At 31.6% G+C, this 144,179-nt stretch overlaps 12 protein-coding genes and 1 long non-coding RNA gene across 14 annotated transcripts in view; 4 read left to right on the top strand and 9 right to left on the bottom strand.

The window, feature by feature from the left end:
- Nucleotides 1-632, top strand: part of LOC132729904 (complement C1q tumor necrosis factor-related protein 3-like) — a 2,818-nt gene extending 2,186 nt beyond the window's left edge. The window contains exon 2 of the mRNA XM_060715743.1: nt 1-632. This exon is cut by the window's left edge and continues 142 nt beyond it. Coding sequence (XP_060571726.1) covers nt 1-295 — 295 coding nt within the window. The 3' untranslated portion in view covers nt 296-632.
- Nucleotides 633-13,225: 12,593 nt separating this feature from the next.
- Nucleotides 13,226-15,384, bottom strand: LOC132729911 (ovomucoid-like). Its single transcript, XM_060715750.1, has 3 exons — nt 15,240-15,384; nt 14,550-14,673; nt 13,226-13,382 (listed from the first exon to the last, which is right to left on the bottom strand). The coding sequence occupies exons 1-3, from the start codon at nt 15,367-15,369 to the stop codon at nt 13,292-13,294; spliced, it is 345 nt and encodes a 114-aa protein (XP_060571733.1). The 5' UTR covers nt 15,370-15,384; the 3' UTR covers nt 13,226-13,291.
- A 1,376-nt stretch (nt 15,385-16,760) lies between these two features.
- On the top strand, nt 16,761-22,995 carry LOC132729907 (uncharacterized). The gene is made up of 3 exons (XM_060715745.1): nt 16,761-17,300; nt 17,871-18,029; nt 21,217-22,995. Exons 1-3 carry the CDS (start codon nt 17,048-17,050, stop codon nt 21,411-21,413), a joined length of 609 nt encoding a protein of 202 aa, XP_060571728.1. The 5' UTR covers nt 16,761-17,047; the 3' UTR covers nt 21,414-22,995.
- A 1,468-nt stretch (nt 22,996-24,463) lies between these two features.
- LOC132729909 (uncharacterized) lies at nt 24,464-26,389 on the bottom strand. The gene is made up of 3 exons (XM_060715748.1): nt 26,230-26,389; nt 25,448-25,580; nt 24,464-24,614 (listed from the first exon to the last, which is right to left on the bottom strand). Exons 1-3 carry the CDS (start codon nt 26,372-26,374, stop codon nt 24,524-24,526), a joined length of 369 nt encoding a protein of 122 aa, XP_060571731.1. The 5' UTR covers nt 26,375-26,389; the 3' UTR covers nt 24,464-24,523.
- A 7,654-nt stretch (nt 26,390-34,043) lies between these two features.
- LOC132729908 (agrin-like) lies at nt 34,044-42,524 on the bottom strand. The gene is made up of 5 exons (XM_060715746.1): nt 42,392-42,524; nt 40,483-40,609; nt 35,957-36,071; nt 34,897-35,000; nt 34,044-34,178 (listed from the first exon to the last, which is right to left on the bottom strand). Exons 1-5 carry the CDS (start codon nt 42,435-42,437, stop codon nt 34,106-34,108), a joined length of 465 nt encoding a protein of 154 aa, XP_060571729.1. The 5' UTR covers nt 42,438-42,524; the 3' UTR covers nt 34,044-34,105.
- A 2,403-nt stretch (nt 42,525-44,927) lies between these two features.
- LOC132729902 (heat shock 70 kDa protein 12A-like) lies at nt 44,928-56,912 on the bottom strand. Of its 2 annotated transcripts, none has more exons than XM_060715742.1 (5): nt 56,831-56,912; nt 51,947-52,246; nt 50,016-50,237; nt 49,734-49,890; nt 44,928-47,832 (listed from the first exon to the last, which is right to left on the bottom strand). In XM_060715742.1, the coding sequence occupies exons 1-5, from the start codon at nt 56,831-56,833 to the stop codon at nt 46,775-46,777; spliced, it is 1,740 nt and encodes a 579-aa protein (XP_060571725.1). In that variant the 5' UTR covers nt 56,834-56,912; the 3' UTR covers nt 44,928-46,774. The 2 variants fall into 2 exon arrangements, with proteins under 2 accessions (XP_060571725.1, XP_060571724.1); XM_060715741.1 differs by lacking the exon at nt 56,831-56,912 and adding an exon at nt 54,884-55,013 and having other exon boundaries at nt 44,931-47,832.
- A 2,392-nt stretch (nt 56,913-59,304) lies between these two features.
- Nucleotides 59,305-64,926, bottom strand: LOC132729901 (heat shock 70 kDa protein 12B-like). Its single transcript, XM_060715740.1, has 4 exons — nt 64,577-64,926; nt 63,746-63,967; nt 63,482-63,638; nt 59,305-61,688 (listed from the first exon to the last, which is right to left on the bottom strand). Exons 1-4 carry the CDS (start codon nt 64,817-64,819, stop codon nt 61,480-61,482), a joined length of 831 nt encoding a protein of 276 aa, XP_060571723.1. The 5' UTR covers nt 64,820-64,926; the 3' UTR covers nt 59,305-61,479.
- On the bottom strand, nt 60,632-61,438 carry LOC132729910 (heat shock 70 kDa protein 12A-like). Its single transcript, XM_060715749.1, has one exon. The coding sequence runs from the start codon at nt 61,436-61,438 to the stop codon at nt 60,632-60,634; it is 807 nt and encodes a 268-aa protein (XP_060571732.1).
- Nucleotides 64,927-79,525: 14,599 nt separating the features above from the next.
- Nucleotides 79,526-86,937, bottom strand: LOC132729900 (heat shock 70 kDa protein 12A-like). The gene is made up of 5 exons (XM_060715739.1): nt 86,827-86,937; nt 83,316-83,618; nt 82,491-82,712; nt 82,213-82,369; nt 79,526-81,915 (listed from the first exon to the last, which is right to left on the bottom strand). The coding sequence occupies exons 1-5, from the start codon at nt 86,827-86,829 to the stop codon at nt 80,858-80,860; spliced, it is 1,743 nt and encodes a 580-aa protein (XP_060571722.1). The 5' UTR covers nt 86,830-86,937; the 3' UTR covers nt 79,526-80,857.
- A 3,214-nt stretch (nt 86,938-90,151) lies between these two features.
- On the bottom strand, nt 90,152-95,534 carry LOC132729899 (agrin-like). Its single transcript, XM_060715738.1, has 5 exons — nt 95,404-95,534; nt 94,251-94,380; nt 91,821-91,944; nt 90,668-90,768; nt 90,152-90,281 (listed from the first exon to the last, which is right to left on the bottom strand). Exons 1-5 carry the CDS (start codon nt 95,438-95,440, stop codon nt 90,209-90,211), a joined length of 465 nt encoding a protein of 154 aa, XP_060571721.1. The 5' UTR covers nt 95,441-95,534; the 3' UTR covers nt 90,152-90,208.
- A 2,703-nt stretch (nt 95,535-98,237) lies between these two features.
- On the bottom strand, nt 98,238-101,097 carry LOC132729897 (serine protease inhibitor dipetalogastin-like). The gene is made up of 5 exons (XM_060715737.1): nt 100,967-101,097; nt 100,427-100,538; nt 99,753-99,864; nt 98,747-98,847; nt 98,238-98,401 (listed from the first exon to the last, which is right to left on the bottom strand). Exons 1-5 carry the CDS (start codon nt 101,001-101,003, stop codon nt 98,329-98,331), a joined length of 435 nt encoding a protein of 144 aa, XP_060571720.1. The 5' UTR covers nt 101,004-101,097; the 3' UTR covers nt 98,238-98,328.
- Nucleotides 101,098-103,763: 2,666 nt separating this feature from the next.
- LOC132729906 (synergin gamma-like) lies at nt 103,764-131,119 on the top strand. The gene is made up of 20 exons (XM_060715744.1): nt 103,764-103,828; nt 106,814-106,999; nt 107,801-107,961; nt 108,425-108,624; nt 108,919-109,122; nt 111,357-111,436; nt 112,214-112,316; nt 114,651-114,795; nt 115,500-115,662; nt 116,123-116,138; nt 116,272-116,601; nt 117,018-117,116; nt 117,407-117,473; nt 117,907-118,022; nt 123,853-125,625; nt 126,214-126,305; nt 126,888-127,038; nt 127,792-127,848; nt 128,238-128,329; nt 129,106-131,119. Exons 2-20 carry the CDS (start codon nt 106,823-106,825, stop codon nt 129,346-129,348), a joined length of 4,269 nt encoding a protein of 1,422 aa, XP_060571727.1. The 5' UTR covers nt 103,764-103,828; nt 106,814-106,822; the 3' UTR covers nt 129,349-131,119.
- A 12,859-nt stretch (nt 131,120-143,978) lies between these two features.
- The window catches only part of LOC132729903 (uncharacterized), a 2,603-nt gene continuing 2,402 nt past the window's right edge, over nt 143,979-144,179 (top strand). The window contains exon 1 of the long non-coding RNA XR_009625689.1: nt 143,979-144,179. This exon is cut by the window's right edge and continues 196 nt beyond it. This is a non-coding gene — a long non-coding RNA (uncharacterized LOC132729903).

Below are 144,179 nucleotides of genomic sequence, written 5' to 3'. Positions count from 1 at the left end.
TAATGTCAACACCCACATATTCACCTGTCCAGTTTCAGGAACGTATAACTTTCAAACCAGTTTATTAAGTACCGAAGGCTCTGCTGTTGTTACCGAGATTGTTAAAGAGGGTAATAGGCTTGTCCAAGCACATGCTCAACCGTTCCGTAATACCCATGCTCAGGGGTTTAATTCTGTATTCACGAAATGCGACAAAGGCGAAAATGTTTGGGTCCGACTCGATCGTTATGGTGATAAGGTATACAGTGAAAGATACACGACGTTTTCTGGATTTCTGCTGTGGGAGTACAAATGAATATCTACCATGGGAAAACTAAAGAAAATATAAACGCTACTGTATTAAAACTCATTCGCGAACGGAACATCTCCTTCACTAGATAAATAATTAACATTATATTGCATTTTAGAAAATCTGTATGATGGACTTATAGCTTCATTAAATAACATTTAAATACCCATTTTTATCTACCCACAGACAAAAATTGAACTGTTTTGTCAGTTTTTAATCAAAATTGATATGAATAATTATATATATTTCTGTGTACTAAAATAATGATTGACATTAACTAATATTTTTCATTTTAATATATTGTCTTAATACATTTGTGTATAAATATACATATTTAAATTTATTTATTGTAGAGTTATATCCCTTTATTATTTTAGTATGAATAATTTGTCTAGCACACTTTCTTCCCAGAGCCATATACAGCAAATTTAAGGTACCTTCTTTTGTATAAGATCCACTATTTGTACTAAGTTAACACAATTTAGTATCTGAATGACAAAAATCGCTCAAAAATTATATATTATATTCCGGGAACATTTCTGTGCTTATATTATACAAAATTGTACCTTTTTTGCTTAAATATTATCATTTCTATATGTGCTACTGTAATGGTTTAGATTTATGGATCTTAATGAGTCACGATAGGCTTGATAAAGATCCCATAAAGTTTTTTGTAAGATCTTAAGTATGTTTATAATTGCATGCATCACATTAACAATTACTGAACAATTTAGATATAATACATTTGATTAATAATAATATAATAATAATAATATCTTTATTTAAAGAAGGTTACACATTAAGAACATACAATAACAATCATATATATCTTATTTCCAATGTGGCCTTCTGAAATAGAAAACAACAACAACAACAACAACAGGATATGCATAGGTAGAAAAATGAATGTATAATATGTAATTTTTAGAATAATACAACTCATATACTTTCGACAGACACTCAACAATTTGTTTAAACATATACGTATATTGCATCATTCGTTCGTTCGTTCATATATTTATTTATAATTTTATCCATTTCTGATCTATTTGTATCAAATGCACGTTATTGGTTATGACCTTTAAATGTTTATTTCTATTTCGCAAAAGCTTTTTTGTGTGTCGTAATTTAGTTTCTAAATACTCGTTGGCCAATTGTATGAAAGTCTATTTTCTCTGACATTTCCTATGACAAATAATTTCACATTCAGCAATAGTTTCGTCAACACAGAATTGTTTTTCAAACAGAAAATAAAAGCTGAAGGCCGCTATAAGTGAATTTTATCATTTAAGTCTAAATTTGCTTGCGTCACGTAAATCATAAATCTGTAATTCATAGTAAAGTATTTTAATGAATAAACAAATAACATTAAATAACGTCATAATATTTCAAAGTCATTATATCTGAAAAAAGATGTCCTTTACTAAACATGTATACATGTATTTTGCTTTTTGTGGGCTTTGTGTTGATATAAGTAAAAAACATAAAAAAACCCAAAACAACAAAGTCATTTTCTGTCATATTGTAATGTACGTTTAAACAATCACGTACCCTGTTTCATACAGAAGGGGATTCAGTTCTGCGATTTTGGACAGGTACAAAGCTGTCAAAACTACAATTGACAAGGCGCTAGCCGATGTTAACATAGGTTTTGCAAATATATTATTTCAAATTTCCTTTATTTCTCTTTATGATTTAACATTTAGGCATAATTTTGTTAATTTGAGTATAATATGGATTTAATAAAGATATTTTAAAACAGAAAATGAAAACGAGGCTTGTCTCGTTATATGGATTTATAAGAATGTTATGAACTGTAAAGGAAGCTAAATTGATAATTTTGTATCGAATATTGGTTTATATTAGAATATCATATGGGGTAAACGCTGGAAGTTTATTGGTCACATTTTCAAATGTGAGATAAACGATTTTTTCTATGATGAATAGAATGAGTTTTATTTTAGGAATAGAAATTTAGCTATTTCATGTCTAAAACGATAGGTAATTACATTTTTTGTACCCTTTGTTTACATTGAATTACATAAATGAAAGCTTGCCATTTTTCATACATTATATTGTGGTTGTTTTTGGTATTTGAGCTATGCCTCCAAGCGTAAAAATCGTCATTGAGTGGGATACTGTTGCTTAATATACTGTCTCGAAAACATTTACTTGGGGTCTATAAGAAGACGGTTTATCACTGGCAAAACGTAGATACGATGTCATTTTCAGCAAGAAAATACCATACTGACGGCTTTGATGCATGCTGAAAGATCCTTTGAAGAGATTTGCCAATCGCATTTTTAAAAAGCATTTCAGCCATCGCACACAAAAGCAACATGTTTGTTCAGTTTATAATAAGAAAATAAACTTTTTATTTCACGAATGTAGCTTATTAAAACAATACAACAAAGCACCAGAAATAATACATATAATGCAAAACCTTATTTTCAACAAGGCCTTCAATAAACATAAATATACTTATTACAAGCAATTATAAAGATTATAACATTCAGTACATCTTAACTAAGAATGAAGACGGACATAATATTATATATAGTATAGGAATATTGCCAGGTTAAAGCTGAACTTCGTCATACATTTATTAGGCAACACTGGGATACTGATACTTTATTTGCCTCTTTATGTATGAGCATTACAAACTCTACGGAGTCACACGATGTTTCACGATTCATAATTATATCACAGAAAAGCATTAGAACCGATCTGGTCAGCGATAAAGGAAGAAACAAAATTCAGATACAGGCGAAATGTAGAGAGTGTTTTCCCACGAGAGTCACCATGAAACGACTTTATTGGTCTGCAATGAACAAATGGAAAATACGATTATTTCCAGCTAAAAACAGCTGGAAGCAGATGTTTATGATCAAAAACGTTTCGTTTATTTAGTCAAGGTTTGATTTTTTCCTTTTTAAAATTTTCAAATTTTTACATTTAGATGTATTAAACCGAAAAATACTTTTTTCAGGAGAATGCAAGGGAGGCGTAGTTGGGCGTAAAAATTTAAAAAAAAGAAAATCTATAAGTAGAAAAGCTTGTCGCAACTGGTTTTAGGAAAAATTTCGAATCTTATCAAATAAAGGGGGATTTTATTGATGGTATATTGGATTGTAGAAACGAACAAATATGCGATCTTTTTAAAAAAAATTGGAATATCAAAAAAACTTTCGTAGCACATTATGTGCATTTTACGCTGTCTCTGACTTTTTTGGGGGGAGTTTTGAAGGGAAGGTGTAGTCCGTTTTCTTCTAACTATTTAAATTTTCAACCGGTTTTGGGGTACGAACATCGTAATTTCATGTTTTCGCCAAAAGGGATGTTCCACGGGGTTTAGAAACACGACAAAAGTATGGAGAGAAATAGACTTCAGTAAGTAAGACTTTGTTATACATTCTAAAATCATTACTCTAAAAAAATAATATGAAATACAGTAAATTTTGTATATATGTACATCTACAGGAAAATAAGACTTTTTTCATCGTTCTGTATGAAGTTGGTTGACATAGCTTCACACATTAGAGTTTTCGTGAATAATTATTTTTTTCCAAAGACCGACTACTTAAATTGTCACGGAGAAAATAACGCCTTGCCCCAGGATCGAACCAATCCGATAGTCAGATGCGCTCTTCATATATTATTAACGCAGGTACATTATAATGATTAATATAGTTTAAGTCCAAAGATTCCATTTACATTTGTTGTTGACAATACAATTTATGTAAAAGAACTTTCAATTTAGCAAATATTAATAATGCTGTTTTTATTTTTAGGTACAGAAACAGGGATGATGCTTTTTGCCACGCGACTTCTGCTATTTATATCATTATTTTCATTAGTTGCTGCCTGTGTATGTAGTACCCTTACTTACACCAAATATCAAAATATGAAAGGCCTTTTGAATACGGCCTGGGCACTCTCTATTGAGGCAGGTTGGTTGAATTTTTATATTGACGTTATGAAACATTTTAAACGGAAATCTATGGTTTCCTAACACTTCAAATTCGAATATGCCGCAGACTCGATTTGATTGAGCTTTTATGCAACATATCGTTCACACAACGCTAAGCCCCATTCCCATAATGCATTTTTAAATATTTAAATGGGGGAAATATCAAATTTAGACCGGCACTAGAAGTACAAGAACAATGTATGTACGCATTTATAAACGTTGAAAATTTAAGCAAACTACATGATCTGTATCTTAATCAAGATAAATAGTCTGATCACGCTCTAAGTATCTTACATATAAAAATGATCGAAATATACAACAATATCAATGCGTTTTGGTGGGAAATTCATGCTCTGTAATTATATTGTCATAATTATAAAAGGCAATATATTAAACTACTTTTTAAAACCTTGTGGAACCGAAGGCGATTAGCCTTTGTCAGCTTTGTGCAGTTTGACCAAGCTCTTTACCTTTGGTAGATCAGTATTTGTAATTTGTTTTTGAAATCTGCCTAGTGTTAAATGATCTGTTACAAATACAAATTAGGGCATGTTCAGGGCTACAAAGTCAACAAATCCAGGTTGACCAAACACACACCAACACACAAACGAGCAGAATTTATCTCATCGTTAACTATATGTACAAGATGTCAATGCAAACTTTTAAATCAAATACACTGTATTCTAGACTTTCATTTACACACGATGTTCTTCAAAAATGTCATTGCTTCTTTTAGTAATATCCCTATGGTCAAATGATATTAATTACATGGATGTCATAAATTTAGCATAATTGAAGTAATTAATTATGTTCAAATGAAACAGCATATTTACTTTGCTAATCTATATACATTTGCTACAAATTTATAAAGTCAGTTCGTTTTATCGTGATGTACCTACTTCGAAGTTTATTATAACACTACGTCCTGTAGCCGACCTATAATAACTGACATACGATGGTTAGTTTTATTGTTAACTGCTTTTACAGAAACAGGCTAACTTGGCAATGAGCGGGCTAATAAAACGGTGCCGCTACCAGGAAAAATCGATAAAGTTGATATCGCTTAACACTGTCAAATTATCTGTTCACTATAATAGAACAATTACATTTGGCTTTCTTTGGGGAAATGAAGTATCTTTTATACGGGGAACCGTTGTCTTTTTTAAAGATGCTGCCTTCTTTACTGCGATCGTCGTAAAGTCATGAATATTTGATGGTAAGGGTTTATAAAACGATCCGCTACATCGTCATATTTTTGTTACCTACGTTCTGTCTCAGACGTAAATTTCCGTACGAGAATGAAAATAATATTCAAGAAATATCACGTGTAAGATAAGAAGAAACCATATATTTCATTGACATAAGCATTTTGACATATTGCGCAAGAGAGCTATAAATTTTCTTGACCTATTAACTGGATGGTATTTTTAGTAGTAAGTGAAAACTATGTGAAGAACGGTTTATATTGAAACGATTACAGTCTAAGTTCAGAACTGTATTTTAGAATTATCAGAGCACAAAAATAAAAAAAAATGTAGAAAAACAGCAAGGGGTCAACTTTTTAGAATTTGTTCGAACAAGTTTTATAGACCACCGCCCCCCCCCAATAAAAACAAAAAACAAAACAAAACAAAAACACTTTAATAATGGTTCAATAGTTGAAAAAGAAATAAGTAACATATTATATCGATCTAAAACAGCTACAATTACTGTTTATTCAATTCACAAAACCCTGAAGGATACTTATCACGCAAATGTTGAATGGAAATCACAACGCACAGAAACAAGCATTTATTAATGACGTTTTAGTATTGATGTGATGTAGTTATACCTCCATAATTTCTATAATTGTACTATGGATATTGTCAAGGAATATGAGGAACAAATGAATGAAATAATCAAGCTAAGATTTATAGAAACAATCACAAAAAGGGGAAAAAACGAAAGTTAACATAATTAAAAGTAATGGATAACATAAAATTGAACTCTCTGGTATCATTTCTATCGGGTACTTCTGATAAATCGATCATTGTTTATGGTTAGTTTAATGATATTGTTAGTTAATTATTACATGCATGATTCATGTTTTACAAATCGATTGTCACAAGAGTGTTGTTTGTGGAATGAATTATGAATTGCTTATTGATATGTTCAATAGATATTGATAATAACTGAAGAACTTTTATTGAAACGATGATGGTGATGAAGGACAAGATGATAATGATCAACTACATTTACTACTACTACTAATTATAATAATAATTATAATAATCATCATCGTCATCATCATCGTCATCATCATCATCATCATCACCATCAACAACAGTTGCTTCTGACATATGTGAGTTCGAATTCTGCATCAGCATTTAGATTATTTTTCAAGCTATCCAACCTGGTTATTTGTTCTACTCATGCCTGAAATTATCCAAGAAAGGTAATTGCCTCATCGGGTTTTCAGTAAATCTTGAAAATCGTCATATCACCTTTACATTATCGATGTAACATTTCATGAGACTAAAATTTATTATGTATCTAATAGCGTATACATGGAAGAAATTATGTACTGATACTGTGTTTCTACTTTTTATATTTCGGTATACCTTCAGCTTTCATAAAGCAATAATTCAAATTGTGTTTTCCTTCAACTTCTTTCAGGTATTCTTTTGCTGATTTGTTTTGTGGTTTATCTGACGGGCATCAAGGAAAATTCTACGGAGCTTCACGCTGCTTTTTACCTGGACATCGTCGCCTGGCTCCTGGCTTGGTTATCTGCCATTTTCCTTTTCCTATCGTCCAGAACATTTTTGGCGCTAATGACCGAAGACAGGGATCAACCATCAGAATTGATTTAGTACATTTAATGTTGGAACATAGACATACACATATCAAATGTTTTCTCTGTTGTAAACCATCCGATTCAAAGGGAAGTCAGATGCCCATGGATGATAAAAAGAAATAAGCAAACCATTGTATGTTCTGAAAACAGCGAAACATTAAAATTGGAATAACAACGTCTGGACTATCAAAACTTTATTGAGCAGCTGTTAACAGTCTTAAGAAATTGAAGTCATGTAAGACAACTGAATTTCATTTTCCCACTATCATATGCATATAACGGAAGTAGTTTTTAGCCATACTTTTCATGACATTACTGCATGTGTACCATATGTGTAATGGATTTTTTAAAATTATCATGTTCATGCTTTTCATGTATTATATCTTTTTATACCTATTTAATGTAATCTATATGTTATATTTGAGAATTTTGATGTTATATTAAGTTAACGGTATACCGCAAGTTGAATCACACATACTCGGAAAATCGATATAGCTCATATAAACACTCGATATTGACGCTATATTCAAATGAGCCGCGTCACGACAAAACCAACATAATGGATTTGCGACCAGCATGGATCCAGACCAGCCTGCCCATCCGCTTAGTCTGATCAAGATCCATGCTGTTCGCTTACAAACCCTATAACAAGTAGAGAAAATGAAAGCGAACAGCATGGATCCTGATCAGACTGCGCGGATGCGCAGGTTGGTCTGAATTCTTCATGCTGGTCGCAAACGCACTATGTTGGTTTTGTCGTGACGCGGCTCATTTAAATATATTATTCTTTTGAAATCTTTGATATTTACACTCCATTCAAATATCATTTCGCTCGACAACTTTCAAATTGGCGCTATTTTCTTTTATCTTTTCTGCCTATTTCGTTATTATAAATTATCTTTTTAAATATCATTTATATCGATATCATTTATATTGTTTTTTTTATTCAAATATCGTCAGAGGCTCGCATAATATGATTTTACTCAACTCGTTCAATAAATTTAGTATTAAAACTACACTAATTCAATATCCTCTATTTATATATTTTATATTAATAATCTATCCAAATATCGTTTCTTTAAAAAAATTTCATTCTGGCGATATGTTCAAATATCTTTTCTTTAGATATCTTTTATACAATTGTTCAATTCAAATCAATTCAAATATCATTTCTTTCAATATTTTTTGTATTGATACAATTTTCAACTATCTTTCCTTTCGATGTATTATCAATCTATTAAAATATCATTTCTTTCAATTTTCTTTCATAGTTTCGATATGATATGTTCAAATATCTTTCATTTTGATATCTTTTATACAATTATTGAATTTAGATACAATATCTCTCCTGACCATATCATTTATATTGGCGCAATTTTCATATATCTTCTCTTTCGATATATTAACAATCTATTCAAATATCATTTCTTTCATTTTTTATACAGGCGATGTATTCAAAAAATCTTTTCTCTTGATATCTTTTATACTTTGATGCAGTCATTCAATTCAAATATCATTTTTTCGGTATTTTTCATATTGACGATATTTTAAATAGCTTTTCTTTTGATATCTTTTATACAATCATTCAATTCAAATATTTTTCTCTCTATATATTTTTTCATAATAGGCACAATTTTCAAATATCTTTTCCTTAGATGTTTTTATATTCACAATCTAATCGAATATCATTTCTCCATACCACTGGATTTTTTCTTTACTTTTCATGTTAAAACCCGATCTATTTTATTCAAATAGCTCATTTCCCATTCAGACGGAAACGTCAACATCAAAATGATATTTAATATAGCGTACATACATTAATAATTTGGAACAAAATAATCCTGTAGGTTTTAGAATACTCTAACAAATTACAGAGTATATATATGAATTTTAAAAATTATTAAATGTATAAAGTTAATGTGGGTATTCATTTTATGAATTATAAGAGACATGTATGCAAGACAATTCTCATAGATATACATTCTTAAAGATCCTATTTGTCATTTGTTTATGGTTTGTATACATATGATACTCAAATGAAGATTTTTCAATATTGTAAGTTCCACAAAGCGTTATTTGTGAAGATGTCACCGAATTGACATTTCATGCAAAACAAGGGACGTAACCACTAAAAAATGCGACGCGCTGAAAATAAGAACGGAAACAAATCAAGCGAAATTTAGCTTAATATCAGGTACGGTGTTGTCGTGTTAGAATCGAAATAATTAAAATCCAAATCGGTGATTTTATCGCTTGATAAAAGCATTATTTGTCGTTCGGATGTGCATCATTATATAATTCCTCGCATGCGAACTACAATCAATGATTTTATTGAGGTATTTACCGCATAGGGGGTTTATGTTCTTAATTTATTTTACCAGAGATTTTCTAGTATCTTTCGGTATTGGTCATTCCCGTATGTCCCATTGTCGAAAGATAGCTGACTGTGTGCCCATTTGTGTAAAATTATGTATTTTAATTCAAAATATTACATATTGATAAAATCGACATTTCGCAATTCTACTGTTTTCATTTGGATTATATTTTTCTAAGGCCGAACACTAACTTCATAAAATTGTTCTGTAACGGTTTATCCTTATGTTATATAGTCACATTATGAATTGTGAAATTTATGAAATTTTCATAATTTTTTTTTCTTTATAATATTAAAGAAAGTGTAGAAATATGATTTGTTTAATCATTTTTCATAGGAATTATGAGTGAAAAGGCATACCTGATCAAATATGTATATATTTACATTGAATGATAAAGAAAACGTTTGCTATAAACGAGAAAACAATGGGCGGGACTAAATAAAATGAAATTTTGAAAGGTGGTCAGCCTGCATCAGTGCTTGGAAATGACCTATGACATTGGCATACCTACACAAACAATAACATCTATGGTCTTCTACTGCTTACAAGCAAATATAATACTTTACGAGGGGCAAATATCACCTCAAAACATAGGGCACTCTGTTTAAAGTTGTAAAAATATAACTATTTTGTAAAAATATAACTATTGTTCTGACCTTTGAGACATTAAAACCCAAAACAGAAGAATCCATAAATCAACAAACACCTTGTCATTTTTTTTAAATTTAGGATGAAATGTTACTGGTGCTGAAACATTTTAAATGTTATTGTGTACTTGATCTTAGATCTGCTCGTATATCCTGAATATAATAATATTAAAGTGATATAGCTGGCCTTTTTTCGCATTCAATATATCTGTAGTTTTGGCATTTGTTCAAAATGACATTCCACGAACTCTAAAACTACCTCAAAAAGAGTTTTCTCTAAATCAGGATACCCAATTAATTAAACGTAAACCTAATTGTTTTACCAACTGATGTATCGCCATTATTTGTACAACAATAGCCTCGCACTTCTTCGGGGAAGGACATGCTAAATAGGCGTTAAGATGGGGCTATACTTGTGTTTGTTTGTTTGTTTTTAATATGCAGTGTACTTTTGTGCTCTATTTATAAAGAGTTTGATGAACTCGGATTTTAGTTTGGTCCTAAGAAAATTATACATTTTTTTTTTATTTTACTGATTGCGAAAGAAATCGGCTCCATATGCACATTATGTCATGCAGGAATCTGCATCAAGTCTTTATAAACCCTTATATCCAGATTAATGTTTTACAAATCGATTGTCACAAGAGAGTTGTTTGAATTTGAGTTCGAATTCTGCATTAGCATTTCGATTATTTTTCAAGCTATCCAACCTGGTAATTTGTTCTACTCATGCCTGAAATTATACAAGAAGGGACGCCTCATCGGTTTCTCAGTGAATCTTGAAAGTCGTCATATCAGCTGTACATTGTTGATGTTACATTTTATGTGACTAAAATTTATTATGTAGCTGATCATATCTATTGGGTGAAATAATTACTGATAATGTGTTGCTACTTTTCATATGTCGGTATACTTTCAGCTTTCTTTCCATGCTTTAATTAAAGCAATAACTTAAATTGAGTTTTCCTCCAAACTCTTTCAGGTATTCTTTTGCTGATTTGTTTTGTGGTTTATTTGACGGGCATCAAAGAAAATTCTACGGAGCTTCACGCTGCTTTTTACCTGGACATCGTCGCCTGGCTCCTGGCATGGTTATCTGCCATTTTTCTTTTCCTATCCTCCAGAACATTTTTGGCTCTAATGACCACATTTATTATGTAGCTGATCATATCTATTGCGTGAAATAATTACTGATAATGTGTTGCTACTTTTCATATGTCGGTATACTTTCAGCTTTCTTTCCATGCTTTAATTAAAGCAATAACTTAAATTGAGTTTTCCTCCAAACTCTTTCAGGTATTCTTTTGCTGATTTGTTTTGTGGTTTATTTGACGGGCATCAAAGAAAATTCTACGGAGCTTCACGCTGCTTTTTACCTGGACATCGTCGCCTGGCTCCTGGCATGGTTATCTGCCATTTTTCTTTTCCTATCCTCCAGAACATTTTTGGCTCTAATGACCGAAGACAGGGACCAACCGTCAGAATTAATTTAGTACATTTACTGGTTGGAACAGTGACATATACATATCCAATCTTTACGCTGTTGTCAAACATCCGCTTAAATAGGGAATTCAGATGCTCGTGGATGATAAAAAGAGTTAAGCAAACCATTATATTTTTTGAAAACAGTGAAACATTAAAATTGAAACAACAACGTCTGGACTATCAAAACTTTATTGAGCAGCTGTTAACAGTCTTAAGAAATTCAAGTCATGTAAGACAACTGAATTTTATTTCCCCATTATCATATGCAGAATTATAACGGAAGTAATTTTTTGTCCATACTATTCATTACAATACTATGTATCATATCTGTAATGGATTTTTATGAATTATATTCTGTATCATGTATTATATCCTTTTTATACGTTTTTTAATGTAATTTATATGTTAAATTTGAGGATTTCGATTTTATATTTGAGAAGTGAACGGTACATCGCAAGCAGATACTTTATTTGAATCGCACATTTTTTTGCATATCAGACAGTTTTATCTTTTATATAAACAATGTATTTACCTTTCATTTTTCTCGATATTTTTCATTTTGACACTTAATTCAAATATCTTTTTATTTTTGATATCTATTATCACAGATCTATTAAAATCTCTGCTATTATTATGTTCAATCTATTCAAACATCACTTCTTTCATTTTTTTCCATATTGGCGCTATGTTCAAATATCTTTTCTTCTGATATCTTTTATACAATCATTCAATACAAATATCATTTATTTTGATATTTTCATATCGGCGCTATTTTTAAACATATTTTCTTTCTATATGTTTCATATTGGCGCTATTTTCAAATATCATTTCTTTCGATATCTTTTATATTAACAATCTATTCAAATATCATTTCTCCATATATTTTTCATATTACCACTGGATTTTCTATGCATTTCATGATAACACACAATTGATTTTATTCAAATAGCACATTCCCCATTAAGGCGAAAACGGCAACGTCACATTTAGCGTACATCACTTTAAAATATGGATCACAATAACACTGTAGATATTAGAATACTTAATTTTTTATGTAACAATGTATATAAGTTTAATAACTATTAAATGTAATAAAAATAATTCGGTTATTCATCAAATGAATTAAAAGAGACATGTATGCAAGTCAATTCTCTTAGTTATACATTTCTTAAAAGTACATATTTTCATTCAAAATATTACATACTATTTTAGCATACTAATAAAGAAACTGTGAAAAGTCTTTGTTTATAAAATGCCGTGCATATTTGTGTTAAATATTTGTAAAGGGTTTGATGAATATTGACATTAGTTTGGTCCGAAGATAAATGTACGAGCGTACATTATTTTGTGATTTTACAGATTGCGAAAGAACTCGGCTGCATACGAACGTTATGTCATACTGAAATCTGTATAAAGCTAAATAAATACATATCTTCAATTTCATTATATTTTGAAATATGTGGGTTAAAAAATATAGTATAATCAGTATAGTATAGTCATGATTTGAGTCGGACGAATTAATCAATATATATTAAAAACACACACAAAGAAAACGTGATGTGAGCAAGACAAAATATTTCTTCGTACAAGTCGTGATTTTGGCCGGATAGATGAAACAACAGATTTATATCTTTATCTTTGACTTTTTTATTGAAATTTAGCTTTTAATTTAAGGCTAAATGGACCTTTTTATGGCGTGTCTGTTCCAGTGCATGGACCATGGTGTACAGCGTGCAAGGTATGGCCATGGTGTGAACAGATTCCGTGCGCAAATTCGCAGCTGAAAATAAGCAATGCACCTACATAATGTGATACAAGAAGTCAAATTTGAAGAGGTAAGGTGCACCTTATTTACTTTGCATATAAGATAACCAACAATTTGAAAGCTGAAAATAATTTTATGAATACAGTTTTCTGGTTAAAGTTGCTTTCAGTGTCTGATCATTTTAAATGTGTTAAAAAGCACTGTTTATCCCGTATGTGTGTATATAATTATTATAATCATCACTCAATCAACTGTCATAAATGATATGTATACAAGTGAATGAAACTGCAAAAAAGACGACTACGCCATGCGAAATACAACCGACCAAAATTGGATAAACCTTTGAACCAAATACTGTGTTCTTAGAAATTATTTCGCTTTTTTTATGTTAGTGCATTTCAATAAATTCAAATCATATAATACATGTAATTAACAGTTTGCATACTTTTAATTAAGCTAATTTTACTAAAAAGTGAAGGTGTCATTGTTTGTAAGAAGTACAATAGCAAAAAAATCTAACATGGATAAGCATTTTCTGTTTCTTTTTTAACGGTTAAAATTTATTTAATTCAAACAAAGAATTTGTTTTCTGATAGTAAAGTAAATCACACGATTATTTAACTCGACTTTATAATTGTAAATGCAATAACATTATTTGCGGAGAAATAAGTCATCTGAATGTATTTTTTTTCTTTCATCACAGAAGTTTTATTAGAATTGCATCTTATGTAACTATAAAGTTTGTTTAAAGATACATTAACCCCCAGCGACCTAATAGTCCGCAAATTGTGTGGTCACTTTGTTTGCACAAAGTTTGTCTCCACGAAAACGCCATCCTTTAAAAACGAGAAAAATTAATATTGTTATCGCGAAAGTTTCTAGGAAAAAACTATGGTAGTTCACGTCCGCAGAATTTCAAAGGTTTACTGAATTTGGAGGATAATGAAATATTATCAATATTCCTATATCAGAAGTGATTCTTTTTAACTGAAAACAATTCTTATTTTTGACTCGTGATAAAGAATTTATTATATTCGTGTCACTTTTATAAGTTAGTATTGATCTCTTTGAATAAATTCAGTATTGAACCTACACTCAATCACTATCCTCTATTGAAAATGAAAGAAATAGATCTCAGGGAACTGGATATATACTTTTAGCATACATGTTATGTTTGAATACCTATTTTGGTAGGTGCGACCGTCAGCACCACACATTGGTGCAGGAGGATAACCACTACAGTCTGTAGCTAAAACATTCCGGCAATGTTCTGATCCATATTCCGACTTTTCTGACAAGACTATTCCTGAAATAAAAAGGAATCTTACTCTTACACTGTAATATATAAAATTTTGTTTATACTAATGACTAACATTAGCACAATTGTTGTATTTATTTCAAACTAACATATGCAAACATCTGTCACATATGCAAATATCTGTTGATTTACAATGACTTTAAGAAATCTATTAAAGTGTTAAAAGCGAGATAGATTCTGGTACAATTTAATGCATGTCAAGTATATGTATATCTGGAAGAATGATAATGACATTCTGCATCAATACCCATTCACAATATGACATAATTTATGACATTTTTGTACAAACATGAAACTTAAGACATATATTCAACACGTCATTCATTTTATCTATTAAACAACTGTTTATGAATGTGAATTTTATTTCAAAATGATGGGCTGCTAAAAACACTATCCAAAATTAAAAAATACTAAATACCTAACAGGATCAAGAAAGCAATTCAAACATAGATTTTTGATGCCTACACAAATGTTTTAGTAAAATATCATCAAGCAAGAAAGTTCTTTAAATTTATAATCAGTCATAAAATAGAATAGAATTTTTCAAAACTTACCCACGCACACAAATAAGCACACAATTTTAAACATTGTACGGCTGAAATGCGTATGCTTTATCTTGAAGAAAATAAATTTTGACCCAATCTGTTTAACGTTATGAAAAATGACACTATGAGATAGTGTCATGTGGGCAAGGCGAAGAAAAACCACGACTACTTGAAATCTTAATATACATTGTTTACAATGTGGTTATATTGAAATTGTACACAGAAAATTGACTTAAACATAATTTCCAATATCCATACAGAAGTGAATTAATTTAATTGATCTTGCTTTTTTACAGGGTACCGAAATGAAATACAGGAAATAAAATATGAGTATGATCGTATATTTTGATACGTTATCCTGATGCGATACATGTCGTAAAATGTGTGCTTGCTCATTGATTCTTCATGCTTAATCCTAATACAGTACAAATGTAGTCTGCTCAAAGATCTTTTATGCATTATTTCAATGCAATGCGGGTTCTGGCCCTTTATATTTATTCCAAAGAATAGAAAGCATTTCCATCACTGTGCATGTATATCATTTGTTATATTTTTGACGGGTTATAGGTCCTTTTAAAAATTATTTTTGTCTTTTTACAAGAGAGACAGAGAGAGGAGGATGGAGAGAGAGAGACCTATGTGTTTTTTTTCATAGATCGACACCAGCCGTGCACATTCTAAAATATAATACCGTTGCCATTATCCAATGAAAAGCGACGATACCAGCGTACAGTATTATAAAAGCTATTTTACTTCACATTGTTCATTTCCTTGCATTGTGCAATTAAAAGAAAGGATAAAAAATCATTTTCTGGCTTTATTTTTTTTATTTTCAATTTTGTATAAATAAATAAACATTTTACAAATTTAGAAATATATCTCAGATTGTTTTTGATTGTAAGTATAAATAATACTGGTTTCACCAGAAAAAAAAACCTTTAAAACGAATATGTAAAGTTCAACTGATTTAACATTATACTAAGAAATATTGTTAAAGGTAATCTACAACATTATATTTTTAAAGTATTTATAAATATGTTTTCCTTTATCAAAAAAGAAACGTTTCTACGTAGAATGTGGTAATAAAATGAATTGAACCCACATCAGTAACTTGTGTAGCATGATGTAAATATATTCAATTTTCTGTTATAGGCAACAACCTTCTTTTCATTTCAGTATGTCATTCTACACTAAGTTAATATTTAACGTAATTTAAAAATTAAATTAAATCGAAGTTTGGTATAGTTTTCTGGTATTTAATTTCAAAGTTAAAATATTTACCTAAAAGTAAGATATAGTTAATTCAGTTTTGTTTCATAACATTTTGTATATTCACATTATACAGACTGACAGTTTCGTAAGATTCCAAAGTTAATTTGTAGAATATTTTGTTCGTAGACAGCTTCTGATGGTTGAATTTTAGAGCATTTTCACAATAAATGTACATTAGATTCTTATGTTGTGTTGCAATACTCGCATAACCTTGACTTCACCATATTATATTTACAGCATTTGTCATTGTTGAGCAGATTGTTTTATGATCAAAAACGTTCGTTTATTTAATCAAGGTTTGATATTTCCATTATTCAGATTGCTAGATTTTATCATTTAGATGCATCAATCCGTGCAAAATACTTGTTTCTAGGAGAATGCGAAGGAGGCATAGTGTGGTAGCGTATAAGGATTAAAATAAAGAAAATCTATAAATAGCAATGCTATTGCAGACTGGATTTTAAGGAAAAGAAAGTTGTGGAATCTTATCAAATAAAGAAGGATATTATTGCATGGTATATTGGATTGTAAAAACATAACAAATTATGACCGACTGCTGTTTTGTAATTGGAATATCGATAACTTTCGTAGCTACATTATGTAGCATTTTAGCGCTGTCTCTTGACTACTGGGAGGTGGGAGCTATTGAATCGGAAGGTGTAGGTCCGATTCTTCTGAACTATGTTCATATTCAAGCCGGCTTGTGGTACGAACATCGTACATTTCATGATTTCGCCAAAACGGATGTTCCATCTGGATTAGGAAACACGACAAAAGTATGGAGAGAAATAGATTTCAGTAAGTAAGACTTTGTTATACATTCTACAACAATAACTCTTAAACTGATTATATGAAATACATTAAATTTTGTATACATGTACATCTACAGGAAAATAAGACTTTCTAAATCGTTCTTTATGAAGTTGGTTGATCAAGCTTAATTTAAGTTTTCCTGGATAATTATTTTTTTCCGCTTGAGACCGACTATTTAATTTGTCACGGAGAAATACGCCTTGCCCGAGGATCGAACCAATCCGATAATCAGATGCTCCCCCACCCCCTATATTAATTATTCAGGTACATTATATTGATTTTAATTGATATGAAATAGTCAAGAAAATACATTTCAGTGAAACTATGCATTTTGATCACTTCACCTTACCTGCAGTCATATCCACATGTTATATTTGACTGAGGAATCCCCTTAAAAAGCGCAGAACTTATATATTGTCTATCAATTTTGATTGAAAACTATGCTTATATATCTTTTTAATCCGAAATTTGCACTTACATTTATTGTTGACAATACAATTTATTTAAAAGAACGTCCAATTTAACAAATATTTATAAATTTGTTTCTACTTTTAGGTACAGAAACAGGGATGATGCTATTTGCCACGCGCCTTCTGCTATTTATAGCATTATTTTCATTGGTTGCTGCTTGTGTATGTAGTACCCTTACATACACCAAATATCAAAATATGAAAGGCCTTTTGAATACGGCCTGGGCACTCTCCATTGAGGCAGGTTGGTTGAATTTTTATATTGACGTTATGAAACATTTAAAATGAAAAATCTATGGTTTCCTAACACTTCAAAAATTGAATATGCCGCAGACTCGATTTGATTTTGAGCTTTTATGCAAAATATCGTTCACATAACGCTTACCCCCTTTCCCCAGCACTGGCTTAAACATAATATATTTTTTAAATATTAATATTGGGGAAATATCAAATTTAGACCGGCATTAGAAGTACAAGGATAATTTATGTACGCATTTATTAACGTTGTACATTCAAGCAAAAATATATGATCTGTATCTTAATCATGATAAATAGTCTGACCACGCACTAAGTATCTTAAATATACCGTCAAAAATGATCGAAATGTACAACAATACCAATGCGTTTTGGTGGGAAATTCAAGCTCTGTAATTATATTGTCATAATTATAAAAGGCAATATATTAAACTACTTTTTAAAACCTTCTGGAACCGAAGGCGATTAGCCTTTGTCAGCTTTGTGCAGTTTGACCAAGCTCTATACTTTTGGTAGCTCAGTATTTGTAATTTGTTTTTGAAATCTCCTATTTTTAAATGGTCTGTTCCAAATACAAAGCTGGGCATGTTCAGGGCTACAAAGTCAACAAATTCAGGTTGACCAAACACAAACCCACACACAAACGAGCAAAATTTATCTCATCGTTAACTACATGTACAAGATGTCAATGCAAACGTTTTAAATCAAATACACTGTATTCTAGACTTTCATTTACACACGATGTTCTTCAAAAATGTCATTGCTTCTTTTAGTAATATCCCTATGGTCAAATGATATTTATTACTTGGATGTCATAAATTTAACATAATTGAAGTAAATAATTACGTTCAAATTAAACAGCATATTTACTTTGCTAGTCTATATAGATTTGCTACAAATTTATACAGTCAGTTGGTTTAATCGTGATGTACCTACTTTGAAATTCATCATACCACTACGTCCTATAGGAAAAATCGATAAAGTTGATATCTCTCAACACTGTCAAATTATCCGTTCACTATAACGGAACAATTACATTTGGCTTTCTTTGTGGAAATGAAGTATCTTTTATACGGGGAACTGTTGTCTTTTTAAAGATGTTGCTTTTCTTACTGCGACTGTCGTAAAGTCATGAATATTTGATGGTATGGGTTTATAAAACGATTTACTACATCGTTATATATTTGTTACCTACGTTCTGTCTCAGACGTAAATTTCCGTACGAGAGTGAAAATAGCACTCAAGAAGAAGAACAAAAAATATATCATTGACATGAGCATGGTTTTGACATATTGCGCAAGAGAGCTATAAATTTTCTTGACCTATTTACTGGATGGTATTTTTACAGTAGTAAGTGAAAACCACGTGAAGAACGGTATATATTGAAACGATTACAGTCTAAGTTCAGAACTGTATTATTACATTATAAGAGCACGAAAATAAAAAAAATAAAAATGTAGGACAACAGCAAGGGGTCAATATTTTATACGAGTCTAAATGCGCAAACTATCTATATAGAATTTGAGGAATAAAACGTTTTCATGTAAGTGAAGCCCCAACATTTATACAAACTTTTTAGAATAAATTCGATTAAGTTTTATAGACCACCGCTCCCCCCCTCCAATAAAAACGAAAAAAAAACAAAAAAACACTTTAATAATGGTTCAATAATTGAAAAAGAAATAAGTAACAGATATATCAGAAAAGTCACACAGATTATATCGATCTAAAACAGCTACAATTACTGTTTATACAATTCACAAAACCCTGAAGGACACTTATCACGCAAATGTTGAATGAAAATCACAAAACACAGAAACTAGCATCATCATAACCGTTATTGGCATTTCCAGGCCTATTTTTCTGTGTATTTTTTAGAGAAAGCGGTGCCCCGATCTCCGAAATTTCAGTATAACAAATTATAAGTACTTAAGATGGAACTGTCTTAGATCAATAAAGAGAATGAATGATTGCACTCTAAAGCGGTCTTGAGATATTAATATGTCAGTTTCTTAGTGTGTTATTAATGCAAAAATCGACGTTTTAGTATTGATGTGATGTAGTTATGCCTCCATAATTTGTATGATTGTACTATGGATATTATCAAGAAATATGACGAATAAATGAATGAAATAATCAAGCTAAGATTTATAGAGACAATCACAAAAAGAGAGAAAACAAAAGTCAACATTACAATAAAAATAAGTCAATCAAAGAATCCATCTTTATACTGAACCCCTAGAAAAAAAATTAGAAAACAAATTTAAGTATTTTTACAAAATGTGGAATAGTAAGATAGATTTTAGCTATTCCTCCCCAAAATCATAAACCCAACCGAAGCCACTCCTCCCTTCCCCCTAAAAAAACACAAAAAAATGATTAATAGAGACAGAGAGACAAATATGTCAGAAAAAAATCAACAGAAATAAGACGGTGTTCCAAACAAACAAACAAACCAATGGGTGATTAAAAGTAATGGTTTAACATAAAATTAAACTCTCTGGTATCATTTCTATCACATATTTCTGATATATTGAACATTGGTTTATCTTAGTTTAATGATATTGTTAGTTAATTATTACATGCATGATTAATGTTTTACAAATCGATTGTCACAAGAGTGTTGTTTGTGAAATGAATTATGAATTCCTAGTTTATATGTTCAATAGTTATTGACAATAACTGAAGAACTTTTATTGAAACGATGATGGTGATGAAAGACAAGATGATAATGATAAACTACATGGAATAATAAAAATAATAATAATAATTATAATAATAATAATAAAAATAATAATAATAATAATTATCATAATCATCATCATCATCATCATTATCACTTGCTCCTGACATATGTGTGTTCGAATTCTGCATTAGGATTTCGATTATTTGTCAAGCTTCCCAACCTGGTCATTGGTTGTACTAATGCCTGAAATTCTACACGAATGGTCGCTTCATCGGTTTCTCAGTGAATCTTCAAAGTCGTCATATTAGCATTACATTATTGATGTTACATTTTATGAGACTAAAATTTATTATGTAGCCGATCGTGTACTATTGGAAGATATAATTTACTGATAATGTGTTGCTACTTTTCATGTGTCGGCATACTTTCAGCTTTTTTTACCATGCTTTTAAGCAGTAACTTCAACTTTTTTTCCTCCAATTTCTTTCAGGTATTCTTTTGCTGATTTGTTTTGTGGTCTATTTGACGGGCATCAAAGAAAATTCTACGGAGCTTCACGCTGCTTTTTACCTGGACATCGTCGCCTGGCTCCTGGCTTGGTTGTCTGCAATTTTCCTTTTCCTATCGTCCAGAACATTTTTGGCTCTAATGACCGAAGACAGGGATCAACCGTCAGAACTGATTTAGTACATTTACTTACTGGTTGGAACAGTGACATATACATATCCAATCTTTACCCTGTTGTCAAACGTCTGCTTAAATGGGGAAGTCAGATGCTCGTGGATGATAAAAAGAATTTAGCAAACCATTGAATGATCTGAAAACAGCGAAACATTAGATTGGAATAACAACGTCCGGACTATTAATACTTTATTGAGCAGCTGTTATATATAACAGTGTAATGAAATAGAATTAATGTAAGACAACTGAATTTCATTTTCCTACTATCATATGCATATAACGGAAGTAGTTTTTAGCCATACTTTTCATGACATTACTGCATGTGTATCATATGTGTAATGGATTTTTTAAAATTATCATGTTCATGCTTTTCATGTATTATATCTTTTTTATACCTTTTTTAAATGTAATCTATATGTTATATTTGAGAATTTTGTTATATTAAGTTAACGGTACATCGCAAGTTGAATCACACATACTCGGAAAATCGTTATAGCTCATATAAACACTCGATATTGACGCTATATTCAAATGAGCCGCGTCACGACCAAACCAACATAATGGGTTTGCGACCAGCATTGATCCAGACCAGCCTGCCCATCCGCTCAGTCTGATCAGGATCCATGCTGTTCGCTTACAAACCCTATAACAAGTAGAGAAACTGATACCGAACAGCATGGATCCTGGTCAGACTGTGCGGATGCGCAGGCTGGTCTGAATTCATGCTGGTCGCAAACAAACTATGTTGATTTTGCCGTGACGCGGCTCATTTTAATATATTTTTTCTTTTGAAATCTTTGATATTTACACTCAATTAAAATATTATTTCGCTCGACAATTTTCAAATTGGGGCTATTTTCAAATATCTTTTCTGTCTATATCTTTTTTATAAACGATCGTTTTAAATATCATTTCTATCGATATTATTTATATTGCTTTTTTATTCAAATATCGCCAGAGGCTCGCAAAATATGATTTTATTAAACTCGTTAAAACTACACTCATTCAATTTTCTTTCATACTGTCGATATGATATGTTCATTTTTTTTTCTTTTGATACCTTTATACAATCATTGAATTTAGATATAATTTCTCTCCATATTATTCATATTGGCGCAACTTTCAAATATCTTCTCATTCGATATATTAACAATCAATTTAAATATCATTTCTTTATTTTTTTTATACTGGCGATGTATTTAAAAATATTTTCTTTTGATATCTTTTATACAATCATTCAATTCAAATACCATTCGGGCGGAAACGTCAACATGACATTTAATATAGCGTTACATATATTAATTATTTGGAACAAAATAATCCTGTAAGTTTAAGAACACTCTTACAAATTACAGAGTTATATATGAATATCAAAAATTATTAAATGTATAAAGTTAATATGGGCATTCATTTTATGAATTATAAGATGCATGTATGCAAGACAAATCTCATAGATATACATTCTTAAAGATCCTGCTAGTCATTTGTTTATGGTTCATATCATACATATGACACTTAAATGAAGATTTTTCAATATTGTAAGTTCCAAAAAGCGTTATTTGTAAAGATGTCACCGAATTGACATTTCACGTAACCACTAAAAATGCGACGCGCTGAAAATAAGAACGGAAACAAATCAAGCGAAATTTAGCTTAATATCAGGTACGTTGTCTTGTTAGAATCGAAATAATTAAAATCCTAATCGGTGATTTTATCGCTTGATAAAAATATTATTTTTCGTTCCGATGTGCATCATTATATCACTCGGGCTACGCCCTCGTGATATAATTCCTCGCATGCGAACTACAATCAATGGTTTTATTGAGCGATAATTTATTAAGTATTTACCGCATATGGGGTTTATGTTCTTAATTTATTTTACCAGAGATTTTCCAGTGTTTTTCGGTATTTGTCATTCCCGTATATAGAGCTTTTCTAGTCCCATTAAAAATAACTGACTGTGTGCCCATTTGTGTAAAATTATGTATTTTTATTCAAAATATTACATATTGATAAAATCGACATTTCTCAATTCTAATGTTTTCCTTTGGAAGGCCGAACACTAACTTCATACAATTGGTCTGTAACGGCTTTTCCTTATGTTCTATAGTCACATTATGAATTGTGAAATTTATGAAATTTTCATAATTATTTTTTTCTCTATGATATTAAAGAAAATGTAGAAATATGATTTGTTTAATCATTTTTTCATATGAGTTATGAGTGAAAAGGCATAGCTGATCAAATATTTATATATTTACATTTAATGATAAAGAACGCGTTTGCCATAAATACCTACACAAGCAATAACACCTATGGTATTCTACTGCTTACATGCAAATATAATACTTTACATCCGAGGGGCCAATATCACCTAAAAACATAGGGCACACTGTTTTAAGTTGTAATAATATAACTATTGTTCTGACCTTTGAGACATTAAAATCCAAAACAAAAGAATCCATTAATCAACAACACCTTAGCATTTTTTGAAATTCAGGATGAAATGATACTGGTACGGAAACATTTTCAATGTTACTGTGTATTTGATTTTAGATCTGCTGCCGATATAAGAAATTGAAACGCATGGACTGGCTAGTATACTCTGAATACAATAATATTAAAGTTATATCACGGAACCTTTTTTTTTGGCATTCAATATATAGTTTTGTCATTAGACCAAAATGACTTTCCTTCAACGCACTCTAAAACTACCTCAAACCCGGGTTTTCTTTAAATCAGGATACCCAATTAATTTAACGTAAACCTAATTTTACCAACTGATTTATTGCCATTATTTGTGCAACAACAGACTCACACTCATTCGAGAAAGGACATGCTAAAGAGGCGTTAAGATGGGGCTATAGTTGTGTTTGTTTGTTTGTTTTTAATATGCCGTTTACTTTTTTGCTCTATTTATAAAGAGTTTGATTAACACGGATTTTAGTTTTTTCCTAAGAAAATTGTACATTATTTTTCGATTTTACTGATTGCGAAAGGACTCGGCTCGACTATAAGTCATGGTCTGGGTCGGATAAATAAAAAGAAACAACAGATTTATCTTTGACTTTTTTTCATTTTTATTCAGCTGTTAATTCAATGTTAAATAGACCTTTCTATAGTGTTTCTGTTCCAGTGCATGGACCCTGGTGTAAAGCATGCAGGCTATGGCCATGGTGTGAGCAGATTCCGTGCGCAAATTCGCAACTGAAAATATTTGCAGTGTATCATTAAATGCAAAAATAAATAACTCTTAGTTGTAAGAGTATAGATGGTTTTTATTACCACTGAGAATTGAAAATCAATTCATAAATAAAGGTTCTTTCAGCATCATTAGCCTCTGATAATTTCAAATGGTTTTTATTCATCACGCAATCATAACCCTCCATCAAATTACATATATTGACAATTTTATGCAAGTCATTGGAAGTGCAAGCAGACAACAACGATAACAGATACAGATACAACCGGCCAAAATTCCTTCAGAATCGTATAAGAGGATAGTGCAAAATTAAAAGCATTCCTATTCCAGATGAAAGCATAAAATCATCAGCATGCAAGGTGTAGCGAACATTTTACATTATGACAGTGGTTTTAACTGTTACCCTATAGGACGCAATAGATCGAAGACGCCAAATAACAATTCATAACTTAAATTGGAAGTATTATTATAACATTATGTATATGAATGCGTATCACAATAAATCGTATATCCGCAGCTCTTTTCGATTCGTTAAAAGGTATTGTACAGCCGTGCATATATTTGACGTGACGTCATTTGCGTCATACAGATATAGCTTAATGAGAACTTACTCTTAGCGTTACACTATCAGACCGTCAATTAATTGATTATTTTTAACTTTAAAGAGTTCTTATTTCATGTATTTTGGACATGTGATAAAAAGTCATAATTATATTGAAATCGATGAGAAATCAAAATTGAACCTAAAATCTTAAATATTATCTGTTGAAAAATGAAAGAAATTATAGATGTCAAGAGCTGGACATATAAGATAAGCATAAATATAAATTTTTTATACCTATTTTGGTATGTCACATGATTGTGGCCGTCAAAGGCACACACAGGTTCAGGAGAATAGCCGCTACAGTCTGTAGCTAAAACATTTTTGCAATGTTCTGTTCCATATTCTGGCCTTTCAGACAACACTATTCCTGAAACAAACAAAAAAAATCTATTTATCTTACTTTTAGATACACTTTAATATACGAAAGTTTGGTTAACATTAACGTATTTATTTACAAACTAACATATGCATCCATTTGTTGATTTACAGTAACTTTTAGAAAATCCAGTAAAGTGTTAAAAGTGATACCGATTTATATCAATTCTGATACAATTTAAGACAAGTATTTTGGAAATGAAAACAATGTCATTCTGTATCAATACCCATTAATATGTGTTAATTTTGTTAAAAATTTATCTTTTGCAGGTTTAATTAAGTTAACATTTTTGTACAAATATGGAACTTAGGACATTATATATCCTAAACGTCATTCATGTTAACCAAATTTTACTATCATGCAACTGCAAGACAGAGATTTTCATGTAAGAGTTTGATATTTGACAGTCAACATACAGTGTTTTGTAGGTGTTAAGGTAGTGAGTTAAAATGTTTTACACACACAATAAAAATTGTTGTTGCAAAAAGAACTTTTCCATAATTTGAAAAAATGTCCTTTATTACGGGAACCAAACATATATTAGATAAAGTAATAACAAAATCAAGCAATCATTGAAAAGAATTTTCAAAATAAAACTGATTATTTAACCATTAAATCAATAAATTTGTTCAATACTCACCCACGCACACCAATAAGCACACAATTTTAAACATTTTTTCAACTGAAATACAGTTTTGAACGAATCTTGTTAAATCTGTATGAAAATAAACCGTTGACACTGTCTGATTTACGTAATAAAAATCGACACGATGAGAAAGTGCCATGTGGACTAGGTAAAAAAAATCACGACTTGTAGATATCTTATTTCACCTTGTTAAAAATGTGGTAATATTAAGTATATGTACATGAATAAAATTGTCTTAAACTAAATGATTCGTGTAATTACAGAATAACTTAAAATATCCACACAATAGTGAATTACTTAATCTAGCTTTTTGAGAGGATACCAAATATTATACAGGTCCTGAAATATTAGTGTGCTCTCTAATTTTATATGCTTATAGTTTATCGAAAGATCATGCATTTATAGATCCTGTTACCCCATTTTTTATAGTTTTATATCATAAATACAATGCTCAAATGATGAGTTTTTAATATTGTAAGATCCAAAAAGCATTATTTGTAAAGATATTATCGAATTTATATTTCATGTTAATAGAGGGAGGTAATTAGAAATTTAGCTTCTTTAAAGTCTAAGTAAAATTTTTCAATAAGAAATGAATGCATATGTTTTAATGATTACATTCAATGTGGACACATTTTTGCAGTACATATTTTACATATTCTTCGATGTTTGAAAATTGTTTTAGAATCTGCTTAAGCATAATTATATACAGATATAAAGTTTCACTTGAGTGTGGTAACAACCTTAATTACTCATACAGGATCTTTGATTAAAATTAATTTGATTTATAAATCTGTCTAATAGAAGAGCGATGTTTATTGACGGAGCGAAATATAAAAATATTCACGAATATCTATCACATTGTATAATAATTGACTTTCATTCACAGTGTCACAATATGGTATGGCTTTTATTCGATCTAAACCCAAATAAACATTAACGACTTAAGGTAGTAGACCCCTAATGCACTGTATCCACTTTGAAGAGTATTCAAATAGGCTTAAATCACTGTAAAGTGTATTGAAACTGAGGGGGGGTGGGTTCAAGCCCCAGAATGTGCAATTTTTTTTTTCTTTCTTTTTTTTTCATTTTAACATTTTTTATTAATCTCTCAGACCCCCTATGGAAGAAAAAAGTGTTTTATTTTAATTATATAATTATTGTAGGTATTTATTTACTAAATAATGCCAAATTTAATAGCAAATATGATACCAGATATTTTCAAAGTTTAATAAAATAAAAACTACACGGTAAAAGTATTTTATATTTTGCAAGACCAACCAATATACATTAAAGAAAATTTAGGCAAACTTTGAAAATAGCCCCTCATTTTGGAAAATTTTAGGGATATTTTAAATAAGGCTTTTTACATAGGGAAATGGTCAAATTAGTGTTAAAAGTGGGTGGGGTAGGGTTACATTTTTATACATATTAAAAGCATTTCGTTTAAAAACAATCATTTTGCTTGTTTAATTTGTTACCTATATGTCATTGTTTATTTCTTAACAATGAGCAAAAGGAAAACATTTTTCATAATGATGATATTATAGATTTTTTAGAGTTTCCTCAATCCTGAAAAAATCCCTTCTAATGGCAAAGTTTTAGTTCATAAAAATGTCCATAACTCATCAACCACACGGTAAATTTTGTTTAAATTTTGCAAACAGGTGACATTTAAGGCATATAACTGTCCCATGTTGTCAAATTTACAATTCCTTATAGTGCCCATTAGGGGTGTACTACCTTAAATAGTATAACATTTTGCCGCATTGCAATAGGAACAAGTTAATAGTAAGCAGATTGCAGGCAGTTTTTCGAAACATTAATGGCAACTTTTATTTCACGAAACTATATTTTGCATTGAAGGGTTCAATTATTTTGTTCATACTTATATAAATGAAAGCAAATAACACTTAATTTCATATAAAACATCTATGGTGGTTATCCGCCTTTTGCTTCCCAATGATGTCTTAGTCAACATGTCTGTAACATTCAACCATAAATATCAATCTCCATCTTTAACTTGCAAATATTAAAATAGATACATATAAAAACACCGATATACAGCCTTAAAGGGACTCTCCTTAGGTTCTATTTACATAACGGGAATCAAAATATTTTTCCCGATAGTTAAAAGGGTTGTGTGTCATTTTTGTGTAATTTTAGACCAATAACTTTTGTGCAAAATGTTCAAATCATTTACTGACCCCATTTTTCCAGAATAATATTTTTTAATGTGTAAAACGACCTAAAATGAAAGGCTTTTCACTGAAATCAGGCTAAGACACGCACAAAAATTGATATTCGGTTTACTTTTGAGTATGTTTCATCATCAACCTTTTCAGACATTTACATCCACATATTTAGCTATGACACACATTCACACGTTGGCATCGATAAGAGGGGACATAAGAAATCTTGAATGGACGCGATAGCTTGTACGTTGTCACGCGACAATATCAGTTATCACCTGGCAACGTAATACTCTCGTGTGCACACGTACTTGCTATCGCTTGGGCTTGCTATGTCTATTGCGGGTCATGCAAATTAAATACCAATTGCGAGACCACGTAATAGCTATCGCATGCACACGTAGTAAATAAAAGATTTCTTATGTCCTCTTTATGTCACCGTACATAAAAAATACAATAATATGTGTGAGAAGGTGTAGTCAGTCTGAATGCAATGGGATTTCATGCCATTGTCGTTGCTAAATAATAGCTTAAGAATATTTTGTGCTAAATTTTAGGCATATTCTTATATTGCAGTCTAGGAAATTCTAATTGAATGGAATGAGTCTAATTTGAATGTGAAAATGCACAAATAAACGCACGTTTGAGAAGATGCATTCTCAATTATTGATCAACATAATTTGGTCCAATTTTGAAACTGTCAGTTTTATGACACTATGTATTCATAATCTGATTACCTATTATGTTTAGCGTTCAAAATAGAGAAAATAAGAATCCGCAAAGAAAGTCCGTAAAGAAAGATATTGTCATGTGTAAATTACTGTCCACGCCCTTTAGCACCGGTTTAAGCAGAATTCAATATTTCAACATGAGAATGGTGAATTTTTGAATTTAGAAACATCCGATGTGTAAAACCTTAACATATCTTCTCTGTGTGAGATCGTAACAATAGCAATGAAGTGACATCAAATTCAACAGAGCATGTCCGGATGTTCAAAAACTGAAACAAAAACTAATCTTAGGAAACTATTAAAATATTTGGAAAAGAGTGGACAGAATAAAGAACTCAATAACAACGCATTTACATGTACATATGTATGTTTATGTACCAGTTAAGTGGCATATCAATAACACATGGGTTCTGGGCTGCTCCTAAGATTCGTGATTGAGTCCCTTTTCAGTTAAGAAATATTAAATAATACTAGTAATGAGTCGTAAGTAGCGGTAAGATTCCCAAAGAGGCGAAGTAATACCGGGTAATACTCAGAAAGATTAGAATGTCATCGTGACATTGCCATGTAAATCAAACGTATAAATTGAAATGATTTGACTTAGCCAGAGAAAGAGTGAATTGTATTCAACATAGCCAATTAAAACAAAAATGAAGTTTTTCATCGCCGTTTGCTTTGCTCTAGCAGGTACGTTTTTGTGTTTTATTTCACTCTTGAATTTTACAGCAAATTATTAAATTTTCCACTACTTTTTAAAGAGATTTTGATTTTTCCCCTTACTTTTTTTGTACCAGGTGTGGGCCAGTTTTGATTTTTCACTTTGCTATTTTGCTTGTATCTATGATTGAGTTGGATGCCATTTTTACAATCTTTGGTGTTAGAACTTAAAGGAATTCAATTGTTTCATTTGTTTCTATTTTCACAAGTGCATTCCCGTCGATCTTATAGTATTTTATTAGATCTTTAGAATAGTAATGATTTTTTTTCATCAGCATCATGGATTTTTCTACTTATTGTTGTTTTCACATTCAAGATTTCAACAATTCATTACAATGTAATTGCTGACTTCTTGGATTATAGTTGTAATAATTTGAATAACTCTTTCACAAAAAAAATGTTGTTGTTATTTTTTTCCCTTTTTTTTTACTTAATTCTAGTGTTTTGCGATCGTTTCTTATTCAATTCTTACAATGCCCTTTTATATCTTTTTACATTTATCATTTTGTTCATTTCATTTAAATTCCGATGATGATTTTTTTCTAGGCTTTTAACAGCCAGTTTTTCCTATACAGTTAATAGAATTTCGACTTTTAAATTATTTAAATATCGAATTATTTTTTTTTATTTATATACCTGACGATTACGTTTTTTTCCGACATATTAGCCCTTTATCTGCGGCGTACCATGACGTTTTTACTGCATGAGCATATAGTGAAATATAGCTGTTAAAAAGCCTCCAGTTACAAGTTCAAACCGCTATGAAACTATAAAAAAATGCTTCAATACTGATCAAACTTTGAACATATGTTAACTGGACCATAGCCTTTGTAACAGCACGCTCAACCTTAAATTTCCTGTTATCATGTCAAAGGGGGACATCCCAAAATTACCAAAAATCACTTTTTTGTGTATCGGCTGTCCCCCTTCAAAGCCATAAGCAGAAGGTGGCTCAAAGCATCAAACCACCCCCCCACCCCCCCTGGCACCCCCTTGACACTTTTTATAGGGGCGGCGCTTAAAAAGTGATTCTTTTTAACAACTTTTCTCAAAACGGAAACAAGTGTTTTGGACCAAAATAGGATATTTTTTTCACTATTTGAGGCCTCAAAATGGGGAGGGGGTAAAAAGTCGTCAAAACGCGCCTGTATGAGGTTAAAGGTTAAACGAAAATTTCCAGAGTCCATTATTTGAACTGTACATAATCAAGTTTGGTATATCAAGTTGAAAAGTTTTTTTAGCCAGCCGTTTACAGCTTTATCAGACGACAATGCCGTGCAGGCTTAGCTTTATACTGCAGGGAAAGGCTAGCTTATCAATTTTGGTTCCATCACGTTAAACCATGACGGCAATCATAAGCATAATAAAATAAAAGTTGACACTTGAAACATTCAGTTGATGCAAATAAACCTGATATCTATATATGCCATAATGTATACAATAAACTTTGAAGTGTACTTAATATTACATACACGAATATTTTGTTGGTTACTTTGTTTCTTTTTTCAGCATACGTATACGCCGAGAACTGTATGTCCGCCGACGAATGCACACTGACCATGTGCGACTCGAACGCTACCTTGATATGTGAACGACAAGAATGCACGTGCTTGCAACAGGCCACAACTGGAACGACGGGAGACAGAGGTATTTATGTGCCATTGTAATACTTGTCACGTGCGCACTTTCTGTCTTATCTTAGATATAAAGTTCTATATCCAAATGGAACTTATTCTACCTTAACCTCAGATATAAAGTTCTATATCCAAACACTAAATGGAACTTATTCTACCATATTTTTAGATGCAAAGTGCTATATCCAAATACTGAATGGAACTTATTCAATTCAATTAACACCTCACACTTATTATAAATTAACATTAATTAGATATCGAATATCTTACCACAGTTATTTGACATAGTATTAACTTCATATTACTACATGTTGTTAGTTTGGATCATCTTCAATTACGATCTTTTGTCATTTTTTTGTTTTGTTTTTGAAGTATTTTGATACCGGTTGGTCTATTTCTTATTTCCGAAAGCTATTTTAATGACCCTTATAATTATGATGAGAAAATGACCCACTTCAATCTTATACTGTAAATTCGATACTTTTTGTGAGCATGAACGTTCGTGGTTTTGTCACACAGGATATTTTCATCAGCTGCTAAATTGACGGATTGTTTTTATTTTGCAGAAAGTAAAATGAAAATAATGTGATGCTTAATTATTCTACAGCAGACGAAATCGAACTTTGTTTGATCTTAAATTTGTAATTTGTGGATTCACCTATCCAGCAAAAATAAAGCATTTGAAAATTAGTTCCCCACGAATAAAAAATGATTTTGCAGTATTATATGATAAAAAAGATAAATTCCCCCGTTCAATGTTTATTCTTTTGCTTAAAAAATCTAGTATTATAGGTGTAAAGTTTATTTTCAAGTTTGCACATCAAAATCTGATTGTGATGGTCTTCCACATTGTCATGGCGATGCTACACATGGTCATGGTGGGTCACATGGTCACGAATGGCATTGTCTTGACGGAGTTTGCAGATGTGCTGGATTCCATCCATAAGGTAAAGGTTATTATAAAAATCACTGATATTGACTGATAACAGCAATCTGGAGTGTCCGTTTGCTAACCTTACTATTTGCTTTACTTTACGCATCTACTGTTACGGTGTTAATCAAAGTGTTGATAAAAGACATGCGCTTTAGTATGAACGTTTTTCTCCTGATTAAATTCAACTTTAAAGAGTGGCATCATAAGTTATAAAAGATGTGTTATAGTCAACAAGTTTTTTTTTTCAAATTAACCATCTTCTATATCAAGCTATGTAGTACGAATTTACCTCTGCTACCAATCAATCAAAGTCTGCATTATGTTCTTTTCTCTCCTGTTAGGAGATGTTTAATTGCTAACATTAGCATTTAGCAAAGATATCATAAAGTTTCACGATAGTTTTTTCAATTAGAAATGTAGGGATTCGAATAGTTAAATAGAATACAGTCTAGTATTTTGGCTTTAAATGTATAAAAAGTGTACTTTTATTTTGTTTTCAGAAATGTCATAGCAGAGAGTGACAGCTAATAAAAAGTTTTTTTCGCAAGAAAACGCATTAAGTTATTCAATTGACTCATTTTTCATCGTTGCTCAGTAACATCATGTTTGTAAAAAAATGATTGCAAATAAAAATTTAAAAAAAAGTGTTGATCATTTATTTTTGAAAACAAAAAACAACAAAATAACACAATTGAAAACAACAACAACAACAATAAAACAATAACTCTATTTTGTTGGTAATTTGTGAGTGTGTGGCTATCAAACTCCGACGATTCGTGTTCAACAATTAGAAACTAGTTTGACGTTTTTCTTACAAGGTTTCAAAATATTATTATTCTCAATGTCCTATTGTAAATTGTATTGCTTCTGTAAGCGTTAAATTGATACCGACTTATTCATTCACTGTCGAATAGGCGCTCATAGATTTATTATATTGATAATATTTGATCCATATATACTGGACCAATTGACACTGTTGTGGTCTTTTGGCTTAGCATAAGTGAGAGCATTATTTGTTTATATTGGCAGAGATGTAGATAACAGAGATAAGCAGCTTCTATATACTCCATTGAACTATCACTAAATGCCTATCAAAAAGTGAAAAGTTAGGCATTTTGTAGCAAGTTAAACTTAACGTATGTACATTTGATCCTTTTATAGTATACCGTATTTGAAAGTTAAAGTCTCTTATCTATTGCTGCATGTTAAAATATTGTTAACTTTCCATGCCTTTCATTTATAAGATCATATCCATTGAGCCAGTTTTTTCGTCATATGAATAGTTTTGTAACAAAAAATTAAAGAATTTCTTACTGATGTATCATTTATTTGAATTTATTTAAATCGGAAGTCTAAATGTTTTTACCTTCAGCCATAGACAAAATTAATGTATAAGCTTTTTGACAATGAATTGTTTTACTTTGATATTTATTTAATATGTTTTACTTGCTACAAGTTTTAAGTTTAGTAAGCACACTTGATATCTTAACTGGCTAGAAAGTTGCCTATCTCTGTTATATCGGTATTATTTTGTACATAGCTAATTTATTCTTACATTGATAAATTGATATTTTTAGCATAACAAATGTTATCTTTAACATTTATGTAATTTTTATTATGTAACATACACCAGTATACAACAATAAATCAAATAAGAAACATCTAAACTGTGCATGCGCCAAGACTTCTGATATGAAGATCCCTGTGTGTACATTTTCCTTTGGAGAACTCGCAACTGAAACAAAAGTAAACAAATATAAGTGATTACACAAAGTATAGCTTTCATATGCAATATTTTCAATCATGATGTAATCATTCATCAGCAAGTTTTGTCAAGATAGCTTGCAGTTCAAACAAGTTGCATCGGTTGCTTCCTTTGTCTTTGCACAATTTTCGATTAATTTACTATTTTTAAAGAAAGAAAAAAAACCCCATTAAAATCACACAAAAAACATCGGAAAAAAACAAAAATAAACAACAGCATAACATTTTTTTACTGTCACTTTAAAGAATAAATCTGCATGCATAAATGTAATATTTAACAATAGTAAAGATTTATCAACATCTTAATGAGGAGTTTCATAACGACAAGAATTTTCATTTAGGTATATTATGAGGTCATACTTTGTTATATGCACTTATTTTTTTAAAGATCACATGAAAGCCGATAACAAATACATGTATAACTATCATGTGAATTGCTGCTACAAAGATTAGATGGAATCTTTCAAAATGGAGTACTTAAATAAGTTATCATTTTACAATTTTAATTTCCATGTCAATTTCAGCGGACCAATTGTTGTTGAAATGTCAACAGTAAGTATTTAACATGATATTTTCTTTTCAATACATGTAATAGTTTTTTCATGAAATGCTAAAAGTTATTAACGCTTTAAATTGGGTTTCGATTTCTTGTTATACAAAGCAATACAATGCATAAAAAATAACCCTACAAATTATCATAAGTGTATCCGTCAGAACCACAGCATACTTCGTTTGGATCTTGTGGACCACAGTTTATATGCATTAAGCGTACACATTCGATCTCGTACGCCAGCTGAAAGAAATGATCAAAAAGAAGAATGGAACAAACATATTTGAAATCAAACATGTAACATGCAAAATAGGCTAAAATACAGTTTTTATCAATAACTAAGTGTACAATAACTAAATGCGTCCAACAAAGTTAAATTCCATGCAAGTTTGAGTTTGTGCTTAGGAAAGTATTGCATTTTTTATCCAAACTTAGGTCAAAAATAAATTTGCTTTGTTTTTTTTTTCATTTCATGTTTCTGTTGTTCACATAGAAAATTTCAAAAGTAAATCCTTAAATAAAGGTACGAACAATTGAAAGGTTCCACGGTACAGATTATATGACATTAACCAGTTAACAACCAAACGTAAACATTAGTTTTTTTTCATGCTACATTCTTGCCGCTGGACTGTCACAGACTTTTCACCAAAGCCATACACTTCGTACGTATTCGTATAAAATATTGTTATTGTAAAGAATAACAGATAGGATGAATGCTTGAATTTCATTAATGATCTAGATGACTTCAAAAATTTCGAATCCATATTTAAACCTTAAAGAAACCGCTGATGATAGAATTATTTTTTTAGCAACTGAAATTGTAAATATGATATCCCGCTATAATTATTTTATATATAGAGGATATTGAATGAACGCAGTGAATAAAATTGTATAATGCCAGCCTCTGGCGAGTTTAATAAATTCATTAATGAGCCTATACGACTGTAATATTCTACTTATCACACAACCAAAATAAAGAATGTTTAAATTGAAAAAAAGAATCATTTTCATTTAAGCGCCTTTAGTGTAACGCTAACATTTAACCCGTCTTTACACTAGTCTTAATACTTTATTTGTATAACGTCACATTAAACCATATATGCACGTCCGTGCACTACCATTTTTATGCAGTCGCAAAAAGCGGCACGGGTATGTAATAAAAAAAATATGTTATATTACAGGTATGACTTTTAACTTACCTCACTGCCATGTTTAACTTCGTCAGGACTTCTTGTTACATTTGGGTCACTTGTACATTTTCCCATATGTGCCTGGTGGATATCTTTGATACAATACGCCTTAGCAAGTTCGCATCTGGAACAGTATTAAGATTTGTAAAACAATTTATCGTTAACAAAATAAAATCAAAGCACTGGAAGTACTGAAGTATACATTGCTTGATAATAAAGCAATAAAGAAATCATTTTTTGAAACACCCGTTAAATGGACTGCAGTATAGAATATTGAAACAGTCATATTGAGTTTCCAGTGATGCTATCTAATAAAATACATGATCTGGCTTGAACTCTATACAAAATCAATAAATTGAATCATCCTACAAATTATAGTACATCTATGTACTGTACTTTGATGCATTAATACATATATTCTGGTGTATTGTATTCATCTCTACACATTAATTTTCAAATGCATTACTTTATCGTTTATTAATAAAAATGAAATCTATTATCAAAACAATTCAAATGTACTGTAATATTTTCATTATTCAATAATTGTTACATAAAGTCTTCATATACAACCTTTCCAAGAAATTCATTTATATTGGACAGCAAGTTAAGAAGGGTTTTTTCCATAATCAGGCTGTGTTACCAACTTCTTAACTTTAGATGAACCATTGAGCTAAACATTTTTTCTATTTTTTGGCTACTGTGACTTACTTCTGATTTTCAACCAAGGTGATCCATGTTCAAACTCGAGCAAAACATGTCACACACATTCTTACGCTGTTGTGTGACAATTGGGGCAAAAATGTGACCAGTAAAGTGTTAACAAACTAAATGACCAGCAGATTGTTAACAACTGTAATGTCATCGTCGGATACACATGGTTGATTAACATTTAACATGACATATCTGATAAATGTAAATTGTTCGGCCGTGGGTATCCGACGATGCTAAATGTGGACAGACCACAGTTGACATAAGATGGATGGCGGACATTCAACAATCTAAAACCTCACCCTGAGCAAACCTGTTTCACCACTGAAATAAATAATAAGATACTGCGTAATAATTAAGTAAATTATTGCTTTTCTATATATGTTCTTTACTCTATTGTAACTACGCAAGTTCATATAGCATATAAATATAAAACGACTGCTCGATTAGTTTTTACTATAAACAAATAAAAAGTAAAAGTTAATTATTTAAACGATTGAAAAGTCTAATTTTATGGGTGTTTTTATTCATATACCTTTCTTATCGCGAGTCCAATGTAGTTTTCGGCTTTCCCATGTTTTTAACGCTGACTGTTACATAGCCGAAAATTTTTTTCATACTGTACTTATTACAAAAAATAACTTACATTTTACAAAGGTAATATATTTTATCGCAAGTAAAATGTGTTGTTTGTTTGTTTTGTTTTTCTTTTTTGCTTTCCTATGTTTTTGACGCTAGGCAGTAACATAGCCGAAAAATACTTTCATACAATGTTTATTACAAAAATATTACTGATATTGCTTACAAATATAATGTTATAATCATTCATTCAAACGGTTGAAAAATTTATTTAATAGTTCCAATTTTAAAAATGTCCATTTCATCGCCAGTAAAATGTGTGTGTTTTTTTTTTGGCTTTTCCATGTTTTTGACGCTAGACCGTTACGTAAACGAAAAACACTTTCATACTGTATTTATAAAAAATAATATCACTGATATTTTCCATTGGTAACAAAAGAAAGTAATAATTATTCATTTAAAAGGTTGAAAAAAAAAGCGGCTCTTGTTTTAACTACGACTATTTTAACGCCCGTAAAAAATGTTTTTTGTTGTTTTGTTGTTGTTTTTTTTTGGCTTTTCCATGTTTTTTGAAGCTAGACTGTTACTTTGCCGAAAACACTTTCATATCGCATTAAATACAGAATAGAATCATTCTCTAATTTACACTGGTTGCAAAAAGAAAGTAAATTTTAATCATTTAAAGGATAGAAAAAAGTAGATAAAACTAATTTTGTTGGAATTATACCAATTGTATCGCCGTGAAAAGTGTTTTTCGGCTTATCCATATTTTCTAAGATTATCCGCTGATAAATTTATTGATCGGAATTGTGAAAAACAATTTCTCTGGTGATTAAAATGGAAATTAGCATTTTTTTTTTGCCTGTGACATGTGTTTTTCGGCTTTTCTATGTTCGACGCAGGCTCAGCGAATACATTCATCAGCGTATTTTATGATATATCATCGATTTAAAACTGATGTTATTGAACCCATTTCATCAAATAACCATCAAAAATTGTTTATATTGCTGAATTTAATCACAGCCTAAATATTTTTTTTTTGTATTTTAAGTGTTTTTCGGTATTTTTTGGTGTTTTTCGGTGTTTTTCGGCAATTCCATGCACCCATTAATATAAGAAGATTAAAATAATTCTATTTTCTGAACATAAATTTAATGTATTTATTTCTTAGTGCTTACACTGATTTACAGTTACATGTAGTTTCAAATGATTATTTCTTATCGTCGAATCTGGACACATATGCCTATATTTAGCTCCATGCTCTGGCTTAATCGTCAATATCCCAAGTTCGACGAATTGTTATGGGTCGAACGGTCGAGCGGCCGAATCTTTTTTTTTACCCGTACTGAATCAGGCAATCTTCGCTGAATTTCGAAACATATTTCTTTTCAAAAATCTAAGGCATACAAAAGTGAAAGGAAAATCATGTGTAAAAAAGGTATTCAAAAGAATAGCTTACGGAATTTCTATTTTTCGAAGCCACGATAATTGCCAGGTTAAAAAAAACACAACATTTTCCGGTATATGCTGGTAAATTTTGTTACGATGTTACGAAGCTCCATACTCATTTTGTAAAACATTTTAGGGCAATTTTATCGCATAAATGTAAATCGGGAATTTTATTTGATTAAATATCTATCTGAGATGTTTCGTCCCATTTATATAATTCTGACGACCTTACTATCCGAAGACTGACGGAAAGGGCCGAGTAGTTGCGATTGCCTTACTATATTCACGATCTATTCATTCATGCTAGCAAGCGCATGCGTATATGCGAAGTTTAACGCGTAGGTATAAACTACGATTTTATCAATGAACTGTTATTTTTGGTTTTCTTTAAAGGAATGTAGAGTCTATTATTTCATGAAAATGAACGATTTGGAAATTTCAAAGCATTTAAACAACTTTGCAAACGCTATTTTAATGATGTGTAGTCGGAATGTAACGCTACTGCAGAATGAAGAACTAGTTTCTATAGCGGTTTTTATCCGGGAGTGGATGTTGTTCGGTAATGCATTAAACCTGTATCTTTTCTGAGATATAGCTTATAACTCTGTATACATTGCAAGCAATGTATACAAAAAGGATATGCCTCCGCAGCTCTGATGATAAGAATTAAAAGTGCATGTTTTATTATGTAAAGTAATAATAAGTTACTAATAATTCACTGTTTTTATGACAAAAACATCATTCAATCTACAACACTAAATACAACAAAGGAATAACTGTTTCCGAAGGCCAAGGTAGTCATTAAGCTCAGGGTCCTTGTTCATGTGCTTTTATGATACTGAAAGTAGTTGCTTAAAGTGGGTTTTATTAAAGCATGATATAATTAAAAGCAGTGTTACATGAAGAAACACCATTGTATGTTAGGTACTTTTAATATTTTTCTGACACCTTTATTAACTACAATTTGATATTTCAATTCTTTAATAATCAGATTCGAGTCTGTGAAAATATATTTTTAAACATTTGTAAATAAAACTTAATACATCTTTTATCATTTCTGATTTAAATATGCAGCAATGACATCAAAATAGTACATTGTTAAATGCAGAATAATTAGACAGTTTCAGCGGGTTTTTTGTAAAGGTCCAGTGGATATATTATTTTTCAATGCTGGTTGCATTGTATGGAAACTCTTTTTAAAAACTGAAGAAAAACCTCTAACGAATGTCTATGATACGACCTAAAGTGTCAAAATGTCCAATCATATAGTATGTGTACAGACCACATAAAAGAGACATGTTTTGTTGATTACAAAAATGGGCCACATAAGTTTGTAACGAGACTTATGCTGTTATCTATTACATCGAAACTACAGAGAGGTAGTTGACTTCAAAATTCCTGGCCCTTACCGTTGTCGGTTTGAATCCCGCCAGTGATTAAGGATTTTTTAAAGTGAGGTTGATATCTATCTAGCTAATAGAACGCCGGTGGTTCTACTAAGTGGCCCGTTCGCGGCTGAAATACTGCACTATTGGCCACCGGAGGTTTACCTCTGTCAGGAAAGCAGGAGGGTCGCCATATATGACTTTCAATATGTTATTGCGACGTTTCGTTCAAAGATGTGTTGAAAAAAGTATGTACTTATATGGCATATCATGCATTTAACATATGTATGATTACGCCTTAGTTAAAACAATATAAATATATCCATTCGTTTTTTTTCACATCAAATGAAAACAACATACGTATACCCATTTTTTTACATTAACATCCAAATGACAAATGAAAACAATATATACCCATTCCTGTAGGTAATATTATCGGTGCCACATCTTTCAGAAACGTTATGATTGTTACAATCGTCGTTTTTTAAATTATTGCAGAAATATTCCGTATATATTGATTGAGTGGTTTGAGAGGAAACACCTGAAAAGTTAAAAGTGAATTAAGTTGTCATAATGGATGAAAGTATGATTCTTCAGTCAAAGTTTACAAAATCTTTTAATTATATAACTTTAATTAAGTCCATACAGGACCAAACCTGCAGTTGATATAATTTATCTAATATAGCGGTTGATGTGGTTTTGTGATCTGGCACATATGACATTTTGTTTTTCCTGGTTTTCACGTGTTTTGATCGTATCTCTGCGGCAAATCCTCCAAAATTCCCTGAATAACAAACCAGGAAGTACCTATATTCTGTAACTGGCCGGCTACTAATCCAACATAATTTCTGAAACACAGGCACGAGAATCGGACCAAGGAAGAAAATCTGACCACATTAATAAAAAAAAACACCTGTGTTCATCTTAAATGTGTCAAAAAACAAAAAAGCGAAATATGAGCCACCTCAAAAATATACTATACCGTATAAGTGGTTTTTTCTGCGGGCTCCAAATTCTGCAGTTTTTCCAAATTTTGGCATGTTTTTATTTCTGCGGACTTTTTTTCTGCGGCACATTCTTTGGACAAAAAGTGATTTAAATTCTGCGACTCATCTTATCAAAGTCTTAGTCACATTACTCTACCTATTTAATTTGCATGTACACAATCGCATTAAAATTTTGTTAATCATCGTCACTGCAAAACTATATAGAAATTACAAACAATTATATTGATTGCTTGCAAACAAATATAATGCGCAACAATAGACAGTATGCATCTTTTGTTCAGCATGAAATGATGTGTGAAAAATATACCCTGGAAGTATCTTTGATTTAATAAAATTGATAAAAGTTTTTCGTAAATCAAACAACAATTAATGCATACGACGATTATTTAGCAGTGTAAGGATTAAAATGGTTTTAATGATATAGTGGTAAACAAACCTTTTTTGCGTACAGACAAACACTACATAATTAAGATGTTTAAATATCTTTATTCATAAATTGGCATAATTTACAATAGGTACATCCTTACAAGCACATTATACATACTTAGCCGAAAGCAATTTTATATAACTCGATGACCCGCTAACCGTTATAATCCGTTAGTCGTTATTACTTTAGAGGAAACAGGTCATAATGTAGGACACATACCATTAAAAAAACACAGAGAAATATTCTGCGGTTTTTATCTCTGCGGTACTGAAACTGACCGCAGAAAACGCAGAAATAAAGTCACCGCAGAAAAAACCACTTATACGGTAAGTTAAGAGAAGGCCGGAAACTTCAGATTTGAGTCTGCGATTCCCCGGGACGTTGTATAAACAATTGTCCAGATAATAAAAAAAAACGTTTTCACTATTTTACGTTTGTATTCCAAATGAGACCGACCTCAAGTCTCTAGCCCTTCCCGTTCATGAAATATCAATCAGCAAAAAAACGCATCCGTGCTAAAACTCCCAGGTAGACAAAAAAGTGGCACAACAAGTGGTGTTCTCTTTTTAAGGGATACATTTAAGACGTGGTCAGATTTTCTTCCCAGGTCCGATACTCGTGCCTGTGTTCTGAATCAGCGGTGAGAGGCAGACGCCAGCAATTTTCACGCCCAAATAACGGCTCGCCGGAGGATTGGACTAGCTACCCCTGGAGTACTTATCCGATGTTCTCAATGTTAAGATAAGCAGGCTGACATATTTATTCAGTAATAGGTATAAAAATGTATCAATCCCAGAACCATTGACATGCTCAAGCGTCAATCAAGGCATCTTGAATAATCCAACTTGCTAAAAAAATTGCTTTGTATACAAAAGAAATCGTTTCTTACCTTCTATAAAGAATGGTAAACAACAAAGAAATATACGGAGTAACATGATTTGGCTATCGAAATGAAATGGAAGTATGTCACAAATGTGTACACTTAAAAGTAATGTGGATTTTGAAATGTCAAGTTAGGCTCCTTATCTTAAGTATCTGCCTTATTTGGAGCACCGGGTTCATTTTTGAGGAACATGGTTCATGTTTAATGGGCTTTATTTCTATAAAGAGTATATTATTGGTTAGATAACAAATTATCTGTACTTGATCTATACTTTGGTCCCATTATATAATGTTCTTTATTTTAAACTTAATCATGTCGCAGGCTACCATGCACATCATTTCTATTACAGTTATATTGTCTTTCATAACAAGTGCACAAATGTGTCAGGGAATTCATCCGTTTTTAGTACCCTGTGATGGTACAGGACAATATCGCGACCTGTGCTCCGACGGAATTAGGGATCGTATCAAACATAAAGGGAAACAAATAACTGCTTTGGTTTTGATATTTATAGTAATAAACTATAATTTATTAATTTTATCATATATATATAAATATATATATACGACCCCGGGCATACCTGATACCGGGATTTTTTCTGACCAATGTTGTGACACGTGACCGTGGTAAATGAATTCATATTTATATTGGCTACTACGTTAGTTACGAAGTAGATTGTGCAAAGGAAAAACATGCGATATTGACTACATTTTCCACATTTTTACTTGAATTATTAAGGTGTCAGTAAATGAATTTAAACATTAAAACTAACTACATCAGTATTTACCGGTTACGTTAAAGTTTAATTCATTTTTCGCATTTTATTATCTTGGAGGCCAGTGGCTTTAATTAAAAAATTTTTTATACATTTATATGTATTTTTTTTTCTTAAAAAGGATGACACAGTTATTGATAGTGGCATTATTAATATCAGGTCAATAAATAACTGTACTAATACATGTATTATATCTAATAAAAAACAACAACCTTTTTCATGTTGTATTTTTTAATCAGGGGGGGGGGGGCACCGACCGAAAACATGAAAATACTATACAGGAACCACTTTGTGGTCTTTTCATATTTTCGTCTGGCGCCCGGTTACTTTTTCGTACTTGTCGGGTTTCGTGTGGCACAAATCAGCCAACATAAAATTAAGTGCACAAATCTATTCAAGTGCACGCAAATATCTACACTATGAAAAGTCTGTAGTCGTGTTGACTCTGCTTGTGACCTGCAGATTGAGATAAGTGTCTCGCCATTGCCAAAAAGACAGGGGCTGTCCTTTTAAAACTATGCACATGTTAGAAAAAATAAAAATAAAAATTCGGAATATAATATTTTGGACACTCTAAAAATTATATTGATTGATTCAAGTTTAAGGACATTTTCTTTCCAGGACCAGTACTGACCTAATGTAATAGCAGAGAAAGAGAGTGTGGGATGTATATCTCTATTGCCATGCAACAGTCCGGTTGATTTCCACCACGGACCCTGTCATCACTGGTAATGGACACTTATTTAACCTCACCTGTATAGGTCATACCAGCGTTATCTCACAAGTTCAGAAAAATAAAATACTTTGAAAAATACAGTAACTAAAGCTCTTCTAAAGTAAGGCACATAATTTTCCTTTAACTCTATTGTAAATAGAATTATAAGCCACCTAACCCTGGGAATAAACCTATAACATGTAGACTTATCAATACATGTATTATCATTTATAAATTTGAATGTAAGTCTCATACCTTTAATAATAATTCTATAACTGTTTCTCTTTTAATACAGAAATATTATACAGTCTCATCATATCTAAAGATATAAATGTGTGTAACATTAATACTTCCCAGTATCTATTTAATAGATATGAAATCCTATTACATTGGTACTTGGATGGAATTCAAAATCTAGTAGAAAGAAAATTATAATGTATAGTATATAAAATGAAAATAAAGGAAATCTCAACTGGTCTATATAACATATAAAAATTTGATTGTGTCTATGCATTAAACGCATACGTCTCTTGTAATTTTGTTGTGATTAATGCTTCCGAGGGATCACTTTGTTTCCAGATTTTTGTATCTGTTAGAGTAACAAATGCTGCTCTTAGACTTTATTATAACAACTAACAATGTATACATGAAGTGTTTAAATTGACAACCTACGGATGTTATCCATTCTCAGTTTCAATAGTACATGGACATAAGCGTCTGTATGTATAGCTTTAATTTGTCTACCTTTCATTTTAACCATAGGTTATTTTTACTTAACAATTTTAATACAAACAAATAGAAAATAATAGTTAATTTCACATTGTTATTAGATTTTTAAAAATCAAAATAAAACTAATTAACACAACATGACATTAACTGCTAATAATGACAGCTCCTACCATGGGCCAAAAAAAACAAACCATTCCATGAAAGACGACGACGCTCACTCGCCAATAATTTTCTCTCTTCTCGTGTTACGTTTAATGTAAGGTTATGTAAAGTAATTTAACCACTACAACGATGCCTGAAGTTCTTTAGATAATACTAAGATTTTAAAGGGATACACAGGCAAATTAATGACAAAATTATTATAATGATCTTATGTGCTCAAATCATGCTTAAATGACATTTTCTAATGCCCCGGCAGGAGTTTATGTATTAATTCTATATTTTTGGGGTTTGAAACGTAAATATATCTATATATGTTGAACGAAATTTAGCCGCCGACAGAATCACTGAGTAGTTTTAAAAAAAGTCATGTTACTTTAAAAAAAACACTGGAAGTTACAATAAAAGATATTATAGATATTGTATGATTGAAACAAGTCTAAGCCATTCATTTGACATGTTCTTTAAGGTTTCCAGAGTTCACTGTGATACTAAATATTAAATATCCCATTTATGAAATAAAATTTAACATTATATTTACTGTTTTAAAAGATGACACATTGTAGTTTCTTTCACCATCAGTTAAAGTTTCGTTTTTTGTAAAGTAAAAGGCTATGTGTACAGTCAATATTTATTAATGTTGTAAATTTATATGAGTATTTCAATTAATAAAACTCCTGTAATCCGAGAACCTTTTTTTATTGGATCATCGTCACAAATAATGTTAAACGCAAGAATTCATGTCAGCATATGGTATAAGTCACTTTTTGAAGATGGTATTAATGATCTGATAAATAGTGTCCCTTACAGGTCGTTTTTAAGAACATAAGGAATACATTTAAAAAAAAATTTACAATTGATAATTAAAGAAAAACAGTTATTTACCATAATACAAAAAATATGAAAGTTAAGTTTAAGTCACAGTTGTCCACAATTCAAATTTAACACATGCCCTATTTAAAAGTTTAACTCACATTTCGGAATTCAATTGTCCACAACTCAAATTTGATCAATGTCCACAGTAGAATTAATACAATAAGTATCACTTCCCATACAGAATAACAAACTCCAAACTTATATATTACTATGTCAGCAGTGCAATAGCACTCAATCTACACAAAAGCACAATCGAAGTACAAACATTCATCATATATATACAATTATTGAACAATCTAGAATACTAAACTACTTAGAGAAAGAATATTCCAGAATGAACATGAAAAGAACTTTCTTGAAAGAAGATGAATGAACATGAAAAATTATATAAACATCAAATAAACAAAATTATTAAAAATGATAGTGGCATAAGTAGGTATCGAACCCACGACATCGCAATAATCAGTCCTGTGCTCTACCTACTGAGCTATTCAGGAAATAGATACTAAACACATTTAAAATAAAGCCTATATACATAACACATTGAAGCAGAGGTGCGTCATGGCAATTTTAGAGGGGCTACACTATGTTTTACAAATCGAATAGAAAAGCATATCTCACTCATTTTCTCAAAACGTTACGTAAATTATTTAAGACATTGTGTTGCGAGTATATCACTCCAAAGCCATTACAAGAGTTATAAAACATACTCATTAAACACACAATATCATAAAATTTGTTTTTTCTTATTAAGCCAATAAACATTTTAATTGTTTAACACTTAACAAGTGCATGTGTAGCATTGAAAGTTATAATACAACTGGTGAATAAGATGAGGATAAATTTGCAATAACTAATCTTGATTATTATTATTAACCATAGATACTTATTAATTAAGCAGTATCAAAAAATAAATTGTTCAGAAATGCTTGTGTGCATAATTATAGCATTTATTACACCATTTATGTGTCTTAAAGCAATCACACTATATAAAATAACCGTAGTTTTGACATCTCAAAATAGTTCAATAATATATTAAATTCTTACAGAGTTTCATTAATTTCATTAATTAATTTTAATTGTGCGTGTCTTATTTAGCTCGTCTTTGACCTTAAATTGTTTTTTTATTCACTGATTACCCGAGGAAATCAATGGATGCTTTTTCTAATTTCCCAGATTTTACATCATGTGTTGTCACCTCAATTTCTGTACCACTAAATGTAAGGCTAACTTCAACTTCACGCGACAAGTCTCCATCATGGTATGGCAGCTCTATCCTCATATCCCCGATGAATTTGCATCCCACATCGGTATATTTGGGATCTTTCATCTCTGACGCATATACGGGAAATGTTAAGGCTTTTTGATCCCTGTTCCTTGGTGTGTAAATTTGTGTTATCTGTGGCTCTCCTACTTTTACTTTTTTATTTCTCTCAACATGCTTGTCAAATGTGCCCGTGCAATGAGGTCCCGAATCAGTCATTACACGCTTGCTTTCTGGATCTACGCCTTCTATAAATGGCCTTGATACACGCACCCCATATGTATACCTCAGAACTCTTTCTGAGATCGAAGTTGGACTGTGTCCAAAAATAAGCGCTCCTCTCAATATCGACGAGGACGCTTCTGCAGGTATAATGACATCAATGCCAGGAAAACACGATTTAACCCTCTCTTGAAGCAAAGGAGACTCAGAAAAACCTCCAACCATTAAAATGGCTTTAATGTGTCGGACGGCTGGATCTCTGATAAGGTTTTCCATATGTTGTATTGTTTTGGCCAAAGAAACATCAAAAAGCTTTTTAAATACGATTGCGTCAAACTTCATCTTGTCAGCAACAAATGTAATATTTTCAGCATATGAAGATGATTCAACGGCCTCTTTAAAGGTTTGTCGGAATTTACGTTTATACTGCTCACGAAGAGTTTCGGGTATCTTCATGACAACTTTTGTCTCCTTATCAGGTTTGATTGTTCTTTTCTTAAGTTCAAAATCGCGCCAAAGATCTAGCCAGTCATCCGGGCTTTCCTGTTTGAAATCTTGATAAACACTTTTTCCTACTAAATCAATGATCAGCTTTTCAAAAGCTTGGTCTACTAGAGTACCACCCCAACCGCCTCCACTTGCAGCTTGTATTTCTTTAACAGCGCCATTAGGTTGGACTTCATGGACTGTTATATCTATTGTTCCACCTGTTAAATATCAAAATCGGTATCTTTTTCAATTATATTTTGAATCACTTGAACATATTTTTACACTTAATACACTCAAAATTTTGAGATTCTGCAATAAAATATTGTAATAATATAAAATCGTTATGGTTAAGAAACCGTCCGTAATTAAGACTAAGTGTCAGAAATAAAAACGTAATTCCTTATTCAATTGCGTTTTGGCCATAACTTGTCACTGTATAACATTTAAAAAGACTTGGTTTAAAGTTAAAAGTCAATTGATACATGACTCGATAATCAGTAACTTCACTAAACTGGATAATGTTCTAACATGGGAGAACTGGTATATTATGTCCTTATTGTACTTATTGTATTGTTCATTTATGAAATTATTAACGTATTTTTTGTTTTTTATTGTACAAAACAGTGCTATTGCATATATAAATGCGGTACCAGTCAACCCGGCCCAAAGTCGACCCGGCCTCAAATCAATCCGGCGCCAATTAAGTCAATCCGTCCCCAAGTCAATCTGATTTCTGGTTAACCCGGCCCGATTTTTATTATTATTTATTTAGCTCTACTTTTCCTCATTAACTTTTTCTACTCAAGAAATATGTGAATAATTATCATTGCATAAAAGAGCCACCGCAGGGCAGGGACAACGCTCGACTTTTTTCACGTTTTCTAAAACCAAACACATAAACGGTTTAGACAAATCTTTAAAAGGAAATTAAATAAAAACAGTTAAGCTTTTTATTCTATTTTATTGTAAAATAGGTCTGTCCTAGTCACACTTCTTGTTTTGTCCAGTTATGAATAATTTCCATAAATATATGACAAAGTTAAGGAAATATAAGCAGAATTCAATCATTTGACGGTCAATGTCATTTATTGGTCAGGGTCATAACTAAATTAGTAAACATGTTGTTGTGTGCACGTGTAAATCAAATCCATACATCAAAACTCATAAACCATACGGTAAATTATGTTTAAATTTTGCGTAAAGGAGTCATTTAAGGCATGCATCTGTCCTATGTTGTCAATTTGACCGTTCTCTAATAATGCTTATTAGATGTTCACTACCTTAATGTAATAAATAACATAATTTCATTGAAGTTATTTATGAAATCTTTGTCTAAAACATTCACTAAAAAAATTTTGTTCCCCATAATTTTATGACGGTTTTTCATGAACCCGTGATATTTTATGACGGATTTCCCTTACTTGTATGGGAATCCTTTAGATTTATTTGTATGGGAATCCTTTACATTTATTTGACAGCATTTTTTGTGCTGGACTGCCAGATTTTTTGGCAAGTATACGAGGGTCCCCATTCAGATTTTCGGGTAATTCGATTTTATTTGGCTCCGGGTAAATAGTGAAGTTTTTTGTACTGATTTTATTTTTGGACATATAATTTAAGATAAGTAAATATCATTCAAGGAAATAATTGAGAGATTTTAACGATAGATTTTTGTATTTGATGACAAAAATTGCATTTTATTATTTTATATATTAACTCAAAAGTGGGAAGCTTTGACGACTCCGTAATATTTAAATGACTGTTGAATGTGTAAGTTCTGTCAGACTCTTGACTCTTTTGCAATTCGTTGTGCCATTATTTTATTGCATCATCTGATTTTTTAAAGTTGCAATCCTGACATTATTTACTGTTAAGGGAATTTATTAAAATAAATTATTTTGTTTAAAAATAACTGATAATATCCTTAAGTGATTATTTCCGAAATGTCCAGACTTAGTTCTATAATATTGTAATCAGTCATATGTCCGTCTGTACGTCCGATCGATTCATCATTATTACGTGATATTTCGTGGCGCTCACGGGAGCACTACAATATGCTTTTATGAATTGAGAATATTCCCCATTATTAACCTTATCTGAGAGATTTATAAATATATACCTCCAGCATCTAGCACCATGTATCTCGTTTCAGCTGGGAAGGAAGCAATGCAGACATTAGTAGTGTCGATCCTTTTTTCAACTGACAAATGGCGACAGAAAATGGAGGCCGCTTCTGGTTCAAGTGCGATACTTAATTTGCGATCATCAATTCCAGCCTGAAGAGACATTGTTAGATTTTATTGAAATGGTCCACAGCAGTACTTTTGATAATTTTTATCAAAATTAAAACTAAACAATAAACTTTTAAATGAAAAATATCTAAAATATAATGATAACGAACCTGTTCACCAGCTTTTCTCATGAACTGTTTTGCTGAATCTGTCCAAATAGCCGGAACAGTGATAACCCAATGAACCTCAGACTTCTCAATACCTCCGGACATTCTGTCTTTGATAACCTTATGCATATCATCAACAAGGTATTCTATTGCCATAGCAAAAACATCAATTGCAGGTAGTTTGCGTCCCATTTCATCCGCCAACGTCATATTCAAGTCGATTTTCTGAATGCCAAAATATGAAAAATGATTGAAAAGAAAAATTCCATTATATGTAATATTTATGATCAAACTACAACAGTTAATATCAATATGGGAAAACAACATCAACGGAACGCAATCCTGACAATTTCCTGTTGCAAAAGGTAATAGCAGCTAATTGAATATCTTGCCGTTATTTCAAACGTTCGGAAGAGACTATTGTGAAACATTGGACCGATACCAAGGAGGGTTAAAAAAACAATCGTAGTTGAAAGGTGATAAAGGAGAAGAATCGAATTGATTAATTATTACTACTTTTAACAAGAGCCTTCAGAGGAAAAAAGTGTGATAAAAATACATGGAAAGACTTTTTATTGAAGTGAACGAATATATAGTGTATATTTGTTTGTTTGTGCATAAATTGAAATTTTATTTCATCGAGTGAGCTTTAAAAACAGTTTTCCCACGAGATGAAAGAAAATTACATCTTATACCACAAGCAAACAAATTTTCTTTTTTATTTTATGCTTCAAACAAGTTTAAATGAAATTTCCTCAATATTAACTAATTATAATCTGTATTTTCCACTGGAAGCCTCAATTTCGGACGAATTTCTCATAAATAGCTCAAGAAGTCTTGAGCTAAAAAATAAGATCGAAAATCAACATTAATCATTAAATAGCGATGATATTGTTTTAAACAAAAAAGTATGATAGATCCTTTTTTTAAACAATAAAACAAACATTTAAAAAAGATGGGAAAGTTACATCATGTCGAACTTAATTTTCTTTTATACACTTATAATGCAGAAAGATGTAATAGTCCTTATCATTCGACGGCCATTTTTAAAAGTTGTTTATTTCAAACGAGGAAAGAATAAAATGTGCTTGATTCTAAGGGATTTCATTTGGCTTTGATAATGTTACATCTATCATAAGAAAGAATACTTATTCGTAGATTGTAACTGTTGCCATATGCGTACACATTCAAGAAGCGACTAGGAATTTGGAAACATGGGATCTTTTGAAAAGCTGTCTTACGAACGCTTGGTAATTATTCGGGCAGATGACCGCCATTGTTTTTAAACAGATTTTACAGTTATTGCTTGTAGGATTGTTAAATATGCCCAAATGTCATCAAGAACAGTTTTGCATTATGAAAGAAGTGTAATTATCAGACTGTTAAGAAGGAAATCAAAAAGTAGAGACGAATTTGTTAATCGGTAAATGGAATTTATTGAAGTAAGTTTTATCGTTTTGATTACTTTTGAAATATAAATTATTTATAAATTTTAGCTTTGCTTTGCTTCTAAACAGCTCTAGATAGGATGGCATTGTAACCATAAATTTAAATAAAAGTGATGTACCGAAAAAGATAAATCTTTTAAAAGTAGTCTCTTCTTTCAAAAGTGTGAAATTATAAAATGATAATTTTCACTGTAAAATTATCAAATATAATTTTCAATGATAAATCAGTTATCCACACAAAAGCATGAAATAAAAGGTGGATTTAGAAACGGCAGAAATACATTCAAACGAAACATCATATCAACCGTTAACGATGCTGTTAGCAATCATTACAAATTAATTACTAATCGGGAGTTTAGATCAATGCAAGAAAAAATAATAAAGAAATGAAATAAGTTAAAGCAGGATAATCAAACTAAGCAATGTGTAACAATCAAGTAATTGCACAGTCACGTGGAACTCATTCAAAATTAAGATATTCCTTACATCGCCCAATTGTTTATGAAGTTTCATTTTAAATCTCTGAAAGTAGTAGTATCCCTCGTGTTCTCCCTGTTCTATTAGCTCTTTATAACGGTTCTCAGCATCGTAACCAAAGTTCTCTAGTTTATTGCCGCCTGGTTGTATAAGTACCACTGTAGGTGTTTTTTCTGTGATTATCGAGCCCGAATGCCATTGCTTAACAAATCCTTTCGTCGGCTCTGATTCAAATTCATGGGAAAACATAACTGCCCATCCTGAATACGTTGTTCCAAAGTCTATAGAACCAACCAAAATATTACCAGCCTATAAATAGATGAAAACATGCAATCTGATTGAGCTGATATCCAAATCATTTGATTAAAGCTTATTATTTATGTACCTAAGAGAATTATTAATATACAAAGCCCTGAAAAAAACTAGCAGTGTCAAGAAAAATGACATTCTTTTAAAAATATTGACATTACGGCATAATTTTATTTACCATTTTTATTGCAAATTTATAATTTATATGAAGTACATTAAACTGTAATCTTAACATTCAAGTGTTATGAAAGAAATAAAAAGCATGACCAAATTCAATGAATCCAATTAGAACAGGAATAATAATTATTTAGTCTCTGATTTATTTTATGCCGAATGATAGAGATAAATCATCATGTATCAATTACTATATATGACTTTGAAATCGCTATAAAGATTTTTAATTTTGCATAGATTAAAGTTATATATAGTTCCTTAGATTAAAGTTATGTAATGTCAAAATCACAACAAAATTACATGAAAATTGCAGACTCGGTTTGATTGAATCTGTACCCTTCGCACAGGCTTTAGCGGTACTCAATTTTCAAAACTTAAACTTACATAAAGTTCCATAGACTAATACACCGTATTATAATTAAGATAAACTCTAGACATTATTGAATTTGAAACAATATGTAATAGAAAGAGCATCGAAACACGAGGCTATCTGATTTGTACGAGGGGGGTGTAGCCCCGAGTATTAATCAGATTGCCGAGTGTTTTGATGTTCTTTCTCTTTTGTATCATGGTCAAACATAAAAACACGTTCCCTGCTGTCACAATATGAAACCCCAGTAAAATGTTACCAATGAATGAGCATCTGAATATGATATTTCTATTGCTTTCCCATTCTCTGCCGTCACAATAAGTAAACCCCAGCAAAAATGAGCCAACCAATAACTAATACCTGCACTCCAGTTAACGCACTGTGCATGTATATGTATACAATTTAACTCTGACACATTTTCAACAGAAACTTCCCAAACTATGATACAAGTATCTTTAATAAAAATACCTGCCCAAATACAAATTGCAATTGTTATTTCTTAGTTTTTGAAACATATAGAACTGTTAGCAATGCTTGTACAACAATGACAAAGTAATTTATTGTAGCTAAGAAAAAATGTAAACAAAGAAATTAAATTGTAAGTATATTGATATTGATGTCTCTTCAAAATAGGACAACTTTAATTTTCTAGTATTGATTTAGGTATTTCAAGTTTGACTTTCATCATGTGCAAAAGAATGACAGTATTATTAAAAGAATCACATATGAAATAATTTAAATGGAAATTAAAGTATAAAGAATAGTGTTAAATCAACAATCTACTTATAGCTTTAATTCAATACAAACAGATATGATGAAAAAGAAAAATATAAAAAAACTGTTAAAAAGGTAAAACGGCCTTGGCTTCGCAAACAAATACATTTAGGATTACTATAGATAGACCTTAAAGGGTTCATTACTCCACCCACCACATTAATTGTGTGAAAACATACAAATAGAACAATTTATTTTGTACTCGATATTTCGTTAAACTAATTTTTACACTCAATGTAAATTATACTGAGTTCTGATGTAAAATAAACAGTACACTAGTAAATGTAATGAGATCGAAACGAAGTGTAAAATGTTTTGTGTAAACAGAACTTATCTCAGCGATAAAACACACTTGGAATACCTTTAAACAAATTGAACCCATGATATTTAATTGTTCACATAAGAACCCGATAAGAATACAATACGAGAGTGTTTCAAAAATTAACTTTTCATAAACATTTTATTTAGTAAACAGACCCTTTATAATATCACACAAAATACAATAAAATGTTCTATTTAAAGTATGTTATAACGCATATTATATTCAATATTTCATGGACCATATGTTAATGATCGAAATAAGTAGTTTTATTATTTTTACTAAAATTGTGATGCTGACTGATTTTCATGTTATAAACTGATCACATATCCATGTGAAAACTAATATAGAAACAGACAAACAGGCACATAATGCCTCAGACTGAAACAAATGAATTATTAATCTTCTGAAATGCTCTTATGAGTTTTAACGTTTATGTAACGGTTTTAGAAACTTTAAAAATCTTATTTCCTGTATTTGAGGTATAGTAAAAAAAATGTGTCTTTAATGTTACACTTCAATGTTGTAATATCGTGGAAGGTAGCGTAATATTACAGTTCATCCTTTCCTGTATCTGAAGGAATGTTAACAAGTCGAAACTCGCAATAACAAAATTGTGATAAGATGGTATGTCGCGCGATATAAACGTTCATATCTATCAAGGTCAAAAACAATCTGGAAAGTTCAATAATCTAATATAAAAATCTCCTGTCCCCTACCTTCCCCATATAATGTGTTGTTGTTTTTTTATAAATACTAGTACGGAATACATCTCAACTTTAAACTATTGTAAGATATCATAGTTTTTGAACTTATAGAAGCATGTTTTCGTTTGAAGTAATTTGCAACTTTTTTCTATTAACCGATTTTTGACAAAATGTTCATTAAAAAACATGGTTTCTGTTTGGAAAAATCACCTGATCGTATGATTTTTTCTGAAGCATCTCTAAGAATGACCTAGCGCTGAGAAAAAGGAAGAAGTAAAACAATAATTACTCACCATTTCGCTGCTGTTTTCAAAATGGCTACAAGGAAGTTAAATGCATTGCGCGATTTTAGGAAACGGAACTAAATTATAATATAACACATTCAACTATTTTGCTGTAATAATACGTGACAATCTCTGTATTTCAGTTATTATCATTATTATTATTATTATTATTATTATTATTATTATTATTATTATTATTATTATGTTCTTTCATTATCAAATGAAAAGACAACATAGTAAGAACCGAAAATATCAATAAAATGCGTTATTATTGTTACCTTATAAAGCTTAATCTATATTATCGGAGGGAGAGCATGTTTAAAAAAAAGAACACCGGCATATGCATGAAGTCCCTTATCAGTGTTAATTGGCTGTTTAACACCGTTTTATTTCCTTCTATGTTTCAAGCAGAGATTAAAGCCGCTGCCGATTTTTGTACTTGGCTGTTATATTTCGCACCCTACTGTCTCTCAGGCATTAAGATTTTTTTTAGAAACAAATAACTTAAGGAGAAATGTTTCATCTTTTTTTCAAACATTATCTAATCAATTTTAATACAATTTAAACCTACGTGTCAGACTGTTTTACATCGGTGATCGATAAATCAGTTTACATTCCCAACCCATGTTAGTTTAAAATAGCGTCAACCTTGACATCTTTATCAGTTTAGAATTGCTTATGAATTGCAATAAATTTTACTTATATCAATCATATCAAATGATACAGATAAAACCCGTTGCGTTAGTGTATGTGGGATTTTATTTATTATCACTTGAAATAGTTCATATGTTGTAGCGTGATTTGCCAGTTAATCAAAAATGTCGTATTTAAACATAGTTTTTATTTTCAAAATACCTTATATCATTTAATCCATATATCTTTTTGCGGCGGGTCAAATCTACTCAAAGTTATACATCGCTGATGATAATATTTGTATTTACCTATTGATTAAACACATTATGAATATTTTTATACAAATTGAACGTTTGCGTAATTTGATCGTTATGTTATTATGTGTCGCTGTTTTATTGTTTGTCGTTTAAAAGCACGATAAGATTGTTATACGAGCGTTAAAATTTTAACGATTGAAATAGATACTGGCTGTTGTTTATGTTATAAAATGCAAATGTATGAGGATATTAATATATTCATGTGTAAACTAATGAAAAGACAAACAGATTAGTATATTTTGTTTCAAAAAGAAATAAATATTTCTTCTTCAGAAATAGCAATCATGTGTTTTTATAACGTTTAAATAATGGTTCTATAGAATTTAAATGCTTATTTCCTGAAGAAAATAGCACTGAATGTGAAATTCATGTTCATAAAAGTAGCAAAATGCGAACAAAGTAGTACTTTGACTTCCATACTAAATGCTAAATCATTTTAACGGTACTAAATGCCAAATAGAAGCAAATGATGTTTCGGGTAGATAACTTGTCAATATCTATTTGGAAACTGTAGCCGGCCACCATGAATATGAAGCTTGATCGATATAGGAGAAGTTTTGAGATATAGTAAAAAGCATTTCTGGAGAATAATGGGTCTTTAATGTTACACCTGTAAATGTTGTAATTTCGTGGAAGGTAGCATAATACTACAGTCCTCTAAGGAAAGCGAACAAGTCGAAACTCGCACTTACAAATATTGTATCTCACGCGACATGGACATTTACATCGAACGATCAAGAACGATTCGGAAAGTTATATCAAAGTATTTCGTCCACTGTCTTCCTCTTTCAATGGTTTCTTCCGAAAATAAAGACTATATCTCGACATTAAATCAATTTTTACAGCCTTTGTGTCATGTTTTCTTTTGAAATAAGTGGCATTTTTTCTCTTTTCCGATTTTTCACGAGATATTAATTGAAATAAAAATTGTTGATTGTATCGCATGTATAGAATTATCTCTTAGAATGACCTTTCGCTGAGAAGTAAAATAATAATAACAACTCACCATTTCGCTGCTGTTTTCAAAATGGCCTACAAGGAAGTTAAATCCATCGCGCGATTTTAGGAAACGGAACTAAATTATGATATTAGATATTGTATTATTTTGTTGTATTAATTATAAATACACGTGAGAACCTCTGTAATTTGGTAATTTCTTCTTTTTTTTCATTAAGACATAAATAGAATATAATCTTATTTTGTTACTTCGATTTTATTATTATCATTATTATTTTGGAATTAGAATAACCTTTTTATATATCTTTTTTTAGCCTGTGTTTAAACTTGCTTCTGTTCGTAATATTAAAGTTGTATTTTTTCAAAACTACCCTGACCTATTTCGTGCAATATAAGAACAGAAAGTAGTTGGTTAAAGAATTAATATCAGTCACAGTGGAAAATATAATAACATATTTCTGTTCGTGATAAGTTGTAATTATTTAAAACTATCAATGGTTTCTTTCGTACAACAGAAAGTGGTAGGTTTAAGAAATAATATCGGTCTCGTTGGTGTTTATCGGCTATTTAACACCGGTTAAGAGTTTTGATGCCAAATAATTGACCGCGAAGACCGTATACCTAAATGGTTGATTTAGTGTCATCAAACCGACATGCTAATATGACTAAATAAGAGAATTCACTAACGCTATTTTTTCAAGTAATGAGTTTTTCAGCTACCGAGTTTCGTATTGGGCTGTAATGTTTCGCATTCTACTGTCGCTAAGGAATAATAATCAATAAATATTCATCCCCGCCCACGTCAGTTTCTAATGACGTTGTTATTTCGCCTTTATAAATTAGTTGCATACTCAGAATTGCGTAGGAATTGCCATAGATTTTACTTATATAAATCATATCAAATAATATGAATAAAGTTGAAAATTCTTACCACAATAATAAACTATTATAATAGTATTTTCCTTTATACAAAAAGTTTAAGTTGAGTACAAGTTACTTTTGAACAAGTCAATTAAGAATATATATGAAATGCTCTGCAAATATTGCATCAGAAATTACTTTATTATCATAACACATGCATGTTTAATTTTTGTACCTAATTTCAAAGATGTAGAAAATGAATGGCCTAGAATATGCTACCTTGTACATAAAACTTCTAGACACGGTTTGAGACAGTCTGTTCATAGTGCAAGCATCCAGCGGCTTAAGCGGTATTCAATTTTCAACATTTTATGTCCCAAGAAAAATAGAATAACATTGAATACAGGGCAATTTTTACACCTGCCATACAGTTTGACACCTGCTATTGTGAAGTAAAATAATCTGGAAAAGAGGTAACAGACATGCAGTTTACCTGTACGAAGTGAAGAAGATATAAATGTACCGTTGTATATCATGAAACGAATAGCCGAGCATCTGTTAAAGGTTTATCCACGGAACATTTGGCAATTTTTTTGTAGGAGCAGGTAATTAAACAAGTGATCAGAACGATTTTATCTTTGAACTCCCCTATAAAAATAGATGTTCAGTATAGAACTTCATAAGAAAAAGTTTAATAAGATTTTGTTTATGGAGTACAAAAATATATCAAATATAAACATATAAGTTCTTCTAGAACTGCAACATTTTCATTAACATCTAGTAGACCGCCGATTTTATGCATTTACCGCAGGCATACAAACTTTTAGACAATCTGGAAACATTACTCAAATTATGTAATAATACAAAGGTATTTGTATTGTAACATGTAAGAAGATAAAAAGTAAGGTGTTTAATGAAAAGGGTTTAATACAAAAATAAGATGAAAGGCACATGAATGACCGAAGTGAGGAATACGAAGATAAATAGTATATTTAAATTAAATGCATGGTATACCAACCACAACAGCCAAATATTTAATCAGTTAAATTACTAGAAAAGCCAAAAAGTGTGTTATGCATTGAAACGAAAACAAACCGAGGCTGCAATTTAATTATGTGTCTAAATTTCCACTATGTACTTATAGCGAATTGTGTTAAGTATAGAGCGATATAATAAAAAGTTGTACTTCATTTCTGTAATCAGTGTTTTTATGTTTATACATTTTTTCAAGATATACTGCACGAGCTAATCACAATACCCATAGCTTTCTGAGAAGCGCTGGGTCCTCGCAGCGGCTATGGATCATTCATCTTAGAAACTTTGGATAAATATTGCTTCTTTGTCTGTCATCGATAAGTTTTATTTATTTTAATTTATATCACACACTGAGGCATGAGCGCACATATGTACTCAAATGCATAATGCAACATTCTTTGCCATTAAGAAAACACTGCTTATAGCAAACTCACTGGGACATTCAAAATATGTTTCGTATACCCAGGATTTGTGTTAAGCGTTTATTTAATTAGTTCCCTACATGAGAAGTTTAAAGAGAACCTAGTAAATATATATATGGTTCTTTTTGGTTTGCTGAAATAACAATTTTTGAACGTTGAAACATTAAATTAGTTGGATTATCATGTTAAAAACAACAATAAGAAGGATGGCGTTTTGTATTTATTCAAAGTACATATTTATGATATAGCTTTACACACTACTGATAAAGAAATATCCAATGCAACATTTATAATTTACATCTTATCATATAACAGGCTATATACAGAGAATGTTTCAGATACTATTTATTTTTACTAAAACTTGCATAGGACCAATTGAATTCCTGTCCATCAAACTGCATTTAAAAACTTAGGCTGTAAAATTAAGTTGAACGACAACGTACCTTTGCAGAGAAAAAAATCAAACCTTTACAATCATTCGCTAGGTCAATTACAAACAGTATCACAAATAAAACTATGTCTTTAAATGTAAACAAGGTCAAATTTCTTTAACCATCAGTTACATTTTCGGTTTATGGAAAGTTAAAGGCTAAGTCAATATATCTTTTACATGAATATTTCCATTATGAAAACTCTTTTAATCCGACAACATTAAGTAACTCGAGAATTCATGTCAATATATTGACACTATTTTTCAAAGATGGTATTTATGATCTGATAAAGTGTGTCAATTACAGACTGCTTATTAAGTTCATAAGTATTTAGCTGACTCGAAGTCATTTTTTATTTTCTGTCGAAAAAACTAAAACGCAAGAGAAACTGTACATGGGAGTTTTTGTGTAATATAATATAATATAATATATAATTTGTGTAATATACCAAATTGCAAGTAAATGATGTTTGGTATCGTTTCTAGGGTGCTTCTTTACCTTCATATTGGTAGAACCTAATTTCATATGGATGTTTGCATAGACGTAGAGAAACGCCATCGCACTTTCAGAAGCAGTATAATTTACAATTCGAATAAAAAACCATCAATCCCTCATGCCATGCAACGTTACATCGTAATGTAAGGCGATTTTGATGTGTATATCACTCAAAAATCATTTAAAGTGTCATTAATATACGGTTTATTTAACTTATTATACAAACATCATCAAGAATTTTGCATTTCTGGTTTAAATGCTGAAGCCCCATGAACATTTTATATTTGTTTAACTCTTATAGTTATAATGTGATATTTGTATATAATATGAGGATGAATATGGTTCTTGTTAAGCAGTTACACAAATAAAATTTTCCAAAATGTATGTGTGCAAAATAGTTATATTACTTCCACCATTTACGTGTTTTAAAGCAATCACACTATAAAACATAACCGTAGTTTTGTTATCTCAAAATAGTTCAACACAATATTAAATTCTTATTGAGACACGATTTACAGTATCATTTATCTTTATCATACCTGTTTTATTTAACACGTCTTCGACTTTTTGATAAAAAAAAATGTTTTTATATCTACTTTTCACTGATTACCCCAGGAAATTAATCGATGCTTTTTCATATTTCCCTGTTTTTACATCTTTCGCTTTCACCTCAATTTCTGTACCACTAAATGTAAGGCTTACTTCAACTTTACGCGACACATCTATTTTGCGGTCTTGGAGCTCTATTTGCATTTCCCCGACGAATTTGCAACCAACATCTGTATATTCGGGATCTTTCATGTCAGACGCATATATGGAAAAAGGAATGATTTTCTGATTTTTGTTGACAGGTGAGTAAGATTTTACAACCTGTGGCTCTCCTACTTTGACATTTTGATTTCTCTCAACATGCTTGTTAAACACGTCCCTGCACTGAGGTCCAGAATCAGTATTTTCACGCTTGCTTTCTGGATGTTTGCCTGTTATGAATGGAGTATAGATACTTATACCATATGTATACCTCAGAACTCTCTCAGAGATCGAAGTTGGACTATGTCCAAAAATAAGCGCTCCTCTCAATATCGAGGAGGACGCTTCTGCAGGTATGATGACATCAATGCCACGAAAGCAGGATTTAACCCTCTCTTGAAGCATAGGGGACTCAGAAAAACCTCCCACCATTAAAATGGCTTTGATCTGTTGAACAGTTAGCTTTTTGATAAGACTTTCTGTATGTTGTATTGTTTTCGTCAACGAACCATCAAATAGTTTTTTAAATAAAAATGGGTCAAACTTTATCTTGTCAGCCACAGATGTAATATTGTCAGCATATGAAGATGTTTCAACAGCATTTGTGAAGGTTTTTGTGCTTTGTCGTTTATACTTTTTACGCAGAGATTCGGGTATTCTCATGACAACTTTTGTCTCTTTTTTAGGCTGGATTGTTCTCTTCTTCATTTCGAAATCGCGCCAAAGGTCCAACCAATCTTCTGGCTTTTCCTTTTGAAATCTTGATAAACCTTTTTTCCTACTATGTCAATGATCAGCTCTTCAAACGCCTGGTCTACAAGAGTTCCGCCCCAGCCACCACCGCTTGCAGCTTCTATTTCTTTAACAGAACCGTTAGGTTGGACTTCATGGACTGTAATATCTATTGTACCACCTGTAAAATAAAATATACTTAATCATTCGCATTTTAGACTTATCTACCTTATTTTTTTATCGACCTCAAAGTTAAACCGAGGAACCAAAGGGGGTCGTTATATCTATACCTTAAAATGAATAGTTTATGTAGATATGTAACCTTTTCTTTTATTTTGTCAATAGATTGAATTATGTCCTGTGTATTTATTATAAATATCTTTTTATAGAAGCAAAATCTGACAGTGATAAGGCCTGAATTACCATCATAATCTTCTTCAAGTACAATTTTGTATCACTTTAAAAAAACTTAATATAGTTTGATTTACTCAAAATTTTGAGAGTCTACAATAATTTTTGTTTGTCTAAAGAAACGTTTTGGTTAAGAAATAGCCCAGTATTTATTTACAGTTCAGTTCTATTTTAATTTCCTTATTGTAATTTTATGCTTGGTCATAAGGTGTCACTGTACAATATTTGAAATCCGTAGAGTGGTTGGATCAACGCTCAACGTAGACCAGTGCTCGGTGCAAACATCATGATTTAACGAATATCTTACGAAATAAAAGCATAACACTAAAAAGCTATATACTTTAGCTTTATCAAACTTTTATTAGGTAATTTAACCTCCAATATGGTCACGTAACCCTATCGCATCAGACCAGACAAAAGGGGAGTAACTGTATGTTTAGCAGATAAAATAGCCACATTTTGCCTTCTTGATAAGCACAGGCATAGACGGATTTAGATTATTAATAATAAAAAAAATTAAAAAAATGTTAAAATCTTGTCCATTTGTATTCGGTTTCGACTTTTACAAAATTAACAAAAGACATTTTTAACAACACAAAGTCAAAATATATAGCCAACGTTGCACCGAGCATTCGTTTAGTTAGAACTTAACCGCACTCATTTACCGCAGATACTATAAAGGTCATTTTCGTTCTTAACGAATAATTGGATATAAAACTATTGGACAGAAGCATTTACTTTCAATAAATACATTATCAATTGTTGCTTTTTCGGAACATTTACCACGATTTTGGGCCGGGCATAGGTCCAACAACTCTAGATCTATTAATAAAAATCAATTCATACATATCTATCTTCAAAATTAGTGTTAGGTTTACTACGAAGGGGTACAAAACTTACTAAAAGCAAAAAATAGGATAATGTTCCTACACGGAGACATAAGCATTAAATGACCGAATTTTACCCCAAGGTATTTGCAGTTCATTGATAATAATGACCATTTAAAGTGTTTTGTTTTTTAATAACTGTATTGTACATATCAGTGCTATGTGTTTCTAAATGCCATGTATTTGATGAAAGGTATCAGTATGTAATCTTTTACTGTGGAAATTTAATATCACATTAACGCAATATACAAGTATTTATAGGTCATAGAAAATCACAAATTAATGGGGTAATTCCCCATATGTCATTGAAAATTTATTATCTGAAAACATCTATGAATAGTTACCATGTTATTTGAAAAGTGAAATGATAAATACATAAATGATTAGTGTTTATTATATTCGTCACAATCAGGACGAACATGATATTTTGGGATTAAATTAGACCGCGCAACTGAAAACAAGTCCGAAACTAAAACTCATTTTAGAGTGACTTTCAAAATGTATACAGCCGAACCAAACGAAAAGCACTGTAGAAGTCCAGCTTCTTTTTCCATTATTTTACTCTCAAAGAATAGCAAAACAGTAGATAACAAAAGATATAAGATTCCTTATCTACATGTTTAATGGACTGAGAATATCCCCATGTATTCATGTTATCAGATCGATAAATATATACCTCCAGCATCTAGCACCATGTATTTCGTTCCAGCTGGGAAGGAAGCAATGCATACATTTGAAGTGTCGATTCTTTTTTCAACTGGCAAATGGCGACAGAAAATGGAGGCCGCTTCTGGTTCAAGGGCGATACTTAATTTGCGTTCATCTATTCCAGCCTGAAGAAACATTGTAAGTTGATGAAATTGTCAGCAGTAATATCGAAATTAACACTAAACAATAAAGTTTTAAATGGAACAAATCAATGAATATAAACATAACTAACCTGTTCGCCAGCTTTTCTCATAAACTGTTTTGCTGAGTCTGTCCAAATTGCCGGAACAGTGATAACCCAATGAACCTCAGACTTCTGAATTACTCCGGATATTCTGTCTTTGGTTACATCATGCATATCATTTACAAGGTATTCTATTGCCATAGCAAAAACATTAATTGCAGGTAGAGTCTGTCCCATTTCATCCTTCAACGTCATGTTCAAGTCGATTTTCTGAATGGAAAATATGAAAAATTAATGTAAAGGAAATTTAAACATATGTTATATTTGTGGTTAATATCAATTTTGGAAACAAATTCAACGGAAGGCAACCCCTACAATTTCCTGTCGCACAGGGTAATACGCATCTTTAGCAGCTAATTGAATCACCACCGTTACTTCAAACTTTCGTTAGAAAGTAAACGATAGTGGAACATTCGAACGATGCCCAGGAATGCCAAGTAATAAGGTATAGGCAACCAATCGTAGTGGTGGGGTGATAAAGAAGAAGGAGCGAATTGATTAATTATAACAATCAAAAAGAAACTTCAGGGGTTTAAGGGCTGATGAAGTTACAGGGGAGGACATTTTATTGAGACGAGAAGATATAAGAGAAAAATAATAAAAGAAATGGCAAGAACACTTGACAAAACATACAAACGAAACATCTTATCGTGAACCATGATCGATGCTTTCCTTTGTTGATCATTTTATTATATTTAAATCAATTTAAGTGAATAATCAGAAATGAAATAAGTAAAAGCAGGATTATCAAACCAAGCAATGTGTTACAACCAAATAACTGCACATGTGGAACTCGTTCAAAATCAAAATATTCCTTACATCACCCATTTCCTTATGAAGTTTCATTTTAAATCTCTGAAAGTAGTAGTATCCCTCGTGTTCTCCCTGTTCTATTAGCTCTTTATAACGGTTCTCAGCATCGTAACCAAATGCTTCCAGTTCATTTCCGCCAGGTTTTATAAGAACCACTGTAGGTGTTTTTTCTGTAATTATTGAGCTTCCCGAATGCCATTGCTTCACGAATCCTTTCGTCGGCTCTGATTCAAATTCATGAGAAAACATAACTGCCCATCCTGAGTACGTTGTTCCAAAGTCTATAGAACCAACTACAATATTACCAGCCTATAAACAGATGAAAACACGCAAGTTGATTAAAATGATATCCACAACCAAATGATACAAATCACTTATTTAAGCTTCATAGTATTACGTACCACCTTAGCCCATTATTATGACACAAAGCCAACGAGATAAGCAATGTCAAGGAAAAGGACACCCTTTTAAATTTAATGACAGTTAGATATTAATTTGTCATTATATGTTGGAAACTGATAATTTATTTAGGTACATCATCCCAAGAACTACATTCTTATGATTTATCAAATTCAGTTAATCAAATTAGATCAGGGATGCGTTTCATAAAGACCTATTTTAGTCGTAAATGCAAAACTGTGATAAAACAGTGTTTCAAGAAAAATCTTAAGTACAATTTTAAGACTAAACTTAGGACTTTTTCTATGGGTGCCTTAGGGCACTCCTAACTTTTGTATTAAGTTGTAAATACAAAAATACGTGCTTAAAAATCATTGCAGCTCTTGTTTCATTGACTGATGTATAATTATATACTTAAAAAGTGAAGAAAAAGTTATTAGATCTAGTACCTGTAATATTTAATAAATTGTTGTCACTGTTATTATTACACTCATTTAATATGAATTATGAAAAGTTTTGGTTATGTAAATACAACCCTAAATAAATACTTTTAAGGTGAATATAACTTTTATGAAAAAAAACATGTTCATGTTTGCTAACCAGTGTAATGATAGATTTCATTAGTGAAAGAAAATCTGTACCAGTATTTGTACATACTGACATTGTGACTGATCAAAATGGCAGTTTGGCGAATGTTCTATGTTCAAGATTCAGTAATTTTTTTAATTAACATAAAATCAAAACACACCTATTAACGGATAAGGCAGTCAAGTGCATTATTACACGATATATGCATGGCATATAAAATATGAAGTCAGATATGACGTCAATAAACCAAATGACGTCAGAAAAAACAACTTCCGCGCTTAATAAAGATCAAATGTTTTTATTGACTATTTTCATGGAAATAGATCTTTTTTCAGCCGTAACAGTAAAATAATGCACGTTTAATCATTCAAATGTTTTGTAATAAATTACTTAAGGCCTATCAACTTTAGTTATTACATTCCTGCACATTTGAACTCGAAAAAGGCTTCATCCTACAACAATTCACTCAAAATTTATTTTATTTCATAAATATTAAGAAGATATTTTTTTGTTTTATTAAAATATGGAATATATTTTCAAGAAACATGTCTGCCTTATGCAATTTTAGAATATTTTTAAAAGAAAATCAAAACATTATTAGTCCCCTTACATTATAACATAAATGATATTAAGTAAGGTAAAAATAAGAAATAATAATGTATAAATGTCAATTATACACCATTCTTTTTTTTTCTATCATTCTTCACTATTTCACATGACGATTTCTTATTTCATTTCCACAAGTGAGTATTTTTTATCTCCATTAGCAAGATTGTGTCTTAAGAGTAAAGTTAGGACTATTCCTAAGTGCAAGACTTAGGAGTTATTCTTGAAACACTCCTAAGTGCAATCTTATTCCAGTCCTAATTTTAGTCTTATGTTTTCACGATACTTTATGAAACACACCCCAGAAATAATCATAATTTAAATCAATTAACTCTGATTATTTTTTATGAAAGAGGTGTATCATCATGTATCAATTATCAATTAATTTACTTTCTGTACCAGGTAGGCATTAGTAAAAGTTGTTGTTTTTTTTTATTTAATATCTGGCCCCTCTATTTATCATGGGCAGTGCATACGAGACGTAGATCTATAACTATACAACTTTAAATGATTTACAAAACATCTGGAATAATGTACAATAGTACTTAAAGCAGCACGCCTCAAGATTCATGCTAATTTTTATGAAATATTTGGAAATGTATTTAAAAGTAAAATAGTGTGAGGTGAACAAATAAAGTAATTTACATACTCCAATTTGCACATACAATCCAAGAAAATTCCAAAAAGTTGTCAACAAATGCAAAATAAGCCCTTTCTGTGTTAGTAATGGTTATAAAATACTGCCAAATCAGTTCTAAACTGTACTGTACATAACATGTACAATTTAACTAGGGTATTGAATGTTTTTAGATGTATTGATTTCTTGAAATATTTTGGCACACCTGGATGCGTGCTGCTTTTTTTTTGCGCGCGGAGCTTCTTAATTGCTGCATTGCAGCAACATCTGTACTTGTTTTATAATGGAATGGTATGAACTATCCTTTACATTTTATTTGAAAATAGCCAATGAGATTCCAAAATTTCAGTTTGTTATTCTAAATTGACCAAGAAAAAAATCTTCTTATCTGTTTTTTACAGGAATTGAACATGTATTTAAATGACCTTCGGCCAAAAAGATACAAAGTGAAATAACTTATATGAAAATACATGTATATACTCCTAAATCACCCGTACAAGAATAACGTTTCTTCGAAAATGATTTTTAGCTCGGTTATTATAGTTTTAACATAGGGAGAACTATCCTACTCACACCAGTGTCGTCACACTTTCGGTTAAGTTTTCCGTGTTTCAAAACTTTGGATACATGTGATAACTATCCTCTGGGGCAAAATTAAGCATGGCAATTAACAAGGACAATAACCCAAAAATTATGCAAGTGATAGTTATTGTTCATAATCACTGCATTTTGACTATATGAGATATATCAGTCTATAGAAAGTGAAGTGAATGCCTACTATACTTTGTCGAGTCATGACCTATACAAACATTAAGTTTGAAAAATTACATACCAACTCCAAAATGATGCAAAAATAGTTATTGTTTCTTTTTCTGCATAAGATTTTTCAATCTGATTTATATTTTTGAATTCGATACAGTAAGTAATATCCCGCACAAATAAGTTGGAAAAAAATGGCATAGAAAAAAATTCTTTTAGATAATCAATATGTAGTAACGTGATTTGTCAGTGAAACAAAAATAGTATTTATAAACATAGTTTTTGGTTTCAAAACACATTATAGTATTAATGCCAGTGTCTTTGTTTGGCTACAAGTCAGTTCTACTCGAAGTTGTATATATCTGTTGAAAACCTTTGTATTTGCCCGTTGAGAGTACTTTTAAACAAATTGAACGCATAGGTAATTTGATCGATATTTAATTGTTCACATTTAAGAACCCGAAAAGAATACAATACAAGAGTGTTTCAAAAATCAGCTTTTCATTAACATTTTATTTAGTAAACAGACCCTTTATAATATCACACAAAATACAATAAAATGTTATATTTAAAAGTATGTTATAACGCATAGTATATTCAATATTTCATGAACAATATCTTACCGATCGAAATAAGTAGTTTTATTATTTTACTAAAATTGTGATGCTGACTTATTTTCATGTTATAAACTACAAATGTGTTAGGATCACATATCCATGTGAAACCTAATACAGAAACAGACAAACAGGCACATAGTACCTCAGTCCGAAACAAATGAATTATTAATCTTCTGAAATGCTATCATGAGTTTTAAAACGTTTATGTAACGGTTTTCGAGACATTAAAAATCTTATTTCCTTAAGAATGTAGCACTGAATGTGGAATCATTTGTCATAATAGTAGCCAAATGCGAATTAACTATTATTTTGACTTCTATAACAAATGCTTATTGACTACAACTGTACTAATTGCCAAACAATAACAGAAGAAAAAGGCGGTTCAGGTACATGTAAATAACCTGTGAGTGTGAATAACAATTTGTAAGCTTTAGCAGGGTAACATGAATTCAAAGTTTTGGGATAATTATAGGAAAGCTTTTAGGGTATAGTTTTAAATCATAACGGGTCTTTAATATTACTCTAAAATGTTGTAATATCGTAGAAGTTATGGTAATATTACAGTTCTTTCTTTGAATGTTAAGAACAAGTAGAAACTCGCAATAACAAAATTGTGATAAGATGGTATGTCGCGCGATATAAACGTTCATGTCTACCGAGGTCAAAAACAATCTGGAAAGTTCAATAATCAAATATAGATATCTTCTGTCCCCTACCTTCCCCATAAAATGTTGTTTTTTTAAATACTAGTACGGAATATATCTCAACTTTAAATTTAGATATCATAGTTTTTGAACTAATAGAATCATGTTTTCATTTGAAGTAATTTTGCAACTTTTTTCTATTTACCGATTTTTGACAAAATGTTCATTAAAAAACATGTTTTCTGTTTGAAAAAAATCACCTGATCATATGATTTTATTTTAGAAGCATCTCTAAGAATGACCTAGCGCTGAGAAAAGGGAAGAAAGAAAATAATAACTCACCATTTCGCTGCTGTTTTCAAAATGGCTACAAGGAAGTTAAATGTATTGCGCGATTTTAGGAAACGAAACTAAACTATGATATAAAACATTCAATTATTTTGCTGTAATAATACGTGACAATCTCTGTATTTCAGTTATTATTATTGTTGTTATTATTATTATCATTATTATTTTATTATTATTATTATTATTATTATTATTATTATTATTATTATTATTATTATTATTATTATTATTATTTCTATTATTATTAAGTAATCTTTTTTATATAACTTATATTAGCTAGTGATAAGTTGTTGTTATTTAAACTATTTCTTTCGTGCAATATAAGAACAGAAAGTTTTTGTTTTTAGTAATCAGATCGGTTTCAGCGGTGTTTATCGGCTATTTAACACCGGTTTGGAGTTTTGATGGTTAGAAATTGGACACGATTATGCTGCATACGAATTGCAATATATATTTTTTATTGACAAGGATAAAACCCGTTGTGTATTTGTAAGTGATATTTTATTTTATTTTATTATCATATGAAAAGACAACATAGTTAGAACGGAAAATATCAATAAAAGTGCGTTATTATTGTTATCTTGTAAAGCTTAATCTATATTATCGGAGGGAGAACATGTATAAAAAAAGAACAGACGCATAAACATGTAGTCCCTAACCATGGTTCTTTGACAGTTTAACATCGTTTTCTTTCTTCTTTGTGTATATTGACAAAATCATGAGGAATGTTAGAATTGTAAATAAACGTACGCACTGGAACTTGTCGGTATTCGTTTGTCATTTTTTTCAGTGTGCGGCAAAGATTTGCACAAACGCGAGGGACAATCAATGACTGTTAGTTTTTTAGACGAGGAAAAATCATGAGATCAAATGGAATGGAAAACTTAAATTGTTAGACTCTTCCATGGAAGAAAGCTAGAATTGCTGAACAATACAAGAAATCCTTACAGCTATCGTGTCAATATCTATAAATGTATACGTTAAGCTAAGGCTGGCAAACTCTTATCTTCTCCTCAGAGAATCTTGCTCTGGAAAACCAAAATATTTAAAAATGTATATCAATGCATTTATCAAAACATGCTGCGTCAACAACACTGAAAACGATGTGAACAACATAGCAGACTGCAGTACTGTTAGCGGCAATAACGTCAAAAATTCGAATGCTACAACATGTCCTGTCGTGTATTCATCCACTTTTTAAGTCAAGATATTGACTAGTTAATCGCTCAAACACCTTAAGCATTTTTTCAAAATATGAAATCTTTATTTTGTTTATTTAAATCTATAAGGTCGCTTTAGAGCAAAATGAATAGCTGATGATATCCAGGGTAAGAAAATATCCTGATACTAAATGAGTATTTTTGATACATGGGGGAGATAATTATTACTATATATCACGCCTTTTTGCAGAAAGGACTCACTTCACTACCATGTTTTACTTCGTCAGGACCTCTTGTTGGGTCATATGTACTTTTTCACATGTGTGCATGGTGGACATCATGGCACAAAATACTTCAGCAAGTTCACATCTAGAACACGACAATAATCAAATGTATAGCAAATGGGCGAACTTTATGAAATACTTTTGTATACTAGTAACTAGAAATTACAATAAACACGTCTTTATAAGTCGCAGACAACCACAATATCTTTTCATAACAAACGCAGTTTTGAATAACGCCAATGCCCGTAAGAATGGCATGCTCGAACGCAAATATTAATCATTCTTTTTTGGCGATTTACAATAAACGCGCTTAAAAATTCAAAAGTATGTTTGGTGTCTAATAAATGGTTTCTCATTTCAAATAGATATTGTTTCACAACAAAGAGATATACAAAGTATCAAGGTTGTCGATCGAAATGAAATAAATCTGGTTAACAAATAAGTACACCAAAAGGTATTTGAAAGTTTAACTGTTATTTCTTATCTTGTGAAAACACTGTATTTAGAGCATTTTGTGTGGTTCTTGTGAAATGTGCTTTATTACTATAACGAGAGAAAGCGGTTGATTGGTTATGAAACAAATTATCTTTACCTTTGTTCTAGCTTAAAATGTTCATTTTACATGTATATGTTTTGATCAACCTCATTGATTGTTTTGAGACTTACGAATAATGGAATTCAAGACGTAATTTTATGAGAAATAACAATACTATTGAACAGTTTCAGGCAAAACTTCTCATCTTATAAGATAAAATCCTGAAAATATATCACACAAGCTATCTTTTGTTATTGAGTCAATGCTGAGGAGAATTCGAGATGTTTTCCTTTTAACTGTGCCTCATGTACAAGTTTAATCGAAATCGCTTTTCAAGCGTAATAATATGACTGCTTCCTGCAACCTTTAATCTAAAGGTGGCGACTGAATCTACCGGTGTTTCCAGCACATGGTCTGCACTGTTTGCTTTCCAATCAGTACATTCCGTTACAGAAAAGAAAAGTCTTATCAAGTTGAAAGATGAAATAGTCCATTTAAGATAATAGTTTTTAATGTGGTAAACGTCAAAAATACCTCAGGTCAACTTTTAATTATGTAAAATATATCTTTATCATTATAATTGAAAAACAATCTTTCCAAACTTATGAAAATCATCATATTAAATGAGAACATATATTACAACAAAACAGAAAAAAATGCATTTCTTTTATCTATATTGAATGTCTAAAACTTAACAATATGTATTTCAAAATTAAGCATTGCAGTCTCCAAATTTGGAAAGATCTGTGTGTGTACATCTCGCCTTTTCGTATTCGCAACTGAAATAAGTATATATTGATATATATAGAATGTATGAAATACATGTTCTAAATAACATTAAAAAAATCGTTTTTATTGCTAGCTCAATCCGTTTACATGTTTTAATTTTGTCTGGACATGAGGCAAAAATAACTCAGTTACAGTAGTCAAACATGAATTGAAATGGATTGCAAAGAATAAAGCTATTTTACTCCAGTACTTTAAACAATTTACAAAACTCATCAGGTTTTAGGCTAACTGAGATGAAAATACAGGTGTATGTTACTTCGCTTTTAGGAAAGTAGACCATACAAACTGCATTTTTTTATGACTAGGAACATGTTGAACTCAAGAGACATTTAACAGAATTGTATCAAAATAAATAAAGGTCACAGAAGCACTTACAAACTGCGGTATGTTCTGCCATCAGTACCACAAAGCTTTTCATTTAATGCGGGTTGACAATATCTAAGACTATCTGAAACACCGAAAAGCAAGGTAAAACACAATTTAGCTATCAGAATACAGTTTGTCATACACGAGGCGCTAACATTATCTTATTTCTTATTTTACTTTCATTTGATAAAGTTGTTAAATTTACAATCAAGCTCTTATTTACGCATTTGTAAAGATGAACAAAGCCTTTATCACTGACGAATGCAGTATGAAACTAGAAGAGGTTTTTGTCGCAAAGCATGTCTCCCAAAACAAGGTTTGGTCCTGATCGCTCCTGTGATTTTTTGGTCGAAATCCCGCCAGCAGTTTGACCTTTGAAAATCGGACATCATTTTTCTATTCATAGCTCTAGTGGCCATTTTGTGCAACGAACCAAAACGTGCCGGCTATATGCACAAGTAGGGGTGATAGTGATAGCTTCTGTGCATTTTCATTAAAATCCAACCAGTAGTTTAATCTGTGAAAGCCGGACAAGATTTTTCTATTTATAGCTCTGGTGGCCATTTTGTGCAGCCATGCAAAACGTGTGGGCGATATGCACAACTAGGGATAGTACTTGATCACTCCTGTGAAGTTTCATTGAAGTCTCGCCAGCAGTTTGACCTGTGAAAGCCGGACACTATTTTTCTACATAAAGCTCTGGTGGCCATTATGTGCAGTAAAGCTCAACATGCCGGCGCTATGCACAACGAGGGATGGCACTGATTACTCCTGTGAAGTTTCATTGAAATCCCGGTAGCAGTTTGACCTAAGAAAGCCGGACAAGATTTTTCTATTTATAGCTTTTGTGACCATTTTGTGATGCGAAATGAAACGTGCCGACCATATGCACAACTAGGGATGGTACTGATAACTTCTGTTAAGTTTCATTGAAATCCCACTAGCAGTTTGACCTGTGAATGCCGGACAACATTTTTCTATTTATAGCTCTGGCGGCCATTTGTGTAGCAAAACGGAACATGTGGGCAATATGCACAGCTAGGGATGGTATTGATCACTCCTGTGAAGTTTCATTGATCTCCGACAAGTTGAATGCAGACGGACGGACAGACGGAAGTTCTAACAACAAAGAAAAGAGCCACATAAAAGCTTTACGTAATGAATGACATTAAAGATAAGGTACAGTTACCTAATGTCCCTCTAGCCACGTAAGTATCCATAAGTAAGTTCGGACGGACGGACAGACAAATTGGTCTCGGCCCGGGAATTATTTATTTAAGTAGATTTATATAGGAGTTCTCTTGTCAGGTCTGTACCTTTTAAACCAGTTAAAGGAATATATAATTACTTTGCAGAAATGTTAACCATAATGAGGTAATGGTAGAGTTCAGGTTTGAACTTTTCACGTCAAGGTCACACTAAGTCATAATGTATTAATTTGAAATTTTTGTGCCCACTCTGTATCTTTAAAACAGATTTTGTAGGAATATTTATATTACTTGGATAATATGCAGAGTGCAGGTTTGGGCTTCTTCGAGTCAGGATCAAACTGGCTTAATCAAAATCCGTCAATAAGTGTATATATTACAAAGGGTGGTTACAATGTATGCATTTATTGATATGTTTCCTCCCAATATACATGTATATGTATGCTACCTCCTTTTAGTTCCCAAATTGGTTCATAAAGAAAAGAATGCAGGTACTTGTATGAAAAGTATGTATTTCATGATATCAATTGATTGTCAATTTTGCAAGCGGCAAACATGTTGTGCACGGACACTGTCTGTTTGATGCTCGGGCAGGAAAACGCGTGTTCAAATAGATAAATCAAAATTGTTATTTTCCTAATGTTTCTGAACGTCTGACAGCTTTTTCTCAAAGAGACTTGCCCTGTTGAACAAACAATTATAACCACATTGATCTAAAATTTGCTGCCTCAACAAACCATGATCTGACCTCATTGCAACACTAAAAGGGACAATATAAGTAGTGAACAAAATCCTGACGGTCTTCATCTTGATTTCAAAATATAGCTATAGTAAAGGAATAAGAGAACACTCTGTTCATTGTATCCTGCCGCTCATTAAAATACGCAATTGAAAACACAAAAAGTAGTTTCTTTGATTGTGTTTCAGTCTTTAATTGCTCAAATCAGTGACATCAACGTTGGGCCCATTCTAAAATATATTAAGATAAAGCTTGATTCATATAAACATAAAAATTAAACAAGATTGCATTTGAGAAAAATGCTATGCCACCGCATTAATACAACACTAAATAGTAGTGTATGAACATTTTTTTTGTTTCTTTACAATTGAAGATTGTCATTACGCATAGATCTCTGACCTATCTAATTCTTATTATCAGATAAGTGGTAAAATCTATTGTTAATCCAATAAAAGATCAGAGTAGGAATATATCAATGCACTTGAGTCTAGTGAATTTGGTGGTGAAGTTCATATTTCACACAGCCTAAATTTCATGACTACATCAAAGGAAAACACAGTAAGACACTTTGTCAAAATCTACGTCAGATGATATCAAAGTTCACTTTACATCTTAATCTGTGCACATGGTTTAAATTTCATAGCTATACATCAAAAGACAAGAAAGTAGGTCACATCATCAAAATCTAGGTCACCTGATATCAACGTTCAATTTTACAACTAAAACTGTGCACATGGTCAAAATTTCATTGCTGTACGTCAAAGGACAAGAAAGTAGGTCACTATCCCCTTGGGCAAGGCAAAATATGGACCCAAGGGTTTCATTCAAAACAATCTTGATGCAGGTCCACCAAACAACATTTCAAGTCAAACATCTAAGCTGTATATTTCTCTCATTCAGAAAACATTTGTTTTATTTTCTGTTTTTACTATGTGTACATAATGAGAATAACTGCCCCCGGACAGGGCCAGTTTTGACACCAGGGGATAAATTTGAACAACTTTGGTAGAGGACATATAGATGATATTATATAGCAAACATCAAAGCCTTATGCCTTGTACCTTCAGACAAAAATATGATTTTATTTTTTTACTATATGTACATAATGAAAATCAATGACCCCCAGGCCTTTGTCAATTCAGAGAAGAAGATTTTTCAAGTTTTTACTTTATACATATAAGGAAAACTATCGCCTCTTGGGCAGGGCAATTTTAACACTGGGGGCATAATTAAAACAACTTTAGTAGAGGACCCATAGATAATATTATATACCAAATATTAAAGCTCTAAGCCTTGTATCTTTAGTCAGAAAGATTTTTTAAATTTTTACTATATGTACATAGTGAAAATCAAAGACCCTGGGGGTGGGGCCAATTTTGACCCTAGGGCTATAATTTGTAAAATCTTGCTAGAGGTTCACTACACAATGTTTCATGCAAAATATCTTAACTCTAGCCTTTGTAAATTAATAGAAGATGATTTTTTAAGTTTTTACTATATACATATAAGGAAAACCTATGACCCCCGGGGCGGGGCTAATTTTGACACAAGAGGGAAAATTTGAACAACTTTGGTAGAGTACCTATAGATGATATCATTTAACAAATATTAAAGCTCTAAGCCTTGTACCTTCAGACAATAAGATTGTTTGATTTTTTACTATATATATATTGAAAATCAATGACCCCCGGGGCAATTTGACCCCATGGCTATAATTTGAACAATCTTGCTAGAGGTTCACTACACAATATTTCATGCAAAATATTTAACCTCTAGCATTTGTCAATTGCTAGAAGAAGTTTTTACTATAAGTTTTTACTATATACATATAAGGAAAATCCATGACCCCTGGGGCGGGGCCGATTTTGACCCCAGGGCTATAATTTGAACAATCTGGGTAGAGATCTACCAGGCAATGCCTTATGCAAAATATCTAAGCCCTATGCCTTTTTGGTCTTTACATGGAGGTAGTTTAAGTTTTTACTATATGACCCCAACAACACAGTAAGACACTTTGTCAAAATCTAGGTCAGATGCTATCAAAGTTCACTTTACATCTTTTTGATGCTGTACATCACAGGACAAGAAAGTAGGTCACTATCCCCTTGGGCAAGGCAAAATTTTGACCCAAGGATTTCATTCAAAACAATCTTGATGCGGGTCCACCAAACAACATTTCAAGTCAAATATCTAAGCTGTAGCTTTCTCTCATTCAGAAAACATTTGTTTTATTTTCTGTTTTTACTATGTGTACATAATGAGAATCACTGCCCCCGGGCAGGGCCAATTTTGACACCAGGGGATAAATTTGAACAACTTTGGTAGAGGACCTATAGATGATAGTATATTTTGACCCCAGGGCTATAATTTGAACAATCTTGGTAAGGGTCTACCAGACAATGCCTTATGCAAAATATCTAAGCTCTAGGCATTTTGGGTCTTTACAAGAAGATTTTTTTTAATTTATTCTTATAATTCCTTTTGGTTGCCATGGCAACCAGATTTCTGCATGGAATGAAATTCTTTGAACAACTTTGGAAGCCCTTCACCCAAGGATCAATCCTGCCAAGTTTAGTTGAAATTGGACTTGTGGTTTTTCACAAGTAGAATTTTTAAGTTCACTATATAATCTATAGAACACACACACAAACACACATGTTAATCGCTATATGCCACCTCATCGCAGATGCTGCGGTGGCATAAAATACTAAACTGATTCACTTCCTGTTGTTTTATTTAGTTTGTACAATAACGTCTGATTGCGAAAATTTTCCTCACTGCCCAAATTATGTTACGGGTGATAACGATGGGTCACAGAGTCACGGATTGCAATGTTTTGATGAAGTTTGCAAATATGTAATATGTTCCATCCATAAGGCAATGAAGCATTTACCTGTAGCTAATAAACTTTATTCTTTCAAGTAAGATCCGCGTAGTAGTAATCGGCCATCTACATGTATATTCTGTCTTCAAGACAGGGGAAAGTAAAATTTTAAGCTTTCAATAATTATTATCCAATACTTGATATGTAAATGATGATCTTTTCTAAAGACGGTCGGGAGCAAGGTAGATTAAAGGTAGCAAACCGTAACTTCTTGGCACTATTTATTTAACTGTTTTGTATCTTTGAAAAATCATACGTCATATAAGATCTATGTAATATCAATATCAATTTCATTTATTTTATAGGAATCATAAAAAAATAATTTATGCATTTGGATGGTAAAACATCTGAACAATATTTTGTACCATTTGAGTTCATATGGTAATAAAGGCAAATGTTAAAGACTGCTTTTCACTTTATTGTACTATTTTCTTATTTTTTCCAACAGCACAGCGACTTAAAGGGATACAGTTTCTACAACTCTGAAATTGGTTTGACATTTTCATCAAAGACACATAGTGTAAATTAAAAATAATCTAACGTGCCGTTTCCATAAATGTTAGATACTTAAATAAGCATTTGTAAGACGGAGACTCATTGGGATTGAAACGAGCTATTGACCATGTTTTCTGACGTAAAAACCCTTTAATCCTGTGTACCTCAGATTTTTTAATATTCAGACTGTAATCCACATGTTAACATTTTATATAATTGTGCCCCTTTTAATATTTTGTCTACTCTAATTTTTTGTTACAGACCAACTTAATTGATTGAGTTTGAAACGCTTATAATCTCTACAACTACGCAGATAAAATATGAAACAAAGATCATGTAAACAAGGCGATGTTCACTACAATACACCGCTTTACAAGACAACCGGTAAGTTTGTGACGATATCCTATTTCTTTTTTTAGTTTGTCACGTGCTTATTATTATTTGAGATTATAACCTTCATTTAAAGTTTTTCCATCATCTGTCCCCCTCTTTTTCTATCCTGTTGATCACTAGGTAACATTCCTAGTCTATCAATCTGACCATTATGATTTGATATTTCGAATATGGTTAATTTCCTTAAAAGTTGCTCTCCATATCTATACTTTATTTTCCAAATCGAATTTGACAACTTATTAACAAAGACATGCTTCCATTGTTGACAATATATTTAAGCATGTTCACTGTGTAAATTGGATATTTTGTATACATAATTGTGCAAAAAAGTGGCCAATTTGGTATTAAAGTTTGTAGAAATGTATTGACAACACAACGCTTTACTTTGTATTAAAACGTGGTGATCATTTGCATTTTTATAATGCCCTTGTCTTATAGTAACTTGACAATTATTTAATATCTATTACCACCATCAACGAGAATTCGAAGCTGCATGGACCTTGCCGACCTCATATGAAAGATAGTTTGAATATAATGTCCCATTTAAATATTTAAGTATCCAAATGCAAAAAAAACGCATTTACTAAAAGCACAGTTCTGCAATATGTACTTTTCACACTGAGCCATTTACACGTAACCAAAGTTCTGATAATTATAAAATGTCAATAATTACCATCGTGTAATACATTTCTGCCATTGATATCAAATATGCCAATAATTTTCTTGAATAAAAGTACCTTTTCCCACAAGCCAAGTTAACACTTTCTTTTGCAACTCAGTAATAGTAATAGTATATAGTCAATCGTACTTAATGCGGAAAATTGTTTTTGTTATTTTTCATTTCTTTTACTGAATAATAGTCAACAATGCTTTGCTAAAAATTGTATCATTTAAGAATTTCTGTTGCTCTCTATTGAGCATAAACATTTATTTTCTAAATAAAAAACAATTCTGTTTTACTCAAATGATGATATGAACAACTTAATGTTATTCTTTTAAGGTGTGTCCTTTCGTCAAATTATCCCCGTCCCATTTTTCTATCTTTAATTTGTGAATACAGAAAACGCACTCTATATTTTTTCTCAAGTTTATGCTAAATTGTAAAAAATAACGTTTTGAAACATAAAAGGTGGAATAGCTTGTTCAGATACAGCAATAAAATGAAGACTTTTTCTTTAATTTATTCAAGGTACACAAACTATACAAAAGTTAACACTACGTATATAAATATGAAGAATAAGTTAATATACCACATCACCATAAACAAAATGCACATAATACTTTACATATTTTAAGGCAAATTAATCCCAATGTAAAAATCCTGTATTTTAAGTAAAATTTAAAACAACACACTAAAGTTTGAATGTCATTTCACATTCCTGAATGATTAGAAATGAATGATTTTGTTTGTTTGATTGCTTGTAGTTGTTTTTTTTTTTTTGTTTTTTTTTTTTTTTTTTTTTTTTTTTTTTTTTTTTTTTGTTATTCGTTTCTGAGGCATAAAATGCCTTAAACTGAAACAAAAAATAGATTAACATTTCTAAAGCTTGACAATAAAATATCTGTTACATTTCTCGAAATCAATAAAAATTTCCAAACCATCATGCATAAGCAGGTTCTAAGCACTGACTCTCTTTAAGAAAAGGGTATTCATTGATAGGTAACTTAAATTTACATTTTTAATGTAAAATAAGAAAATTTGAAATATATGAATACAATAAATCTAGGAATCCACAAATAAAATAGCTCAACATAAAGCACCCGGCCAGATGTCAAATATTCTGCAAATTCATTTTGAAATACCAAAAACCCATCAGAAATATCCTGCTGAAAACGGAATAAATTAATTGAAATTGTCAATGAAAATATCAAAATGTCTGAATCAAAATAAAACGTGGTTAATCACTCACTTACTCACTCTGCAAATACAAAGGGTCCTCATTGATAGGTAACTTTACATTCATAATGTAAAATTTGGAAATACTGCAAATGATACATGTCCTTGATATCAATAAAGAAACCTTTCAAAAACTAATTTTTAATAATAAAATTTTATTCTATAAAGAGTAACTAAGAATTAACTGCAAAAAAACTAGAACCAAAAAATTTGAAGGGCAAAAATTATAAGAATATTATTAATAATGTCTCCCTTGTAACCTATAATCATTTTCTTCTAAAGCATGAATAGGAATCATTTTAACTATTGAGGTTCGAATACATATGAGTTGAAGTATATTGAGAGTCCTGTCGAGTTTATCAGGGTTTGGATTTCAAAACATTTTCACAAATAATGGTCATATATTTCGGTAAAATATTCCTAAACAAAATGGCCGTTTCATTATGTGAACAGTGAAAAATCATAACACATTATGATTCAATCATCTGACTGTATTATCATACTCACGTATTACATATCATTATGTAAAAATGATCATCATGGCAAATTTAAAAATTATCTCAATTGTAGCATTTTTAAAGCATACAGTATTTTTGTTAATTTTATTTCTAATAAAGATAATTCCAACACTAACAATTGTGATGCAAAATCATCAAAATCTGTTTATAAAAGTGTAAAAACTCTAAGCATATAATTATGTGGTTTCTATGATTATTGTTAAATGTTGAAGAAGAAAATGCCTATGTCAGCATTTCATTACTTCTATAGTAAATGTGTGTTTAAACAACCACACGTTGAAACGGAAAATGTTATTATCATTTATGTAACATAAATTGTAAGGTAAAACACGTAATTAACCTCATGTCAGAAGTCACTCAATCCATCCATATTAAACAAATAACTTTAGATTCCGCTTTTATGACATTTATGTATCACTGATTAGCCGAGAAAATTGATAGATGCTTTTTCCGACTTTCCTGTTTTGACATCCTTTGCTGATACCTCAATTTCTGTACCACTGAATGTGAAGTTAACATTGATTTCACGTGTTAAATCTCCATCATGATCTGTAAGCTCTATTTCCAGTTTTCCAATGAATTTGCAACCTACATCGGTATATTTGGGATCTCTTAACTCTGAAGCAAAAATACGAAATGGAATGCAAGTCTGGTTTTTGCTTGTCGGTGTGTACGTTTGGGATACTTGTGTCTCTCCCACTTTAACTATTTGGTTTTTCTCAACATGCTTGTCAAAAACGTCTCTGCACTTAGGTCCTGAATCAGTCATTTCATACCGGTTTTCTGGATGTTCACCTTTTCTAAAAGCTGTATACATGGCAATACCATAAGAATACTTTAAAACTCTTTCAGAGACCGAAGTTGGACTGTGTCCAAAGATAAGCGCCCCTCTCAATATCGACGAGGACGCCTCTGCAGGTATGATAACATCAATGCCACGAAAGCAGGATTTAACCTTGTCTTGGAGCATAGGCGACTCCGAAAAACCTCCAACCATTAAAATGGCCTTAATCTGTCGGACAGCTGGATCTCTCATTAATATTTCCGTATGCTGTATTGTTTTGGTCAACGAGACATCAAAAAGCTTTCTAAATACGATTGCGTCAAACTTCATCTTGTCAGCAACAAATGTAATATTTTCAGCATATGAAGATGATTCAACAGCTTCTTTAAAAGTTTTTTGGAATTTACTTTTATACTGTTCACGAAGACTTTCGGGTATCTTCATGACAACCTTTGTCTCCTTATCAGGTTTAATTGTTCTTTTCTTCAGTTCAAAATCGCGCCAAAGGTCTAGCCAATCATCCGGGCTTTCCTGTTTGAAATCCTGATAAACCCTTTTCCCTACTAAATCAATGATCAACTTTTCAAACGCCTGGTCAACAAGAGTACCACCCCAACCGCCTCCGCTTGCTGCTTGTATTTCTTTTACAGCGCCATTAGCTTGGACCTCATGGACTGTGATATCTATTGTACCACCTGATAAACAAAATACACTTAAACGTTCGCAAAATGTCTAAACTACCTTTGAATTTTATGGGCAAAACAAAATTTAAAAACTGGAGAACCAAATAAAGCCGTAATATCTTTACGTTTAGAATGAATCGTTTAAAAATTTTTGTTTAACGTCATTTCTTTATTATACATAGCAGTGCTATTGCATATATAAATGACATATTAGTACCTGTATTTTCTAAAAAGTATTAATATACAGTTCTTACTTCTGAAAATTACATAAGATTGAAAAACGTAAGATTAGCGTCTAAAAATATATACCTCCAGCATCAAGTACCATGTATCTTGTTCCAGCTGGGAAGGAAGCAATGCAGACATTAGTAGTGTCGACTCTTTTTTCAACTGACAAATGGCGACAGAAAATGGAGGCCGCTTCTGGTTCAAGGGCGATACTTAATTTGCGATCATCGATTCCAGCCTGAAGAGACATTTTTAGTTAATAAATTGTCAACAGCAATACCTTTGATATTTTTTATTATTTAAATAAAACAATAAACTTTTAAATGAAAACTAAATCAATGAATATAAAGATAACAAACCTGTTCACCAGCTTTTCTCATGAACTGTTTTGCAGAGTCTGTCCAAATAGCCGGAACAGTGATAACCCAATGAACCTCAGACTTCTCAATAACTCCGGACATTCTGTCTTTGATTGCATCATGCATATCATCAACAAGGTATTCTATTGCCATAGCAAAAACATCAATTGCAGGTAGTTTGCGACCCATTTCATCAGCCAACGTCATATTCAAGTCGATTTTCTGAATGTCAAAATATGAAATATTAATGTGAAGGTAAATAAAACATATGTTACATTTGCGTTTAATATAAACATGGGAAAACAACGTCAATGGAACGCAATCTCGGCACAGAGACGTTCCTTTAGTAGCTTAATGAAATAACTGCCGTTACTTCAAACCTTCGTAAGAACGTGAACGGTAGAGGAACGTTCGACTGATGGCCAGGGGAGTAACATGGTATAGTCAACCAATCGTAGTGGAAAGCTTAAAGTGATAACGGAAATGGAGCAAATTGATTAATAAGTGCTATCAACAAGAAACTTCAGACATATAAGGCTTGATTAAAATTCATTGAAAGACTTTTTGGGGGAGGAGAGAAACGGCGAAAAACACTTGACAAAACATACAAACGAAATATCAAACCGTGATCTGTGAACGATGCCTTTCCTTGATTCAAGTATTATAAAAATATTTAATTAATTACTAACCAGGAATTTAGATCAATGCTAGAAACATAATAATACAGAAATGAAATAAGTTAAAGCAGGATAATCAAACTAAGCAATGTGTAAAAATCAAGAAACTGTACAAATGCAATTCATTAATAATTGAACTATTCCTTACATCGCCCAATTGCTTGTGAAGTTTCATTTTAAATCTCTGAAAGTAGTAATATCCCTCGTGTTCATCCTGTTCTATAAGCTCTTTATAACGATTCTCAGCATCGTAACCAAACGCCTCTAGTTCCTTTCCGCCTGGTTGTATAAGTACCACTGTAGGTGTTTTCTCCGTGATTATCGAGCTTCCCGAATGCCATGTCTTCACAAATCCTTTCGTCGGCTCTGATTCAAATTCATGGGCAAACATAACTGCCCATCCCGAGTACGTTGTTCCAAAGTCTATAGAACCAACCAAAATATCACCAGCCTATAAATAGATGAAAACACGCAATCTGATTGAGCTGATATCCCCCAACTATGATACAAATCACTTGATTAAAGCTTATTATTATTACTAAATTAGTCTAAATTATGTACCTAAGAGAAGTATTATGATACAAAGTCCTGAAAAAAACGAGCAGTGTTAAGAAAAAGGACATTCTTTTAAAAATATTGACATAACGTTATCATTTTATTTAACATTGTTATTGCCAATTTATAATTTATATAAAGTACATTAATATAAGAACTGTAAATCTAAAAATTCAAGTGTAATGAAAGAAATAAAAAACATGATCAAATTCAATGAATTTAATTAGAACAGGAAAAATAATTATTTAGTTTAAATATATCAACTCTGATTTATTTTATGCCGACTGATAGAGATAAATCATCATGTATCAATTAATATATATATATATTATTATATGACTTTCCAGCCAGTTTCTTGAAATCGCTGAAAAGATATTAAGATATTACATTGATTAAAGTTATGTATAGTTCCTTAGATTAAAGTTATGTAATGTCTCATAGATTAAAAAAAATAATCACAACAAAATTACATGAAAATTGCAGACTCGGTTTGATTGAATCTGTACATGGGGGAAAATGAAAAAGTGCATCCCTTAACAAAGGCTTAAGCGGGACTCAATTTTCAAAACTTGAAGTTACGTATAGTTTCATATACTAAAGTTACTTATAGTTAAAAACACCGTATTATAATTAAGATAAGCTCTAAATATAATTGAATTTGAAACAATAAGTAATAGAAAGAGCATCGAAACACGAGTCTATCTGATTTCTACGAGGGAGCGTAGCCCCCGAGTATTAATCAGATTGCCGAGTGTTTTGATGTTCTCTCTCTTTTCTAATATAGTGAAACGTTCCCTGTTGCCATAATATGAAACCCCAGTAAAATGTAACCAATGAACGAGCATCTGAATATGATATATCTATTGCTTTCCCTTTCTCTGACGTCACAATAAGTAAGCAAAAATGGGCCAATCAATGGGCATGCTCTGGGATGCGGGTTACTTATACCTGCACTCCAGTTAACGCACTGAGCTTGTACATGTATATGTATACGATTTAACTGTGACACATTTCAACAGAAAGGTCCCCAAACTATGAAATTAATATACCTGCCTAAATACAAATTGCAATTGTTATTTCTTAGTTTTGAAACATATGGAAATGATAGCAATGCTTGTACAACAATGACATACACATTTATTGCAGCTAAGAAAAAAAAATGTAAACAAAGAAATTAAATTGTAAGCATATTGATATTGATGTATCTTCAAAATAGGACACTTTTTATTTTACTGTATTGATTAAGGTGTCATTATTAATTGTTTTTAAGTGTGACTTTCATCATATGCAAAAAATGACAGTATTATTAAAAGAATCACATATGAAATAATTTAAATGGAAATTAGAGTATAAAAAATAGTGTAAAATTGTCGTATAACGGAGAGAGAACTCACAGATGTTTCATACTTTTAATATACAAATACACAAGTGTACAAGTGAAATACCAAATTCGAACTGTCCCACTGGACATTTGAGAATCGTATATATCATGACAGCTTCCATTAATGACAACTTATAATTATATACATGCACGCGTTTTTAGTGTTACATACAGAACTCTCGTCAATCATTTTGACATGTTATTGCTACCCAGCCCAGCCTGTATGTATCTTGTACTATAATATATATAAATCAATGTCATGTTTCATAGTTCACATTATTAAATAAAAACCTTAATATATGTATATACATGTTGACTTGCCATTTATATGAATATGATGTGTAAACAGTAAAATACGACAAAATCAACAATCTTCTTATATCTTTAATTCAATATAAACAGCTATGATAAAGAAGAAAAAAAGGAAAAAGTTTTTAAAAGGTAAACCGGCCTTGGCTTTGCAAACGAAACATTTATGATTACTATAGATAGAATCTAAAGGGTTCATTACCCAACCCATCACATTAATTGTGTGAAAGTCTGGGTGTCTGAAGCCAAATTTAAACTCAACATACAATTTATTTTGTACACAACATTTCGTTAAACTAATTTTTACTCTCAATGTAAATTATCTATGATCTTTTATACACTGAGTTCTGATGTAAAATAAACTGTACATTAGTAAATGTAATGAGATCGAAACGAAGTGTAAAATGTGTTGTGTAAACAGAACTTATCTCACCGATCAAACACACTTGGAATACCTTTAAACAAATTGAACCCATGATATTTAATTGTTCACATAAGAACCCGATAAGAATACAATACGAGAGTGTTTCAAAAATTAACTTTTCATAAACATTTTAATTTTAGTAAAACAGACCCCTTTATATAATATCACACAAAAAAACAATAAAATGTTCTATTTAAAGTATGTTATAACGCATATTATATTCAATATTTCATGGACCATATGTTAATGATCGAAATAAGTAGTTTTATTATTTTTACTAAAATTGTGATGCTGACTAATTTTCATGTTATAAACAACAAATGTGTTAGGATCACATATCCATGTGAAAACTAATATAGAAATAGACAAACAGGCACATAATACCTCAGACTGAAACAAATGAATTATTAATCTTCTGATATGCTATCATGAATTCAAAGCTTTTGGGATAATTATAGGAAAGCTTTTGAGGTAAAGTAAAAAAATGTGTCTTTAATGTTACACTTCAATGTTGTAATATCGTGGAAGGTAGGGTAATATTTCAGTTCATCCTTTCCTGTATCTGAAGGAATGTTAACAAGTCGAAACTCGCAAAAACAAAATTGTGATAAGATGGTATGTCGCGCGATATAAACGTTCATAATTATATATCAAGGTCAAAAACAATCTGGAAAGTTCAATAATCTAATATAAAAATCTCCTGTCCCCTACCTTCCCCATATAATGTGTTGTTGTTTTTTTTTATAAATACTAGCACGGAATATATCTCAACTTTAAATTTAGATATCATAGTTTTTGAACTAATAGAAGCACGTTTTCATTTGAAGTAATTTGCAACTTTTTTTCTATGAGCCGTTTTTTGACAAAATGTTCATTAAAAAACATGGTTTATGTTTGAAGAAATCACCTGATCGTATGTTATTTTCGGAAGCATCTCTAAGAATGACCTAGCGCTGAGAAAAAGGAAGAAGTAAAACAATAATTACTCACCATTTCGCTGCTGTTTTCAAAATGGCTACAAGGAAGTTAAATGCATTGCGCGATTTTAGGAAACGGAACTAAATTATAATATAACACATTCAAGTATTTTGCTGTAATAATACGTGACAATCTTTGTATTTCAGTTATTATTATTATTATTATTATTTTTGATAATTTTTATTATTATTATTATTATTATTATTATTATTATTATTATTATTATTATTATTATTATTACTATTTATAACTATTATTATTATTATTATTATTATTATTATTATTGAATAATCTTTTTATATAACTTATATAAGCTTATGGTTTAACGTGTTTCTTTTCGTAATTAGTTGTTGTTATTTAAAACTATTTCTTTCGTGCAATATAAGAATAGAAAGGTTTTTTAGTAATCATATCGGTTTCAGCGGTGTTTATCGGCTATTTAACACCGGTTTGGAGTTTTGATGGTTAGAAATTTGACACAATTATGCCGCATACGAATTGCAATATATTTTTTTTATTGACAAGGATAAAACCCGTTGCGTTTATTGTAAGTTATTTTATTGTCATATGAAAAGACAGCTTAGTTAGAACGAAAATATCAATAAAAGTGCATTATTATTGTTACCATATAAAACTTTATCTATACTCAACATCACTAATTCCGCGTCATCACTTATTTCACGGTAATAGCATATTTTCATGTGACCAGTGTTAATATTGGTCGGAATTGGCATATTTCATTCATACACCTATGGAACAAAGTTTTTGTGCAAAATATTTTAAATTTCTAGATTTTTACGTAAAACAGAACAACATTTTACAAAATACTGCATAAAGCAACAATAGTCCGTTAAATCTGTGCATACGTCTGAAACAATCATCATTTTCTAAATGTTCTTGTTTGTTGAAAAATAGATATTGAGTTACAATGTAAAGATACTTTTAATATTTAAAATTATGCAAAATAACATGTAGAAATTTTAAGTGAAACATGAAAAACTGAAATAAAACACTTACCGCGATTTAAATGATGACAGACTTTTCTCAAAATGGCCGACACATGGTCTACGTCTGGCTCATTTAAACTGATTTTGACTAAATATATTGTTGTTTCCTTGTGTCATACAGCAGAAAGTACCTATATGTTACAGCTTATGACAATTTATGTACCATTAGTTTTACGTGTTGTTTTCTTTCTTGCTTCAAAGTGTTTAGTACCGTGAACTAAGAGGAGCACAGTATATATTATCGAAGTAGTATATATTTTATGTATAAAAAAGAACAGACACATATACATGTACTTCCTTACCAGTGTTCATTGACAGTTTAACACCGTTTTCTTTCTTCTTTGTGTATAGTGACACAATCATGAGGAATGTTAGAATTGTAAATAAACGTACGCGCTGGAACTTGTCGGTATTCGTTTGTCATTTTTTCAGTGTGCGGCAAAGAATTGCACAAACGCGAGGGACGATCAATGACTGTTAGTTTTTTAGACCAGGAAAAATCAAATGGAATGAAAAACTTAAATTGTTAGACTCTTCCATGGAAGAACGCTAGAATTGCTGAACAATACAGGAAATCCTTACAGCTATCGTGTCAATATCTATAAATGTATAGGTTAAACTAAGGCTGGGAACTCTGCCACTAGAATATGCATGTAAATGTGTATATAGTCTGGTAAACTCTTATCTTCTCCTCGGAGAATCTTGCTCTGGAAAACCAAAATTGTATATCAATGCATTTATCAAAACTTGCTGCGTCAACAACACTGAAACCGATGTCAACAACATAGCAGACTGCAGTACTGTTAGCGGCAATAACGTCAAAAATTCGAATGCGACAACATGTTCTGTCGTGTATTCATCCACTTTTTAAGTCAAGATATTCATTAGTTAATTGCTCAAACACTTTAAGCATTTTTCAAAATATGAAATCTTTATTTTGTTTATTTAAATCTATAAGGTCGCTTTAGAGCAAATGAAAATGAATAGCTGATGATATCCAGGGTAAGAGAATATCCTGATACTAAATGAGTATTTTGGATACATGGAGATAATTATTACTATATATCACGCCTTTTGCAGAAAGGACTCACTTCACTACCATTTTTTACTTCGTCAGGACCTCATGTTGGGTCATATGTACTTTTTCACATGTGTGCATGGTAGACATCTTTGACACAAAATGCTTTAGCACACGTTCACATCTAGAACACGACAATAATCAAAGGTATAGCAAATTGGCGAACTTAATAAAATACTTTTGTATACTAGTAACTAAAATTAACAATAAACACGTTTTTATAAGTTGCAGACAACCACAATATTTTTTTCCATAACAAACGTAGGTTTGAATAACGCCATTGTCTATAAAATGGCATGCTCGAACGCAAATATTATTCATGATTTTTGGCAATTTACAATAAACGCGCTTAAAAACATCCGAAGTATGTCTGATGTCTAATAAATAGTTTCTAATTTCAAATAGATATTGTTTCACAACAAAGAGATATACAAAGTATCAATGTTGTCGATTGAAAAGAAATAATTCAGGTATACAAATGAGTACACCATAAGGTATTTGAAAGTTTAACTTTTATTTCTTATCTTGTGAAAACACTGTATTTGGAGCACTTTGTGTGGTTCTTGTGAAATGTGCTTTATTACTATAACGAGACAAAGCAGTTGACTGGTTATGACACCAAAAACTTTACCTTTGTTCTAAGCAAAATTTCTTGTACAAAGTTTTGTTGACAAGCCACAGAATATTTAGAATATTACGAATAATGGAAACGTTCGGTGTGCTTACACAATTCAAGGCGTAACTTTATGAGAAATAACAATACAATACAATTGAACAGTTTCAAGCAAAACTTCTCATCTTATAAGATAATATCTTGAAAATATATCACACAAGCTATCTTTTGTTATTGAGTCGATGCTAGGGAGCACCCGAGATGTGGCCCTTTTTACTGTGTCTCATGTACAAGTTTAATCGAAATCACTTTTCAAGCATAATAATATAACTGCTTCTTGCAACCTTTAATCTAAAGGTGGCGACTGAATCTACCTGTGTTTCCAGCACATGGTCTGCACTGTTTGCTTTCCACTCAGTACATTCCATTACAGAATAGAAAAGTCTTATCAAGATTGAAAGATGAAAGAGTCTATTTAAGATAATAGTTTTTAATGTGGTTAACGTTAAAAAGACCTCAGGTCAACTTTTAATTTTGTAAAATATTTCTCTTTCATTATAATTTGAAAAAGAATCCCTGCAGACTTGTGAAAACCATCTCATAAAATGAGAAAATATATTGCAACAAAAAAGAAAAGAATTAGCATTTCTTTGATCTATATTGAATGTCTAAAACTATACAATATGCATTTTAGAATTAAGCATTGCAGTCTCCAAATTTTGCAACGTGAAGATCTCTGTGTGTACATCTCGCCTTTTCGTATTCGCAACTGAAATAAGTATATATTGATGTATATTGAATATATCAAATACATTTTCTAAACAACATTAAAAGAAATTCGTTCTTATTGCCAGCTCAATCCGTTTGCTTGTTTTAATTTTGTCTGGACATGAGGCAAAAGTAACTCAGTTATAGTATTTTTCAAACATGAATTTATATATTGCGAAGAATATAGCTATTTTACTCCAGTACTTTAAACAATTTACAAAACTCATCAGGTTTTAGGCTAATTGAAATGAAAACACAATTGTATGTTACTTTGTTTTTAGGAAAGTAGACCATGAAAACTGTATTTTTATGACTAGGAACATGTTGAACTCAAGATACATTTAAGAGAATCGTATCAAATGAAATAAAGGTCACAAAAGCACTTACAAATTGCGGTATGTTCTGCCGTCAGTACCGCAAAGCTTTTCATTGTATGCCGGTTGACAATCTCTATGGCTGAGCAAAACACACTGAAAATCTAAGACTATCTGAAACACAAAAAACCAATGTAAAACACTATTTAGCTATCAGAATACAGTTTGTCATATACGAGGCGCTAACATTACATTCGGAGTAAGTGCTTTATCTTATTTCTTATTTTATTTTTAATTATATTTCATCCTTTGAGGCCAAAAGGTACAAGAAAGGCTCAATAAAGTTATCAACAATTATTCAAGAATACATCACGAAAATGTTATCCTCCTGTGCATATTCATGAAATCGATTCAAAGAAGTACTAGTAACATGAATTCCTTTAAATGACTATTGTATTTGATAAAGTTGTCATATTTACTATCAAGCTCTTATTAAAGCATTTGTAAAGATGAACAAAGACTTTATCACTCACGAATGCAGTATGAAACTAGAAGGGGTTTTTGTCACAAAACATGTCTCCCAAAACAATGTTTGGTATTGATCGCTCCTGTGATTTTTTGATCGAAATCCCGCCAACAGTTTGACCTTTGTAAGCCGGACAACATTTTTTTATTTGTGGCTCTGGGTGCCATTTTGTGCAGCGAACCGAAACTTGCCGGCCATATGCCACAAACTTAAGGGTATTGGTAGTGAATCACTTCTGTGCAGTTTCAATTTAAAATCCAACCAGCAGCAGTTTTAACCTGTTGAAAGCCGGAACAATATTTTCTTTTTATAACTATGGTGGCCATTTTGTGCAGCAAGCGGAACGTGTAGGCAATATGCACAACTAGGGATGGTACTGATCATTCCTGTTTCATTGAAATCCGGCCAACACTTTGGACAAGCTGAATGCAGACGGACGGACAGACGGAAGTTCTAACGGGACAGTAATAATTTGGCTACTCTATTGTTCTCTCTATTTATTATTTTAGCTACAACAAAGAATAGAGCCATATAAAAGCCTTACGTAATGAATGACATTAAAGAAAAGGTACAGTAACCTATTGTCCCTCTAGCCACATAAGTATCCATATGTAAGCTCGGGCGGGCGGACAGACAGACGGCGAAGGCAAAAACAACATGTCTCCCAAAACTGTATCTTTAACTGGAAATAATAGTTTACTTCGCTTCCGTGGAGAGAACTTCTTCTGGGTCTTCGTGTAGTGGAAGTTGGCCCTAGTGCACATGGACCATCGTGCAACTGGTTGGTTACATTATTCCTACAGTGTGCTTTGCCAAGGTCACACCTGTAATACTCACATACGCAATTAACATAGTCTACTAACATCGTCAAAAAAGCCGAGAATCATCAATAGTTTAATAAAATCGGTAGTATGAAAATGAAAAATGAAATTTCTTGATAAATGATGATAAACAGTCAGATCATAGAATTTAGTCTCCTATCACAATCAAAGCAAGTAGACACAGAGTCAAAGTTTGATTGATTCAGTGAAGGTTTATGAGTATTACCTTTGAAGGCATAATTTAATCCAAACTCCGTGCACTTTATACCATAGCTAACCTTTTCTAACAATTGACAAAAGAATAATATCGACTTAAACATACAAATACATTCTTTATTAGCAAAGAAATATAAACTGATATCTGGAGATTTTTATCGAGATAACATAAAACAATCTAAAAGTAGTGGGCAAGGATCATCAAGGCAGTGCCACGTAAACGAAACGCTGTCGACACATCCCAAACCCTTACACCAAGCCAGACAGGACAAGCATCAGAAAATGGCAATAAGTTATATTTGGACATCGACAAATTTGTTTTACAAACAAATATCGAATACTTTTGTAAAGTACTTATAAATGCAAGCTTTTATATAGTCTGCATCTATCACAATACTAAACGTTTACGCTCCAATAACATTTAGCCATTAAAAATATCGTTGTAATTATATTATGTAAAAAAAACAATGTCGCACTATACATTTTAAGCATAAGGTGACCAAATGGTCAACAATGAAATATCTGTGATACGTTCTTGGAATCAGTTCATGGGATCATTACATTTAAATTATATTTAGGTTAGCTTTTAAAATGTTGTAATGAAATATCAGTTTCAAGCCGTCACTACATTTTATCTCATTATCAAATTTATTTATTGATTATTGGTGCAAATGTAATTATAATGAAGGCCAACGTTATTGGTAATGAATTATGATGACAATATTCAGTGCTACTTAATATGCTGAGAAAGAAAATAAAACGGGAAACAAAACGAAAACAAACAAAAATACAGTGGAACATGTCATAACAAAATTAAAGATCCTGTATGTTGTAATTTAAGTTGTTACCACACTTAAGTGAAATTTTATATATGTATACAATTATGCTTCTAAAACAATTTTCAAACATCGAAGAAAATGTAAAATATGTACTGGAAATATTTGTCCACATTATACGTAATCTTTAAAATATTTGCATTAATTTCTTATTGAAAAAATTAGAGAATTAGACTTTATGGAAAGTAAATTTCTAATTACCTCCCTTTATTAACATGAAATGTAAATTCGGTAATATCTTTACAAATAATGTTGTTTTTTTTTTGTACTAACTATATTGATAAATCTTTATTTTAGTATTATATTATTTATCATATAAAAGTAAAGTAAAAATTACAGGATCTTTAATACTGATTATCATATACATGTAAACTAATATTTTTCACAATGCATTGCATTTATGCAAGAATCGTTTTGCTTTGAATTGTTATTGCTTTTCAAATTTCAAAACTGAAAACAAGTATGCGAAAATTAATTTGTGTTTGAGCTAAAAGTTATTGCGACATCTATATTTGGAGAGAAAAAAAGTATCTCCAAGTGAATGAATGACTAGATTTAGAACAGTTACCTTAATATATAAACGCTCATATATGTCACTGACATTTGTTCTTATGTCATACAAGCTTGCATAAGAGGTTATCATCTCAGACGACTGTAAGTGCTATATCAAGTATTTGTCCTAAATAGTCGTTTTTATTTCTTACAATTTATTTTATATGCGTATACGTTATACTTATAAAAAACACAGACTGGTAATTGAGTCCCACCACCAAATTAAGTAACACAAAGCAGGGCGATATAGAGCTTTAGTTTGAGTTAATCAAATTTATGAAAAGGATAACAATATGTCACATATTTAGACCCTGGTCATGTAATATATAGTGTACCTAAAGGTCCTCATACATAAATATACATAAATGTCTTATAAATAGATAAGAAAGAGCATGAAAGTAGTTTTCAATGTCATCAAATAGAACATTGTATAATTCTAAAACGTCAATAAGTAAAATTTGTATCTACAAGAAAATACGAAGCCTGTATTTATTTCTTACACAAACTTGCATATGCATATAAAATATATTCACATTTGTACAGAGTAATATTGTAATCATATAAATACATTAGAACAAACGAGAAAATGATAAAAAAACGATTTAAAAGCAAAAATAATTTTATTTGGGAAAACATTGTGTAGCACCGCCCAAAGACCCCAGACAAATACCATTGCAGAACGTAACAACTAGATTGCTAACTCACATATTTCTGTATGTGATGCCGTCAGTGCCACATTTCTCATGTAAGTTATGATGCTGACAGTCTTCATTAAACAGTATACCACAGTACCAATCCATTTGTCCGCCATTCCAGTTCTGCTGACAACATGCAACTGTAAAAGTAAAACAAATGATGAAGTTGGATGCCTATTTCGTTCGTTTCTATTCCATTCCATTCCATTCTATTCATGGAGTGGACTGAAGAATGAATAAATGACCTTTCTCTGGCAATTGAATATATTTTTCAATCAGACAGAAATTCCATTTTAACAGTACCATTTCCTTTGTTTATAAATACATTTCAATTAGTAATTATAAGTATTGTAAGACTGTAGAAAAATAAATATAAACTGTTCCGGGGCACTTTTGAAATAGATAAGATCGTTACGGAACACTTTTATATTGTTATAAACTGTAACATAACGTCGGTATAAACTGTCCAGGACAGTTGTCAACATTCTGGTGTGCTTTTGGAATAATAATTGATACAAACCATATCACTTTTGTTACACCACATACACAATATTACACATACACAATAATATCTTTTCGCCCAAAACATACTGTGGCATAAACCATTCTGCTGGTTTTGATATAACCTAAATGCAAATAATGTAGTATATGTCAAATGTAGCCCACTTTATAGGGTATGTTTCTGGCCTTAGTTTCGTTTATACCTCGCAATTGATCCAATCTACATAACGTCAAGTACGACATTAAATGTAGCTTCGAATTCTGTCTTTTTGTGACAAGTAAACTGTCAGTGTCAGATGGTTTTCATTTAATTAACACATTCACAAAATAAGATGAATACCAGAGCTGTTTGTATGTCATAGTTTAAAAAATGTTTTAGACTAACAAAAAAGCGATTGTGAACAGAAATGTTCAAACATTACAAGATTTATTGTAAAATCAATTAAGGCAGAATATGGTAAATGAAAAAGGGATGTTTTTGTCTTGTATTTAAAAGGATTAACCCTTGAAAATAAAAACGACAACAATTTAATGGCAGTAATGATATAGACTTATTGTTTAAAATAGCAAGAGCTACTAAAAGAGGGCTTTCAAAATAGGCTCTGCAAATGTTTATTCTGTAGATATTCCGATAATAATTCATCTAAAATAATAATAATTACCTGCAAAAAGAGCAGACAATATAAAAATTGATTTCATTTTATCTATTCCAACAAAGATATTCAACTATTGTAAATTAGATAATGATTATGTAACATTAATAATAAGTCTTATCTCTAAATCATGACTTAAACGCAGCACGCCCTCATAATCCATGCCTATTTCATAAAATTTGAAAATGTATTTAATGTGTAATATTATGAAGTAAACAAAAATGGAAAGCAATTTACACCATATCAATGGCAATACAACCATGTAAATTACCAAAAGTGTCAAAATATGCATTAAATTAGCCTTTTACTGCGTTATTAACGCAGTTACAGTGACATTACTGAAAAATCAGCACTAAATCGACATAATATGATAAATATTACGTGAATCTTAAAATAATTCTTTTCATTCCTACATCTAAGTACAATTTCTCCAGTTTTGATTTTTTGAAGATATTTTGACTCATCATGACTTTAACCAATTTATGCAATAGTGAAGACATCAATTCAGATTTAATTTAAATTTCATTGTGGTAAATGAAAGAGATAGTTTAACTTTGCATCAATTTGTATAATTATCCTAAATCTAAATATTTTTATCAGTTAACATCAACAGCAATTTTCATGGTCAGAACATTAGTATGTAAAGATAAAGAAAAAATGACAAGCCTATGATGTCATTACAAACATGAAGATGAAGTCATGGCAATGAATAATTAGAAATTTTGTGCAAATGTATAGATATTTTTAAAAAAAAATGAAAACTGAAGTATTTTACTTTGCTCTTATATCACTCGAAAACAAGAGAATTTCAAGTCCGATGTTGATTATGTGAGGAACATGTCTAACATCTTGTTTGTTTCCTAAGATAATAAGACTCATAAATGATAGAAAGGATAAAACATATACATGTATGTAGGTTACATGTATGTAGGTTATGAAAATAAATAATTGTACATGATGTAATTTCAAAAAGAATACAAAACAGTAGATTCAAAGTTCCAAAATTTCCACAGAGTTGTAACTTAGTTAATAGGAAAGTAAAAAATAAATTGAAGAAAATGAATAAATAAATTGATAGAAATAATTTGTACTCGTATATCGTAACAAATTGTTATAATCAAGATAAAGACCAAACCAAAGGTCACAATAACAAATTAGTGCAAAAGAAGAACACTAAGATAAAGTGTAACCATCAAACGTCAACAATTAGTGAGCAAATTCTGTCGCCCAAATTAGTGTTATTTTTAGGGAATGCACTAAGCAATCGTAATATTGTAGCATAACCAGGTCCTCCATTTGCACAAGTAAAATGTTAAGTCTTAAATTTAGGTAGATGCTGTTTTAGTAGTAAGTTGTTGACAAAAAGAGAAACTAGAAACATGCATCCAAAATTTGTTCGTGTTTACCCTTAACCTGATTAATTTATGTAATGGATTGCCTTACTTTGAATTCGAAACAACTAAGTTTTGATTAATCAAGATACAAAACTTGAGCTTCCAGCAGTATAGAAGTGTCTGATCAGACTGTTCAATAATGCAGACTGATCTGGCGCTAAACAAGTGGCAAATATTATCATTATGATTTCAGGTAGATCCAGCTTATTTTGTGATTTGAGGTTGATCATGCTTTAAATGTGTTTTCAAGTACTTTTGGTTTAAGGTGTAGGATTAATCAGCTGCCTGATTTCATTTGGTAATTTTGGGATCGGATAAAGTTTGTATAAATCAATGTATGTTATGCTATAAAATCTACGCGGAATTATTTAATTATCAAGGCAACCAATTCGCGAATGATAGCGAAAATAATAGCATCGCGAATAAGACCGGATTACAGTAATCTACATCAAAATGTGTTTACATTGTCAATACTTTCGTTATTCTATCTTATGATTATAAATGACATTTAGTTCTTAATTTTTGTTTTGTTTTAAATGCTTTGAAAGGGAAATATTCAGACCAAAAGTTCCACAAAAGATTTGTGATTTTTCAAATTACCTAGTAACTTGAATTGTAAATGCTTTACTTACTCCTTATCTTCTTTTTGTTATGTAATTTTTGCCATCAATGTAAATATTCGCTCGCTTAAAATATTTAGATAAAGTTGACAAATAGTCAAAACCCAGGACAAGCAAGTACACCAATTCAGAAAGATAATAGTCTGCCTATATTTCATTTTAAAAAGTCAAGTAGATTCCAAAGCTTCCAATTTGATTTACCTTTTTTTAGATAAATTTGGGGAAGCATAGATTTAAGCTGTTGTTTGTAATGTGACACTTTTCGTAAAACAATCCATCATTTCCAAAATGGTCTCTATTACTTTCAAGTGTCCTTTAATTTTTCATTAGTCCAGGTGCCATCGCACTCACAGGATGTTCAAATGGCCATGAAACAATAGCTCAGATGCAATACAAAATGTGGACAATATGTCTGAATCTTACGGGAGTATGGTATGCCTTAAAGTTACCAGTATTAAATTTTGTTCGTCATAACGGTTCACTCTACGGCAATTTAAGATATGAATTAAGATATTTATGAAATGCAGAAAAACAAAATCCCTAAAGAGAGCCTAACACGACCAAATTAAAAATATTGCAGGCTCGGTTTGATTGAGCCTGTTTATGGACGGTACTGGCAAGTGCAAGTTACCGTCCACACCCCATTGCACCGGCTTAAGCAGAATTCAACATTTTAACACGAAAATGCTGAAATTTGAATTAAGAAAATGTGCAGTTTTGTTTAAGGATTCCAACTGAAAACAATTGCGGGCGTTGTTGCTTCAATTCATAACAGTCGTGATATTCACAGACAATTTTATAAACAGGGAAAAGAATAACAATATATCACTTTGTTCAAATTCAGTAATGTTTATTTTCACATGAATTTAATGACATTGATATTTTTGTTTGTAAATAACAATTCAAAATCTTAAATAGACTTAAGCATTACAATCTCCAAGCTTGGCAACATGAAGATCTCTGTGCGTACATTTTGCTTTCTCGTATTCACAACTGAAATCACAAGTATTTGAAGGTATTTATATGTTAAAATAATAATAATGATTCCTGTTATCCAATCAGCAGATTTGGAATGTACGTCATACAAAGCATCTGTATAAATTAGATCATGTGTCTGCAGAAAAGCGCTTTGATTTTATTTTTGCTTACATTCCGAAAAGCTGCATGCATTTTTGTTTTCATTTTCTGTTTTATAGCAAAGTAAAACTGTGCAATAAAAATATTAAATATTCACCATATATGATTTAATCATTATTGATCTAGAACTTATTTACGTATATGAAGCAAAGGAATGTTGATTTGTGATCGAGTTAATAAAATGAAAGCTGGGGTACGTACAAGTTTGCGTATGTTCGGGCGTCAGTTCCACAAACCTTTTCAGTTGCACTTGGTACACAGTACTTGTGGCTGAGCATGACGCATTCGAAGTCTAAAATCACCTAAAAGAGAAAACATAATATTGATTATTACATCATCAGTTAAAAAATGTCTATTATTATTATTATTTATTTATTTATTTATTTATTTATTTATTATTTATTTATTTATTTATTATTATTTATTTATTATTTATTATTATTTATTTATTTAATTTATTATATTAATTTATTTATTATTATTATTATTATTATTATTACTATATTATTATTGTTATTATTATTTATTATTATGATGTATTGTTATTATTATTATTATTATTATTATTATTATTATTCATTATGAATATTAATATTATTTGGTAAATTCATCCATCTTATCTATGAATGTTTGTCAAAACAGATCTATACATTTTGTTGGGTTGTAATTTATATCTAGCGAAGGACATGCTCCGAATCTGAATATTTCACATACAACTTTTTATGCATGTAAAAAAACGGACAAGACTTAGAAATGCTAAATACACACAACAAGGCAATGCTTTTGTGCATGATTTTTGAAAGCCGATAATGGGGGAAAAGGTTTTCTTTATTTTTCGATTTTGTGAAGTTGCTGATCATTGATTCTTTCAAAAAGAGCGATATCGGTCCTCTTGTCATTTTTAAAATGCCACATATTACATTTTAGACTTGGGAAACAAATAACATGTCGAATTGTAGTCAATTTTATAGTTCTATCAGAAAGGGGAATATATTGTTATTTTATGTCCACACAAAAGTATAATGTAGTATACTAAGTTTTGAATATAAATCTACATAAAAATGATTCAACTCAATTCCATTCGTGGAAAGTTTGTTATATGCTAAGTAATCGATACACTTAAGGCAAAAGTTTATTTAATGTATGCAACAGTTACTTATAATTAAAGTATGTAACATTTTCAGACGTAATGATAATTATGTCTTACCTGACTTCCATGGAGAACTTCCGCCGGGCTTTTAGTTGCGGTTGCATTACATGCTCCCATGCCAGCTTGGTTGATTGAAGTATCCGCACAGTGAGCTTTTCCAAGAGTACACCTATATGAATAAAAACAACAGTTGGTTCGTTTATGATACATATCTTTTCATGATAATTAATCTTGTTTATTCAGTGCGTTTTACTGAAAACTACCGTTAAATCTTTTAAAAAGTGATTCTATTGTACATTATCATTCTAAGCAAATGATGTTTGTCATTCTCGGGAGGAGCTTTACCCTAAAGAAATATCTTAAACTCTAATTGTTTCGGCTTAAACTAATTTGATTAAATCCAGCGAATGTTTAAAGCTCGCTTCCAGCAGATATGAATCGGTAAACTACGTAATTACTCAACCTGTGCTATTTATCATGTACTATAATGAGCTTAAAGCCGGTGCCGGGGAGGGATTTCAGTGTTCGACCTTTTATTTTTTCATTGTCATTAAAAAATAAACTCATTGAAACCAAGCCTTTTTTTTTGTTTTTTTTTTTGTTGTTGTTGTTGTTGTTGTTGTTTGTTTGTTGTTGCTGTGACTTTTGTTTTCATTTTAAAGCTGGCATCTCAACTTTTCAGAATTTATCGATTTAAATTTAATGTACCTGTGTATTATTGTAATACTCACATGTTTCTGTACGTCACACCATTAGTGCCACACCTCTCTTCTACATTGTGCTGCATACAGTCCTCGTTACCTAGGATACCACAGTACCATTGTGCATCTTGACAGAATGCCGCTTAAATTAGATAAAGTTGATTAACACTAGTCTAAAAACAGCCCTACAAGTGTAATACAAGTTGTTGGTTTCTTCAATTTTTGTTTGCTTTTTTTTTCTTTTTATTTGTCAACATTGAAATATCGGCATATCAATAAATATAGATAAGTACACTTTTTATTACTTATATATTGTATTATCATGGTCATGATATTGTTAATAAAATTAACCTGTTTAAAAGTTATTGACAATGATATATAAATTTACTTGTATTAGTAGATATTTATACCGAAGCAGCCATTTTATAATTTGGTATGTGTCCCATACGTGGAATTTTGATAAATTATAGATAAAGTCATACCGCAAAATATTCTATTAAAATTTTTAATGAACAAATATATCGATATACTAAAACGTAGTTGTTTCTAAAAATCCGCCAAATCACTTACCTGAAACTAGAAACGCCAAAGTAAAAACAAGTTTCATATTTTAACACACGTTTAAATTTGCTGGTACGCTTTTACAATATGTGAAAAGAAAGCTACAGAGTTCATCCACATAAGACCTTATCTTTATTTTAATTGACCTATACTCTTACTGTCTGATCTACAGTTAGTGTAGCCAGTGCAGGTTAACATTTTGTTTTCTTTGAAATTATTGTCAGTTAGCGTAGAATCAAAACAGTAATAATTGTATACATAATCATAATTTGTGAAATATGACACTGTGACATATTTCTCTTTTTGTATGAAATACGTTTACTTATTTTCGGAAATACAGATATACATAATTGCATCACCACATAATTGAGCCACGTCATGACAAAACCAACATAATGGGTTTGCGACCAGCATGATCCAGACCAGCCTGCGCATCCGGGCAGTCTGATCAGGATCCATGCTGTTCGTTTAGAAACCCTATTTCAAGATGAGAAATTGATAGCAAACAGCATGGATCCTTATCAGACTGCGCGGATGCGCAGGCTGGTCTGGACCCATGCTGGTCGCAAACCCATTATGTTGGTTTTGTCGTGACGCGGCTCATATGTATTCAATGAGGAGTTGTTTACTTATAACAACTAGTAAGAAAACATTGACATAGAATTTCATGTACTAAGTGTCATGTAAAAAGAATCTTCCGAAAAATCAGTTTTAACTATGTTTATTTATTTTCAGTATTAACTCACTTGGTAGCATTCACTTATCACCGCGTACAATAGGCAGATGTGCAGACCTTCGAAATTAAATTCATTAACAAATATGAAAAGAACGCAAAATTTCTTCAAAACTTTGCGCACAAAATAATTTTACTAAACAGTAGAGATAAACATGTTGCTATATTTAAGTATTTCAAAATTTATAAAATAACTGGGTGTCATGAACTCTTGACATGGCCGACCTCTGTGTTTACATAAGAGCACAATAAGTTAATAAGTATGCCATCGTATGACAAGGGCTCTAGACCAGCAAATCTAAAGCACAATTATTTGGCAGTGAACATCGGTGCCGTATACTTACCACTAATAATACTATCTACACATCTATAAAATTAATTAGCCAAATGTTTTTGAGATCCGTTATATACATGTATATCATGAAACTTTTGGAACAGATATCCGCAAAATTTATCTAAGAATTAATTAAGGAGGGCATATTTTGTTTAGTGGCAACAACTCAATTTAATTAAAGCTTATTGCGTGGGTTATTGGGTAAATACGTGTCAGAAATAAAAAGAAACGGATCTAGAGTTAGTTTATGAATAATATGATATTTTATTCCCTTACGTTCAATTGTCAGGTGTCAATGTTTAAGGAATGTAAAACTAATGTTAAGGATGATCCCCGTCCTTGGCGGCCAATTTCCACTACCTCTGAAAAAAAAGCATCCGTACTGTCAAAGCCATAGTTGATGAAGATGCAGCATATACCGTGAAGGAGATAAGTGACACATTGGACCTTTGTGCGTCATATGTGTTTAGCATCTTGAAAGAAAGTTAAAATTAAGAAAGGTGTGCGTCCGTTAGAACCCGCATTTGCTGATTTCTAAGTTTAAAAAAGCCTCGACCTTATTGACTAGGTTCAAAGATTGAGACCCTAGACGCCCGAGAGAAATTGTCACAGGGGATGAAACGTGGCTTTATTTATTTATTTTTTTTTATTTTTAGCCCGATAATAAACATAGTAACAAAATGTGGGTAGGTGAAAACAGCAATCGCCCAGTTGTTGCTCGACAAAGCGGGAGCGTTAGAAGGGTTATGTACGCTCTACTTTTTGACAGTGACAGTGTCACTGGAACATTTTACCATGACGATGTTCTCAATGCTGTTGTTAATCACTACATTACAATGAACCCAATGTCTGGGGTGCGCAGGATCAAATTATTCCATAATAATGCACCTGCGCACCTGTCAGGCTTGGTTCAAGCTTATTTAGAGGAGCAGAGAATTTGGGTTTTGCTGCATACCGCTTATAGCCTTGACGTCTCTCCTTGTGACTTGGTTAAATCCATATTTAAAATATTGCCTTCGCGGTCGCCGGTTCAAAACCCGTAGTGACGTCTCAATGTATAAACTGTATACCCAAATAACAGTTCAAAAATGCTTTTTAGAAATGGATTCTGACGCTGGAAAATGTGTACAGGTCCATGCCCAGTGTAAAAAGACATATCAGACATACAAATAGCCTAGCGAGTTGTAACCCGATTAGAGATTTTGAGACAGCTAACGTATTGGGAATATCTCCGAAAAAAATCTCAGAATAAAGCTCAGGAAATAAAAAAATATTTCAAATAGTTTGACTACCTGACAATTCTACCATCAAACCAAGTTTCAATAGATACTAGTACTTATATAAGATGCGCAAATCTGAGATTAATGCTTCACAAGATCATGAGTAGATATATTCTGCATCTCCCTGATTTTTTTTTTCTTTTATTCTGAAGGGTCTTTGAGTTCCTGGCAGCGCTGCATATGTGTGTGCATAAAATGTTATTTTCAAACCCTTAAATTAAAAGTTACGTGCTTTGCTGATTAAAGATCATTCCATGCAGCTTCCTTTTATAAAAGTCAATACTGCTGCGGAAGGACGGACGGACGGACGAAAGAACTACGCCGAAATATATCCGTCTATCAATTAAACTATGGTTTCTTTGTCATATAGTAATCGGGTATGGACAGGTTAAACTTGCAGAAAGACTGGATAATTACTCAAATTTAGTGGTATATATCCCCAGAACAATTTAAATGTCATGATGAATTAAAAATATGCACCGTTTAATTAGAAAAAAATTATTTTGACATATTACTTTTGAAAGGTACGTCTTAAAGCCAATTTTGAACATTGAATATAGTTTTCAACAACTTATAGAAGATATCTTTTAAAACTCAATAAATACTTACATTATCAGCTAATTGTACCGTTTAAATGTATTTTTATTAGAAAATGTACCAATACTCGGATATCTATTTCCGGACGAAATGTTAAGTTTCTCACAAAATTTTTTGTCGACTTGTACAAGGAAACGTAGACATAAATTTACTGAATCTTGTTATATGTGAGATTAATATTGGTTGATAATAGGAGGGTTGATGTAAACACAAAAATTATGATGAATAGATGAACATAATTTATATCTGGTCTTAGTCTCAATATTTTGTCTGCAAGACCCACCAATACACCAATAAACACTTTCAGAGCTAGGAGACAACAGGCTGTTCTTATCAGTAGTCATTTCGAGTAAAGATGACAGGTTGCCTATCTCACTGTATAAATTGTATGTAAAATGGTCTGACATATGGTAGGTTTAACAGTTAATTTAATTTATACTTTCAAGTCCAAAGATGTGTTGAATTTTATACTGTGATGAAGCTAAGATTCCAAGCTTTCTATTGGTGTAATACATTTCAAAATTGGACATTTAATCACAACAAACTAGCGGTTTAAACACGGCTATAGTTTAAGCATAAGCGATATCGATTTTACTCGAAGATAAGGGAAGCAACTCGTATTTTTTCACTTGATACACATCGGTTATTTACATAGATCATATTGAAAGTGTTTATGGGTGTATTGTATAATCTGATATTACATAGATGTCTGTATTTTTGCAATAGCTACCATCGTCCATATGATAAAAACCCTAAAGCAGGGTTCCCACTGTCGCTCGCCAATGGCGCCAAATGCGACAATATATTAATTCTGGCGCATAAAATCTTTAATTGGCAAATTTAACTGGCGCCAACGTAAGATAAAAGCATCCGACAACTAGTACACTTAAATGTCTTAAGCTGCCGCATCTATTACATAAGCGGCCCAAATGTGAAAGGTCATGCGCTATTAGTTTGTTTATCAAACTGTATAATCGGGTACCGTATAATCAATTATGTCATCAATTGTGTGACACTTCGGGAACATGTGAAGATGAAAGTGTCAATGTGTTAAATGGAACAATTTACGTCTTTCATTCTCTGACATGTGTGGTCAACAGGTGTTAGTAGCGAACAGAGAAGTGATGTTGACAAACATTGAACTTTCGGTAAGTTGACTCGTCAACTGATTAAAAATAATTACAGTTTGAATATTAAATCGGATGACAATTAAAAGAATAATTTCACCAATGATTGATCTAAAGTCACTGTACTGCAATGTTAATATTTTCATATCTGAATGTAAAGTGCTGAAGTGTCTATCAGGGCCAAAAAACCCTTCTTTGTAGAGGCCGAATATAGGCTGCTTCCCCAGCCAAACTAGCCTCTTTTTTCCCCCAGTTTGGTCCTCAAAATTCCCCATTCTTTTTAAATTTCCCCTAGAATTTAGAACAAAATTAAAAGATGGTGTTGAATTAAGGTCTTTTACTGCCTTATAAGTATTTCTCAGTGATTTTTGCTGTTTTATTTTGAAGAACTTGTTAAAAGTTTGTGTTAAATTTGAGACACCTTTTCCCAAAGTATGCCAAAATCATGCACATTTTCCCCAAGAAAAAGGCTGAGGCCCCTTCCCCAAAAATGGTGTTTTGGCCCTGTCTATTCACATGCAAACCCTATTAAAATAAACAATATTTTTCATTGTTAAAAATACTTAGTATCTATTTCATTTTTTGTTCTCCTTAATTTTTAGATGAAGTCAATTTATAGTAATGTTGTTTTGTTTATTTTGTATCTGTAGATCACCAGATTGTCGGGTAGAGGCTGGGAAAGATCTTGGCTCAGTCCAGCCTGTGAGAAGAACTGCTATACTGGCAAAATGGTGGAAAACAGGACCTCCCATGACTTACTTAACATGATGTTTTTGATTATATTTATGCCGTCATATGTATTTATTTAAATGGAATTTGAAAACCACATAATAGTATGTCTATATTTTAGATAATAAACATGTGCAACTGTAATAAAATGAAATATTATAAATATGTCTTTGTAATCATTATGATATATAACTGCTAGCATATCTTAGCAAAGATAGGCATGTCTCCTTTGCAGAATTATTGGTTCCAACTTTGGTGCCATTGGCTCCAACTTTTTCTGATTGGCGAATTTGGTGGCGCAAACTAATTTTGACCCAGAGGGAACCCTGCTTAAGCTTAATCTGGTCCCAGACAAATATTTTCTTTCCCAAACGATTCCCTACATATTTTTTAAAAACCTGTACCTTCCCCCTCCCCATTATTTTAATATGGAAGTCAATTTCCCTTGCCTAGCTCTTCCACTTCAGAAAATTCCCTTCTTGTCTGTGATTTCAGGGGAGGTTACCATGGTATCACAATAATCCCCAAAAATCCAAGCATGGAAGAATAGATCTTTGGGCCAAAATCTTCAAATTAAGTTGTAAAAGACTTCCAACAGTTATATATAAAATACCAACTTTACGAACAGAAATGTGTCAGTTTGAGTTTATGGGATTATAAAATGTTTTAATTGAATGTGTTAAAACAATTTAGGGAAATAGTACTGTAGTCAAACATGAAGATTTTATAAAATGATTTTCTACCAATAATATATATATAATATATTCACTTTCACAAAATTAAATTTATTGGCAGAAACTTTGCATTTAGAGACAGTTGTAAAAATAGTGGCATCTACATTTTTTGCTTTACTTCATGTTATATGTTTGAGTAGTATTTTTAAGACTGAAACTATGCAGTCAATGTTGCTATATATTATATTTTGCTCTCATATTAAAGTTGATATCATAGTTTTCATCATTGTACATAAATTTTAGTTTAACATGCCTAAAATAGATGTAACAAATGAATTTCAGATTGATAACATTACTCTAAAATTGTTTCTTTTATTCTCAGGTACTTAAAATGAATCCAAACTTAAACCCTAGAGGCTTTCCTCAGCCAATGCAACAAGGTCAACAGATGATGATACCTCAAGGTCAAATGATGCCACAAGGTCAATTTATGAATGCTGGTCAAGGTCACTTTGGAGGGCAAAATCAAGGACAAATGGCAATGAGACCACAGGGATTTAATACAAATGTAAGTATTGAATTGAAGAAAAACAATTGTCTAAGAAAATAAGTTTATTACATCGAATCAAGATAACATGTTTGACAAAAATATAAAAATAAAAAATTAATAGTCACCTCAGATTCAAAACAAAATGTCTCAGAAACAACTGAATGACAACACTGGAATCTGTGCAACACCTATTTTTCCATTTGAAGACAAAGGGTAACAACTTTGATTGAATTGGTAAGTTTTGATGCAAGAATTAATATGGAGAAATTTGAACTTGGGAAAGTACTGGAATGCAAACCTGTGAAATAAACATGACTGCAGAAGTCTTACCACAAGAAAAAGTTCTTTAATTTTCCTTTTTGTGAAAAATTATTTGAAATGTTTAAGTCTTTGCCACAAGCCGAAAGGTTTTAAGATCGGTGTTTATTGGGCATTGAATACTTATGGGAAAATAAGAAGGGAAATAGTATTTTGATAGGATATGACAGCTCTGTAATGATGGTTTAATATGGTCAGCACTGCACTACTGAATTACGCTTGTATATAAATTATATTTCACATTTTCTGTCTGTTGGGTTTGCAAAATATCTATGTTGATATTAGTAGGCTGTAGTAACTGGTATATTTAATAAGCAAAATAAATACAGATATAAAATTAAATTGTGTTTGCTGATTAAAAATATTGTATGGGAGCCCATGTGGTTAAGTGTTAAAGATTTATTTCATGTACTTGGAATCACTAGCCTCTCGCAGGTTATTTTGGTCCTTGACTGTTTAAAAAAATGTACTGTAATAAATTATGTTTTTATATTTTCATAGATGGTGGGAATGCAGATGAGGCCGAATATGGCACCACCAACATACAATCAGAGTGTAAACTCAAGACCACCAGGGGTTCAGGCATTTGGTCAGAGACCTGGGATGGCCCCACCATCATACAATCAAGCCCTGAACCAAAGTTTTCAGAGGCCAAGATCTAGGTATTTAGCTATAAACATAATAGTATATTGATAGTTTGATAGACAAATTAATCATCATTAGATTGATTAATGGAGTCAATATTTATTTAATACAGTGATAATAATAGTAGTTCACACAGAACAAATATTCGGCTTTAAAGGAAATTCGGTAATTGTGATTGATTGATTGATTGCCTTTTTGTATGTAAGGTATGCACATACTTGTAGTTTAAAGTTCTTTTTACAAATGAGTTGTTTTTTATCTGCAATTAGTGCATTATGCAATTTAAAATGTCTTTGGCAGTGTATTTCATAAGGTATTTTGATGGTGTACATTAGTCATTAACCCCATCTTTGTATAGATATGTTGAGGAATCTATCCAGTTTCATTCAGTGAAAAGTTACACATATGTCACAGTTGGTTTTTGTGAAGAAACATCTTTCAAAAAACATGTGTTCAAATGTTCTTTTATTTGTTTTTCAGTGTACCTGTACGAAATAATAGACCTAATGCAGGAAAATCTGAAGAGCAGATACAGAAAGAGAAATATTTCCAGCAACAACAGGCAAAGTTGAAACAGTTTGGAAAGACTACCAGTGGGTCTACCCTTGATCCAAACAAACTGGTGGATTCCATATTTGGTAGTCAGCCGTCTGCAAAACCAAAGCCAAAAGCTACAGAAGGTATATATGTTATTTGTTTCTTAAGGTCATTTTCTTTGTGGCTGAGTGGTTGAGAATATTTTCTTTGTAGCTTTGTGGGCTAAGGTCATTTTATTTGTGGTTTAATGGTAAATGTTGCCTTGCCAAGGCAAGAGAATCAAAGGATATGGTGATATACTATATTTGACTGAATAAAACATTTAAATGAAACAAAAATGAATGCTTTGGACCTAAAATATAATTTTTACAACAAAAGGTATATGTTTTTGCAATTATCAAAAATGATTTTTCTGAAATTTGTTTGCCTTTTTTCAGCTGTAAAGTCACAGCCTGCCACTATAGAAACTGATGACGGTTTTGGAGACTTTTTAAGCAGCCCAGAAAGTATGGCTCCGCCTCCTGCTACTATGAACCCGCCCCAACAGAATATTAATACCAGTCCACAGTCAAGTAGCATTAACACAGTGACACAGTCTGCTGCTATGACAACACAAACACAAGTTACTACAGAGAAGAAAGGTAGTAACACAATAGAAATCACTTTTAGCTAGATAACACAAAGTAAAAATGTATATGAAAAGCTGTCCTTCTCATCCTGGCTTACAATTTTACTTTAAAAAACATTAAATGCTTTTTGCTTTTATTATGCCCCGCCATATAATGGCAGGGGCATATAGTGTTACCCTGTTCCGTCATTCCGTCCTTCCGTCCTTCCGTCATCATCAGTTTCCGTTCATTATCTTAATAACCCTTGCACATATTGAACTCAAATTTGACATATGGATATGTCATGAGAAAATACAGGTCAAGTTCGAAATTGGTCATGGTTCGATGATTTTTGGCAGAGTTATGCCCCTTTTACATTGAAAAAAATATGAAATTTTCAGTTTCCGTTCATTATCTCCCAAACAGTTCAAAACATTCAATTCAAAATTGACATATGGATATGTCATGAGAAAATACAGGTCAAGTTCGAAATTGGTCATGGTTCGATGATTTTTGGCAGAGTTATGCCCCTTTTACTTTGAAAATAATATGAAATTTTCAGTTTCCGTTCATTATCTCCCCAACGGTACAACACATCCAACTCAAACTTGACATATTGATATGTCATGAGAAAATACAGGTCAAGTTCAAATTTGGTCATGGTTCTATGATTTTTGGCAGAGTTATGCCCCTTTTACTTTGAAAATAATATGAAATTTTCAGTTTCCATTCATTAACTCCCTAATGGTACAACACATTCAACTCAAACTTCACATATGGATACGTCAAAGGAATGCGCAGGTCAAGTTCAAATTTGGTCATGGTTCAATGATTTTTGGCAGAGTTATGCCCCTTTTACTTTGAAAATAATATGAAATTTTCAGTTTCCGTTCATTATCTCCCCAATCGTACAACACATTTAGCTCAAACTTGACATATGGATATGTCAAAGGAATGCGCAGGCCAAGTTCAAATTTGGTCATGGTTCGATGATTTTTGGCAGAGTTATGCCCCTTTTACTTTGAAAATAATATGAAATTTTCAGTTTCTGTTTATTATCTCCCCAACAGTATTAAACATTCAACTCAAATTTGACATATTGATACGTCAAAGGAATGCGCAGGTCAATTTCAAATTTGGTCATGGTTCGATGATTTTTGGCAGAGTTATGCCCCTTTCACTTTAAAAATAATATGAAATTTTCAGTTTTCCGTTTATTATCTCCCCAACAATATTACACATTCAACTCAAATTTGACATATGGATATGTTTTTGGAATGCGCAGACCAAGTTCGAATCTGGTCATGGTTCAATGATTTTTGGCAGAGTAATGCCCCTTTCACTTTGAAAATGATATGAAATTTACAGTTTCTGTTCATTATCAACCAACAGTGTTACATATTCAACTCAAAATTGACATATGGATATGTCAAAGGAATGCGCAGGTCAAGTTGGAATTTGGTCATGGTTCGATGATTTTTTGGCAGAGTTTATGTCCCTTTCACTTTGAAAATAATATAGATACATCTTAGGAATAAGCAGTTTAAGTTTGAATTTGGTCGTGGTTCAATGATTTTAGACAAACTTATCTTTCCTGAATGTTGGAAAAATTTTGAACTTTCAGTTTCAGCACTCATACTTTTGTGGAAATGTATATAGCCATTATGTTGGCTACAAATATGCAATATGCTATTTTTAAAAGGTTAAGACTGAATATTTTCAGTGCCTTGAACATTGTATAAAAATGTTTAAGACTGAATAATTTCAGTGCCTTGAACATTGTATAAAAATGGTTTGTGTTAACATTGAAAAGTTTTAAGGGCTTTGAAGTTAGAATGAAAAAAATAATTTGTGCAAACAAATTTGGAACTAAATATCTTAACATTTGAAATTTCGGCTGCATGCGGGGGCATCCGTGGCATGATGACACATTTCTAGTCATTTTTCTTACTGAGGAGATTTAGATTTTCAAATTGTTGTCTTCCATTACTGTCTTAGGGGATTATCAGTTATTGCACTAAGGTAACATTATTTGGCATCCGTAGCCAAGTGAGTCTCGTGATAGTGAATTGTGATCTCATGGTTACAAGGCTGACACAATAAAATACATGGCCACAACTCCTTTGCACTTTCTATGTAACTTAAACAATATCATTTTTTTTCTAAGGCAGTGTTATTTTTATTAGTTAAATAAAATTATTGTGATAAAAATAGCTCTCTATAGTTCTGTATCGAAAACAATACAAAACAAATTTATATAATTTCAGACCTGACAGCCATGATGTTTGATAGTTGTGACCTTACAGCTCCACAGAAAGCTAAAGCATTCCATAAACCAGCTCTAAAGGTAAACATTAAATGTTTTAAAAATTAACCCAAATCAGGTGAGTATATTTTTTGCAACATGTCTTGATTTTTCCACTCCTGTCAGGTCAGAAACTCCTCTGCGGAAACACTTTAATGTTGTATGTCTGTTAAAGAAATTTAAGGTATCTTATGAGGTCAGTAATAGTAATCAAGCTCAAATCTATGATCATTGGCCTTAGTGACAGGCACCTTGTTTATTGTACCATAGCAGGGATTCCATTGGTTGAAGTTTGGCAGTAATTTACTCCTAGTTTTTGGCTTGTGACTTCCAAAATGTAATGCTTTTCTTTATTTACCTATATAATGTGTCTGCCAATGTTAAACATTTTGCAGCCTCTGACTTCAAATTTTGGAACTTAATGGAAACCCTGCCAAAGCTTTGATAGTTTGCAAGCATACATGTTTCATTACATGCCAATGTAACTTTTATGCAAATAAAACAAAATAATGATTGAATTTTTGTTGTGGTTTATTTGCCAGGCTGTACAGGTGCGGACGGGAAAAAACTTTGTAACAGTTTTCTCAGCAACTACGTATCACAGCGTCTTGATATTTGGTATACAGCATTAATTTCAGTTTTATGCTTCATCCACTTCCTGATTACCGACTTAATTTTCCACATTAATGGTAGGAAATTTTCCTAACATCACGGCCTCATGATATTTGGTATACAAATGCAACCTGGCCATTTCTGTATGACCCATTTGTTTTTATGTGAATGTAAAAATTTGTTAATGATGTTTTTGTTTTTCATCAGGAGATAAATCCGGTGCATGTGGTAGCACCGGTCCACCATACCAGCCACTGCGCCAGACGGTGGGATAGAAGTGAAGAGCTTTCTGATCTCTTCATTCAAGAAGGTGAGGAAATATTTTACCAGTCATTAACATATGAACCTGAATTTGTTTCTGTTTTTTATTTCAAACATGTATACATTAGATTAAGATTTAAAAGTGGTGTAATAAACTTTCATATTGCTGTTTGATATGTTAAAGGAAACTCCAATGAGGTCCGATAGCCTATAAACATAAAATAGGAATTTTTTACATAGATCAAACAGAAAGCTATGCATAAGCAATTTTGAAAAATACTCAGAAATATAAATTGAAAGCCATATTTTTGTGCTATTCTTACCCAATTTTGAGTGAAAGCATCAATTTTAGGTCATGTTTTTACAATCAGAATAATTATTCTGAAATAAAACAGAAAAAGAGCAAATTGTCTGAAATTTTGCACACAAGTTATTGGCCTAGACTTTCATCAACAGAGACGTTAATCTCAAAAGAAAAATTCCAGTCTGCCATGTCAAAAATCCTCAGTGGAGTCGCTTTGAATATTGAAAGAAATTGCTTTTTTATGTTTTTAATTGTTTATTCATGTTAGAATATTCAGCTTATCTGTGGCTTTTAAATCACATCCTAAATCATCTATATATTGATCAGATCTTAACTTTTATTGTTAATTGCTTCAACCCTAACACTGATGTTCTTTTTCTGCTTTTATTGTTGAATGATTTATTATTGAAGCCAAGATATTTCAGTATCAAAGTACTAAAATATATCTCCTAGCAGTAGAGAGCAACCTGGTTTGACTATACTGTTAACATAGGTCTAATTTTAGGTTTAAACTTGCTACAGTGTTGGAGCAGTACCTCTAGATGCTTGCAGAAATCAGGATCTTAAAATAGAAAAATATCATTTTTTTCGCCATCATTTTAAATTTTTCATTTATTTTCATATATAAATCGGTGTGAAAATGTTAATTTAGTGCATTTCGGCTAGTGAAAAGCAGAGATTTTAGTAATCATTCAAGTGCCTTGACCGGTATAGACTGGAATACAGTTTTTAATGTGATTCTCCAAACAATTTTTTAAGCTTAACTTTTGTTTTTATGATAGTTTGGGAGGGGTTAAAATGATGTCATGTTACAAATTTCTCAGGTGTTATAATAAGATAGAATATAAAACTTTATTTTTTGCTCTTTTTTTTGTAGGGTTTTGCACAAGTTTGTATTTTAGACATACCTTTTAGCAGTTGCCTACCCATGAGTTCTTCCATGTTTTCTGCACCAGAACTAACCTGTTCTTAGAATATAGAAAGAGTTGAGAAACATAAATAGTTCCGAGAAACATAAATAGTTCCTCCAACAGTAAATCTTGAAAGTCACTGTTAAATATGTCTGTGTTATCTATATAAACCAATAAGAAATGAAACTAACATGTTTTTTCTTCCCAGTAACTTTTAACTTCACAACTTATTTGTTTGTGATTGATAATCTTTAACTTAACTATTTGAACACTTTAGTTAAGAATTTGCATGCAAGTTTGTATCTCCAAAACTACTGAAGGAAATGGGTTAAAACTTCACATTTAACATGTCTGATAGATGTCCTATAACTCTGAGATACCTTGATTATTTTAAAGATTTATGTGTAAATGTGCAGATTTTGTAAGTAATTTGTATTGATAATATGAAAAAAAAGTGGCACAGTTTTTGAGAAGATAGTTCCTAGATAGATCATAGACCAAGGACTGGTAAAGTGCAAACAAAAATTTTAAGAAGCTATATAATGCTTAATCTTTTTGATAAAAAGACAAAAAAATTGAAGTACTTTTCTTTCATATTCATACAGATGTTACATAAAAAAGAATTGTTTGTAATCCATACTGCTCAATGTCCTACTTATGTATAATACAAAGAAATCTTATTCTTAACTGAATTGAAATAATTGACACAAACTTGTATATGCTCATTTTTTGCATATTTTTCAAGCAAATAAATGTGCATAGCCACAAACTTTTTATCATGCACAGTCTATGCAAAGACTTTAGCTAGTCTATTTCGAAGAAAAGGTTGAGCTTGTATGATAGCTGTAGTGTCATTGTCATGCAACAACTTTAACCTAGCCCATTATTCAAACGTTTAACGACTTATCAAAATAAAACTTGGAATACTTGCTTGTCATGACAAGATGCAGTTGTTAAACAAAGGGCATAATTCTGAAAACATTGTTATTGGAGTTATGCCTCTTTTAAACTTGGAATTTTTAACAGCTGAGCGTCTACACTGCATGTTGTGCTCTTGTTTAAGCAAATGAATCTGCATTTGTTAATTATTGAAAAGATCACTAATTTAAAAAATTAAATTGAAAAATAGACAAGAATGGTAATGTTTAACTTCTCTTTCTTACAAAAGCTGTGAAGGACGAAACCGAAATTCCAAAGAAACCAGTGAAACATGTGAGCCCGACAAGTAAACATCCTCCGAAGCCTCCGCCATGGCTCAGTGACGACACATTGATACCTCCTCTATATAAACAAGTCCTCGAGGCTTGTATAGTGTAAGTAGATTCCTATTATTTTGTAGCTCGACATCGATAAGTCAGGGGTAATTTTGTATTACATTAGAAACAAATCATATTTTTCTTCAAGCCTCAAAAGCTGTTTTTAAAAATGTATACATGTAGTAATACAGGCCTTGCAAAACTACTGGAAAACGTGTGTGACATTTAGTTTTGGATGTAAATGTTTCTTTACCTGTCTTCGATATTTGTCTGACAGCATGTTATTGTTTATAAAAATGAAATTCATCTTAGATTGTCCTTGTTTTGTATGAATAAGTCCTGTAGAATAACTGGTCAGCCAAAATGTCATAAAAAAACTAAACCAATATTGGAAATTTTCCTGTCGAGTTTTGCACAGCATTTTCCTTTGTCAGGATAGGGACTGATTAGATAACACATATCTATGTTGCCTATATCTGACAATGGTGCTAAGTATTAGTCTTTACTGAATTATTCCCCTTTAACTTAAAAATCTCCTAAATGATACTATCTATGTTTGAGTACTGCCAACCTCTCTTTGGAGTGCTATCGGCAGAGATTCTAATTGTATGAAGCATTACCCTGCAAAATTCTAAAAATAGCACTGATAATAGTGAAGCATGCTGTCCATGTTTTGTTTCTAGTATTTAAAGTTTATAGTTTTGCCATTAGACACAAAATTCTTATATAAGTTATAGCCATTTAGCCTTTTCAACTTACAGAGATGGTCAGATTTCTACAGAAAGGTTATACCCTATCGTTGTGCTTAGTGGCCTGCCAAAAGAGATGTTAGGACAGCTGTGGACATTATGTAATAAAACAACACCAGGTCAACTTATAGTGAAGGAGTTGTACCAGTTATTAGCTGTCATAGCTCTAACACAGGTATGTTAGGGTTGCAACTAAAAACCCACAAAAAATTTCACATGATCAGACTCTTTATTTGTTCTAACTTGTGAGAGATGTTGCATTTATCAATTATATCATTACCTCATTCTCTCATGAACAGACTCAATCAAACCAAGTCTGTGATTTTCTTATTATATTGTTGTTTTCATTGCATTTAAGATTTCATCTCTTTTCCAGATTTTTTTCTTTTGTTTAAGTTGTTAATTTTTTAAATCTTTTCATTTAAGTCATGGCTATTTTAATGCTCAAGAAGCAAGTTGATTTTCCTGATTTGATTATGTAAGTTTCAGTTATAATACTTAAAGCCATGCTTTTCTATCAAGTTAAAACTAAAATAGAGCATGTTGATTTATTAAAGGATTCTAAATGTTCATATATCCTTCACATTTAGTTCGTTGTACATTAATATTGTAAATTTTGGTCTTTTGTTTTACAGAATAAGTTTTTAAGGGGTAACACTCCTTGGACATTCTTCGGGATGTCCACTCAGGCCACCTGTTCCATTCGTTAGACCCACAGCAGGTACACCTGCCCAACCCTCGAAGGCAAGTTCTCAGATAGCCTCAGTTCCAATCTAAATCTCAGTTGCCAAGGTCGAAAATATCCCCTTCAGAGTGCCTCCTCTGGCATTCCCAGTAGCCGGTTCCCATTTCAAGATCGGTCAGGGACCACCTCAGTCAGTGGCTCAAATCCCAGTCCAAACAATGGGCCAACCTCAGCTTCCAATGGCTCCAGGTCAAAGTTATATCACAGGTCAACAGATGCAAACTCCAATAGACAATATGGCTGCCAGTTTTAACCAGCCTCATTCTGGTTCGTTTCCTAGTCATGTGACTGGTATCCAGGCAACAAGTATGACATCAGCAATGACATCATCACCAGCAACTTTGCCAGTAACACAGCTTCCCTCTGCAGGTAAAATATATTTACAATTGTGTGGATTATTTAAACATGAAGTTAAGATTCCTTTTAAAGATAAGATCATTTGATAAGGTGAATCATTTTCCTGCTTTTATTTTCAAGTAATAATCCATCAAATAATAATTCAAGTAACTTATGTACAGAGTCATGTCTTGCAGCAACAATAGAAATATAGCAAGATTGCAGAAAGAGATATTTGTTCAGGAACAGTATCTGTTAACCAAAGTGAAACATTAGACATTTGAATTATATACAATGTATAAATTTACTATAAAGATATTCTATCCACTTATAATATATGATATTCTGATATTATCATTATATGAATTCAAAGATATTCAATGGCAAAAATTTCATAGATTGTATATATTGTTTCTTGAGTATTTTATGTTTTATAATTTACTATTAAGGAATATCACCAGGAATTGTGGGTAATGTGGTAAATATGGCAGCTGAGGAAGATGACTTTGCAGATTTTCAAAGTGCAACAGCTCCTGCACAAAATACAGGTATAAATAGATAAATATAATAGATAAATTTGTCCAGATTTTACTAGTAAGAAAACTAATACACTATCACATCTGTTAAGTGTGATTTAACCTTTATATGATTTTCTTTGTATTACACACTTTGAATGAAAAAAAAAATGATTTTCAAACACTGAAAAGCGATATTTTTCTGCTATGTGATAATGATTTCTGTCAAGTATCTGGAGGCTTTGCTCCAACACAGTAAAAGCCATATTTATATATACTGCATTGCCATTAATGAAAGAATTCCTTTCTTATGTTTCTGACAGGTTCCTTAGGAAATCTTGTAAAAGATACAAAAGAAAACATTCAACCACCAGTCAAAGATCCTTCAAAGTAAGATATGCTTATACATTTTTAAAGCAATATGAAGCTTATAAACCAATTGATGATATTTTTTGGTTATATGATATACATTATATTCATGTTTCACTTCAGAGATATAGAGGATATTGAATGAGTGTAGGTTCAATACTGACTTCATTGAAAAAGTTGAATAAAATTTTATTAAGCGAGCCTCTGGTGAGCATAATATTACTTTACTGAACAAGTTCAATAAATTTAGTAATGAACCTACATGAATATAATATTCTATCAATCACATTTCCAAAATATAAAAAAAAAATCAGTAAAAAAGAATCACCTTTGGTTATATGTCGTTTACAATGACAGTTTACAATAAACCTATAAATAGAATCTTAATCTCATATTTGACTTTTTTTTAAATATTTTACATGATTACTTTAATCATTATTATCATATTCTTAAGGTTTCTGTACTCGGAAAATACTCCAACATTGTCAACAAGTAATGCAGAATCCCTGACACCACAAGATCTTAAGCATTCCACAGTAGAGAATTTCTTCGGGAGTGATTCCTCAGAAAGTAAGTGTAATTATTGTGCATTATTTTAGTCATGACCCTCTTGTTGACGTAGGTATTGTCATCGGTTAACCTTTTCGTACAGGTCATCTTTCTCAGAAACTGGTTTCTATCAAAACTATTCACTTCAAATTTTTGTATACTTCAATACACAAAATATAACCCCATATCACAAGGTTAGATAATCCTAAAATATTTATTTGCAAAGTTATGTCCCCTTTTTCATATAGAAATTCAGTTAACTCATTTTTTTAGGTCTATTTCTCAAAAATTATCTTGATTAAGATACTTACCCCAAACATAAAATAATTATTTGCTTTCAAAATTGAAATGAATATCAAAAGGTAATCTTGTGAATCAATTTTGTTCTCCTTTTTTGACTTAAAACATCTTGAGGTTCATTTCTGAAAACTCCTAACAGATATACACTTTAAATTCTTATTCATTTATCAAAATTGGAATGCATTTCTAAAGAGTAGATACCTTGCAAGAGATATTTTTTTTTTTGGGGGGGGGGGGTGGAATTGTTGGGTTTTCTTTTTACATAGAAGATATTAACTACAAAGTTTTCTATTAAGGGCAGATAACTCTGCCAAGCTTTTTTGACAAAACTCTTGGCCTGTTTTCTTCTTTTCTTTTACCATACTATCAAACACTGAGAAAGGTTGACCTTGCTGTCCACAGACAGATCTTGTTATAAATCAGTTATAATGAAAATTATTGTCATTATTTGTGTAACTGATCTTTACAGTATAATAATTTCATATGACAACCTGTTATTGTGGGTTTTATTTATTGTTGTATGTTTATTTTGTATAGTATATTTGTTGACTTTGTTTTGTTGTTATGTTCAGTTAAACTAATTGCTCTTCTCAAAAAAAATTTAGTTTGGTTTTCTTTTTGTATAACTTACACATGAAATTTTAAGAACATTTTGTTTATCACGAAAGTTAACAAAACTGATTTCTTTTATTTAAAGTAAGATTCTATTAACTGTCATATATTTTTTTCATTTATTTATTTTTTCATAAAAAAATGATAAGATTTTAGATTCTAATCCACCCTTGCTTTCCCTTTTATACTAGAATTTGTTTTTAATTTACTTACTCATATTTCTAATACACCCTCAATTTATTTTGATGAACCACTTAAAAAAGCAATGAGCATGTTTTGTCTTGTGTTGTATTAAAACTCTTAACCTGCTGGAAACCAAAGTGATTGACCTAAGACTTAAAGTCCTTTGACCCCAGGATCGAGCCAGGCCAGCCTGTACTACTGTAGTGCACTATGACCAGGCACTTTACAATTTGCTGACTTAAATTTGTATTTTCATTTTAACATCCCTTAAACTTATAATGGACAGTTCCCTCACCAGGAGTGAGTCAGACTGACCTGCTTTACTGTGGTCCATGGCCAGACACTATACAATTTTTGCTGACTTTAATTTTTATTTTCATTTTAACATCCCTTAAACTTATAATGGGCTGTTCCATGAGTCATGGACCATGACCAGTATTGAGTCATGCCGGCCTGCACTGTAGTGCATCATGACCAGGCACTTTACAATTTGCTGACTTAAATTTGTATTTTCATTTTAACATCCCTTAAACTTATATTGGACAGTTCCAAAAACAGAAGATGGACAAGTCCATTTCAGAAATTCAGCAGGTTGAGTGTTATTATTTACATTGTTACACTTCAGTTTCGGCATCTAGAAAATTAAGCAGGCATACAAAAGGTACATCTTTTTTTTATAGAAATACATGAATGCTTCAGTCATATTAACTTCATACGTGTATGTAAACAGATGTCTTGTCACATTTCTATCCTCACGTTTTCTCCCTTTTTTTTTTCCTTTGCATGTTTTACCATTCTTCTTTAAATAGTTTTTTAGTGTGTTTCCAAAGTAAATGTTTCAAAATTCTGCTTATCTGTGTGCTTTATGTGGAGCAGTTGGCGGTTTATTGTATAGAAACAGGCTTGTTCTGGTAATATTATCTTTGCTCAGTAACATCACCCTGATTTTTATATATTTCAAACACTGTTGTAAAACATGAAAAATTAAAATGTGGGTTTTACTGGCTATTTTATATGACATCAGAGAAGAAATGTTCAGTGATTTTGAGCCTTGAAGACATTCTGGTTATAAGAGAATAATCATTGTTCCTTTAAGAATGAAATCATTGTTCCTTTAAGAATGAAATCATTGTTCCTTTAAGAATAAAATCATTGTTCCTTTGATAATCAAGTCATTGTTCCTTTGAGAATCAAGTCATTGTTCCTTTGAGATTTAAGTCAGTGTCCCTTTGAGAATAAACACATAGTTCTTTTGAGTATAAAGTCACTGTTTCTTTGAGAATAAAGTCATTTTTCCTTTGAGAATAAATTCTTTGTTCCTTTGAGAAAAAGGCCATTATTCTTTTGAGAATTAACTTTAAAATCAGTGTTCCTTTAAGAATGAAGTCATTGTTCCTTTGAGAATAACATCACTGTTCCTTTGAGGATAAAGTCATTGTTCCTTTAAGAGTGAAGTCATTGTTCCTTTGCAAATCAAGTAAAGGTAACTGAATGAATTTATCTGTTAAGCAAACATTATATAAGTTTAACAAAATAACATAATATCACATGCTTATATACAAACATCTTGCTCCTGATTGGTTGATTCAAATTAATTAAATTTAAAAATTGACAAATGGCAGTGTTTCAGATGAAACACTGGTTACAGATTGACCATTGAACCTGAGTTTGATAAACAAGCTTCTTGCAGTGTTGATCAATGCAGAAGGTTTATTGTTTGTAATTTTGCACATTTTCTGTCAAATTTATAAATGTTTTAGTAGCTTGGTAAGAAGATGGTTATCGGCATTGTGTGTGTTTGGTCTGATTACTTTGAATAGAAAGAAAAATATTATCCTTAAATAGATGTGAAATATGTATATTTTTTTATTTAAATACTTTGTAAACATGCTTGAAGCTGGAATTTTTATCAATATTATGTGCTATGAAACTTTACTATTCTTCAAGCTTGAGATTTGAATTGTGTGATCTATGGTCATGAAGTTCTTAAGATCAATTTCTAAGTTGCCTAATTGGCTGACTTTGCATCACTTAACCTTCACCTTTGTTTGTTTGAATCCCACCCAGAACATTCATGTCATTTATGAGAGGTGTGAAGCTATTACCAATTCAGCTAGTTTGCTGAAAGTTTGTGGTTTTATCCAAGTGTGTAGCTGAGTGTGAAATGAGGCACAGGACATTACTGGAAAGTTGTCATATGAATTTATGAGTATTTATGTGACACATTACCAATAAGAAAAGGTGTCTGTACACTTAGCTCAATAGATTAACTGAGACAAAATTTCTGCATGACAATTGTTCTCAGACATTAAGTCTAATGTTATTTGTCAGTCAGCGCATTGATTCTGAAGAAATGTGAGATATAGAAAAAAATTGGTAATTACTGGTTAGCTATCCAGGAATGTCAGTTGGGTGTACTGACTGAAAGAGTTGACCAAAAATGTGCTATAACCAGTGTAAAATTCAATTTCATCAAAATTTACAAATTTCTTGAAATGTATCTATAGCATTCAAGAACAGAACTAGGCATGGGATGGTGCCATTTAATGTCACCACAGCATCTAAATTGATAGATTTCATCAATATAAATGATCATTGCACTTTACCAGGTGTGGTAAGCATGGGGATTTTAAACGGTTTAGATAAATTAAATAAAATGGTGGGTGTGCTTGTGTGAAGCTTGCTTATATTTCTACATGTATGTATTATAACTTTATAGAACTTGCCATATAAATTTTATCATAATATACTTTTTATGAAAGTACGTTATATTCATGTATATTATATCCTATTTCATGCAGCCATTAATTCATTGGTTTCATACCTAGGGACTTAATATACTATGCATGGGGTTTAAGTGGCTGACTTAGAACTAATTGTTGTGGGTTTGAACCCGTTTCCTTCATCCTGAAAGATTGAACTTACTCATGTGAGGAAGTTGTCCCAAAATAAGCTTGATGAAAGCCTATAGTGCTACACAGGTGCACACTTCTATGCCTGAATTATTTTGCAGATGAGTATCTTAGGTAAGGTGTGATCACCCATCAGAAAAAAAAATTGATATATACGTGGGTACAAGTTTTCAGGCATCTGCCTGAGGTTCATGTTTAAAGCTTTTTTTCTATATAAAACTAATTGAAGTACATGTAATACTAAATTCATGTTTTTTAGGTTTTCTGATATTTTTACCTTGGAACTATGCTACGTTTATATGCTATGTTTATCATAACAGCATTGATATGCCTTAAACCTAATTCCTACAAAATTAGGTATATTTTTTCACCTGAGTGCAGTAACAGGTTAAGTTTTCCTAAATTTAATAGGAATTAACCAGGTATTGCACTAACAGGACAATTCAATTGATAGTTTGATTTACTTGTAATATTTACTGGTACATAAATATATTTTATATTTTTGTCTTCATTTTACTATGCATATTGAATACAGGGTTTATATTCTTATACTGAACCCCAAGGTCATAATTCAAAAGATGATTAAAGGTCAAATTGGCACATCTTTTTAATTTATATATACCGGTATTTATTTATATATTAAAGATTGTATTAACAGTTATTAATCATCTTTTACTTATTCTTTTAATTCTGTCAGTATTTGTAATACATGTACAAGACTATTATCACTGAGATGAAATGCTCTGATTTAATACAGTTTTCTTTTAGTCAAAATCTTGTGTATATTGGACAATAACATGAAAGTATACATGTATACATATATATGTACTAATAAATAAGTTATAAAAACCTACCTAGGGTTGGAGAAAGAACACTATTAAAATTTTGTTATGTTTGGCTTTGTTTTCAAGCCATACACAGTGGTTATGTTAGCTGACTGCAATTTATTTGTCCTTAAAATCTATGGCCTTAAATTGTGTTATATGCATTAAACTTTTTCATGTGAGTGTACCATATTTCAAATAGTTCTAAGCTTGGTGGTTCTGTTCAGGTGCCCACTTGAGGCTTGAACATCGTACATTTAGCCACCTGAAGTATACTTAATGAAGTGAAATTATAAATGTCTACGCATCTGTGCTTTTCATTCACCATTTAGTATTAAAATTGGTGTAGTTTATACAGAATTCATTTTAGTTTGATTGTCTAGGAAGCCGTAAGCTAATAAATACACTGTTGAATCCTTCCTTTAACCAACTAGTTCTAAGCGATGAGTGTAAGGAAACAATGGCTAGCCCCTTACAGGGTTTAAACCTGCAAAAGATCCTGCAATCTTTAGGTTTCTAGTCTGACGTGTTTACTACCCAACCTCTGTTTGACTTAAAACTCAAACCTGTATGCCTGTCCCAATCACTGTATCATCTATTTGCCACCAAGACTGTTGTACTGGTTTTTGGAATAAAAATAAGATTTATTTGATTTTCTGATTTTAAGGTATTTTTGTCATATTTATGGTTTGAAGTTGAAAAAAAATATCATTATTTCTTAACTTGTTAATTTTCTTCCATAAAAGTATAGGTTACATAATTATGTAAAAATATATACATGAAATGAAAATAATTTTAGTTTCTATAATTCTGAGGGAATTTCCATGTAATTTTATGATTAAAGTCCTGGCATGATAAGGATTTTAAAAAATCTCATTAAACTGATGATTCAGTTTATTCCAGTTCTTTAATACTTTTTCATTGAAGCAATCACAATATCATTACGTAAGACTTGTCAATTTATTGTTTTATCAAACCAGTCTATTATTTTCTTACCAGACTGTTTTGTTTTTTTTCCAGCCAGTCCAGATGATGAGTATTTTGATGGGTACAAGTCTGCAGACAGCAAACCTTCAGAAAGTTCTAGTCAGTTTAGCACAGACCAATCAGAAGGGGAAGATTTTAAAAATTTTGAGAATTATCTTGACGAATTTCAACGGAAGAAAGACATGCAAGATAAAGAGAGCCCTCTCCATCGGCCAATCTCTAAATTTCTCAATAAAGACAATACACCACCATCTCCAAGTAATTTTTTTAAGAATCCAACTACACCAGTAAAGAAACTTCCTATACCAGTCCAAGTTAAACTTTCAGCCAATCAGAAACCAGTTTCATCTGATGAGTTCTCAGATTTTGCTGATTTCCAGTCTGCACCTGTAGTTTCAACAGAGAACCAGCCTGATCCATTGAAAGCTACACCATCTGCTATAGATCTGATAGGAGATGAAGACAAATATGCAGCACTTAGAACCTTGGATTTCTCCTCCCCTCCAGAAAATGAGCCTGACCTAATGGGTGAACCAGAACCTGAAGCAGATACCAAGCCTGTAACTGATTCTGATGACAATTGGGCTGATTTCCAAACAGCGTCTGGGGACACTGACCAGCCTCAACCAGAAGGTAATAGCAGTCTAGTGAATAGTCAGAACAATGCTTTAAAATCTGAAGAGGTGTTTCATTCAGCACTTGATAGCAAAGATGACTCAGATTGGGCGGCTTTTGATACAGCTAATGATGAGAAAAATGCTGGATCAGGTTGGTCTTCATCAACCAATGAACCATCTGATCTTTTCAGTGATGTTAGTACAAATAAAAGCAATGTAAGTGTTCCTGGAGCTCCTATTGCTTCAGATCTAAACTTTGGTGCAGTGGATAAAAGTGATTCAGAAGATTGGGCAGGCTTTCAGGAAGGTACAGATGGATTTTCAGGCTTTCAAAGCTCTGCAAATGATGTCATTCCAAAATCTGATGATAAAAGTTCGGGTTTAGTAAATGTTAAAAAAGATAGGCTTGAAGCAAATGAAATTTTAGGCTTATTCAAAGTGAAATCAGAACCTATAAGTTTAAAAAGTAGAGATGATGATACGAGTTTTCCAGTTAGACCTGATGTATCTGTGTCTAGTAGCATGAATAAAATGCATGGAATAAGTGATACTCCTCCCAAGAAAGAGAGCTTTTCACCAACTGAGAAGATGAAACAAAAACATTTTAGTGAAGAAGATGACTTCATGAAACCACCTCCATTAGATGACTTTGGTGATGATGATCATGATGATTTTGGAAGTTACTCAAGAGGATATGATTTTGATGACATCATGAAACCCAAAGTACCTGAGAAAAAGAATGCCTATGGAGTGTATGGTGTTAATGAAACATTCGTTGTTGAAGGACATAAGAAAAACGCTGGTGAACCTAAGAATATATCAATAGAAGTAACTAAAGATTCAGATGTTGACAATGACAGTGATAGTGTATCCTCTAAGGACAATGATATTTTCAGAGGGAAGTTTGGTAAAGGAATGGGTGAAGATTCACAATCCATAGCAAGTTTAGAACTTGTGGTCAATAGAAGTTTACAGAATGTCAGAGATGCAGCCGAAGGGGGAGATACACAGTCAGTGTCGAGTAATGACTTTGGAAACTTTGAAGCTGGGGTGAATCAGGAGATTCTGCCAGAGTCGAAGTCTTTGGACAGTCTGGACTTGAGACGTGAGGATACTGTGGAGAATGGTAGCAGTCAGGAAAGTTCAGATAAGGAATCAAAAGAAGATAGTCCATCCACTGATCATCAAGGTTTGTATATTTTTAATACAGTTTATGTTGTATGATAAAATATTATGATAAAGACACAGTATGATACCTAAGGAATAATCATATCTCTAATGTAACTAAATCATAAAATAGGAATGAAAAAGGGTAACCAATGTTGAAATTAAGCCAATGAAATTTTGTAGAAGATAGATTTTGAACAAATTTGTAAGGCATGTATTAAAAGAATGCTATTTGATTTTGTTTAGCATGACTATAGAATGAAATTGCCTATTTCTTTTCTACACAATCTTAAATAAATTTGTAGATTATACTGTATCAAAAAATTGTGTTGTACTCTTAATTCAGGTTTTATATAAGATAAGAATAAACATTACCAGGTTTTATATGTAAAAGATATTTTCAAAAGGTAAAAAGTAAACCTTACCAGTGGAAAAAGTGTGCCACTCGACCCAAAGATAATGGGTTGGAGCCTTTTTATGGCTATGATCATATTTACACATATCAGATGGATAGGCCAGGCAGCTGGCTTAAGATTTATTTTATGCACTCATAGTTGTTTCAACAATTAACCTTTATTAAGATAAGTTTAAACTTTATGTTATATTTTAGATTTTGTGAAGCCAGTGTTTGATGTAGGAGTGCCTAGCTCAGGTTTACCAATTATTGGAGATCGTTATAGTGCAATAATGCATGATGTTCCAGTAAGTGTTCAAATTCAGTGTTCAGAAAATTTATTTTCGTCATGTTAAAATGTAATGTAATGAAATAGAAGCTTCCATATCTGTTAGATTTTTTTTAGAAGGGTTATGCCAATATATCGGATAAAATCACTGTTTGTTGTTTGGGTGCGCAACATTATATCACAAGGGTTATGCCAATATATCGGATAAAATCACTGTTTGTCGTTTGGGTGCGCAACATTGTATCACAAGGGTTATGCCAATATATCAGATGAAATCACTGTTTGTCGTTTGGGTGCGCAACATTGTATCACAAGGGTTATGCCAATATATCAGATGAAATCACTGTTTGTCGTTTGGGTGCGCAACATTGTATCACAAGGGTTATGCCAATATATCAGATGAAATCACTGTTTGTTGTTTGGGTGCGCAACATTGTATCACAAGGGTTATGCCAATATATCAGATGAAATCACTGTTTGGGATATATTATTTCTTAAACAACACATTTGAAGAAAGTCAGCTGGGACCAGTACCGTTTGTCAGTCATCATATGACCTTTACATTAGATACATTTATATATTGTTATTAATATGTTTGTAGGGGAGTGACAAACATGCATATGAATGGCAGCGTTGCCTTGACAACTGTTGTCGTATGATACAAGATGGCAACAATATCTTCAATTCTATAAGTAGTTCCAGTGTATGTAATGAAGTAATTAAATCATCACAAGGATCCCAATATATCCAAGGTAGGTCAAGTGACAATTTATTATAGAATTATTTACTTATTTTGTATTTATTACAAGATTGTGAGAATTTTTTCACTAAGTTCACTGAGCCCCCATATTTTGTGAGTTAACATATTTACTGCCATGTACAAATTGTCTTCATGTAAGCTAAAATAGCCAAGTATAGGATGCTGTATCTATTATGTTATTGTAATTGTATTCTGTTCCTGCTCTGTCCTTGTGACACAGGTTTACTAACATTATTGTTCACCTTTAATCTGCTAAATTTCTTAATTGAACCTGTCACACAGGTAATTCTTGGAATTTTCAAAAATACAGATACATTGTATAATGGTGTTATTTTGAAATTAGTCAGCAAACAGTTTCATGCCAGAACAGACTGCATGAATATGCAGCTAGCCAGGCTCTATACTGGTGGCAAAGGCTGATAACTCTCAGTTCCAGCAAAATAAGGGTTGATAGTTAAGAGTATATAAATTTATTTTAGTTTGATTGGTCGGAAGCTATAAGCTTATTGAAACACTCTCGATTCTGTTCCTGGAACCAACCAATCCGTTCCTGGAACCAACCAGAATTAAGCAATGATAGTTAATTGTTAAATGGTAAAAGCTTAAAACTATGTCTTTTTATTCAAGACATGTCAAGTACAGAAGATATGTCAAACACATGGAAGTCTTTTACATCTCTGTATATTTTTTAGTTGTGTGGGAAAATAACGATAATATAAAGTATAATTTCATCTTGTATTTGCAGGTGTGATAGAGATTTACAGAGTTGTGTGTAAAATCATGGTCACCATGAAGAAAACAGGTAACTTTATCTTATGATAGTTCGGATTTAACATCCACCAAGCTTGACATGTAGAAAATGTAGTCATGTACTTCTTAGTTTAGGAAAATACAGAAATTTTAATTTTGAACTGTTAATTAAAAAAATGTGTGGGAAAAAAGTAGAAAGTCCTGGTACAAATTTCAAATGAATTCTTATCCAGCTAACTTAAGGAAGGCTGTTGGATCTACTCATGTTTTCTGTTGTACATGACCAGGTCTTCTTTTATAAGTAAAGCTTTAAAAGCCATCTCTTACCATTATAGTGTCTATTAATGTAATCTGTTTTTTTTTTTTCACATTGAAAATTATTTACCATTATAGTAAGACTTCCTTATAATGTTATCTAAATTTTAAATGTATATGTTTTAGGTATCCATAGTGATAAACTAACACAGTTGTTGAAAGAAATAGACCTTGCCTGGAATAATCTTACTGCCTTTCTTGTTGGGGGATCTGTTATGGTAAGTTTTAATGAATGAAAATCAAGCATATCAATGTTTCTTATATATTTTTCCTTAACAATGCATATTATTATTTACAATGTATATTGTATTTTCAAAATAATTTAACTTGCCCATCAGTACTGTTGGTTTGAATCTGGAAAGGTACTTTGGGTTCCTTAAGTATGAGGGAGCTTTTTATGTCACATAAGGAAGTACTGCTAGATTGTTCTACTCATTTGTCCACTTGTGCTTTACTTTGCTAAGTCTACGGACAATTCATTCAAGAGTGCAGGTTTTGGGCTTAGCAAATATTTTTTCTATGACAGTTTGGTTTATGACAACCTCATTGGTATTAAGGTCAACACTGATACAATTGACTTATGTGAAGAAGTTAAACAGTTGTATTACAAGAAAAAAAAACAGAATAGTACTGGAATAGAGTCTAGGAAGTCCCAGAATGTTTTTCTGTCTGTCTGTTTGTGACAGAAATACTGTCTACCTGTTGAATGTATATTTGTCTTTGTCTGGTGCCAATTCCCTGTTCTGGGGACTACAAATGTCAAAGCGCTTTAATAAAGGCCGGATGACTGCTTCCAGGGTGCCCTAACAAGTTATTGCACCAGTTTATATTGAAGTTAAAAGCAAATCTTGTCTCTGGTCGATTAAACCCATGACCTGGAGATCGGGAATCCAGTACTTCGTGTCTACTATTATACAGCATTTTTACCTGCTGAAGCTGAAACAGCAAAACCAAAATAAAAACAACTAAAATTGTTTCTTTATTATTATTCCAGCCTGACTCTCAGAGCCTTGATTTTAGTCATGGATATTTATTGGACGATGATCAGACGTCACAGTATAGATCATGTGGCGTGTGTTTACTGGACGTCGAGATGAAAGTGAAAGGCGTAGACAATGATAATGATAACGCGAAACTGACGTATGGCAGGAGACAGTATCACGCGGCATGTGCAAACTTCTGGATAAATTGTGTAGATTCCACTTTACCTGCCTTGAAATTGCCAGAGCTGTTGTAAAAAATTGTATTTATTGTGGATTAAGTTAAGTTTTGGTGCCTGGTATAAGGATATTAGGAGATTGTTTTCATGTGAGGAACCTGCCCGGATGTGTGGTTTGGGCTTGATATTAAAGGGAATTTGAGGGATACTCGGAGACATCGAGAATCTGCATTAAACAGTATGGCATAATTGTCCTCGCCTCACTTTAAGAGGTTGATTGTGCTATAAATAGGATATGTTTACATTGATGTTGATAAAGGACAGATTTTATTTTAAAAAATTTTAGGCCTTAACAATAAATAATGCTTTAATGGATATCTTATTACTTTATTGACTAATATTATGAGAAAAAAAATAGGTGATAGATTATAAACACGGATGTACTGAGCTTTAAGTCATTAGATTTGCTTTTATAAAATAATCAGGCATATTACTAGATCCCAAAAATACATGTAGAGTGTAAATGTAGTTTAAAAAAGAAGGTGGAAGTATAAAGCGGGAATTTAGAAATTTGAAAAAAAAATATATTCAAATGCACAAAAAGGGTGATATTTGTGAAATACAAAATTCAATTATAAAGGATATATTTCATTTCCACAAAAAAAAACAACATTTAAATGTGTTTGGCAATAGCATGAAAAACATGATAATTTCACTGTGAGTGGTATACATAATATCTCACTGGTTCAAGGCAGTATATTTCAATAAATCGGCATGTTTATTAGTCCCCTACCGGTTTAACCGGAGGGGACTTTAGGTTTACCCTCCGTCCGTCTGTCCGTCTGTCTGTCTGTCCGTCTGTCTGTCTGTCAGTCCGTCAGTCCGTCCGTCCACAAAACTGGATCCCGCGATAACGCAAAAAGTACTGAAAATATTTTTATGAAACTTGATATATGGATAGATGGCAGTATGGAGATTATGCACGTCTTTTTTTTTCTTCCTATGTTGAAAATTCTGGTTGCTATGGCAACAAATAGTCTGAAAATATGGCAAATTTAACACATAAACTGGATCCAGTGATAACTCAAAAAGTACTGAAAATATTTTTATGAAACTTGAAATATGGGTAGATGGCAGTCTGGAGATTATGCACATCTTTTTCTTTTCTTCCTATGTTGAAAATTCTGGTTGCTATGGCAACAAATAGCCTGAATTTCAAGATTTCTGATTTAAATTTTTCAGCTTTTTCACTATATGTTCTTTATTTCTTAAGGTGTTTACTTCAAACTTTAAATATAAGTTCCTGGTCATCAACCACATCATATGTGACAAGGTTTATAACTCTAGCACAAAAAATATCAATATTACCTCCCTTGAACTTAGATTTTTTTAGGGGAAAAAATGTTGTCTTTTTTAAATATCTTCTTTATTTCCTAATGTATCTACTTCAAACTTCATATATATGTTTCTTATTATCACTCGACATTTTTGAGAAGGTTAAATACTCTAGCAAGACTATTTCCAGAATTATGTCCCCCTTGAACTTAGATTTTTTTCGAGAAACTGGTAATTTAACTCCAACTTCTTCATTCCTTATAGGATTTACTTTAAAATCCCACATCGTAATAATATGACAAGGTTGTATGAACATAATTTCCTTACTAAGCATGGAAACTTAACACATTACTGTGATATAGACAAACTTATTTTATTATGTTTTGTGATCGATATTTTCAAATACAGACTTCATCCTCAAATTCATTATAAATGGCAATACACAGGAGTGTATGACAATTAAAGAACTTTTAAGGGACCGGTAGGGGACTACTGTATTGCCCGCAATACTATCAAATGCTTGTTGTAATATATATTTATTATTGAGGTATTTAAGGTAATACCTTTGGTGTGATGCTAGAACTTTAGCAAATTTGTGCAATATTTATTGTTTATATGCATTTTATGCAAGATTGTTTACGCCCCTTGCATTGATTATTAGGTTAGAGGCATAATTGTTAGTTTTTTTTCTCTGTCAGTTTTAGCTGTTTTTCTATTTGCAAATTAACTCTTATCTTTGATCACAACATCTTTATTTCATTAGCAAGAGTCTTCATACCTGGACACAACATTCCACTGGACAATACCTTTATTTTGATTTATGATATAAAGTTATAATTTTAACCTGTAAATGACTTTGATCTTGAATGTCAAAGTGAACAAAAAAAACACATTAAAAATGTACAATAATGTATGAGCACAAAGTGCTGAAGGAAATCACTATTAACTGCATGTACATGCATCCTTACACATACTTTAAAAAATTGGAAAGACCCGTGGTCGAGGGGTTAGAGTCGATGACTTCTAATCCAGTTACCTCTCTGGCGTGGGTTTGATCCCCGGGAGATGCTTTGGTAGTTTAGCGCGGAGGAAGGTAGTCTAGTACTGGTGTAACTCTCCAGGAACGATGGTTAGGAAACTACCCGCCTATATGACTGAAATACTGTTGGAAAAAGGCGTAAAATGAAACAAACAAACAAACAAAAAATTGGAATATATTTCTATATTTACATCTCTTTACTTACAGATTATTTTCATATGTTGTCAAAAACATTCCACATAACGGTTTCTCTCTATCTCTCTTTATTTTACCATTTTGTATTATCTTTTTCTGCTATCTAATACATTGTATTTATATTATAAGGCTCTTAGGTTATATCTGTTTTTAATAAGTGTTTTGTTTCAACACTGTAAATGATATTGAAATGATGTTACAATATTATATTATCTGGGACATGATATAATGGGACAAGCAATTGGAGGCTACTCAGACTAGCACTGCAGCATCTCTTCGTCTAATTAGATCCGTGCATGGCCCACTATGTCCTGTTGATTGTTGTAAAAGGGTGTTTTTTGTCCTTAATAAATAGTGTGAATGAGAGATATATAAGGGCCAACTGGTGTAAGATTTTAATTATCTTATATTTAAATGGTTTTAACATGATGTTATGAAAGTTTATCAGCTAAATTTATTTGCAATATCGGCATTCATATATGATTTAAAGATATACTATGCTCAAATTTGATATTAGAAAAAAATGTTGATAATTGCTACACAGGCTCAAATATAAAATAAACGTATTTTGACTTCACACAAAGTAGATACATGTATGTTATGTTTAAAATTGTACACACTGCAGATGGTCACAGTATGAATATATAGTGTCATTAAAAAAACTGGCATTTTTTAAAGAAACAATCACCTTTACTTGACCTGTAGTAGGGAAAGCAGCTTGCTATATATAGTTTATTCATTTTTTTATTAAAATTACTGATTTTCAGGAAAAGTTTAAAGAATTTGATAGATTTCTGTGAATAAAATATTTTACTCAAGGATGAGTATATCTTTAAACACTATGTTTATTGATAAATCAGCTGTTAATTGAACACTGCTATAGTCAGTAGTTACATGTCCCGCTATATTATGTCCCAGATATTATTATCATAGACATGTACTAAAGCAATAGAAATAACTATGTGTCAATTATTTTAAAATATTTTGTTTTAAAAAAGTTTGGTTGATGGTGTATTTGAACTTTTTATTTAGAAGGGATGTCACTCTTGTTTGTTTAAAATCTGCACAAAAGGGGAAGTAACTTATTCCTGTAAAGGCCATTAGTAAAGGGAGGTAACTTGTTTTTAATGGTCTAAGAAGAAAAAAAAATTGGTTTCTCTTTGGTCCATTACTAAAAATAAGTAATCGGTAAGGCCTGTTTTATATGTAAATTTATGTTTTTTTGTTTTTTTTACATTTCCAGAAATTCACATTCCATTTATTTATTCCAAGGTAAAGAGACTGAGTGGAAAATGAAAACTGACTAAGTCATATATGAAAGTACAGAGACCAAGGTAGTGGTACATGAAATTTAATGACTAAGTAAGTCATGTAGAGATATAAGGGCTGACTGGATAGTTTAGATATTATGACTTAGAAAGTCGAATATAAATAAATTAAATATGTGATTAATTTTAAGATAGTCAGAAATATATATAAAATTATAGATCTAGTGTAGTTTGGTTGGGAAAATGCACTATTGTTACTTATTCTATTTAAAATTTATTCACACAACTAAATTTATTCATGTTTTTTTTTTTGCTAACTAAAGGTATTCGGAAATTTTTCGGTATATTTTATCCAAACCAAAAACATTTTCAGGAATTTTAATTACACGCCTCTAGTTAGGGCGAATATCAAACCCATAAAACTGATATGAAGAAGCTATTCAAGTATTGTTATTACACCCTGTAGTTTTATTTCGGAAATAGAAAATTTTATTGAGATATTAAAATTGTATAAGCAATCCATAAATTTATAGATTTATTTCTGATCTTCAGGCAGATTGCCGTGTTATGAACAGTTGCTCAGTCTGTAAGAAGTAGAAAATCAGTCATGTTCTGGAGAGAGGAATTATTTTAATAGAGGAAAATATTTTTTATAAAAAGAAAATAATAAATAAGAATTTTCTGAGAAATTTGATAAAGGAGCCATTGTTTTGAATGTTTTGTCTGAATGTGAATATGCAGGTTTAAAGGGAGTTGCCGTTAAATTATACATATTTCTTATTTATTTATTTTTTTATAGAAATTTTTTTTTTTTCTTAATTTTTGGATAATTGATATATTGAAGTCTATTTTACCTAATAAGCATAAGTGATAGTTTTGTTCAATGTTGAATATTGAACTTAAAAATGAATAACATGACTTCAAATAATTACAAAGAAATGATAGATTTTTTTTTATGTTCAAAGTAGATATACACCTACTCTCCTAAATATCTTCAATGGACTTGTCCATCTTTCAATCTGAACAAAACCATTCATCATTTTTAGTGGAAAATTTCAAAATATATACTGACAGCAATAGCAAACAGTGCAGACCATGATCAGACAGTACAAATATGCCAGCTGATTTTTGTCTGCACTGATAGCATGGATAAATTCTGTAACTGCCAGTAGGCTAAAATTATAAATAAGTTTACACATTATATTTTTGAATATTTTATCATGGAATTACCCCCAAAATTAAATCCCAAGTCATACAAAATTTACAGTTGGTTGGGCCTTTATTATTTGTGTTTTCTTTTCATTTTTCCCTTCAATAATAGTGTAATGAAAAATCACTGGCAGAAATATGTTGTGTGTTTTTAGTTTATGATTAACCAAAAAATTCTCATGAATTTCCTACAATAAAATTATGATATATATTAAGTTATAAATTACTTTAAAAAGCTCAGTTCTGCTGTAAGGTGCAGTTTATATAATAAATTCTTTCCACAATATTATATTAAGTAACAGCTGAATATTTCAGGTATTCTTTATTTCAATTATTTCAATTTGAATCTTTTTGAAAATGATACATATCTACATATTGTGAATTTCTACAGTTCCCTCCAAAAGTTTGTGACTACTCTAATTTTTCTTATTTAAATGTTTGAATTTTTTTGCCCCACTTCTTAGTGGAGCGGGGATGGGGCAAACAAAATGTGTTGTTTAATAAAATCACTGTCGTTAATATGCGTAACATTTTATCACCCGGGCTAGTCCCTCAGGATATAATTCCTAACATCCGAATTCCAAACAGTGATTTTATTTAGCTATAAAATCACTGTCGGGGATATATTATTTCTTAAATAACACTATTCAGTACAGTGATTTCAGGCAAAAGGAATGATAACATTATATTGATTGAAACATTTATTGCATAAAAATTGAACAAGTGTGAAGTAACTTTTGTTGAGCAGTGTACATGTATAATGCAACAATAATAACTTTATTGCTGGAGATTTCATAAATGGATAGACACCTGTTGCTTATGATAGAATGGTATATGAGTTTCCCCTCGAAGCAATATAATGTACAATAGTGTATGTTTAGTAGTATTATTATTTATATGTATGTAATTTTTACATTGCAAGAATAATAAAAGTTTTGTGAAAAAGATTTTAACAATGTACCTGTATTTCCATGTTTTCCGTGTTTTTTTTTTTTCAAAATTATATAATAATTATCTTGAGTAATTCTTTTCTGTTTTGCCCACTATCATTTAAGATTTTTGAGAAGAAAAAAAATGAAATATGAATAACGGATGTACCAATATTAATCTTAAAGTTGACCAAACACATTATTTTAAATGTACACTTTTTGGTATGAATAATGGATTTACCTGTCTTTGAATTAGGAACTGTCAATTGTAAAGTTTAAGTAGGTATAAAATTTCAAGATCTAAAAGCAAAAAGTATAGAGCCTCTGCCTTGTCAAATTGCAAAAGCTTATCAGCTAGTGGTAAAAGAGCCAATTAATCTTACTAGGAAAAGTGTCGGTGTTTAGCCATTAAGATACTATTACAAATGAGCTTTTTTCTTGTCAATAAGACAATAATTCTGTTTCCTAATTTTGTTTCTTTTGTTATTAGAGGTTGTGATTTAATGTTATTTAATGATAGAAAAATATATATGATGAAGATGTAAATATTGTTGTGTATTGTATTGGGGTACCCTTGAAAATGGCAATTGGTTTGCCCTTAACTTTCATTAGTTCATATTTTATTTGTGTCTAGGCTGAAATTTTTTAATTTGCAGTAATATGGTTATTATATATAACTCTATTTACTGAAATATTTTGTAAGATGCAGACCTATTTGTCCTTTCTTAGTTTGAAATTGACCTCTGGTAATTTCAGAGATTAAAGTAATGAGTGTAAAAATTAGGTAGCCCACAAGGTAAAATCTTTAAGATACTGGTCAGGTTTTGGAAATTTGCCTGACTGCATACAACTGGCATAGCCATATAGCCAGGTCATCATTTGATCTCGGAAAAGTTTATACATGAACTCATTTTAATCTTTAACAGGCTTCTGGACTTGGCCATCCTTCTCTATGAGCTAAACCATTCAATATATTAAGGATGTACTGACTGAATAGCGAACAGTGCAAACTATGAACATTTGGCAGTTATTTTCATCTGCGTTTCTGGTGTTGGTAGAATTTGCTGACGTCAGCAAGAAGTGTTAATTAAACGTCATAAATATTATATGGCTTAGAAATAAATTAAAAGCAAGTGTGAAATTCTAATAGTTTCCACGTTTACTTTTTAGCTCACCAGAGCCGAAGGCTCAGGGTGAGCTATTAGTATCAAAGGGGGATGCTCCGGTGTCCGTCGTCATGCGTCAACAATCGTCTTCTTCTCTGAAACTATTAAGCAGATTTACTTCAAATTTGGTCTGTAGCATCCTTGTGACAGTCACACTGGAATTTGCTCATGTCATTCCAATACAGGCCCCTTTTAGGGGTCAGCAGAGCTAAAAATAGAAACACCTTTAAACATCTTCTTCTACAGAACTAATGGATGGATGATCACCAAGCTTTGTCTGTAGCATTCTTATGTAGTATTTTATAAAATTTTCTTATATTAATTTGATTGGCCCCTTTAAGGGGTCTCTAGGGCTAAAAATAGAAAAACCTTTAAACATTTTCTTCTACAGAACCAATTTATGGATGATCACCAAACTTTGTCTGTGACATTATTAGATAGTCTTTTATCAAGTTTGCTTATATGAATTTGATTGGCCCCTTTTAGGGGCAGCTAAAGCTAAAAATAGAAAAACCTTAAAACTTCTATTTCTACAGAACTAATTGATGGATGATCACCAAACTTTGTCTGTAGCATTCTTAGATAGTCTTTTATCAAGTTTGCTTATATGAATTTGATTGGCCCCTTTTAGGGGCAGCTAAAGCTAAAAATAGAAAAACCTTAAAACGTCTATTTCTACAGAACTAATTGATGGAAGATCACCAAACTTTGTCTGTAGCATTCTTAGATAGTCTTTTATCAAGTTTGCTTATATGAATTTGATTGGCCCCTTTTAGGGGCAGCTAAAGCTAAAAATAGAAAAACCTTAAAACGTCTATTTCTACAGAACTAATTGATGGAAGATCACCAAACTTTGTCTGTAGCATTCTTGGGTAGTCTTTTATCAAGTTTGCTTATATGAATTTGATTGGCCCCTTTTAGGGGCAGCTAAAGCTAAAAATAGAAAAACCTTAAAACGTCTATTTCTACAGAACAAACTGATAGATGATCACCAAACTTTGTCTATAGCATTCTTGGGTTGTCTTTAATCAAGTTTGCTTAACTTGTTTATCAACTTTGTCGGTAGCATTCTCGGGTAGTATTTTATCAAGTTTGCACATATTTATTTGATTGGCCCCTTTTAGGGGCCACAAAAGCTAAAAATAGAAATACCTTTAAATGTCTATTTCTAGAGAACTAATCGATGGATGATCACCAAACTTTGTCTGTAGCATTTTTAGGTAGTCTTTTATCAAGTTTGCTAAAATTATTTTGATTGGCCCCTTTTAGGGGCCACAAAAGCTAAAAATAGAAAAACTTTTAAATGTGTATTTCTACAGAACTAATTGATGGAAGATCACCAAACTTTGTCTGTAGTATTCTTGTGTAGTCTTTTATCAAGGTTGCTCATATTAATTTGATTAGCCCCTTTTAGGGGTCTCTATAGCTAAAAATAGAAATACCGTTAATTGTCTATTCTAGAAAACTAATTGATGAATGATCCCCAAGCTTTGTAGCATTCTTGGGTAGTCTTTTTATCAAGTTTGCTCATATGAATTTGATTGGCCCCTTTTATGGGCCTCTTAAGCTAAAAATAGAAATACCTTTAAATGTCTATTTCTACAGAACTGATGGATGGATGATCACCAAACTTTGTCTGAAGCATTGTTGGGTAGTCCTTTATCAAGTTTGCTCATATTATTTTGATTGGCCCCTTTAAGGGGCCGCTAAAATTAAAAATAGATATACATTTAAATGTCTATTGCTACGTACAGGACTAATTGATGGATGATCACAAAACTTTGTCTGTAGCATTATTGAATAGTCTTTTATTAAGTTTGCTCATATTAATTTGATTAGCCCCTTTTAGGGGCCGCTAAAATTAAAAATAGAAATACGTTTAACATCTTCTCCTACAGAACTAATTCATGGATGATCACCAAACTTTGTCTGTAGCATTCTTGGGTACTCTTTTATCAAGTTTGCTGATATTAATTTGATTAGCCCCTTTTAGGGGCCACTAAAGTTAAAAATAGAAAAAACCTTCGAACATCATTTCCTCCTGAAATAATTGATAGATGATCACCAAACTTTGTAGCATTCTTAAGTAGTCTTTTATCAAGTTTGCTCATATTAATTTGATTAGCCCCGTTTAAGCTAAAGCTTAAATACCCCAGGTCATGGCATTTCTTTAAATTATTGTTTAAACATATTCTATGTTCAAATTTAATATTAAGATATATTGACATTCCAACACTGAAAAGCATTTGTTTCTGGTGAGCGACTCAGGGCCATCATGGCCCTCTTGTATTTAATTTGATCGTTCACATTCATTTTTGAACTGCTTGTTGAGCAGCATGATATTACCGATATATCAGCACTATGACCCGGGAGTCTGGGCCGAGACCGAGTTTGTATGTTGCTCACTCCGGATCACTTGTCAATTATCTGGACAGTGCCGTTGAATTATTTTAGAATACGAACTAGCTTATTGAAGGTTGTACGTATTTTCTCTCCAATGTTTTTGCGTTCCTGAAATATTGTGCACGGGATGGACTGATCCCCGAGATCGACTTCCGCTATTTAAGACGAGGGTTTCGACAAAGGACGGAAATTCTGTTGACGTGCTATAGAAAAGCAAATATATGTTGCAACAACCAGCCTAAAGTTTTACAGAAAAAAGCGTCCGCTGTTAGAAAATAGCAAGTAGCAAATAAAACGGGTATAAGGAACTAGTATCGAGATTCGTTTGGCCATCTCATCTGCCGTCTGCTTAGTTCTTGAAATCCCTGAAACAAGCAATGGACTGTTCCAAAATCAAAGTAGGACGGGTTCATTACATAAAATCAGCGGGGTGAGCGGTTAGCTCGTATGTCACAGTATCAGATATAATCTTTATCACTGGCCATTAACCTGGGCGATGTAATTAAACTAATAAGACAAAGCGCTTAAGGTATCTATAACATAATACCTGTTTATAATTAGAGACAGGTGTTTAATTCATATCCCCCTCTTCAAACAACAATAAAAACAGAAACCCCGGGAGTTAGTAGAGATAATGGTACAATCTACATGATAGACTATATAGGTAAGCTGTACAAGAAAGAAGGGAAAAAAACGCCTGTTCTTTTCTGTTTCATCGCTATTTACTTAAGATTTTTTACATGACCTGATTAAAAAACCTATCCGAATGTCGGTTGAACCTATCCAGGAAGTTTACGGAAGGCCGGTTGAACCTATCTGCGAAATTCACGGAAGATCGGTTTTGTTTTTTGCTTGAGAGCCATTTCATGTTAGAAATAGTCTAAAGAAGTGACTCTTCCCCTGCCCCCCCCCCCCCCCCCCCCCCGGTGCAGGAGTGTCGGTCCGTGATTAGTCGCCGGTAGAAACCGGCGACTATATTTGTAATAGTTTAATATTATACCTATGGTAGGAGAAGCCCTTAAAATCTGAAAATAAAAGCATATCAAACATTGAACAGTTAAAGACAACAATTATTTTTCAGTAATCACAAAAAATCAAACATATGATAACTTTGTTCAGTGGAATGAAATATGCACATATTGACGTCTTAAAAAAACAACATTACAATTTTCATGAAATGAATCAATAACGTATCCCCAATGATCAGTCATTGAATATTAGAGATACTTTTACTTTTTTCTGTGTGTCAAGCATTGCTATTTTACAATATATAAATCATGAATAATATTTGAAATGACACTTTAGAATTATTTGGTTGTTTATTTTTTATGAGACCTTTTATATTACATTATTTTATCTAATTATAAACAAATGCTCCCTGGTCTTTCGTAAGAATCACGTGACTACATGTTTATATATGTTGTATATCGTTACAAGGTTAGCTTTTAAAAAAGCTAGTAGCGACTCGCTTCGTAATTTTTTTTCCAGGGGTGCGTTTAAATGTAAAAATGACAGTTCTGTTAGCTGAAGAGACTTCAGCGAACATCAAAATAAAAGTGACATAAAGTTATGGAAGCCAGTTTCACTCAGTTTAACAAAGAGGAATATGAGTATATATGAAGATGCATGTAAACAGATAGAATGAAGTCCCTATGTCTATGCACATTTACTATATGGCCTTTTGACCTTGACCAAATAAATGTTAGATAGGTAGAATTCATAAAGATGTCTCTTTATACGAAGTTAAGTTGTAATATAATATTTAGTATTGGAATGAGTGACAGACACAAGTCCTAAAGTAAACACAAGTTGTCAAATAATTCAGCCAGAAAAAGCCGGGATCCTATTAAAAATATAGGGATCCGGGAATTAACCAGTCTTAGATGCTTTTCAGATAAGCAAGGATCCTATTAAAACATATAGGGAATCCGGGAATTGACCAGTTCAAGAATATAGTTTTCAGAAAAGCCGGGATCGTATTAAAGTATAAAGAGATCCAAGGAATTGGCCAGTTCAAGAATATAGTTTTCAGAAAAGCTGGGATCGCATTAAAACATAAAGGGATCCCGGGATTTGACCAATTCAAGAATGTAGTCTTTGATTTTTCCAATTAATTAGGCATATAAGTATAGTGATTTTTAAGTTTGTTGATAAATAGCTCTAAATATATTTATATCCAAAGTTTAATTAATTTAACGTTCATTACATACAATAAAAAAACTTAACGTTTAATGGCCTTTCATTACGACAATAATCAACACAAATATAGTTTATAAGTTTTTCCTCTATATCTTATACGATCCCGGATCCGGCCAGTCCGGGCGTCCCGGATCCCGGCCAGTAAATATATACACTAAATACCGGAAAGGATAAAATGACCGGAAAAAAAGGAAAAAGAAAAAATGCACAGAACCAGGTGTACACTTATGTTAATTAACCAAACGAAAACTTACTACAGAGGAACAGGTGAAATCGCTAAATCAAAAGTCAGTGTTAATATGATTTATTGAAAAGAATTCATGAAAACAAACATTTTTAATCGTCATAATATCTTTGCGCTCAAAACAATACTTGCTGCTTTTTAAATATGGCGTGAAAATTGAAGGTTTTTTGACGCTATGTAAGATTAAATTTGATTGGCTAAATAATTTTGGATCCTAGCCCTGATAGATGAATTTTTATAGAAAGCTGGAAGCCAAGCTTCGATTAAATTTTTGGATGTATTCGGACTTTTAGGTTGTTTCTCAGTAAAATCCTAACGTAATACCGGCTCGCCGTGGCGAGCCGGCAATAAAATCTATTAATAGTTACAGATTGCTGATAAGACAGGTAATTTGTTAATGGTGGTAACTGATATATAAGATGTAAATCATTGTAATTTTGTACAGATAATTACATAAGTTATTTTTCATTAATCAGGTTCATACTTTATATCATTAGAGAAACCTGTTTACATTAAAAATACATTTTCAAAACCTTTTCCTTTCTTCTTAGTAAAGGGTTTAAATTGGCCCTTTCTGTCAAACATTCGACAAGAAAGTTCAATTGTTTAGTTTAGGTTGAACATCCCAAAATAATGTTATGCTTAAGAGGCACATTATTGAAATATATAATGGTAATCGTTGATTTCGGTATATTCCGTCGGTTTCCACCACGCAGGTTTCCAAAACGGTATGACGTCAGGGGTCCGGAATCGTAGTATATTAGATACATAGAAAAAAATAATAAACTATCTTTGTGTTGATAGTTTATCGCACTGAAAGGCAATTAAACGTTAATTTTATATATATCGTATGTAACGATTGGAATACGTGTATTGATTTCAGCTAAATTATATATTTTTCTATAGCACATAATAATGATGTACAACACTTTTACAATAAAATTGTATTGTTTCATGTAATAATTAAACATATTTATTTTCATCGTCACTTTGCAAATATTCGATGATCGGTAATTATTTGTCGGTAATTATCTGAATCTGAACTAGTAACCTATACGGATTTCAATGTATGGTACAACAGTATATGTATAAAGTAAAATAACAAGAAGAATTACCAGCATAGCACTTGCCTTACAAGCCTCAGTGGCAAACATTACTCAACTCATTGTTCCTCTTATTTTTATACTTGAACCATTAAACTTATATTTTCTTATATTTATGATAATACAATCATTTTTCTATCCGGCGAGTTGATGCTTTAGCATCAAAATCTCTACTTGTCATTACAGTGTGAGTAAATGTGAGAAGTGTAATATCTAAAACTTCTGAGTATTGTAATAATTGTAGGAGTGAACTCTTGTTAGATTTTCCATTTGTAACAGAAATATGCTGTTATCTTCATGGCTACGGAAGAATTCTAACACTGGCTATCTAAGTGTTCCCCTTTGACCTATTGTAAATATAGCTGACCGGGATAGTATTTTCATTATGATTATAAGGCATAAAGCTGTGTAATCGATTCTATCATCCTATGATCCTCTCTTGTTCGGACGAAATGTTTACTAAACTATCAAAGTAGTCGATCAGTGTCGCTGTAAAGTTGTTTTAATTTTTTTGCTTTTTTGTTTTGTTTTGTTTTTCTTTTTGCTTCTAGATTATGTATAGAAATAAATACAATTCGTTAAAATCAGTCAAAGAATGGTAATTTTATTAAGTAAAAATGTATATACTGTACATATATTCAGGGCTTCCATAAGTGAAAGTTTGGGAGTCATTTACTCCTGAATTTAGCTTGTGACTTCGAGAATATAATGCTTTTCCTTCACCTGTACATAACGTGACTTTCCATGTTAGACATTTTGCAGTCTCTGACTTCCAAATTTTGGAACTTGATGTCAGCCCTGATAATGCTACAATAGCAAACATGATTTCAAAACATGACTTTCATTGACGTTCGGTGTTTAAACTCTTCTCGTACCATCTGAGGAATTAGTGACAAATCTGAAGCATGTGTTGCTAAATAGTTAAAATCATCTACACCCACACTGCTTTGTACACCGCCAAGAACTACGAAGACGCTACAATCGGACCGTCCTCGGCTACTATCAGAAGACCAAAAGTTGCTATTGAAGACGCTTTTCAGCTATCGAGGTCATGCCTAAAAATGAACCTTTGTCAAACAGACTGAAATGTAATTGCGTGATATGAACAAATCAGTTACACAGCAGTGTTCATCTTAAAAAAAACACTTGAGAGAAATGTTTTTACCATACAGTATATAGTGATTAATTAAGATGAATATTTTGTTTACATAATCGACCTGAATTTATTTCCCCGGATGGTTTTTACGCTTCAGTGTCATTATTTATTGATCGACAGATATCAAATTCATCAATCACGAAGTGAGAGAAAAAATAATCAGATCGATCTTTTCTTTTATGTAGGATTAACGCTTGACCTAACGCACGGCTTTAATTATGGTAATTCCGTCTATTAATAAATCGTATATATTCGGTAAACTTTGCCATTTTCCGTATTGTAACAGTTACAGATATTCTGCAAGGTCACAGATATACGGAAAGTTGCGAAATTTGCCGAATCTTAAATTTATTCGGAAAGCGGCGAAATGATTTTTGACTTAAAATATTCGTGGTCATATATTCTCTTCAAAATCAGCGTAAATACACGGAAAGTGGCGGAAATCCCGACGACTATTCGTTCATAATGGAGATATTACCTTAACGGCGGTTTATACGCACGACTATACAATATGGTACATTGGGTATTACGACAGTATCTAGTGTTTGTCCAATATCGACCTTAAAGTTTGTAATGTTGTACTATATTGTTGTTATAAACATTACCGATAGAGAGCGTTTACTATAAACGTAGAAATATTTAAATCCAGTTGAGATAAACAAT

Source organism: Ruditapes philippinarum, unplaced genomic scaffold (genome assembly GCF_026571515.1).
Source record: "Ruditapes philippinarum isolate M1 unplaced genomic scaffold, ASM2657151v2 ctg3396_1_1_1_1, whole genome shotgun sequence".
Taxonomy (NCBI): domain Eukaryota; kingdom Metazoa; phylum Mollusca; class Bivalvia; order Venerida; family Veneridae; genus Ruditapes; species Ruditapes philippinarum.
The sequence above is the reverse complement of the archived record's forward strand: the minus strand, read 5'-3'. Positions and strand labels throughout refer to the sequence as shown.

What these genes read in the sequence shown, in the direction of transcription:
- LOC132729911 (XM_060715750.1), bottom strand. Translation starts at nt 15,369, where the DNA reads ATGACACTATCTCATAGTGTCATTTTTCATAACGTTAAACAGATTGGG. An exon ending in GTGCTTATTTGTGTGCGTGG is followed by an intron (nt 14,674 to 15,239) that starts GTAAGTTTTGAA and finishes TTTTTATTTCAG; the next exon opens with GAATAGTCTTGTCAGAAAAG. An exon ending in GGTCGCACCTACCAAAATAG is followed by an intron (nt 13,383 to 14,549) that starts GTATTCAAACAT and finishes GCTTATTTTCAG; the next exon opens with CTGCGAATTTGCGCACGGAA.
- LOC132729907 (XM_060715745.1), top strand. Translation starts at nt 17,048, where the DNA reads ATGACCGACTGCTGTTTTGTAATTGGAATATCGATAACTTTCGTAGCT. An exon ending in ATGGAGAGAAATAGATTTCA is followed by an intron (nt 17,301 to 17,870) that starts GTAAGTAAGACT and finishes TTCTACTTTTAG; the next exon opens with GTACAGAAACAGGGATGATG. An exon ending in GGCACTCTCCATTGAGGCAG is followed by an intron (nt 18,030 to 21,216) that starts GTTGGTTGAATT and finishes AATTTCTTTCAG; the next exon opens with GTATTCTTTTGCTGATTTGT.
- LOC132729909 (XM_060715748.1), bottom strand. Translation starts at nt 26,374, where the DNA reads ATGGCACTTTCTCATCGTGTCGATTTTTATTACGTAAATCAGACAGTG. An exon ending in GTGCTTATTGGTGTGCGTGG is followed by an intron (nt 25,581 to 26,229) that starts GTGAGTATTGAA and finishes TGTTTGTTTCAG; the next exon opens with GAATAGTGTTGTCTGAAAGG. An exon ending in CATGTGACATACCAAAATAG is followed by an intron (nt 24,615 to 25,447) that starts GTATAAAAAATT and finishes AAATATTTTCAG; the next exon opens with TTGCGAATTTGCGCACGGAA.
- LOC132729908 (XM_060715746.1), bottom strand. Translation starts at nt 42,437, where the DNA reads ATGTTACTCCGTATATTTCTTTGTTGTTTACCATTCTTTATAGAAG. An exon ending in TTTACCATTCTTTATAGAAG is followed by an intron (nt 40,610 to 42,391) that starts GTAAGAAACGAT and finishes TTAACTTTTCAG; the next exon opens with GTGTTTCCTCTCAAACCACT. An exon ending in AATATTACCTACAGGAATGG is followed by an intron (nt 36,072 to 40,482) that starts GTATATATTGTT and finishes ATACTGTTCCAG; the next exon opens with ATGCGAACTTGCTAAGGCGT.
- LOC132729902 (XM_060715742.1), bottom strand. An exon ending in TGAGAAAAGCTGGTGAACAG is followed by an intron (nt 49,891 to 50,015) that starts GTTCGTTATCAT and finishes ATGTCTCTTCAG; the next exon opens with GCTGGAATTGATGATCGCAA. An exon ending in CATGGTGCTAGATGCTGGAG is followed by an intron (nt 47,833 to 49,733) that starts GTATATATTTAT and finishes GATATTTAACAG; the next exon opens with GTGGAACAATAGATATAACA.
- LOC132729910 (XM_060715749.1), bottom strand. Translation starts at nt 61,438, where the DNA reads ATGAGAATACCCGAATCTCTGCGTAAAAAGTATAAACGACAAAGCACA.
- LOC132729901 (XM_060715740.1), bottom strand. Translation starts at nt 64,819, where the DNA reads ATGTTTTCTCATGAATTTGAATCAGAGCCGACGAAAGGATTCGTGAAG. An exon ending in TGAGAAAAGCTGGCGAACAG is followed by an intron (nt 63,639 to 63,745) that starts GTTAGTTATGTT and finishes ATGTTTCTTCAG; the next exon opens with GCTGGAATAGATGAACGCAA. An exon ending in CATGGTGCTAGATGCTGGAG is followed by an intron (nt 61,689 to 63,481) that starts GTATATATTTAT and finishes TTTATTTTACAG; the next exon opens with GTGGTACAATAGATATTACA.
- LOC132729900 (XM_060715739.1), bottom strand. An exon ending in TTCACAAGCAATTGGGCGAT is followed by an intron (nt 82,713 to 83,315) that starts GTAAGGAATAGT and finishes TTTGACATTCAG; the next exon opens with AAAATCGACTTGAATATGAC. An exon ending in TGAGAAAAGCTGGTGAACAG is followed by an intron (nt 82,370 to 82,490) that starts GTTTGTTATCTT and finishes ATGTCTCTTCAG; the next exon opens with GCTGGAATCGATGATCGCAA.
- LOC132729899 (XM_060715738.1), bottom strand. Translation starts at nt 95,440, where the DNA reads ATGAAATCAATTTTTATATTGTCTGCTCTTTTTGCAG. An exon ending in GTTCTCTCCACGGAAGCGAA is followed by an intron (nt 90,769 to 91,820) that starts GTAAACTATTAT and finishes TTTGTGTTTCAG; the next exon opens with ATAGTCTTAGATTTTCAGTG. An exon ending in GGCAGAACATACCGCAATTT is followed by an intron (nt 90,282 to 90,667) that starts GTAAGTGCTTTT and finishes TACTTATTTCAG; the next exon opens with TTGCGAATACGAAAAGGCGA.
- LOC132729897 (XM_060715737.1), bottom strand. Translation starts at nt 101,003, where the DNA reads ATGAAACTTGTTTTTACTTTGGCGTTTCTAGTTTCAG. An exon ending in GGTGTGACGTACAGAAACAT is followed by an intron (nt 99,865 to 100,426) that starts GTGAGTATTACA and finishes TTATTCATATAG; the next exon opens with GTGTACTCTTGGAAAAGCTC. An exon ending in AAGTTCTCCATGGAAGTCAG is followed by an intron (nt 98,848 to 99,752) that starts GTAAGACATAAT and finishes TTTCTCTTTTAG; the next exon opens with GTGATTTTAGACTTCGAATG.
- LOC132729906 (XM_060715744.1), top strand. Translation starts at nt 106,823, where the DNA reads ATGAATCCAAACTTAAACCCTAGAGGCTTTCCTCAGCCAATGCAACAA. An exon ending in TTTCAGAGGCCAAGATCTAG is followed by an intron (nt 107,962 to 108,424) that starts GTATTTAGCTAT and finishes TTTGTTTTTCAG; the next exon opens with TGTACCTGTACGAAATAATA. An exon ending in CAATAATGCATGATGTTCCA is followed by an intron (nt 126,306 to 126,887) that starts GTAAGTGTTCAA and finishes ATATGTTTGTAG; the next exon opens with GGGAGTGACAAACATGCATA.